Raw genomic sequence first — 121278 nt, 5'->3', positions numbered from 1 at the left:
GGCAATCTACCCAAGAAAGAATTCAGGGTAGTGATTGTAAAGATGATCAAATAACTTGAGAGAAAAGGAAGTTAGAAAATTTTAACAAAAAATTAGAAAATATAAAGAACAACGAAACAGAGATGAAGAATAAAATAACTGAAAAGCAAAATACACTAGAAGGAATCATCAGTACACTAAATGATACAGAGGAGTGGATCAGTGATCTGATAGATAAAGAAGTGGAAATCACTGATGCTGAACAGAGGGGAAAAAAATGAAAAGAAATGAGGACGGTTTAAGAGACCTCTGGGAAACATTAAAGGCACTAATATTTCCATTATAAGGGTCCCAGAAAGATAAGCAAGAGAGAAAGGGGCTGAGAACATATTTGAAGACAAAATAGCTGAAAACTTCCCGAACCTGTGGAAAAAAAACAGACATCCAAGGTCAGGAAGCAGTCCCATACAGTATTAACCCAGAGAGGAACACACCATGACACATTGTAATTAAAATGGCAAAAGTTAAAGATAGAGAATGTTAAAAGCAACAAGGGAAAAGCAACAGATAATATAAAAGGGAACTCCCATAAGGCTATCAGCTGACTTCTCAGCAGAAACTCTGCAGGCCAGAAGGGAGTGGCATGATATTTTTAAAGTGATGAAAGGGAAAAACCTACAAGCAAGAATACTCTACCCAGCAAGGTTCTCATTCAGATTTTATGGAAAGATCAAAAGCTTTATAGATAAGCAAAAGCTAAAAGAGTTCAACACCAGCAAACCGGCTTTACAAGAAATGTGAAAGGAAATTCTGTTAGCAAAAAAGAAAAAGCCACAATCAGAAACATGAAAATTATGAAATGAAAAAGCTCATCGTTAAAGGCAAACATACAGTAAAGGTAGGAAATCGTCCACACACAAAGCTAATAGGAAGGTTAAAAGACAAAAGTAGTAAAATCATCTATATCCATAAATAGCAGTTAAGGAACACACACAACAATTAGATATGAAATATGATATCAAAAACTAATCATGAGGGGAGGAGAGTAAAATGCAGGGTTGTAAAATTGCATCTGAAGTTAAGAAATCAGCAACTAAAAACAATCATGTGTATATACGTTGCTATATAAAAACCTCTTGATAACCACAAACCAAAAATCTATAATAGATACACACACAACAAAAGAAAGAACAGGCTTCCCTGGTGGCGCAGTGGTTGAGAGTCCGCCTGCTGATGCAGGGGACGTGGGTTCGTGCCCCGGTCCGGGAAGATCCCACATGCCGCGGAGCGGCTGGACCCATGAGCCATGGCCACTGAGCCTGCGCGTCCGGAGCCTGTGCTCCACAACAGGAGAGGCCACAACAGTGAGAGGCCCGCATACCGCAAAAAATAAATAGAAAAAGCAATCCAAACATAACATTAAAGAGAGTCACTAAATCACAAGAGGAGAGAACAAAAGAAGAAAGGAATGACAAAAAAACTACAAAAACAATTCACAAAATGGCAATAAGAATATACATATCAATAATTACTTTAAATGTAAATGGCCTAAGTTCTCCAATCAAACTCCCTAACACCATACACGAAAATAAGCTCAAAATGGATTAAAGACCTAAATGTAAGGCCAGAAACTATCAAACTCTTAGAGGAAAACATAGGCAGAACACCCTATGACATAAATCACAGCAAGATCCATTTTGACCCACCTCCTAGAGAAATGGAAATAAAACAAAAATAAACAAATGGGACCTAATGAAACTTCAAAACTTTTGAACAGCAAAGGAAACCATAAACAAGACCAAAAGACAACCCTCAGAATGGGAGAAAATATTTGCAAATGAAACAACTGACAAAGGATTAATCACCAAAATTTATAAGCAGCTCATGCAGCTCAATATCAAAAAAACAAACAACCCAATCCACAACTGGGCAGAAGACCTAAACAGACATTTCTCCAAAGAAGATACACAGTTTGCCAACAAACACATGAAAGAATCCTCAACATCACTAATCATTAGAGAAATGCAAATCAAAACTACAATGAGATATCATCTCACACCAGTCAGAATGGCCATCATCAAAAAATCTAGAAACAATGCTGGAGAGGGTGTGGAGAAAAGGGAACCCTCTTGCACTGTTGGTGGGAATGTAAATTGATATAGCCACTGTGGAGAACAGTATGGAGGTTCCTTAAAAAACTACAAATAGAACTACTATATGACCCAGCAATGCCACTACTGGGCATATACCCTGAGAAAACCATAATTCAAAAAGAGTCATGTACCAAATGTTCATTGCAGCTCTATTTACAATAGCCCGGAGATGGAAACAACCTAAGTGTCCATCATCAGATGAATGGATAAAGAAGATGTGGCACATATATACAATGGAATATTACTCAGCCATAGAAAGAAATGAAATTGAGTTATTTGTAGTGAGGTGGATGGACCTAGAGTCTGTCATACAGAGTGAAGTAAGTCAGAAAGAGACAAATACCATATGCTAACACATATATATGGAATTTAAGAAAAAAAAATGTCATGAAGAACCTAGGGGTAAAGCAGGAATAAAGACACAGACCTACTAGAGAATGGACTTGAGGATATGGGGATGGGGAAGGGTAAGCTGTGACAAAGTGAGAGAGAGCCATGGACATATATACACTACCAAACGTAAGGTAGATAGCTAGTGGGAAGCAGCCGCATAGCACAGGGAGATCAGCTCGGTGCTTTGTGACTGCCTGGAGGGGTGGGATAGGGAGGGTGGGAGGGAGGGAGACACAAGCGGGAAGAGATATGGGAACATATGTATATATATAACTGATTTATTTTGTTGTAAAGCAGAAAGTAACACACCATTGTAAAGCAGTTATATTCCAATAAAAATGTTAAAAAAATAAAAATAATTTTAAAACAAACAAATAAAAAATTATATAAAAACACAAAAGACACTGAATAACCAAAGCAATCCTAAGAAAGAAAAACAGAGCTGGAGGAATCAGTCTCCCTGGCTTCAGACTATACCACAAGCTACAGTCCTCAAGACAATATGGTACTGGCACAAAAACAGACATATAGATTAATTGAACAGGATAGAAAGCCCAGATATAAACCCATGCACCTATGGTCAATTAATCTATGACAAAGAGGGTAAGAATATACAATGGAGAAAAGACAATCTCTTCAATAAGTGGTGCTGGGAAACCTGGACAGCTACATGTAAAAGAATGAACACCATGACAAAAATAAACTCAAAATGAATTAAAGATCTACATGTAAGACCAAATAGTATAAAACTGTTAGAGGAAGACATAGGCAGAATCCACTTTGATATAAATTGCAGCAATATATTTTTGGATATGTCTCCTTGAGTAATGGAAATAAAAACAACAATAAACAAATGGGACCTAACCAAACTTATAAGTTTTTGCACAGCAAAGGAAACCATACACAAAATGAAAAGACCACCCACAGAATGGGAGAAATTATGTGCAAATGAAACAACTGACATGGATTTATCTCCAAAATATACAAACAGCTCATGCATCTCAATATCAAATAAACAAACAATCCAATCAAAAAATGGGCAGAAGATCTAAATAGACATTTCTCCAAAGAAGACATACAGATGGCCAAAAAGCACATGAAAATATGCTCAACTATGCTAATTATTAGAGAAATGCAAATCTAAACTACAGTGAGGTACCACTTCATACCAGTCAAAATGACCACCAAAAATCTATAAACAACAAATGCTGGTGAGGGTGTGGAGAAAAGGGAACTTTCCTACACTTTTGGTGGGAATGTAAATTTGTACAACCACTATGGAGAACAGTATGGAAGTTCCTTTGAAAACTAGAAATAGAACTGCTATATGATCCAGCAATCCCACTCCTGGTCATATATCCAGAAAAAAACATAATTCAAAAAGATACATGCACCCCAATGTTTATTGCAGCACTGTTTACAGTAGCCAAGACATGGAAGCAACCTAAATGTCCATTGACAGAGGATTGGATAAGGAAGATGTGGTACATATATACAATGGAATATTACTCAGCCATAAAATAAAATGAAATCATGCCATTTGCAGCAACATGGATGGACCTAGACATTATCATACTAAGTGAAGTAAGTCAGACAAATATTATATGATATCACTTATTGGTGGAATCTAAAAAGATGATACAAATGAACTTATTTACAAAATAGAAACAGACTCACAGACTTCAATAAAAAACTTATGGTTACCAAATGGGAAAGATGGAGGTGGAGGGGTAAATTAGGAGTTTGGGATTCACATATACATACTACCATATACGCACTACTACTATAAAATAGATAATCAACAAGGACCCGCTGTATGGAACAGGGATCTCTACTCAATATTTGGTAATATCCTTTATGGGAAAAAAATTGAAAAAAATGGCTATATGTAGATATATAACTGAATCACTTTGCTGTACACCTGAAACTAACACAACGTTGTAAATCAACTATACTCCAATATAAAATTTAAATTTAAAAAGTAACTGCACTTATCTCCCTCACCTATAGAGTGAGTGTAATATATCCCCACCTCATTGGGTTCTGTGGAAGTTAAACTTGCAAGATGCCATAAATAATTTCAAACTTTCCCAATGGTTGGTAAATACAAAGTGCTCACCACAAACCCTGACAAACAGTAAATGCTTTAACAGGGAGGATCATCCTTCAATGAACCTGATATACACAGACGACATCAAAGCCTGCAGGGAGAGGCTGCATCCACAAAATCAAAAGACCTCCCTTCAAGGAGATGCATGATGCATAAACCTGCAGATTAGATTAATGCTCACCAAAGAGGAACGGATTCAACCCATATCCTGTCTTTGGTATACATTTGCAAACAGCTTTCTCCATCTTAAGGATTTCTTCAGAAGTATGTGTTTCGTGGTGAGATTTGCATCCCGGTTTCCCTCTGCCTCAATTGATAGTACCTTTTACTGGGAAATACTGTAATTTTGATGTCTTTCGTTATCCTGCTTCTTATTCATCTTCCAGATTTAGCTGGTCAAGAGCTCTTATCCCCAGATCATCCTGGTCCATGACAGCGTGGAATCTGGAGCAGTTATCATTAAAAATGTTTTTTAAATATTTTTCTCTATCATCTCCATGCTAAGAGTAGGCTTAAGTAATATTTTTAATTTGTTCTGGAGAATTTGTAATAAGGTGAATGCTAAAAACGATTCTGGGCAAATTGAGTCTGGCTTAAAATGTGTGACTAGGATTCCACTGATGGATTCTCCCTACATGGTAAGGATGGGACCCAGCAGGGAGGTAATGAGAAGTAATTAATCTGACTCCTCCTGGGGGGAAAGAAAAGTTACCTTGGGGGAGGCCTTTGACAGGGCACACTTGTAACATTCAGGAAGATACAATCACGGGTTTACGCTCTCAAAGTAACTAACCGTTCCCTGGAAGGAGTGGATGTGTACTTAGGTGTCTCCTGGGGCTGTCAGAGTATTATTTTATAGGAAAGTCGGTGATTAGTTATCATGGTCTCAGTGAATCATTGGAGCACCACTTGCAGGCCAGTTGATTGAAAGCCCATGTCCAATGCAATTACCAACTTGTCCATCAGATCTCCCAAAATAGAACACGGAGCCCTGCATGGGGCTAGTTAAACTATTTATACTGGCATTAATTGTGATTCCCAACATTGACAACATACATCCAAAGAGAAATTTATTTTAATATCTCCTCAAGAATTCCATGATGGCATTAACATAAAAAAATATACTTTTAGTATTTGCTTCCATATCTTGGCTATTGTAAATAATGCTGCTATGAACATTGGGGTGCATGTATATTTTCAAATTGAGGTATCATAAAATACAAACAAAAATTAAGTACCTGCTTTATGTTTAAAATATGTTCAGTCAAAATGTGCAACAGAGACACCTAATAACAAAACTTTAAAGCAGTTCTGTGTTTAATTGGAAAACTTATCACAGATAAATTATGACATGAATTAAATCATTTCTATATGCATAAACAAAGTGTAAGATGAGAAAGTTTAAAAATATGAAACACACACATAGTTGCAATGAATTGAATTTGGAGAATTTTAACTAATTTTTCAAGTCAGACTAAAATAGTAAGTATACCATCCATTGATTCTACAAATGTGTATATCAATATGATAATATACAGTACCAGGAAAAAAAGGACATAAGAATTGAATCTATGCACACACACACACAAGCTAGAGGTTACAACATTTTATCCAAAATTGCTCTTTATTTGGACTTTTTTTCACTATAACACATAGTGTTAGAATTACAGAGCTATGCTTCTCAAATTTCAATTTCCTAGAGAATTACACAAAATCAGGACCTTCTTTGTATCAGAATGTCCATCACTTAATGGTTTTAATCCATGTAGATCCTCTCTTTTAATCTGAACTTATTTCATGGACCTGAGTTAATAACTGTTGATTTATGACATACTCTCATTATTGGCTCATGAATTACTTCCTCTTTTTTTCCCTTCCTCTCTCCTTCCCTCCCTCCCTTCCTTTTTTCCATCCCCCTTCCTTCTCTCTCCCATTCTTTGCCCATCCTTTCCTTACCCCTCTTATTTCTTCCACCTGTCACCCAACACACAAAAAATACAACCTTGATAATAACTTAAAATACTTGTGATGACTTCTTCATTCCAATCCCCTGCCTTCACTGCCTCAAATTGTTACCTTAAATCTGTACCTATTATTTTATTGCCTTAAGGTTGATGGGATATATATATATTCTTTAAGAGAATATCATAAGGTTTAAATAAAAGTGTATTATACTCTTGGTAAAAAAAAATGAAAATTAAATTGGGTGAAACCTGTAACTTTAGGCAACATTTTACCTCTTATCATGGAAATAAGAATCTCCATGCTGTATTTTTGCTATATACTGGCCAGAGAGAATCTCCAAGGGTGGCATGTGAACACATTTGTGATTTATATCTTTGTAGAAAAGAGAAGTAAAATGAGCATCACAAATGCAGCCAGAGTCCAGTAATGACAGCCATGGACACCCAAACCTGAATGCTTTAGCCTGAGGGATATCAACACAATTTAGTGCACTAACTAATCCTAATCCTTTCCCCAACATCCATCTAGTTGTAAGAGCTCCACCTAAGTTGTCAAGGGCACTTGTTTCACTCTCCTCATTCACAGAGATGTGAAAATATGAGGCACTTACCAAATGTCATTCTTCTGCTATCAGTCACAAACACGGGAGCATTTGAGAGCAGGAGGCTGGAGGGGAGTGATAGGGGTGTCTGCCAGTTATGGGGAAGGAACTCTGGAAAAAAACATCTCCAAGACAGCTGTGATTATCACCTCAGTTGCAGTCTCAAAGGGAGTACCCGCCTGACAGGTTCACAACAATTACAGCCATTTCAATAACTCTCAAGTTCTTTTTCTGAATTATCTGGAGTAACCTTAAAGACAAAATGCTACCATCTATACAGTGTCTTGTGGGATCAGTCTCTTAACCATTAAGCTCTATTGGCTCCAAATGGGGCCTGGGAGATTATTTTTTCCCAATACAACATTTACAGATGGAGTTTCTAACTGAAACTTAGAAATATTAAGTAAAGTTTGTGCAGCATTTTCTGCCAAACCTGGAGTTGTTAAAAGTCTTCTAGCCTCCCACTGTAATATTCTTAAAGTGCTTTATACTCATTGATCCCAAAAGTTGATTTCTAGAAAAACATTCTAAGAAGTGATCATGAGCACAAATAATTACTTTAAATATTTTTTACTATAACACTAATTTTGACAAAAATAATAGAAAACACGTGAAATAAGGACATGTTCTAATGAATTACAATGGTATATATAGTGCTGTTATTTTGTTGTTATTGTTGATGATGATGATATATTAGCTAACATCTTGTTCAGAGCCAGCGACAGTTTTAAGCACTTTATCTATACTAGTATATCAATTCTCATAGGTATAATTATAACCCCCCTTTCAAGATAAAAAACAATTAAACTCAAATGATTAAGATTAACCTTTGGGGGCTTCCCTGGTGGCGCAGTGGTTAAGAGGCCGCCTGCCGATGCAGGGGACGCGGGTTCGTGCCCTGGTCCGAGAAGATCCCACATGCTGCGGAGTGGCTGGGCCCATGAGCCATGGCCGCTGAGCCTGCACGTCCGGAGCCTGTGCTCCGCAACGGGAGAGGCCACAACGTGAGAGGCCCACGTACTGCAAAAAAAAAAAAAAAAAGATTAACCCTTAAAGTCACACAGTGTATGAATGATGGAGTCTAGATATGAACCTAGTCAGTTTGACTATTGTTTAATAAATAATCTATTATGAAAAATTTCAAAACCCACAAATGTAGAAAGAATAGTATAAAGAACTTTGATATACCCATAACCTAGTTTCAATAATAATCAATTTTTTCAATGCTATTTCATTTATATCTTCAACTATTCATTTTTATTTTTATGGTAATATTTTAAAGCAAATACCAGTCATTATGTTATTTCACCCATAAACACTGCTGTAAACTTAAAAAAGGAATTTTTTACATAATAACCATGTCATTTTCACACTTAATGAAGTTAATCATAATTTCTTAATGTCATCTATAGCCAATCCATACTCAAATTTCTCTGATTGTTTAAAGATCTCTTTATATAGGTGGTTTGCTTGATTCTGGATCCAGAGTTGTAAAGAATGGAGTCATGGAAGATTTGAAAGCAAAGACCAGTCAAAGCTATGACTTAAGAATGGGTAGCAAATATGATAAATAGAAGCTATTGACTATTACATTACTCTTCATTTCTTTGTATGTATTCAGATTTCTATTATTCCTTTCCTTTTGCCTAAAGAGCTTCCTTTATTATTTCTTGTAGAGCAGATCTGTTAGCAATTGGGGTTTCTCTGTTTGGAAAAGTCTATATTTAACTTTTATTTTTTAATGTATTTTTCTGTTTAATTTTGAAATACAAGCAGTCCTCATTTTACATGATTCCAATATGCATGTGTTTCTTCACCAAGATTTAGGTAAATAATACCAGTCCCCCAACAACACAGTCTGAATTTCACCTATCATGGTATTTCGAGTGGGAATGGTTGCATGAGGTACCAACTTAGCTGCTGGATCATCAGTCCACAAATCACCACATAAGTAACAGATAGATATCTTGATCTGTGACCTATTGCCACTTTTTTCAAAGTCTGACAGTGATTTGTCACAACAGATTTATCATTCACTCACAGACAGTGAAGTGTATGGTTGTGTTACCTACTTTCCCAGTGATAATCCCACAGGATGGTTTATAAAAATAGAGAAATGACCAACAAATATGAAAGTGTAGCAACAGAAATGAAAAGTAAGTATGCTGGAACTGAAATCTGAATCCAGTGTAAGTGAAATTATAGAAGAACTAGCTGCCAGTGGGAATACTGGCACTGCCATTGTTCTAGACATGCAGCTGGAGGAACTTAGTGAAGGAGAACTTATCAACATAAAAGAGGGAAATGACTTCGACAAAAAGGATGTGAAGATATCCTAGAGGTAGTAATGTCAGCAAAAACTTCTTGTTAAAGGTAATCTGGGAGATATTTCAGGACATTGAAAGTGCAAAGGGCAATATGTTGGAAGTTGATCCATATGACAATTTGCCAAGGATAGAAAAGGTATTCACTTCGAGTCCTAAGTTATATAACAAAAGGAAAGCAAGCACTGTTGGAACTACTCTTGATAAGATTTTTAGAAGTTAATGGAACACTTTAAGTCTCCATGTTTCTAATGTTTTAAATTACCATGAGCTACATAAATATTGATTTTACTGTTTTCACATTTCCCTATGCATGTATAACTGATAGGAAGAGTTTCAGTGTTTTGTCAAGAAATTTTAAAGATCACAGAACAATTGTAATTTTTCCCTTTGATTATTAGATTGCTTTGCACAGATTCAACTTGCACAATAATTTTTATGATTCTACACTTCTTTGCAAAGCAAGAACTTCCTGTAATTACAGACTCATAAGAAGTTATAAAAATTGTACAGAAGGCCTTGTGAACCCATCACCCAGCTTCCCTCAATGGTAACATCTTATGTAACATTATATTATCAAACCTTGAAACTGACATTGGCCAACACAACTAGACTACAGACCTCACAATTTTTTTCATACACTAATTTTTAAATGTTTTGTGTATAGTCCTGTGATGTTTTTATCACAAGTACAAATTCATATGATTGATATGACCACCACCACAATCAAGATGCAGAGCTGTTATCACTAAAGAACTCTTTCTTCCTACTATAGTCTCTCCTTTGCTGGCCACTGGTAACCCCCTTGCAACTATCTATCTCTTCTTTATCTGTGTAATTTTGTCATTTGGAGAATACTGTAAAGTAGTCATACAGTAACTCTTTGAGATTGGCTTGCTTTGTTTCTCAGCATAATGCACTTAAGATACAAGTGTATCAATAGTTTGTTATTTTTGTGGGCTAGTAGTATTTCCATTGTATGAATGTGCCAGTTTGTTTAACCATTCACCCACTGAGGGACGCTGGGGATTTGTGCAGTATTTTGATGCAGAGATATGTGTGTAAAATGTATGTGTGTGCATGTGTGTGTGTGTCTGTATGAAAATAGTTATCATTTTTTTTAATTTATTTATTTTATTTATTTTTGGCTGCCTTTGGTCTGCATTGCTGTGCACAAGCTTTCTCTAGTTGTGGTGAGCAGGGACAACTCTTCATTGCTGTGCACAGGCTTCTCATTGCAGTGGCTTCTCTTGTTGCAGAGCATGGCTCTAGGAGTGCGGGCTTCAGTAGTTGTGGCGCGTGGGCTCAGTAGTTGTGTCTCACAGGCTCTATAGCGCAGGCTCAGTAGTTGTGGTGCACGGGCTTAGTTGCTCCGCGGCATGTGGGGCCTTCCCAGACCAGGGCTCGAACCTGTGTCCCTTGCATTGACAGGCGGATTCTTAACCACTTGCCACCAGGGAAGTCCAGACATAAGTTCTTTAGTTCTCAGAACTTTGGTTATGCTGTGCTTTGCCATAATTTTTTTCCCTTTGATCCTGTTTGAGGATCACTAGCTTCGGTAATCTTTTAGGTTTATGCTCTTTGCCAAATTTGGGAAATTGGTGTTTTGCCTTGTTGCTACCAGATGTGAGTGGCAATTCCCCTTTGAGCCCTTCTGAACCCATTAAGCCCTCACTGGGGGAAGGGAAGTGGAGTGCCAACTAGCACCTCCTCATACTGCCTCATTGCACTTTGCTGCTGTGGAGTGGAATAGAGGTTCAACTTCCTGCTGGACCCAGCTGGTCTCAAGGGAGGTCGGAAAGCAGAGGGCTAATTCATACCTCCTCCTTGCCACCTACATGGGAGAGGATGTTTAGCTCCCCACTGGCCCCAGTGACCATACTTCAATAGAGATATTTGAGGGCCAACAAGGACAACCTAGTTTTACCTTGCTGCTACGTGGGGTAGGGGGGAGGGTTGGAACTTAAGCTCCCTGCTTGGCCTCATTCACACCAGCTGCAAGAAAGTAGATAACCCTAGTTGCTGCTGGGCGGGGGTGGAAGTGCAACTCCCATTTGGCCTCACTGACACCACATGGGGGAGTTTTTCTGTTCATATTTGATTGGAGTAGGGTAAGTATTCTGTTCTGTTAGATCACCCTTTTCACAGGTCTTTAGCTAGAGGAAGAAGGCTTTTTTTGAAAAAGGCTTCTATTGCAGACTTTTTTGGAAAAAGGCTTCTATTGCAGACTTCTTCGGCTCCCCATCTAGTATATATGAGAGGCAAAAAGAAAACCCAGGATACTCACCACTGCATCACGTCTCAAGTCCCTAGCCTGTCCTCCTCCTTTCTACCATTCAGAATCTTCTTTTATTTATTTGTTGTATTATGTCCAGGGCACGTAGTTCTAAGAGGGATGACTGGGAGGAATGGGGCTACTCCATCTTGGCCAGAGCTGAAAGTCCTTTTGTCCTTTAGAATTTGAGTTGCTTTCCTTCTTATTGCATTGTGGGAGTTCTTTTTATATCCTGGATTCAAATTCTTCATCAGATATGGGATTTGCAAATATTTTCTCCTTGTCTGTGGCTTGTTAATTGTTTTCTTACTGATGTTTTTGAAGGGCACACACTTTTAAGTTTGATAAAGTTCAATTTATCAATTTTTGTTTTATAAATTATGTATTTGGTATGATATCAATGAATTCTTTGCCTAGCCCAAGGTCATGAAAATTTTCTCCTATGTTTTCTTCTAAAAAAGCTTGTAGGTTTAGCTTCTATATTTAGGTCTATGATCCATTTTGTATTGCTTTTTGGTTATGATATAAGGGTTTTTATTTGGTTGGTTTGGGGTTTTTTGGGGTGCAGGGTAGATGCAAGAAGGTTGCATGTGGATAGTCCATTGTCCCTGCACCAATTTCTGAAAATACTATATTTACCCCATTGAACGGTCTTGGCACCTTAGTCAATAATTATTTGACCATAAATGAAAAGTTTATTTGTATTCCATTGATCTACATGCCTATTCTTGTGCCAATACAGCATGATAGTGATGACTATGGCTTCATAGTAAGTTTGGAAATTGGAGAGGTAAGTTACTCAACTTTGTTCTTTTATAAAATTATCCTGTCTATTCTAAGTTCTTTGTGTTTCATCTATAGTTTAAGATTAGCTTGTCAATTTTTACCAAAAAAAAAATCCTACTGTTATTTTGATAGAGATTGCTTTGCATTTATAGATCAACTTGGCAAAATTTCTGTCTTGACAATATTGAGATTCCAATTCATGCACATGATATGTCTCTATATTTATTTAGTTTTGCTTTAACTTCTCTTAGCAGTTTTTTGTATTTTTAAGTGTACAAGTCTTACACTATTGGTTAAATTTATTCCTAAATATTTTTTAGATACTGTTATTAATGGAATTATTTTCTTAGTCCATTTTCTGATTTTTCTTTGCCAGTGTGTTGAAATGTAGTTGATTTTGGATATTGATCCTACATCCTGTGACCTCTGTAAACTTGTTTATTAGGTCTAGTGTATGTGTGTGTGTGTGTGTATGTGTGTGTGTGTGTGTGTTCCTTGAGATTTACTACATATAAGATTATGTCCATCTGTGAATACAGATAGTTGCACTGCTTCCTTACCAATAAGGATGCCTTCAGTTTCTTTTTACTGACTTATGTACTGCCTAGAAACTTCAATACAAAGTTGAATAGAAGTGGTGAGAGCAAACATTCTTGCCTTGCCTCCCTTCTTAGGGGAAAGCATTAAGTCTTTTATCATTAAGTATGATGTTAGCTGTGGATTTTCTATAGATGTCCTTTAGTTTTTTAAGAGTTTTTATCATGATTTGGTGTTGCATTTTATCAAATGCTTTTCCCTGCATCTACTGAGATGATGTTATGATATTTATACTTTCTTCTATGAATATAAAATGTTATACAAGTTGATTTTCCGATGATTAACAAAAGTTGCATTTGGGGGCTAATTCTCATTTGTTTATATTATATAATAATTTCCATAGGTTGCTGGAATTGGTTTGCTAATATTATTTATTTATTTACTTTTTGGGGTTAATGTTTTATTTTGATTAATTTCAAACTACAGAAAAGTTGTGAACACTACACATTTTCTATTTATTTTCAAATTTTACATTCAAGGTATTTAACAAAAATTGGAAGATTTAATTTTTTCAGCTTAGTGAGATCTAATTGACATACGACAATGTGTAAGTTTAGCGTGTACAGTGTGGTGACTTGATAAATGTATGTATTACAAATGTTTACCATAATAAGGTGAGTTGATACATTTCACCTCAAATGATTACCATGTTGTTGTTGTTGTTATTGTTGTTGTAGTGGTGGTGGTGAGAACATTAATGCTCTTCTCTCATAGCAGCTTTCAAATACACGATACAGTATTGTTAACTATAGTCACCATGTGCACGTTAGATCTCTGGAACTTATTCATCTCATAACTGAAAGTTTGTACCCTTTGACCAGCACCTTCCCATTTCCCCCAACTCTCTGTACCTGGCAAATATCATTCTACTTTCTGTTTCTGTGAGTTCAGTGTTTTTAACTTCCACATATAAGTGGATCATACAGCATTTATCTTTCATGTATGACATTATACTTGGCATAATGCCCTCAAGGACAACCCACGTTGTCACAAATGGCAGGATTTCCTTCTTTTTATGACTGAATAATATTCTATTTTATACAGAATTTGTATAGAATTTTATACAATTTTTTAACATCTTTATTGGAGTGTAATTGCTTTACAATGGTGTGTTAGTTTCTGCTTTATAACAAAGTGAATCAGCTATACATATACATATATCCCCATATCTCCCTTTTGTGTCTCCCTCCCACTCTCCCTACCCGACCCCTCTAGGTGGTCACAAAGCACCGAGCTGATCTCCCTGTGCTATGCGGCTGCTTCCCACTAGCTATCTATTTTACATTTGGTAGTGTATATATGTCCATGCCACTCTTTCACTTTAATCCATTCATCTGTTGATAGACACTTAGGTTGTTTCCATGTGTTGACTTTTTTGAATGATGCTTCAATGAGCATGGGAGGGAAGATATCTCTTTGAGATAGTGATTTCGTCTCCTTTGGATATATACACAGTAATAGGGTTATTGGATTATATGTTATTTCTATTTTTAATTTTTTGAGGAATTTCCATACTGTTTTCCATAGTGGCTGCACCAATTTATATTCCCAACAGTGCACCAGCGTTCCCTTTTCTCCACATCCTTGCCAGCATTTGTTATCTATTCCTTTTTGATAATGGCTGGTCTAACAGGTGTGAGGTGGTATTTAACTGTAGTTTTGATTTTCATTTCCCTGATAATAAATGATATTGAGCACCTTTTCATGTACTTGTTGGCTAGTTGTATGTCTTCTTTGGAAAAATATCTGTTCCGGTCCTTTGCCCATTTTTCAATCAGATTGTTTTTTTGCTATTGGGTTGTATGAGTTCCTTATATATTTTGAACAGTAACCTCTTATCAGATATATGGTTTGCAACTATTTTTCCCCACTCCATACGTTGCCTTTTTACTCTGTTGGTAGTTTCTTTCTTTGAGCGGAAGTTTTCTAGTTTGAGGTAGTCCCACTTGATTTTTGCTTTTGTCGCTTATGCTTTTGGTGTCATACACAAAAAAATCACAACCAACACTGATGACAAGGTGCTTTCCCCAATGTTTTCCTGTAGGATTTTCATGGTTCTAGGTCTTACATTTAAATGCTTAATCCATTTTGTGTTAATATTTGTGAGTGGTATAAAAGAGGGACCCAGTTTCACTCACTTGCATGTGAATATCCAGTTTTCCCAGCACCATTTATCAAAGAGACTATCCTTTCCCCCACTTATTCATGGATCCCTTGTCAAAGATTAGTTAACCACATACACGTGGGTTTATTTCTGGGTTCTCAGTTCTCCATTGATCTATGTGTCTGCTTTTATGCCAGTACCATACTGTACCAATGACTATAGCTTTGTCATAGAGTTTGAAATCAGGGAATGTGATACTTCCAGCTTTGTTCTTTCTCAAGATTTCTCGGCTACTTGAGGAATTTTGTGGTTCTATACAAATTGTAGGATTGTTTTTTCTATTTCTGTGGAAAATACCACTGGAATTTGGTAAGGCCATCTATAGGTGGCTTTGGGTTACATGGACAATTTTAACAACATTAACTCTGCTGATCCATGAACACAGGATGTCACTACATTTATTTGTGTCTTCAATTTTTCATCAATTTCTTATAGTTTTCATACTAGATCATTTATTTCCTTGGATTAATTGATTCCTAAGTGTTTTGTTATTTTTGATACTATTGTAAACAGAATTTTTAAAATTTCTTTTTCAGATAGTTCATTATTAGCATATAGAAATGCAACTCATTTTGTATGCTGATTTGTATACTGTAACTTTATTGAATTTGTTTATTAGTTCTAACAATTTTTTGGTGGAGTTTTTAGGATTTTCTATATACAAGACCATGTCATCAGCAAACAGAGCCGATTTTACTTCTACGTTTCTGATTTGGATGACTTTTATTTCTTTGTCTTGCTTAATTGCTCTTGTTAGGACTTCTATTACTATGTTGAATAGGAGTGGTGATAGTGGGCACCCTTGTTTTGTTCCTGATATTAGAGTGAAAGCTTTCAACCTTTTACTATTGAGCATAATGTTAGCTGTGGGCTTGGCCTTTATTATGTTGAGGTTTGATTCTTCTTTACCCAATTTGTTGAAAGTTTTTATCATGAAAGGATATTGAATTTTGTCAAATGTGTTTTCTGCATTTATTGAGATCACTATATGATTTTTGTCTTTTATTCTATTAATTTATCAATTTGCATATATTGAACCATCTTTGCTTTCCAGAAGTAAATGACACTTGATCATGGTGTAGGATCCTTTTAATGTGCTGTTGAATTCAGTCTGCCAGTATTTTGTTGAGAATTTTTGCATCAATATTCATCAGGAATATTGGCCTACAGTTTTCTTTTCTTGCATTATCCTTATGTGGCTTTGGTATCAGGGTAACACTGGCCTCATAAAACAAGTTTGGGACTGTTCCCTCTTTTTCAATTTTTCTGGAAGAGTTTGAGAAGTATTGGCATTAATTATTTAAATGTTTGGTAGAATTCAATGGGGAAGCCATGTGGTCCTGGGCTTTTCTTTGTTTGGTGGTTTTAGGTTACTGAATCAATCTCCTTACTCATTACTGGTCTGTTCAGATTTTCTATTTCTTTGTGATGTGGATATGGTAGGTTTTATGTTTTGAGGAATTTTTTCATTTCTTGTAGGTTGTCCAATTTGTTGGCAATACTATTCATCTTTTAAAAAACCGAACTCAGTTTTATTGATCTTTTCTATTGATTTTTTTATTCTCTATTTTATTTATATCTGCTCTGATCTTTGTTATCTTCTTCCATCTGCTAATTTGGGATATAGTTAGTATTTTTATAGTTCCTTGAGGTGTAAAGTTAGGTGACTTATTTGAGACTTTTTGTTTTTTAGTGTAGTCATTTATCACTATAAACTTTCCTCTTAATGCTGCTTTTGCTGCATCCCATAAGTTTTGATATATCTGTTTCCATTTTCATTTGTCTCAAGATGTTTTTTGATTTGCCTTGATTTCATCTTTGACCCACTGGTTTTTCAAGAGTGTGTCATTTGATTTCCATATATTTTTGAAATTTCCAGTTTTCTTCATGTTATTGATTTCTAGTTTCATACCATTGTGGTCAGAAAAAAATACTTGGTATGATTTCAATCTTTATAAATTTGCTGAGATTTGTTTTGTGACCTAATATATAATCTCTTTTGGAGAATGTTTTATGTGTGCTTGAAAAGGATATGTATTTATTCCATTGCTGTTAGATGGAATGTTCTCTATATGTCTGTTAGGTTCATTTGGTCTAAGATGTAGTCCAAGTCAAATGTGTGCTTATTTATTTTCTTTCTGTGTGATCTATCCATTATGGAAAGTGGGGTAATGAAGTCTCCTACTATTATTGTATTGCTATCTATTACTCCCTTTATATCTGTTGGTATTTGCTTAAAATAGGTGCTCCAATTATGCATGCATCATATTTATAATTATTATATCCTCTTGATGAATTGACCTCTTTAAAATTATATAATGACCTTCTTTATATCTTGTGACAGTTTTTGACAAAAGTCTATTTTGTCTGACAAAAGTACAGCTCTTTTTAGTTTGCATTTGCATGGAATCTTTTCCTATGTCTTCACTTGAGCCTGTGTGTGTCATGAAGTCAAAGTGAGTCTCTTGTAGGAAGTATATAATTGGATCTAATTTTTTTTTCTTTCATCTACTCTATGCCTTTATATTTAGAATTTAACCCATTTACATTTAAAGTAATTATTTATAGGTAAGGACTTATTCTTGCCATCTGTTTATTGTTTTCTGGCTGTTTTAAAGTCCCTTTCTTCCTCTCTTGTTCTCTTCATTTGTGAATTGATATTTCATAGAGGTACACTTGATTCCTTTCTCTTTATCTTGTGTGTACCTACTATAGATTTTGGTTTTGTGGATATTCTGTTGCTTACTTGAAACATCTTCTAGATAAACAGCATTTTTAGCTGTTAACTTAATTTTGATCACATACAAAAAGTCTACCCTTTTATTCCCCTCCCCTTTTACATTTTATGTATTTAATGTCACAATTTATATCTTTTTATATTGTGTATACATTAACAAATTTTTGTAGCTTTAGCTATTTTTAATACTTTTATTCCTTTACTCTTTATATTAGTGTTAAGTAGTTAACACTGCCATATTACAGTATTAGAGTATTCTGAATATGACTGTATACTCACATTTACCAGTGTATTATGTATTTTTCATATGTTTTTATGTTAGTAGTTAACCTTTTGTTTCAGCTTGGAGAACTGCTTTCACCGTTTCTTGTAAGGCAGTTCTAGTTGTGATGAACTCCCTCAGTTTCTCTTTATTTCTTTATTCCTGAAGGACAACTTTTCTGGGTAAAGTATTCTTGGTTGGTGGTTTTTTTTCTTTCAGCTCTTTGAGTATATCATCTCACTCTCTCCTTGCCTACCAGGTATCTGCTGAGAAATTTGCTGATAACCTTATGGGGGTTATCTTGTATGACAGAGATTTTTTTTTTCTTTGCTGCTTTCAAAATTCTCTCCTTGTCTTTGATTCTAGACAGTTTAATTATAATACATTTTAGAGAAGTTCATTTTTGATAGAAAATTTGAGATGACTTATTAACTCCATGAACTAGGATGTCCAACTCTCTCCCCAAGGTTTGGGAAGTTCTCAGCCATTATTCCTTTTGCTTGTTTATTTTATTTTATTTTATAGCCATTTTTCTTTAGAAAAGGTTTTTACACTTTTCTCCCTCTCTTTTCTTTCTGGGACTCCAATGATGTGTAGATTGCTTCTCTGTGTCTCATAAATCTTGTAGGCTTTCTTCATTCCTTTTTATTCTTTTTTTATTTTGCTCCTCTGATTGGATAATTTCAATTGATCTGTCTTCAAGCTGACTAATTTCTTCTTCTACTTACTCCAGTCTGCTGTTGAAGCTTTCTATTGAATTCTTCAGTTCAGACATTGTATTCCTCAGTTCCAAAATTTCTGTTTTGTTCTTTTATATGTTTCTCTCTCTTTGTTGAACATCTTTTTGTTCTAGTAATGTTTCCATAATTTTTAAAAATCTCCTATCTATGTTCTCTTGTAGCTCTGAGTATCTTTAAAAGAATTATTTTGAATCCTTTGTCAAGCAATTCCTGTATCTCCATTTCTTTGGGGTCAGTTAATGGAAGTTTACTGTGTTCTTTTGGTGGAGTTGTGTTGCCCTCATTCTTCATGATCCCTCTAGCCTTGTGTAGGTATCTGTGCATTCGAATAAACAGTCACTTCTTCCTGACTTTATGGACTGACTTTGGTAAGAAAAGACCTTTACCTAGGGGTGGGGATATGCTGGAGCTTGTAGTGACCCTGGATCTAGTGATGCAGAGTGCCAAGTGCAAGGGCATGTGGTGGTTCCAGTTTAGGCAGGGCGTGCTGACCTACTTTTCAGGCCACTGAGTCCTTGGCATGATCAACAACTGTGTGATCCTTGGTGAGCACTGCAGGCAGTCCACAGAGGGTTCAAAGGCTATTAGGGTCCTCAGAGGCACCTCTAGTTCCAGCATCTAGGGACCAGGGCAGGCAATGGTGGTAGCCAGAGCCAGTGGTGTATACACGCTCAGCTGCAGGGGTAGCTGTGGGTGCCTGCATAGTGTCAGAGCCAGTTACAAACACACTTATAGTAGTAGGGGCCAGGGTAAGGGTCGAGCCCAACTGCAGGCACCCTGGAAGCTCTGGGGGCCGTGGCTGTTGGCATGCACCACCATGGCTGCTGGTTCTCACTACAGGTGCATGGCAGTGGAGCCCGGTGTTGAGAGTCAGGCCAAGGGCATACAAATATACAGCCCAAGGGGTTAATTGCAGGTGAGCCGTGTGGTGCAGGTCAATTATAGAAGAGAGGGACAGATGCAGGCCCACAAGAAGCTACAGGGGCTCTGGCATGCAATCCTGTGGCTGCACAGTCTCCTCACAGGCATACACATGACAGTGGAGGCCAGGGTCAGGGGTCAGACTGGGGTCATGCAGATGCACAGCTGAAGTGGCTAGCTGCAGAGGAGCCCAGTGGTGTAGGCCAGTGACAGGAGACAGGGCTGGGTCAAGGCCCACGAGTAGCTGTGGGGCCCTTGGCTATTGGAGCGTACTTCCTTGGCTGTAAGATCTTCCTATGGGTACACACACAGCAATGGAGACCAGTGGTGTGCAAGTACAAAGATTGAAGTGATAGAGGTCAGCCACCAGGGTCTATACTTGACATTTCATACTCACGCAGCTGCAGAGGCCTGGACTGGTTGCCAGCATGGGTCCCAAGTTCCAGTGGAAATGGGGATGGGGAGCAGGGAGGGACTCAGGTGGCTGGCATCTACTAAAGTGAATACCCATGAGGCAAAAATCAGTGAAATTTGGGGGGTTTGAAGTGGCTGTTTCTTCTGTGATGGAAGCTGCTGAGGTCAAAGAACTGAGGTTGCTTTCAATATATGTTGATATTAGTAAACCCTACTTTTCTTCCTTGCTCCTAGCCATCTCTGTACATCTCAGCTTTGCCAGTCTCTGGGAAGGTAAAACTGAATCAAGTGCTTTTTGTGTGTCCTGAAAGGCTGGGAAGCTGGTCACTCACTCCACTCTCCCTTTCCCTTCAAGGAGAATGGTTTCTAGCTGGGGAGTTTTCTCTTGGCACTGAGCAGTGCCAGCTTGGAAGACAGGGTGATGCAGGCAAAACGAAGCTGTTCTTCTTTCCCTTTTTGTGCAGTTATTTTCAATTGCTTTGTTCCACTGTGTTGCTGAAGTTTCTTAAGTGGACTCCAGCACTCTTTTTGTTCATGGAGAGATGTCTAATTGTTGATCTTTGTTGGGGGATGGAGGCTGAATTCTCCTACTCCACCATCTTGGTTACATTACTCTGGCTTAATAATATATTGTTAAGGATTTTTTCATCTATATTCATGAGGGATATCAGTCTTTTCTTTGCATGGGATGTCTTCATTTGCCTTTGATATCAAGATGAAACTGGCCTAATAGAATGATGTGAGACATGCTCTCTTTTCTACATTTTCTGGAATAGATGGTGAGGGATTGAGATTATTTCTTCCTTTAATATTCAGTGGAATTCACCAGTTGAGTCATCTGAATCTGGGCTTTTATTTCCTGAAAGGATTTTAATTACTAATTTAATTTTATTATTTGTTATAGATCTATTGAGATTTTCTATTTCTTTTTGAGTCAGTTTTGGAAATTTGGATCTAAGAATTTGTATCTTATAAAACGTCTAATTTGTGGCATAAAGTTGTTCATAATATTCTCTCATACTCCTTTAATTTCTGTATCTAAATTTCTTGTTTTGGTAAATTCTTACTTGGAATGCTAGCTAAAGGATTGTCAATTTTGTTTATCTTTTAAAGAGCCAGATTGACAAAATTCTGGTTTTATTAATTTTTGTGTTTTGTATTTTGTTGACATGTGTTCTAACCTTTATTATTTCCTTTCTTTTGCATGGTTTCTTCTTTTTTAGTGTCTTGAGGTTGAAACCTATGTTATTGATATGAGACTTCTCTTCCACTACAGGTGTTTAACAGTATAAATTTCTTTCTAAGCACTGCTTTAGGCACATCCTATACATTTTGATATACTATTTAAAATTTTCATTTACTTCAAAATACTTTCTAATTTTCCTTCCAATTTATTTTTTGACTTATGTGTTATTCAGACATGTGTCATTTAATTTCCAAATATTTGTGGATATCCCAGATATACTCTGTTCTTGATATTTCACATTCCACTGTGGTTGGAGAACATATTTATATTGTTTCATTCCTGTTTAATTTATTGATATTTGTTTATGGCTGAATACACGGTCTATCCTAGAGAATGTTCCATGTGCTGTTGAAAAGAATGTGTATTCTGTATTTATTGAACGGAGCATTTTATATATGTCACTTAAATTACTTTGGTTGATAGTGTTTTTCAGATCTTTCTTCTATAACCTTGCTGATTTTGTTTCATTTTTTTCTATTATTTTTGGACAGTAGGAAATTGAAATTCTCAACTATTATTGTTGTATTGTCTATTTCTCCTTTCATTTCTATCAGATATTGCTTCATGTATTTTGAAGTTCTGTTATTATATTTGTATACATTTATAATATTATTGATATTTTATCATTTGGATTTGTCCCTCTTTATCTCTAGTAATATTTCTTGTTTTAAAATCTACCTTGTCTAGTATTAATACAACCACTTCAGCAGGTTACTACTTGCATAACATATCTTTTCCATCCTTCTACTTTCAATGAATATGTGTCTTTAAATCTAAGATATGTCTTTTGTAGCTTGTTTATAGTTGGATCTTGCTATATTATCCATTTTGTCAATCTCTGTTTTCTAATTAAGTTGTTTAGACTATTTACATTTAGTGCAGTTATTGATAGGGTCAGAGTTACATTTGCCATTTTGCTATTTGTTTTCTGTTTTCAGTCTTCTTTGTTCTTCTGTTCTCCCTTTGATGACTTGTGTAAAATATTTTAGTACATTATTTTAATTCTTTTATTGATTTTTACTACATTTTTGAATTATTTTCCTAGTGTCTGAACTTCGTATTCCAATATACATCTTAACTTATTGCAATCTATTTGAAATTAATATTAACTGAATTCCCATGAAATATAGAATGTTTTCTACAATATAACTCTATTCTTTTCCCTTCTTGAGTAATTGTTTTAATATATATTACATCTATATGCCTTACAAACCAACAATACAGTATTATAATTATTTATTTATACAATCTTATGCATTTTAAAGAATTTAATAGAAGAAATGAGAAAATATATTTATAAATTCTTTTATTCTTAATCTAGATATTTATTACTCCTGGTACTTTTCATTTCTTCCAGTTGATTTGTGCTAGTGTCTAATGTCATTTTCTTCTAGCCCAAAGAATTTACTTTAGTATTTCTCATAAATCAGTTCTGATAGCAAGGAATTCTCCCAGCCTTTTAAAATTCAGAAATGTCCTTATTTCACCTTTATAACTGGTGGATAGTTTTGCTGGATAAAAAATTCTTCATTAGCAGTTTTTCTTTCAGTATTTTGAATATGTTATTCCACTGCCTTCTTGAGTCCATTTTCTCTGGTGATAAGGTAGGCTTTTATTTATAGTGATGCTCTCCAGTACGTATTAAGTTGTTTTTCTCTTTCTACTTTTAAGATTTTTCTCTTTGTGTGTGGCTTTCAACATTTTGACTACAGTGTGTCTGGGTACACAACTCTGTGTATTTATTCTACTTAGGATTCATTCAGCTTCTTGGATGAGTAAATTAACATTTTTCATCAAAGTTAGGAAGTTTGGGCCATTATTCTTCAAAAAATAACAATAACAATTGGATTCACAATTTGAGGAAGTATATTAGATGAAACATGATACATTTAGTGCAAAAGTCTAGGGACCTTGAAATTGGAATGAGTACATGTCTTTGGATTCAGACATAGCCTGAATACATTGAGCATGATGAGTACACCTTGATCTAATAAGCAGTTGTTTTTCCCCATGTGAGACAGTTTCTACATTGCTGGTCCACAACTATTAGATAAATCTCAAAATCATTATCCTGAGTGGAAAAAAAAAACATACAGAAGAGTATGCACCATATGATTCCTTCTGCATGAAATACTAGAAAATACAAAGCTAACCTATAGTGACCAAAATGGAGGGGGACAATTCCTAGATGGAAGTGACTGAACAGTTTCAAAAGTGATCCAATATATTTGGCTCTCAATAGATGGAAATTATTTTAAGTATTCACTCTGATAAGTCTTGAATACAAGAATATCTTCAAGAGGGACATTATACTTCTGAATCTTTTATAAAATTCTACGCATAGAAGAATGGATGCCAAATAAATACACCTTCTCCCCCAAACCCTACTAGGATGGACTCAATGTGAGGTCAAGATCAAGGTGAAGATATTCACTTAGGTAGATTTACCAAGCATCCAGGAAGCCTAATGTTATTATCAGAGGAGAAGGATATGGCCAAGCATCTGCTACTAGTTTGTCAGAGCAGATATTCTCTGCTCTGTACACCTTACCTGGCAAATTAGACACTTGAAGCTTGTGAGGCAGTTCAGGCTTGTTGTACCTGAAATGCTCTCTGAAATTTTAAGGCCTCTAAGGTTGACTAAAAGTTACTGCTTGTGAGCAGATATGAAAAAGAAGTGATTAACTGACTTCTAACAGTGGCACTCTCATTTCTTTCTCACCTAATACTAAGGAGTGATCCTAATATAACTCATCCCTCTTCTAGGGGAGTGCACACTCTCCTCAGGGTCTGCCTGTACAACCTCCCTTACTGACTCCAGGTGCATAGTGGGAATTTGAAAACCAACTATGCTTGGAGGGAAAATTGCAAGGTCTAATCCAGAAAAGAAAAAACACACAAAAGGAACTCAAGATCTTTCTCAATACTAAATGCTGCAATCAAAATACATAGGGTAGCTGATTGGATGAAAAAAACAAAATCCATCTACATGCTGCCTATAAGAGACTCACTTCAGAGCTAAAGACAAACAAAGATTGGAAGTGAGAGGATGGGAAAAGCTATCTCATGCAAATAGAAATGACAAGAAAGCAGGAGTAGCAATACACGTATAAGATAAAGTAGACTTTAAAAAAAAGTCTATTACAAAAGACAAAGAAGGGCATTATTTTTTTAATAAATTTATTTATTTATTTGTTTTTATTTTTGGCTGTGTTGGGTCTTCTTTGCTGTACGCGGGCTTTCTCTAGTTGCAGCGAGTGGTGCACGGGCTTCTCATTGTTGTGGCTTCTCTTGTTGCAGAGCATGGGCTCTAGGCATGTGGGCTTCAGTTGTTGTGACACACGGGCTCTAGACCGCAGGCTCAGTAGTTGTGGCACCCAGGCTTAGTTGCTCCACGGCATGTGGGATCTTCCTGGGCCAGGGATCAAACCCATGTCCCCTGCATTGGCAGGCAGATTCCCAACCACTGCACCACCAAGGAAGCCCAGAAAGGCATTATTTAATGATACAGGGATCAATACAAGAAGAAGTTACAATATTTGTAAACATATGTGCACCTAATATAGGAACACTTAAATATATAAAGCAAATATTAACAGACATAAAAGGGAGAAATTTATAATAATACGATAATAGTAGGGGAATTTAACACCAACTTACATCACTGAACAGATCATCCAGACAAAAATTCAATACAGAAACAGTGGCCTTAAATGACATATTAGACCAGTTGGAATTAATAGATATCTACAGGACATTCAATCCCCAATAAAAACATAATACACAATATTTTCAAATGCATGTGGAACATTCTCCAGGATAGATCCCATGATAGGACACAAAACAAGTCTCAACAAATTAAAGAAGATAGAAATTTTACCAAACATCATTTCTGACTACAACGGTATGAAACTAGAAATCAGGTACAGGAAGAAAAGTGGAAAAAACACAAACACATGGAGATTAGACAACATGCTATTAAAAAACCAATGGGTCAACAAACAAAGAGCAAATCAGAAAATATCTTGAGACAAATGAAAATTAAATGCAACTTTCCAGAAGCAGTTCTAAGAGGGAAGTTTATAGCAATACAGGCCTACCTCAAGAAATAAGAAAAATATCAAATAAACAACCTAAGCTACCATCTAAACGAATTAGAAAAAGAAGAAAAAAGCCCAAAGTCAGGAGAAGGAAGGAAATAATAATGATCATAGCAGAAATAAATAAAACAGAGACAAAAAAATAACAACAACAACAGAAAAGATCAATGAAATCAAGTGTTGCTTTTTGGTTTTTTAAAAAGCTAAAAAAATAGATAAGCCTTTATCCAATCTCATTAAGAAAATAAGAGAGAGGACCCAAATAAACAAAATAAGAAATGAAACCAATATCACAAAAATACAAAAAAAAAATCCTAAGAATACTACAAACAGTTATATGCCAATAAATTGGACAACCTGGAAGAAATGGATAAATTCGTAGAAACATACAATCTTCCAAGACTGAATCAGGAAGAAATAGATAATCTAATCGGACTGATTACTAGTATTGAAATTAAATCAGTAATCGAAAAACTCCCCCAAAAAACAAAATCCCAGGACAGAACAGCTTCACAGGGGACTTCTACCAAACATAAAAATAAGAGTGAATACCTATCCTTCTCAAACTATTCCAAAAAGTTGAAGAGGGGGCTTCCCTGGTGGCGCAGTGGTTGAGAGTCCACCTGCCGATGCAGGGGACACGGGTTCATGCCCCAGTCCAGGAAGATCCCACATGCCGAGGAGCGGCTAGACCCATGAGCCATGGCCATTGAGCCTGTGCGTCCGGAGCCTGTGCTCCACAACAGGAGAGGCCACAACAGTGAGAGGCCCGCATACCACAAAAAAAAAAAAAAGTTGAAGAGGAAGGAACATTCCGAAACTCGTACTATGAGGCCACAATTACTCTGACACCAAAACCAGACAAAAAAGAAAATTACAGGTCAATATCATTGATGAACATAGATGCAAAATGGAATATTAGCAAACCAAATTCGACAATACATTAAAAGGATCATACACCATGATCAAGAGGAAGTTATTCCAGGGATACAAAGATGGTTCAATATGTGCAAATCAACCAATGTGATACACTATATTAAAAAAAAAAAAGGCTATAAATCACATGATCATCTCAATAGATGGAGAAAAAGCATTTGATGAAATTCAGCACTCATTCATGATAAACTCTAAACAAATTGGTATAGAGGGAACATATCTCAACATAATAAAGGCCATATATGACAAGCTCACAGCTAGCATAATACTCAGTGGTGAAAAACTGAAAACTTTTCTTCTAAAATCAGGAATAAGAAGGAATGCCCACGTGACACTTCTATTTAACATAGTGTTGGAAGTCCTAGCCACAGCAATCAGGCAAGAAAAGGTAATAAAAGGTATTCAAATTAGAAGGGAAGAAAACTATCACTATTTGCAGATGACATGATACTATATTTAGAAAGCCCTGAAGTTTCTATCAAAAAAACTACTAGAACTAATAAATAAATTTAGAAAAGTTGCAGGATACAAGATCAATGTACAGAAATCTGTTGCTTTCTGTACACTAATAATGAACTATCAGGAAGAGAAAGCAAAAAAGCATTCCTATTAACAATTTCATCAAAATGAATAATATATCTTAGGCATAAACTTAACCAGGGAGGTCAAAGACCTAACTCTGGAAACTATAAGACATTAATGAAGGAAACTGAATAGGAAGCGAATAAATGGAAAGAAATCCAATATTTGTGGATTAGAAGAATTAATATTGTTAAAATGTCCATACTACCTAAAACAATCTACAGATAAAATATCCATGAAATTTTTCATAGAAGTAGAACAAATAATCCTAAAATAGCGCTCTCTGACTTCAGACTTTACTACCAAGCTACAGTAATCAAAACAGTATGGTACTGGCACAAAACAGACACATAGATCAATGCAACAAAATGGAGTGTTCAGAAATAAACCCATGCACTTATGGTCAATTATTCTATGACAAAGGAGGCAAAAATATACAATGGGGAAAAGACAGTGTCTTCAATAAGTGGTGCTGGGAGAACTGGACAGCTGCATGTAAATATTGAAATTAGAACATTTTCTCACACCATATACAAAAATAAACCCAAAATTGATTAAAGACCTAAACATAGGACTGGAAATCATAACATTCCTAGAAGAAAACAACAGCAGTACACTCTCTAAGATAAGTCTTAGCAATATATATATTTTTTTGATCTGTCTCCTAAAGCAAAGGAAACAAAAGCAAAAATGGGACCTAATCAAACTTAAAGGCTTTTGAACAAAGAAACCATCAACAAAACAAAAAGGCAACCTACTGAATGAGAGAAGGTATTTGCAAATTATATTTCTAATAAAGGATTAATATAGAGTTCATACAACTCAACATAAAAAGAAAAGCCCTATTTTAAAATGGGCAGAAGACCTGAATAGACATTTTTCCAAAGAAGACACAGATGGCCAACAGGCACATGAAAAGACGCTCAGCATCACTAATAAATGCAAATCAATCACCATAGTACCTCACACCTGTCCAAATAACTATCATCAAAAAGATAACATATAATAAATGTTGACAAGGATATGGAGATAAGGGAACCCTCATACACTGTTGATGAGAATGTAAATTGGTACAGTAACTATGGAAAACAGTATGGCTGTTCCTCAAAAAAATAAAAACAGAGCTACTATATGATCCAACAATTCTGCTCCTGGATATGTGTCTGAAAAAAAATGAAAACACTAATTTGAAAAGATATGTGCACCCCCATGTTCATAGCAGGGTTATTTACAATAGCCAAGATATGGAAGCAACCTAAGTGTCCACCAACAGATAAATGGATAAAGAAGATGTGGTATATATACAATGGAATACTACTCAGCCATAAAAAATAATGAGATTTTGCCATTTGCAACAACATGAATGGACCTGGAGGGTATTATGCTTAGTGAAATAAGTCATACAGAGAAAAACAAATACTGTGTGTTTTCACTTATACATGGAATCTAAAAAAGTAAATGAATGAATATAACAAAACAGAAACAGACTCACAGATACAGAGAACTAACTAGTGGTTACTAATGGGAGAGGTGTAGCAGAGGGGCAATGTAGGAGAAGGGGATTAAGACGTACAAACTACTAGGTATAAAATAAATAAGATACAAGGTTGTAATGTATAGCACAGGGAATATAGCCAATATTTTATAACTTTAAATGGAGTATAATCTATAAAAATATCGAATCACTATGTTGTATACCTGAAACTAATATAATATTTTAAATCAACTATACTTCAATTTTTAAAAAATGATCTTGCTCAGTAGTACAAGCAGAAACTTGGTCGCGTATATTTGGGTGGATCCTTAGGGTATTAAACCAGGAGAGATGAATTATGTTTAGATAGGGGCAAATTTATCAATATGCGTATACCCACGATGGACTCAGGAGCAGCCCATGCTGCATTTCATACCAATGAAATATGTATTTCTCTAACGAGATCCTGATAAATATTTTTTAAAACTCTCTAAGTTTTTTTTGACGTGCAGCCATCTTTTGTGGTAACCTGAAGACATCTGTGGTGGTGGCTCTTCAATAATGAAGTCTGTGAAATAGAATAGATGGGCACCCTACAAAGACACTTTTTGACATATATACCTATATGAAATTCTGTGTCTCGTGGGCAGAACACACAAGTCATCATAACAGGGATTCAGATCCTCTTTCTCAGTCCTTGATATATCCTACTTTATAGACAGGAGGCTTCAAGTAAAGGAGAGACTGGGTCCTTTTGACAAAATTTCTCGTAACTTAACACAAGTATATACACAAGTATATAACACAAGTATATACAATTAATCATTCCCCAAAAGTCCCTAAGGGAGACCTGTGCCATCTACCAGTTGAATCTCCTTCAAACTGGATCTACAATGTATGGTAGCATCATTGGACGTTATGGCTACTGCAATTACAGTCTCACTTAGGAGTGGTTCTCAAATGTGTAGTGATAAGAAATCTTCCCAGGGGCAAATTTTAAGGAGGTACATTTAGTAGTTCACTTTGTGAAGAAGAGATGTGTCCTGAGGTTAGATTTATACTGATTCATGTCCAAAGCTCAATGAGTTGACGGGTAGAAGGGGGCTAGACAAGAATAAGACTGGAATAAGAGGTCTGGAGGAGACAGATGTGGATGAAGTTCTAGGAATAGGTACTGAATAGGGTTTACAAATGCTTAAGAGAGGATAGGACATTAGAGGGAAGAAAACAAGTGAGGTTTGTGTATTTATAATTTTGGCTGGCTGTGCAGAGCCATGTAATGGCCATTACAATGTTTCTCTTCCTAAGGCCACAGCTCTCATAAGTGTAGCCTTTTCTGCCAGGCTCTGGTAATATTACTTACCCTCACTATAAGCCTGATGGTGATAATGGGTCCCTACCATCATCAGTTACAGGATGCTTCACCAACCCTACCCATGTTTTTGGAGCCCCCGTTTATTAAACTCAGGTGTCCTTTTGTTTCTTGACAACTGACACGTGTTTTTTGAGGTGACCCTGACAACAACCCTGATCATAAACTCCATGGGGATAGAGAATTTAATATCTTTTATCTGATGTTTTTATCCCAGCATCTAGAATGATGTCTATCACACAGCAAGTTTTCAATAAATATTTGTTCCATGAACATATGTAGTGACCACTTTCTTTCCGTTAGTGAAATTTATGTTAAAGTCTATTATGATTGATTTAATGTAATATTGATTTAATACAGTTTGACCAGCATTTTTGTGCTGTTATTTGTAATTCATTAAAGAATGACAAAGAATTACGTATGTCAGCAAAAAGCAAGCAAACTTGTTATGTGCACAGTAATCCAAGATCAATGTAATTTAATTAACAAAATTTGTTGAAATAATAGAATTCATCTGAAAACAATGTTGAGTCATAAAAACTAACAGCTTCCTTATATATCAATACATCTATACCTGCAGCACTGCCTTGACCTCCAGTAGAATCTCCACACTGGACTCCAGGGGTGCCAGCACGGGGCTTAGGGTCTGTTGGCTGTATAGAAACAGTGTAGAGGTCCCAAGTTGAAAAATTACAAAATTATAACTTTACAGCTATTTAATTTCAATCCTAAATACCTCAGTCATCCTGCCTTTTTTTTTTTTACAAAACCAATTTTCTTACGTAACTCAAAATTTTTTCACACTTTACCTACGTAATGGTAATTTTAACGTTTTCAAATATCCAATCCATATTCAAGTTTCCCCAACTGTCTCCAAATGACTTATGAAAAAACTGCTAGTTCAATTGGGAGCCAATAGAGGACCACCCTTTGCATCTGGCATTTAAGTTGATATTTAACCCGTTCTCTTCAGGATCTTTGAGAGGCTGGGCAGGATACTTGTAAGACATCGCCCTTCAGCTTTCTAAAATACGTAAACGCCTAAAGAGTGACTGCAGCAGTGGACGCGGAGGTCTATGGGAAATGTAGTCTTGAATCCTTCTGTTTTACCGCGCGGCACTCTGGGAAGGGGATTCTGGGCTGCTTCTGCGCGTGTGCGGCTGTATCCCCGCCTCCTCTTTCGTCTTCTCTGGACTCCAGGGAAGAGGTTTGGGAAGCTGGGAGTCGGCACGGAAAGTGAAGGGTGCGCACCTGGGGTGAGAGTGCGGGGGGCAGCTGAGAGGGGTGCATTTGTGCCTAGGGATGGAAGCGGAAAATCTTTGGGACTCCCTCCCGCCAACGCCGGTGTATGCGCCCGGGCGGGCCCTCAGCCTGGGGGAGGCCGGTAGGGGGTGACCCCGGCCCTCGGGCTCCCGGGGTACAGGTCGGGCTGGTCCGGTTAAGAGCAGGTGCTCAGTGTAGGCCTGGGTGTGTGGGGACTGTGTGCTCGGCCCCGCCTGCAGCCCGACAGGGGAAAAAAAGCCCATGTCGGCGGCAGGGGGCAAAGTGAATTTATAGTGCTGACGGTGGCCAGGGGTCTGCGATGAGAGCCCCAGCTCTGGAGCAGAAGGGCCCGGTAAATTACAGGTCTGTCACCTGTAAGCAGGGTTACAGAAGGAACCTGGGTAAGAGGTATTTCATATGAAAATGATACTAATGATGACTGTTTCATGGCGTTGTTTTGAAACTTAGATCTAAGTCATCACTTCTAAAGCATTTAGACTAGTGCCAGATACTGAGCACTGAGTAAGTGACAACTGCTGTTATAGTTGGAAGACACTTTATTCTTTTCATTGGACGGCTTTATGTTATCTCACTACCACTTTAACAAAAACCGAGGCTCAGGTTGGTGGAACGGTGTGGTCAGGTCACAAGCTAGTAGTGACGGAGTTTAGATTCAAGGGCAGGTGTGCTTTACTTACAGCCTGTCTTTGTCTAAATATCACACCTACCTAATACCGACATTGTAGCCTTCACAGCACTTAGCAAAGAGGCCTGTCGCTGGTTCCCAGAAGTATAAGGGAAAGTGAATGTAGATGGAATCCTACCATGTGTCAAAATGTGTTCTGGGATTTCTAGTGTCTCTTCAGGTCACTTGGGGCAGACAGAGGTCCCTGGCCCCTTCTGCATTGTCAGGCTGTCTGTCTTTTAAGTCTGGTATTATAATGAATTCCAAGAATTAGGTTTTTGCTCCTAAAATGAATTGTTTCTTGGATCCACGTCCCAGTTACCTTGAAACAAAGTGACCCTTGTGAAGTAGGAAGCAGGGAGTCTCTGTTAACAGGGAGTCTCTGTTAACAGGAGTCTTACCTGGAAGAGAGCACCCCTATGACCTTAGACCTCGTTCCAGAGCCTCAGAGCAGAGACAGAAGAGCCCAGAAAGGAGCCGATCCTAGATTTGCAAGATCAGAAGCTGTTCTTAATCTCCCTGCTCAGAATGAGCCAGTCTTGATGATGACCCCATCTCCAGAAGCCACCAGACTATGTGACAGTGGGGGGTTTGGGCCAGCCTTGAGAAGAGCAAGGTGAGCTGAACTGGTCCAGGGGCAGGCTATTCAGGAAAGGCCATTTTGCTGGAGAGCTTGTGAGGGTGAGGTCTGGGGGTAAGGGATAACCAGGCAGAGGGAAGGAAATGCTGTCTCCACTCCCCTTAAATGCCCCCCCCCAAAGATGCTGTGTTGCTGTCACGTGTGTCTATCACCACATGTGACACTAGTGATATGCTGACCTCACAGGATCCCAGAATGATGATATGTGAAGGGTTTTCCAAGGTCATCTATTTCTAACTCTCTTGAAATCTTTAAAGACATCGGGCCTGAAAAGTTCAGTGACTTGCCCAGGGAAACCCAGTTTGTTTGTTACAGAATCAGGAAAACAGTGCACTTCGCCCTCTCACAGGTAGGTCACCAAAAGGGCCTTTTGACAAATATATCACGGCTGAAACAATTAAAATTTCCTGCCTTAAGGCATCCCATCTCTTTTATTAGGCTTTCTGTAGATTGTTTATACCAGCAGGTAAATAATATTAATAAGAAAAATAGATAAATGGTGCATACTGAGTATTGTTCTGCTACGTTAATTTTAATGAAAGTATAGTGTCTTATCCTTTGGTGTATTTAATTCAGCTAATCTTCTGTTGTTTTTATTTACTTGTGTTAGGACACATGCATTATTTTTAAAGTGATTGAGAAAAGTTTACATTCACTCAGTTAAAAACTGCAGATTTAATCCTCATGGTCATCTCAGAGTCACACAAAAACAGGTGGTACCACCTGTATGTGATCACTCTAGTGCCTTTTCAAGGCCGAGAGGGCCCTATGCCTATAAGGAAGATGATCCCCAACTGGGGTGCTGAGATTTTGGGGGTGAATCTTGGAGCTATAAGACAGGTTATGTCTCATGACACCCATCTTTCTGTCCCCTCAGCTGAACCACAGTTCTCTACTCTCCCAAGAGCAGAAAATGAACATACCTCAGGTGAGCTCTTTATTCTTTCCCCATTTTGCATTTTTGTGGATTTATAAGGTTAAGAAGCATCCATGCATTAAATGGAAAAATAAAAATAGATCAAGTCAATCTTGAGGGATAATATACACTATTTTACTATTAATTGTGATGTTTGCTGTCAGCTTTTGGTAGGTTACCTTTGTCAGGGTAAGAAGGTTGCCTCCATGTATCTGTTTGTTAAGATTTCACATTAGTCATGAATGTGCATTAAATTACATTGATTACATTTTGTGTATCTATTGGAGCAAAGCTATAGCTTATTTCCTTTAATCTATAAATACTGTAAACAGTATAATGGATTTTCTAATGTTAACTTAAATCCCTGTGTAGACCCTAATTGCTAATAAGTGTGGTAAGTTGCTTCTTACATATCTTCCTAGGACTTTTTGCTAATACTGTATTTAGGATTTTTATTTTTGTATCCACAACTTGGATTAGACTATGCTTTCTTGTTTCTGTGTCCAATTATGGTATCATGGTCATAGTCTCATAAAAGGAAATGGGACATTTTCCTGCTCCTTTTCTTTAATAATAATTTAGATGAGAAAATTGTGTTACACGTAGATTTTGTTAAACTCACCTATAAATTAGGGCCTTATGAAGACTTTTTGCATGAAGATTTTGATTAATTTATTGGTCATAAGTCTATGATGGATTTGTATGTTTTTTTTTAGTGTAACTTTCCTCATTACGTTTTCATAGAAAATTGTTCATTTTTATTTATTTATTTGTAAATTTTGGCTGCGAAGGGTCTTAGTTGTGACACACTGGATCTTTGTTGTGGCATGCAGGATCTTTAGTTGTGGTATGCGGACTCTTAGTTGTGGCACGCAGGGTCTTAGTTGCAGCATGCATACAGGATCGGATCTAGTTCCCCAACCAGGGATCGAACCTGGGACCCCTGCATTGGGAGCTCAGAGTCTTACCCACTAGACCACCAGTGAAGTCCCTATTTATGTTTTTAAATGTATTTTCATGAGCTTGTTGATAGTATTCTCTTAGGATTTCAAAATCTTTGTTATATCAATAATTTCCTTTTTTGATCAACTTTAAAATTTTATTTCAGTGTAAAGCTTGCCAATCAGAAAAGGACAAAGTATGTTCTCGTTGGCCCAATCTAAAACTAAGAATTTCTGTGTCTGAGGGTCTTAGTATTCTGTGCTGGCAGAATAGAATAGAGGAACTGGGAGTAGAGGAACGTGCACTTGCCATGTTTGTGCTTTCTACCTTTGCATACCCACCTGTCAGCACCATTTGTTGACAAGAGAATCCTTTCTCCATTGAATTGCATTGGCATCTCTGAGGGAAATCAACTAGCAACCTATGTTTGGGTCTGTTTCTGGATTCTGTTCACTTCTTTTTTTTATTTTTTAAAAAATTTTATTGAAGTATAGTTGATTTACAATGTTGTGTTAATTTCTGCTGTACAGCAAAGTGACACAGTTAAACATATATATACATTCTTTTTTGTATTTTCATTATGGTTTATCACAGGATATTGAATATAGTACCCTGTGCTATACAGTAGGACCTTGTTATTTATCCATCCTATATATAAAGCTTGCATCTGCTAATCTCAAACTCCCAATCCTTCCGCCCCCCACCCCTCCTCCCCCTTGGCAACCACAAGTCTATTCTCTATATCTATGTGGACTCTGTTAACGTCTGATGACCTTAATCCTTTTGCTAATACCACGTTGCCTTGATGAGTGTCTTTATAGTAACTCTTGAAATCAGATAATATGTGTCTTCCAACTTGGTTCTTTTTTAGGAGTGTTTTGGAGATTCTAGGTACTTTGCTTCTCTATAGAAAGTTTTGAAAATTGGCTTGTCTATCTCAGGAAAGCCTGCTGAGATTTTGATTTTGACTGCACTGACTATAGAATCTAATATCGATCAATTTGGGGAGAATTAACATCTTGATCAAAATGTCTTCCAGTACATTAACACATTATCTCTCGCAATGTGGGGTTTTGAGGGTTTTCATTTTTATTCTTTTGAGTCAAAAGGATAGTTTTCACTTACAGTTTAAAAGAATAAGTCTACATTTTGAAGATAAACTCTAGTGAGGTAGTAGTGAAAGCAGGAACAATATAGGAGGCTATTTCTATAATCCTAGCAATAAATGATGATCATTTAAGGGTGTTAGTTGCTTTCAAGTGGTCAGATTCTGAAGGTAATTTAAGGTAGAGCCAACAGTCTAGGAGTGTGTGTTTCTTCTCCACAACCTTACAAATAGAGTGTGCCATCAAACTTTTTGAATTTTTACTAATGTGATTAAAAATGATAACTCAAGTTTAGTTTTACAAGCTTTCCTCTTCTCATGAGTGAGGTGGAACATCTTTTTGTTTGTAATTCATCTATATTTCTTTTTTATTGAACTGTTTATTTCTTACTGTTTTCCTGTTGATGTGCTAATTTTAATTAATATATCCAATATATCTTTATAGCCATTTTTCAGTGATATAAGTTGCACAATTTTCCTAGTTTTTCATATTTTTGCCTTGCTCATGTTTTTTTTAATTTTTGCCATAAAGGCATTTGTTTTTTGCTTTTAACTGTGGTGAACTTTTTTGGCATTTAAAAAAATGTATTGAAATACAGTTGATTTACAATGTTGTGTTAGTTTCAGGTATACAGCAAAGTGATTCAGTTATACAAATGTATATACATATATATACATATACATATATATACGGTATACATATTCTTTATCAGATTCTTTTCCATTATAGGTTATTACAAGATATTGAGTATAGCTCCCTGTGCTATACAGTAGGTCCTTGTTGGTTATCTGTTTTATATATTGTGGTATGTATATGTTAATCCCAAATTCCTAATTTATCCCTCCCTCCCCTTTGCCGTTTGATAACCATAAGTTGTTTTCTACGTCTTTGAGTTTATATCTCTTCTGTAAGTAAGTTCATTTGTATCATCTTTTTAGATTACACATATAAGTGATATCATATAATATTTGTCTTTCTTCTTCTTATGATAATCTCTAGGTCCATCCATGTCACTGCAAATGGCATGATTTCATTCTTTTTTGTGGCTGAGTAATATTCCATTGCATATATATAGATATATGTAGATATATACACACCACATCTTTGTCCATTCATTGGTTGATGGAAATTTAGGTTGCTTCCATGGCTTGGCTATTGTAAAATGCTGCAATGAACATTGGGGTGCATGTATCTTTTCGAAGTATGGTTTTCTCCAGATATATGCCCAAGATTGGGATTGCAAGATCATATGGTAGCTCTATTTTTAGTTTTTTAAGGAACCTCCGTACTGTTCTCCATAGTGGCTGCACCAATTTACATTCCCACCAACAGTGTAGAAGGGTTCCCTTTTCTCCACACCCTCTCCAGCATTTGTGATTTGTAGATATTTTGATGATAGCTATTCTGACTGGTGTGAGGTGATACCTCATTGTAGTTTTGATTTGCATTTCTCTAATAATTAGTGATATTGAGCACCTTTTCATATGCCTGTTAGCCATCTGTATGTCTTCTTTGGAGAAATGTCTGTTTAGGTCTTCTGCCCATTTTTTGATTAGGTTGTTTGGTTTGAGCTGTTTGTATATTTTGGAAATTAATTCCTTGTCAGTAGCATCATTTGCAAATATTTTCTCCCAGTCTGTAGGTTGTCTTTTCATTTTGTTCATGGTTTCCTATGCTGTGCAAAAGCTCTTAAGTTTAGTTAGGTCCCATTTGTTTATTTTTGTTTTTATTTACATTACTGTAGGAGACAGATCCAGAAAAATATTGCTGTGATTTATGTCCAAGAGTGTTCTGCCTGTGTTTTCCTCTAGGAGTTTTATAGTATTTGGTCTTACATTTAGATCTTAAATCATTTTATTTTTGTGTATGGTGTTAGAGAATGTTCTAATTTCATTATTTTACATGTAGCTGTCGAATTTTCCCAGCACCACTTGTTAAAGAGACTGTCTTTTCTCCCTTGTATATTCTTGGCTCCTTTGTCATAGATTAGTTGACCATAGGTGTGTGGGTTTATTTCTGGGCTTTCTATCCTGTTCCATTGATCTGTATGTCTGTTTTTGTGGCAGTATCATAGTGTTTTGACAACTGTAGTTTTGTAGTATAGCTTGAAGTCAGAGAGCATGATACCTGCAGCTCAGTTCTTCTTTCTCAAAATTGCTTTGGCTATTCAGGGTCTTTCGAAGGCATTTGATTTTTATGTTGTCAAGTTTAGCGGTTTTTTCTTTTATGCTTCCTGGATTTTTAGTCATAGTTGGGCATTTCCCACTCTGACCTTATAAAAGAATTGCTCTGTGTAGTCTTTTAGAGTATGATTTTATTTTTTACAGTTAGATCTCGAATACATTTTAATTTTATCCTGCTCTGTGGTGTGAGATGTAGATCAGTCTTTTCCCAGATGGCCATCTAGTTATTCCGATGACATTTGTATCTAGCCATTTCTCACTCATTTAAATGATGTCACCTGTATTCAAATAGGAAATTGACTCTGTTTATCATTTCTCCTACTACACAGTTTCTTCAGTTTAAGCTTGGACGTCTTTCTGGGCTTTCACCAGTGCCCTGTTCCTTTTTCCCACTTCTACATTTATATTAGATTGTGGGCAATATTGTTCTATTTTTTTTATCAATACTACCTTACCCTCTATCTTCCAGAATTTGTTCAAAATTCAGGCCTTGTGCTGGGACGTTTCTCTGAATTCCTCTTTTGTCATACTTTTATAGCTATAAAAGCTTTTTATTTTACCTGAATGTGTTTTTGGAGGCAGGGGATGTAAATGTGTGTGTTCAGTTTATTCCCTTGAACTAGAGAAATAATTTTTGCTTGTAATTCTCTCGTCTCTTAATTTCTGGTACTCTAATCTTTCTGTTTTCTCTTTCTATCACTTAGAAATTCTTTCTCAGCCTTCCTGGCCTATCTTTCTACCTGCCTTTTAAATTTTGCTATTCCCTTGAATTTTGTACTTGCTCCTTTTCTTTCCTAAAGTTTCTATGTCCTTTCTGAACCAGCCCTTTTTCCCTGATGACTTAAGTTACCATCTTAATGACTGTCTCCTAGATCCTTATTTTCATTTTAGATTTCCCTTCTCCGTTCCAGAATCTTGCAGCCAACGATGAAATAAATAATTCCATATGTTCCATGGGTGTTTTGAGTGCAGTTGAACAACATCTGCTCCCTGTGACCCAGCCTCTGATTCTTACTTATTCTTCCAGTCTCTGGGTATGGCATCAGCATCTACCCACTTGCTTGTGCAGCATCTCTGTGTATTAATTTCCCATTCTTTATCGCTGTTGCTTTGCCTTAGTATAGGTCATTTCTTAAACTGGGTATTTTGTTCGGTCGCTGAATATATTGTCCACTATTCGTATAGAACGATGGTTCCTAACTAGGGGTGATTTTGCTTCCCAGGAGACATTTGGAAGTATTTGGAGATATTTTTGATTGTCATGATTGGGAATGCTATTGATATCTGATCAGTAGAAAACAGGGATACTGGTAAATATCCTAAAATACACAGGACAGTCTTCCACAAAAATAGCATTATCTGGTCCAGAGTGTCAGTAGTGCCAAATTGAAGATACCCTGCTATAGAGCAAAGGCAGAGTTAGTCATCTTTTATAGCATTTTGTTTTAAACTCTAAACAGTAAAAATATATCTGGAGAAAACCATGGTTCGAAAGTATACATGCACCCCAGTGTTCATTGCAGCACTGTTTACAATAGCCAAGGCAAGGAAGCAACCTAAATGTCCATCAACAAATGAACTGATAAAGATGATGTGGTAGATATATATACACACACACACACACACACACACACACACACTGGAATACTACTCAGCCATTAAAAAGAATAAAATAATGCCATTTGCAGCAACATGGATGGAAAGGTGGGGAGGGAGGGATAAATTGGGAGTTTGGGCTTGACATATACACACTAGTATATTTAAAATAGATAACCAACAGGAACCTACTGTGTAGCACAGGGAACTCTGCTCAATATTCCGTGATAACATAAATGGGATAGGAATTTGAAAAAGAATAGATATATTTATATGCATAACTGAATCACTTTGCTGCACACCTGAAACTAATACAGCATTGTAAGTCAACTATAGTCCACTAAAAAATAAAAATTAAATAAACAGTAAACATAGTAGGAGTTAGTTTTCAAAAATATTTTCCATGTCCCAATTCTGAACCCTCAGATTGATTAGAAATATGTTGTTAACAGGCATCAGTGTCATTCAAGGACGTGACTGTGGAGTTCACCCAGGAGGAGTGGTGGCAGATGGACTCTGCTCAGAGGACCCTGTACAGAGATGTGATGTTGGAGAACTACAGCCACCTCGTCTCAGTGGGTGAGCAGACCTTACCATGTGACTTCCTCAGGAATGCAAATTCAGTTTTTTCTCTTTTTAAATGTTAATCACTTTTGTTGACGAATATTAAATGGAAAATTTAGCACTTTTCAATGTACAAGTCAATAGGTTTTAAAAGATTATACAGTAGATTACCATCATCAAAATCATGATTTGGAATATTTTCATCATCCCCCCCAAAATTCCTTGTACCCCTTTGCAGTGAGTCCCCTCCTTTCATTCCTACTTCTCAGACCCCAAGCAATCACTGATCTGTTTTCTATTTCAATAGCTTTTCCTTTTTTCGAATTTTACATAAATGAATTCGTAAAGTATATACTGTGTTTTGTCTGGCTTCTTTCATTTAGCATGATGCTTTTGAGACTCGTGTGTGTGTGTGTGTGTGTGTGTGTGTGTGTATCACAGGTTTATTCTTTTTATCCTTAGTAGAATTCCTTTGTGTGCATATACCGCAGTTTGTTATCCTTTCAGTTCATAGACACATGGGTGTTTTCCCAGTTTGGGGCTGTTATGAAAAAGCTTCTATGAACATTCACATGTAAGTCTTTGTGTCAATATCTTTTCATTTCTTGCGTAAATACCTAGGAGTGGGCTTACTGGGTCTTCTGGTAAGTTTATATGTAACTTATTTAGAAAGTGCCAAATGTTCCCAAGTTGGGTCTACTGTTTTTCATGCCTATAAGCAATGTCTGAGAGTTATCATTGCTCTTTGATTACCAACATTTCTAGTTGCATCTTATTGGATTTTAATTTGCATTTCTCTGGTAATTAACAATGTTGAACTTCTTTTCATGTGCTTTTTAACCATTCATAATCTCCTTTAATGAAGTATCTCATGAAATCTTTTGCCCATTTTTTTGTATAGTTTTTTGGTTTGCGTCTTATTGTTGAGTTGAAGGAGTTTAGATCTTTATCAGATACATGTTTTGCAAATGTTGTATTCTCTAGCTCTGGCTTGCCTTTTTTTTTTTTTTAACATCTTTATTGGGGTATAATTGCTTTACAATGGTGTGTTAGTTTCTGCTTTATAACAAAGTGAATCAGTTATACATATACATATGTTCCCATATCTCTTCCCTCTTGCGTCTCCCTCCCTCCCTATCCCACCCCTCCAGGCTGTCACAAAGCACCGAGCTGATCTCCCTGTGCCATGCGGCTGCTTCCCACTAGCTATCTACCTTATGTTTGTTAGTGTATATATGTCCATGCCTCTCTCTCGCCCTGTCACAGCTCACCCTTCCCCCTCCCCATATCCTCAAGTCCGTTCTCCAGTAGGTCTGTGTCTTTATTCCTGTCTTACCCCTAGGTTCTTCATGACAGTTTTTTTTCTTAAATTCCATATGTATGTGTTAGCTTACGGTATTTGTCTTTCTCTTTCTGACTTACTTCACTCTGTATGACAGACTCTAGGTCTATCCACCTCATTACAAATAGCTCGATTTCGTTTCTTTTTATGGCTGAGTGATATTCCATTGTATATATGTGCCATATCTTCTTTATCCATTCATCCGATTATGGGCACTTAGGTTGTTTCCATCTCCGGGCTATTGTAAAATAGAGCTGCGATGAACATTTTGGTACATGACTCTTTTTGAATTTTGGTTTTCTCAGGGTATATGCCCAGTAGTGGGATTGCTGGGTCATATGGTAGTTCTATTTGTAGTTTTTAAAGAACCTCCATACTGTTCTCCATAGTGGCTGAACCAATTCACATTCCCACCAGCAGTGCAAGAGTGTTCCCTTTTCTCCACATCATCTCCAGCATTTATTGTTTCTAGATTTTTTGATGATGGCCATTCTGACTGGTATGAGATGATATCTCATTGTAGTTTTGATGTGCATTTCTCTAATGATTAATGATGTTGAGCATTCTTTCCTGTGTTTGTTGGCAGTCTGTATATCTTCTTTGGAGAAATGTCTATTTAGGTCTTCTGCCCATTTTTGGATTAGGTTGTTTGGTTTTTTTTGTTATTGAATTGTATGAGCTGTTTGTATATTTTGGAAATTAATCCCTTGTCAGTAGCATCATTTGCAAATATTTTCTCGCAGTCTGTAGGTTGTCTTTTCATTTTGTTTATGGTTTCCTATGCTGTGCAAAAGCTCTTAAGTTTAGTTAGGTCCCACGTGTTTATTTTTGTTTTTATTTCCATTACTGTAGGAGACAGATCCAGAAAAATATTGCTGTGATTTATGTCAAAGAGTGTTCTGCCTGTGTTTTCCTCTAGGTTTTTTATAGTATCTGGTCTTATATTTAGATCTTTAATTCATTTTGTTTTTGTATATGGTGTTAGAGAACGTTCTAATTTTATTATTTTACATGTAGCTGTCCAGTTTTCCCAGCACCACTTGTTAAAGGGACTGTCTCCATTGTATATTCTTGGCTCCTTTGTCATAGATTAGTTGACCGTAAGTGTGTGGGTTTATTTCTGGGCTTTCTATCCTGTTCCATTAATCTGTATGTCTGTTTTGGGCCAGTACCATACTGTTTTGATGACTGTAGCTTTGTAGTATAGTCTGAAGTAAGGGAGCCTGATTTCCTCAGCTCTGTTTTTCTTTCTCAAGATTGCTTTCTCAAGATTGCTTCTCAAGATTCGGGGTCTTTTGTGTTTCCATACAAATTAAAATGGTTTTTTGTTCTAGTTCTGTGAAAAATGCATTGGGTAGTATCATCATTTTGAAAATATTAATTCTTCCAATCCAAGAACATGGTATATCTTTCCATCTGTTTATGTCATCTTCAGTTTCTTTCCTCAGCATCTTAGAGTTATCAGAGTACATGTCTTTGGCCTCCTGAGGTAGGTTTATTCCTAGGTACTTTATTCATTTTGATGCGATGATAAACGGAATAGTTTCCTTAATTTCTTCTGATCTTTCCTTGTTAGTGTATGGAAAGGCAATGGGTTTCTGTGTATTAATTTTGTATCCTGCAACTATACTGAATTCATTGATGAGCTCTAGTAATTTTCTGGTAGCATCTTTAGGATTTTCTATGGATAGTATCATGTCATCTGGAAACAGTGACAGTCTTAGTTCTTCTTTTCCAATTTGGATTCCTTTTATTTCATTTTCTTCCCTGATTGCTGTGGCTAGGACTTCCAAAACTATGTTGAATAAAAGTGGTGAGAGTGGACATCCTTGTCTTGTTGCTGATCTTAGAGGAAATGCTTTCAGATTTTCACCATTGAGTATGACATTAGCTCTGGGCTTGTCATATATGGCCTTTATTATGTTGAGGTAGGTTCCCTCTATGCCTACTTTCTGGAGAGTTTTTATCATAAATGGATGTTGAATTTTATCAAAAGCTCTTTATGCATCTATCGTGATGATCATATGGTTTTATTCTTCAGTTTGTTGATGTGGTGTATCACACTGATTGATTTGTGGATATTGAAAGTCCTTGCATTCCTGGGATAAAGGCCACTTGATCATTATGTATGATTCTTTTAATGTATTGTTGGATTTGGTTTGCTAGGCTATGTTGAGAATTTTTGCATCTATGTTGATCAGTGATATTGGCTTGTAATTTTCTTTTCTTGTGGTGTCTTTGTCTGGTGTTTGGTATCAGGGTGGTGGTGGCCTCATAGAATAAGTTCGGAAATGTTCCTCCCTCTGCAATTCTTTGGAATAGTTTCAGAAAGATAGGTGTTAACTCTTCTCTAAATGTTTGATAGAATTCACCTGTGAAGCCATCTGGTCCTGGACTTTTGTTGGGAGTTTTTAAATCACAGATTCAATTTCAGTAGTTGTTTGTTCATATTTTGGTCTGTTCATATTTTCTATTTCCCCCTGGTTCAGTCTTGGGAGATTGTACTTTTTAAAGAATTTATCCATTTCTTCTAGGTTGTCCATTTTATTGGTATATTTTATTGTCCATGTTGTTGGCCTGTAGTAGACTCTTATGGTCCTTTGTATTTCTGTGGTGTCAGTTGTAAATTCTTTTTCATTTCTAATTTTATTGATTTTGGCCCTCCTCTTTTTTTCTTGATAAGTCTGGGTGAAGGTTTTTCAATTTTGTTTATCTTTCCAAAGAACCAGCTTTTAGTTTCATTCATCTTTTCTATTGTTTTCTTAGTCTCTCTTTCATTTATTTCTGCTCTGATCTTTATGATTTCTTCCTTCTAGTAACTTTAGATTTTGTTTGTTCTTCTTTTTCCAGTTGTTTTAGATATAAGGTTAGGCTGTTTATTTGAGATTTTTCTTCTTTCCTGAGGTAAGCTTTTATCACTATAAACTTCCTCTTGGAACTGCTTTTGCTGCATGCCATGGGTTTTGGATTGTCATGTTTTCATTTTCATTTGTCTCTGGGTATTTTTCGATTTCCTCTTTGATTTCTTTGGTGATCCATTGGTTGTTTAGTAGCATATTGTTTAACCTCCATGTTTTTGTGTTTTTTGCAGTTTTTTTTCTTGTGGTTGATTTCAAATCTCATAGCATTGTGGTCAGAAAAAATGCTTGATGTGTTTTCAGTTTTCTTAACTTTACTGAGGCTTGCTTTGTGGCCCAGCATGTGATCTATCCTGGAGAATGTTCCATGTGCACTTAAAAAGAATATGTATTTTGCTACTTTCTTATGGAATACTCTAAAAACATCAGTTAAGTCCATCAGGTCTAATGTGTCATTTAAGGCCTGTGTTTGCTTATTGATTTTTTTGTCTGGATGATCTGTCCATTGATGTAAGTGGGGTGTTAAAGTCCCCCACTATTATTGTGTTACTGTCGATTTCTCCTTTTATGGTTGTTAATGTTTGCATTGTATATTGAGGTGCTTCTGTGTTGGGTGCATGTATATTTACACTTGTTATATCTTCTTGGATTGATCCCTTGATCATTATGTGGTGTCCTTCTTTGTCTCCTGTAACAGTCTTTATTTAATTTAATTTATTTTTTATTTTTTTGCGGTACGTGGGCCTCTCACTGTTGTGGCCTCTCCCATTGCGGAACACAGGCTCCGGACGCGCAGGCTTAGCGGCCATGGCTCATGGGCCCAGCCGCTCCATGGCATGTGGGATCTTCCCGGACCAGGGCACGAACCCGTGTCCCCTGCATCAGCAGGCGGACTCTCAACCACTGCGCCACCGGGGAAGCCCCAACAGTCTTTATTTTAATGTCTATTTTAATGTCTATTTTGTCAGATATGAGTATTGCTATTCCAGTTTTCTTTTGATTTCCATTTGCATGGAATACCTGTTTCCATCCCTTCACTTTCAGTCTGTGTGTTTCAAGGTCTGAAGTTGGTCTCTTTTAGACAATATACGTATGGGTCTTGTTTTTGTATCTATTAAGCCAGCCTGTGTCTTTTGGTCAGAGCACTTAATCTGTTTACATTTAAGGTAATTATCGATATGTACATTCTTATTGCCATTTTGATAATTATTTTGGATTTGTTTTTTTAAGTCTTTCTTCTTCCTTTCGTCTTTTCTTTTCTCTCTCATGGCTTGGATTCCTCTTTCTTTTTCGTGTGTATATCTATTATAGATTTTTCATTTACAGTTACCATGATGTTTTTATACCGCAGTCTATATATTTATATACATGATTGTTTTAAGTTGCTAATCTCTTAATTTCAAGTGCATTTCAAATATCCTGCACTTCTACTCTCTCTCACGATTTCTGGTTTTGATATCATAATTGTGCCGTGGATGATTTCCTACCCTTATGTTTGCTTTCCCATTTTGTAATTTTCTTGTTTCTAGTTGTTGCCTTTTCTGCCTAGAGAAGTTCCTTAGCATTTGTTATAAAGCTGGTTTGGTGGTGCTGAATTCTCTTAGCTTTCACTTGTCTGTAAAGCTTTTGATTTCTCCATCAAATCTGAATGAGATACTTGCTGGGTAGAGTATTCTTGGTTATGGATTTTTCCCTTTCAGCACTTTAAATACATCATTCTAGTCCCTTCTGGCCTGCAGAGTTTCTGCTGAAAAATCAGCTGCTAGTCTTATGGGGATTCCCTTGTATGTTATTTGTTGCTTTTCCCTTGTTGTTTTTAATATTTTCTTTTTGTCTTTAATTTCTGTCAGTTTGATTACTGTGTGTTTTGGCATTTTCCTCGGGTTTATCTTGTATGGGACTCTGTGCTTCTTGGATATGGGTGATTGTTTCCTTTCCCATGTTAGGGAAGTTTTCACCTATTATCTCTTCAAGTATTTTCTTAGTCCCTTCCTTTCCCTCTTCTCCATCTTGGACCCCTATAATGTGAATGCCGGTGTGTTTGACGTTGTCCCAGAGATCTCTTAAACTCATTGTTTTTCATCCTTTTTTCCTTTTTATGTTCTGCAGCAGTGATTTCCACCACTCTGTCTTCTAGCTCACTGTTTCATTCTTCTACCTCATTTATTCTATTAATTCCTAATTGTGTATTTTTTATTTCAGTTATTATGTCCTTCTACTCTCTTTGGTGGTTCTTTATATTTTCTGTTTGCTAAAAATTTCTTATAACTTCTCACTCTGTCCATTCTTTTCCTACCTTCTGGGATCATCTTTATGATCAGTATTCTGAACTCTTACGCAGGTAAATTGGCTATCTCCACTTCACTTAGTTGTTCTTCTGGGATTTTATCTTGTTCCTTCATCTGGGATATATTCCTTTGCCATCTCATTTTGTTTAAATTAATACTTGTATTTTTATGAATGTAGTAGCTTAGTTACGTTTTTGACCTTGGATAAGTGGGCCTCTGTAGGGGATGTCCTATGTGTCCCAGCAGTACACTCCCCTCCCATCACCCAAAGGCTGGGACCAGCTCATCCCAGGGTAGGTTCTGACCTGTGTTTGTGGACTCAGTTCTGTAGGCTGCACGATCATAATTTCCTTGCTTCTGGTATCTGCTCCCTGGAAGATGAGCTTTGTCTAGAACCTTGTGTGGGCTTCCTGGCAGGAGCATCTGGTGCCTGCCCACTGGTGAGTGGAGCTGGGTCTTGGCCCTCTGGTGGGCAGGACCATGTCAAGGCCTGTGTCTAGAGGTGACTGTGGGATCAAGAAGTCTTTAGGCAGCCTATCTGCTGATGGATGGGGCTTATTCCCCCCTTGTTGGTTGTTTGGCCTGAGGCATCCCAGCACTGGAGCTTACAGGCTGTTGGGAAGAGCCAGGTCTTGATGCTAAGGACCCAAAATGTCTGCCTCCAGCCAGAGTTCATGTACGTCTCCGCTATGTCTGCAACCAGCTTTTATGACCCCAGAGAGAGCCACAGCCTCCCTAAGAGACCCTCCAAGACCAGCAGATATGTCTGGCCCAGGCTCCTATGGAGTCACTACTTTTGCCTTGGGACCTGGTGTGCACAGGACCTTGTGTGTGCCCTCCAAGAGTGGAGTCTCTGTTTCCCCCAATCCTATTGTGCTCTTGCAGTCAAGCCCCACTGGCCTTCATAGCCAAATGCTCTGTGGGCTCCTCCTCCCGATGCCGGACCCCTAGGCTGGGGAGCCTGGAATGGGGCTCAGAGCTCTCACTCCTGTGGGAGAACTTCTGCTATATAATTATTCTCGTTTGTGGGTCACCCACCTGGGTGGCATGGGATTCTATTATATTGTGAGTGTGCCCCTGCTACCGTCTCAAGGTTTCTTCTTTGTCTTTGGATGTAGAATATCTTTTTCTTGTAGATTCCAGTCTTTTTTATCAATGGTTATTCAGCAGTTAGTTGTGATTTTGGTGTGCTGTGCCATTTTATCATATGTGGAGATTCATGTAACCACCACCACAATCCAGATACAGAACTAACTATTCCATCACCACAAGGATTTCTCTCATGCTACCTCTTTAGTTTCATACCCATCCCCTCTCCCACACTATGCCTAATCTCTGCCAAATATTAATCTGTTCTTCATCTCTATAATTTTGTAATTTCCAGAATATTATATAAATGGAATCATACAGTATTTGATATATTGAAATTGAGATCTGCCCAAGTTGTAGTGTGTAGTTTATTTCTTGTTTTACTACAATGGTATTCCAGTCTATAAATGAATGTATTATAATTTGTTTAGTCATTCACCTATTAAAGGACATTTTGGTTGTTAATTTTTGGCTATTATAAATAAAGATGCTATGAACATTCATGTTCAGATTTTTGTGTAAAATAAATTATTATTTCTCTGGGATAAATGCCCAGGAGTGTGATTGGAGCTGTATGGTAAGTATGTGTTTTGTTCTTTAAGAGACTGTCAAACTCTGTTATCAAAAAGACCACGAACAACAAATGTTGGCAAGCATGTGGAGAAAAGGGGACCTTTGTATGCTATTGGTGGGAATATAAATTGGTGCAGCTGCATACTAGAAAACAGTATGGAGGCTCCTCTAAAAGCTAAAGATAGAACTATATGATCCAGCAGTTCCACTCCTGGGTATATATCCAAAGGAAATTAAAACACTTTAATTCAAAAAGATACATGCACCCCAATGTTCACAGCAGCATTATTTACAACAGCCAAGATATGGAAGCTACCTAAGTGTCCATCAACAAATGAATGGATAAAGATGTGGTATAGATACACAATGGAATATTTACTCAGCCATAAAAAAAAGAGTGAAATTTTTCTATTTGCAACAACATAGATGGACTTGGAGAGTATTATGCTTAGTGAAATAAGTCAGACAGAGAAAGACAAATACTGTATGATATCACTTATATGTAGAATCTAAAAATTAAGACAAACTAGTGAAGATAACAAAAAAGAAACAGACTCACAGAGGGAACGAACTAGTGGTTACCAGTGGCGAGAGGGGTAAGATAGGGGTAGGGGATTAAGAGGTACAAACTACTATGTATAAAATAAGCTACAAGGATATATTGTACAACACAGGGAATATAGCCAATATTTTATAATAACTATAAATGGAGTGTAACCTTTAAAGATTGTGAATCACTGTGTTGTACACCTGAAACTTACATAATCTGTAAATCAACTATACCTTAATTTAAAAAAAACAGAAACTGCCCAGAATGGCTGAACCATTTTGCATTTCCACCTACAGTTTGTGAGAAATCCAGTTATTGATACTTTCTATCCTTCCTTGTACTTGTTACTATTTTTTGTATTAGTGGTTGTAATAGGTGTATAGTAATATCTCATCTTGGTCTTAACTTGCATTTCCTTAATGGCTAGTGATGTTAAATATTTTTTCATGTGTTCATATGCCATCTGTATATTCTTAAATAGTAAATGTTCATGGCTTTTGCATATTTTTTTTCTACCTTTATTGAGGTATAATGACAAATAAAGATTGTATATATCTAAGGTGTAAGACCTTTTTTTTATATATGTATACATTGTGAAATAATGGCCACAGTCAAACTAATTAACATACCCATCATTTGACATAGCTCCCTTTTTTCGGAGGTGGGGGGTGGGGCTTGCGAGTACACTTAGGATCAACTCTCTCGGCAAATTTCAAGTATACAGTATAGTATTGTTAACTACAGTCACATTTGTATATAAGATCTCCATAGCTTATTCATCTCTGGTTAATTGACCTTTGTACCCCTCGACCAACATCTTCCCGTTCCCTAGCTCGCCAACCCGTTTAAACCAACATTCTACTCTCTGTTTCTATGAGTTTGACTGTTTTGAATTCCACTGAGATCATGCAGTATTTGTCTTTCTGTTTCTGGCTTATTTCACTTAGCATAGCGTCCTCTAGTTTTATTCATGTTGGGGCAAATGTCAGGATTTCCTTCCTTATGTGGCTGAATAATATTCTATTGTGTGTTGATATACCACATCTTCTTTAATCATTCATCTGCCAATAGACATTTTTAGATTGTTTCCAAATCTTGGGTATTTTGAATAATGCTGCAGTAAAAACGGAGTGCAGATATCTCTTCAAGATCCTGATTTCACTGACTTTGGATATATACCCAAAGTGGAATTGCTGGCTCATAAGGTAGTTCTGTGTTTAGTTTTTTGAAGAAACTCTATTGTTTTGCATAATGGCTGTATGAATTTACATTCCCACCAACAGTGTACAAGGGTTCTGTTTTCTCCACATCCACAGCAACACTTACCTTTTGTCTTTTTGATAATCACCATTCTCTAACAGCTGTGAGATGATACCTCATTGTGGTTTTGATTTGCATTTTCCTGATGATTAGTGACATTGAACACACTTTCATATTCCTGTTAGCCATTTGTATGGCTTCTTTTGAGAAATGTCAACTCAGGTCCTTTGTCCATTTTTATTTGCTTTTTTGCTATTGAGTTGTATGACTTCTTTATATATTTTGAATATTTACTCCTTACAGTTATTATTATGATTTGCAAATATTTTCACCCGTTCTTTGAGTTTCCTTTTTCATTCTGCTGATTATTTCCTTCTCTGTCCAGAAGCTTTTCTGTTTGATGCAGTCTCACTTGTCTATTTTTGCCTTTGTTGTCTGTGCTTTTGTTGTCATATAAACCATTGCCAAGACTGACGTCAAGGAGCTTTTTACCTATGTTTTCTTCTAGGAGTTTTATGATTTTAGGTCTTCCATTTATGTCTTTAATCCATTTTGAGTTGATTTTTATGTACAGTGTTAGACAAGAGTCCAGATTAGACTTCTACATGTGGGTGTCCGGTTTTCCCAGCACGATTTATTGAAGAGACTATTCCCCCATTTTGTGTTCCTAGCACTCTTGTTGAAGACCAGTTGACTGTAGATGTTTGGATATGTTTCTGGGCTCTCTGTACTGTTCCATTGGTCTGTAAGTCTGTCTTTATGCCAGTGCCATACTGTTGTCATTACTGTAGCCTTATAGTATATATACTGAAGTAAGGAAGTGTGGTGCCTCCAGGATTGTTCTTCTTTCTTAAGATTGCTTTGGCTAAGCAGTCTTGAGGGAAAAAAACAGAGCTGGAGGAATCAGACTCCCTGACTTCAGACTATAATACATAGCTACAGTAATCAAAACAACATGGTACTGGCACAAAAACAGAAACATAGATCAATGGAACAAGATAGAAAGCCCAGAGATAAACCCATGCACCTATGGTCAACTAATTTATGACAAAGGAGGCAAGGATATACAATGGAGAAAAGACAGTCTCTTCAATAAGTGGTGCTGGGAAAACTGAACAGCTACATGTAAAAGAATGAAATTAGAACACTCCCTAACACCATACACAAAAATAAACTCAAAATGGATTAGAGACCTAAATGTAAGACGGGACACTATAAAAGTCTTAGAGGAAAACATAGGAAGAACACTCTTTGACATAAATCACAGCAAGATCTTTTTTGATCCACCTCCTAGAGTAATGGAAATAAAAACAAAAATAAACAAATGGGACCTAATGAAACTTCAAAGCTTTTGCACAGCAAAGGAAACCATAAACAAGACCAAAAGACAACCCTCAGAATGGGAGAAAATATTTGCAAACGAATCAACGAACAAAGGATTAATCTCCAAAATATATAAACAGCTCATGCAGCTCAATATTAAAAAAACAAACAACCCAACCCAAAAATGGGCAGAAGACCTAAATAGGCATTTCTCCAAAGAAGACATACAGATGGCCAAGAAGCACATGAAAAGCTGCTCAACATCACTAATTATTAGAGAAATGCAAATCAAAACTACAGTGAGGTATCACCTCACACCAGTTAGAATGGGTATCATCAGAAAATCTACAAACAGCAAATGCTGGAGAGGGTGTGGAGAAAAGGGAACCCTCTTGCACTGTTGATGGGAATGTAAATTGATACAGCCACTATGGAGAACAGTATGGAGGTTTCTTAAAAAACTAAAAATAGAATTACCATATGATCCAGCAATCCCACTACTGAGCATATACTCAGAGAAAACCATAATTCAAAAAGACACGTGCACCCCAATGTTCATTGCAGCTCTATTTACAATAGCCAGGTCATGGAAGCAACCTAAATGCCCATCGACAGACAAATGGTTAAAGAAGATGTGGTACATATATACATGGTGGTACATATAGACATGGATGGATCTAGATACTGTCATACAGAGTGAAGTAAGTCAGAAAGAGTAAAACAAATATCGTATATTAACGCATATATGTGGAACCTAGAAAAATGGTACAGATGAACTGGTTTGCAGGGCAGAAATTGAGACACAGACGTAGATGTAGAACAAATGTATGGACACCAAGGGAGGAAAGTGGCGGGGGGTTGGGGTGGTGTTGTGATGAATTGGGCAATTGGGATTGACATGTGTACACTGATGTGGATAAAACTGATGACTAATAAGAACCTGCTGTATAAAAAAATAAAATAAAATTCAAAAAAAATTAAAAAGAAAAAACAGAATGCTTTGGCTATCCAGGGTCTTTTGTGTTCCATATGAATTTTAGAATAGTTTTCTCTATTTCTATAAAGACTGCCACTGAAATTTTGATAGGGATTGCATTGAATCTATAGATTATTTTGCATCATATGGACATTTTAACAGTATTTATTTCTTCAATTTGTAAACATGGGGTGTCTTTCCATTTATCTTCTTTAATTTCCTTCTTCAACATTTTATAATATTCAGTGTACAAGTCTCTGACCTCTTTGGTTAAGTTAATTCCCAAGTATTTTTTAATTTCCTTTTTGGATAATTCATTGTTGGTATAGAAACACAACTGATTTTTGTAGGTTGATTTTTGTATCCTCTAACTTTCCAAAATTTATTTATTAGTGCTAACGTTTTCTTCAGTTGAGTCTTTTGGGTTTTCTACATATAGAATTTTGTCATCTGTAAACAGAGATAGTTTTACCTCTTATTTTTTTATTTAGATGTCTTTTATTTATTTTTCTTGTCTAATTACCCTGGGTAGGAGTTCTAATGCTATGTTGAATATAAGTGAGAGTGGGCATTCTTGCCTTGTACTGGATCTTAGAGGAAAACTTTTAGTTTTCCCCCACTGGCTGTGGGCTTTTCATATGTAGCCTTTACTAGGTTGAGGAAATTGTCTTCTATACCTATTTTGTTGAGAATTTTAATTGTGAATGGGTGTTGAACTTTGCCAAATGCTTTTTCTACATCTTTTGAGATCTTTTTTCTTTCATTTATTTAATGTGATGAAACACATGGATTGATTTGCATATAGTTAACCATCCTTGTGTCCCAAGGATAAATCCCACTTGTTCATGATTTAAGTTCTTTTACATGTGCTGTTAAATTTAGTTTACTAGTCTTTTGTTGAGCATTTTTGAATCTCTATTCATTAGGGATATTGGTGTATAGTTTTCTTGCCATGTCTTTCTCTGGTTTTAGAATCAGGGTGATGCTGACCTCATAAAATGAGTTTGGAAATGTTCCCTGTTCCTTTTTTTAAAAAAATTTATTGGACTATAGTTGATTTACAATGTTGTGTTAGTTTCAGGTTTACAGCAAAGTGATTCAGTTATACATATACATATATTCATTCTTTTTCAGATTCTTTACCCAGATAGGTTATTACAGAATATTGAGTAGAGTTCCCTGTGTTATACAGTAGGTCCTTGCCCTATTCCATTTTTTAAAAGAGTTTAAGAAGGATTGGTATTAATTCCTTGAGTGTTTGGTAGAATTCTACCATGAAGCCATCTGGCCCTGGACTTTTCTTTCCCAGGAGTGTTTTGATTACTAATTAAGTCTTCTTATTTTTTTATAGGTCTGTTCAGGCTTTCTGTTTCTTCATGATTCAGTTTTGACAGGTTGTATGTTTCTAGGCATTTATCCATTTCACCTCAGTTATCTAATTTGTTGGCCTAGGGGCAAGACGGGAATAAAGATGCAGACATACTAGAGAATGGACTTGAGGATACGGGGAGGGGTAAGGGTAAGCTGGGACAAAGTGAGAGAGTGGCATGAACATATATACACTACCAAGTGTAAAATAGATAGCTAGTGGGAAGCAGCCGCATAGCACAGGGAGATCAGCTTGGTGCTTTGTGACCACGTAGAGGGGTGGGAACCATGTAGAGAGGTGGGATAGGGAGGGTGGGATAGGGAGGGTGGGAGGGAGGGAAACGCAAGAAGGTAGAGATATGGAGATATATGTATATGTATAAATGATTTACTTTGTTATAAAGCAGAAACTAACACACCATTGTAAAGCAATTATACTACAATAAAGATGTTCAAAAAAATCTGTTGGCATAGTTGTTCATAATAGTCCTATATGATCCTTTTTATTTCTGAGGCATCTGTTATAATATCTCATCTTTTCATTTTTTATTTTGTTTATTTGAATTTCTCTTTTTTACCCTTAGTCTAGCCTAAGGGTTTGTTGACTTTGTTTAGCTTTTCAGGAAAACAACTCTTAGTTTATATTGTTCTGTTCTCTATTTCTAATCTAATCTTTATTATTTTCTTCTTCCCACTAACTTTGGGCTTAGTTCTTTTTTCTACTTCTTTGAGATTTAAAGTTAAGTGTTTCTTTGATATGCTTCTTTTTTAATGTAGATGTTTATCACTATAAACTTTCTTCTTATACTGCTTTTGCTGCATCTCACACGTTTTAGTATGTTTTTGTTTTTCTTAAGATACTTTTAAAAATCCCTTTTCATTTTCTTTTTGACCCAATATTTGTGCAAGAGTATGTTATTTAGTTTCCACATATTTGTAAATTTTCTTATTTTCTTGCTGTCACTGATTTCTAGTTCAGAAAAGATACTTAGAATGATTTCAGTCTTCTTAAATTTGTTAAGACTTGTTTTGCAACCTAACATCTATCTTGCAGAATGACCCACGTGTGCTTGAAAGAATGTGTATTTTTCTGTTGGGTGATGTTCTATATATATATATATATATATATATACATACACACACACACACACACACACACACATACATACACACACACACACGCACACTCTAGACTGGGTGTGCATATGTTTATAATTATTATACCTTCTGTGGAATTTACCTTTTTATCATTACATGATGATTTCCTTTGTCTCTAGAGACAGTCTGTTTTGTCTGCTGTAGGTATAGCCACTTCTTTCTTTCTTTCTTTTTAATGTGTTGTTGGATTCTGTTTGCTAGTATTTTGTTGAGGATTTTTGCATCTATATTCATCAGTGATATTGGTCTGTAATTTTCTTCTTTTGTAGTATCTTTGTCTGGTTTTGGTATCAGGGTGATGGTACCCTCATAGAATGAGTTTGGGATTGTTCCTTCCTCTGCAATTTTTGGGAAAAGTTTGAGAAGGATAGGTGTTAGCTCTTCTCTAAATGTTTGATAGAATTCACCTGTGAAGCCATCTGGTCCTGGACTTTTGTTTGTTGGAAGATTTTTCATCACAGTTTCAATTTCATTACTTGTGATTGGTCTGTTCATATTTTCTACTTCTTCCTGGTTCAGTCTTGGAAGGTTATACCTTTCTAAGAATGTGTCCATTTCTTCCAGGTTGTCCATTTTATTGGCACAGTGTTGCTTGTAGTAGTCTCTTAGGATGCTTCGTATTTCTGTGGTGTCTGTTGTAACTTCTCCTTTTTCATTTCTAATTTTATTGATTTGAGTCCTCTCCCTCTTCTTCTTGATGAGTCTGGCTAATGGTTTATCAATTTTGTTTATCTTCTCGAAGAATCAGCTTTTAGCTTTATTGATTTTTGCTATTGTTTTCTTTGTTTCTATTTCATTTATTTCTGCTCTAATCTTTATGATTTCTTTCCTTCTGCTTACTTTGGGTTTTGTTTGTTCTTCTGTCTCTAGTTCCTTTAGGTGTAAGGTTAGATTGTTTATTTGAGATTTTTCTTGTTTCTTGAGGTAGGCTTGTATAGCTATAAACTTCCCCCTTAGAACTTTTGCTGCATCCCATAGGTTTTGGATCGTCGTATTTTCATCGTCATTTGTCTCTAGGTATTTTTCGATTTCTCTTTGATTTCTTCAGTGATCTCTTGGTTATTTAGTAACATATTGTTTAGCCTCCATGTGTTTGTGTTTTTTACGTTTTTTTCCCTGTAATTCATTTCTAATCTCATAGCGTTGTGGTCAGAAAAGATGCTTGATGTGATTTCAATTTTCTTAAATTTACCGTGGCTTGATTTGTGACCCAAGATGTGATCTATCCTGGAGAATGTTCCATGCGCACTTGAGAAGAAAGTGTAATCTGCTGTTTTTGGATGGAATGTCCTATAAATATCAATTAAATCTGTCTGGTCTATTGTGTCATTTAAAGCTTGTGTTTCCTTGTTATTTTTCTGTTTGGATGATCTGTCCATTGGTGTAAGTGAGGTGTTAAAGTCCCCCACTATTATTGTGCTACTGTTGATTTCCTCTTTTATAGCTGTTAGCAGTTGCCTTATGTATTGAGGTGCTCCCATGTTGGGTGCATATATATTTATAATTGTTATATCTTCTTCTTGGATCGATCCCTTGATCATTATGTAGTGTCCTTCCTTGTCTCTTGTCACATTCTTTATTTTAAAGTCTATTTTATCTGTTATGAGTATTTTCACTCCAGCTTTCTTTTGATTTCCATTTGCATGGAATATCTTTTTCCATCCCCTCACTTTCAGTCTGTATGTGTCCCTAGGTCTGAAATGGGTCTCTTGTAGACAGCATATAAATGGGTCTTGTTTTTTTTTTGTTTTTGTGGTATGCGGGCCTCTCACTGTTGTGGCCTCTCCTGTCGCGGAGCACAGGCTCTGGACGCGCAGGCTCAGCGGCCATGGCTCATGGGCCTAGCTGCTCCGTGGCATGTGGGATCCTCCCAGACCGGGGCATGGACCCGTGTCCCCTGCATCGGCAGGAGGACTCAACCACTGCGCCACCAGGGAAGCCCGGTCTTGTTTTTGTATCCATTCAGCAAGCCTGTGTCTTTTGGTTGGAGCGTTAAATCCATTCACGTTTAAGGTAATTATTGATATGTATGCTCCTATAACCATTTTCTTAATTGTTTTGGGTTTGTTTTTGTAGGTCCTTTTCTTCTCTTGTCTTTCCCACTTAGAGAAGTTGCTTTAGCATTTGTTGTAGAGCTGGTTTGGTGGTGCTGAATTCTCTTAGCTTTTGCTTCTCTGTAAAGCTTTTTATTTCTCCATCGAATCTGAAAGAGATCCTTGCCAGGCAGAGTAATCTTGGTTGTAGGTTCTTCCCTTTCGTCACTTTAAGTATATCATGCCACTCCCTTCTGGCTTGTAGAGTTTCTGCTGAGAAATCAGCTGTTAACCTTATGGGAGTTCCCTTGTATGTCATTTGTCATTTTTCCCTTGCTGCTTTCAGTAATTTTTCTTTGTCTTTAATTTTTGCCAGTTTGATTACTGTGTGTCTCGATGTGCTTCTCCTTGGGTTTATCCTGTATGGGACTCTCTGCCCTTCCTGGACTTGGGTGGCTATTTCCTTTCGCATGTTAGGGAAGTTTTTTGACTATAATCTCTTCAAATATTTTCTTGGGTCCCTTCTCTCTCTCTTCTCCTTCTGGGACCCCTATAACGCAAATGTTGTTGCATTTAATGTTGTCCCAGAGGTCTCTTAGGCTGTCTTCATTTCTTTTCATTTTTTTTTTCTTTATTCTGTTCCTCAGCAGTGAATTCCACCATTCTGTCTTCCAGGTCACTTATCCGTTCTTCTGCCTCAGTTATTCTGCTATTGATTCCTTCTAGTGTAGTTTTCATTTCAGTTATTGTATTGCTCATCTCTGTTTGTTTGTTCTTTAATTCTTCTAGGTCTTTGTTGAACATTTCTTGCATCTTCTCGATCTTTGCCTCCATTCTTTTTCCGAGGTCCTGGATCATCTTCACTATCATTATTCTGAATCCTTTTTCTGGAAGGTTGCCTATCTCCACTTCATTTAGTTGTTTTTCTGGGTTTTTATCTTGTTCCTTCATCTGGTACATAGCCCTCTGCCTTTTCATCTTGTCTGTCTTTCTGTGAATGTGGTTTTTGTTCCACAGGCTGCAGGATTGTAGTTCCTCTTGCTTCTGCTGTCTGGCCTCTGGTGGATGAGGTTATCTAAGAGGCTTGTGCAAGTTTCCTGATGGGAGGGACTTGTTCTCTCCTTTCTTTTGGTTACCATTTCTGTGGAATAGCCTTTTCCATCCCTTCACTTTCAGCCTATATTTGTCTTTAAATTTAAAATGAGTCTCTTGTAGATAGCACATCTCTGAAACTTGTTTTTTATCCATTCAGGTAATCTTTGCCTTTGATTTGAGCATTTAATATATTTATATTTATAGTCATTATTGATAAGTGAGGACTTACTGTTGCCATATTGTTGTTTTCTGTGTCTCTTGTAATTGTTTTGCCGCTCTCTTCCTGTCTTGCTGTCTTCCTTTATTATTTAATAATTTTTGTTGATTTGCTTTGATTCTTTTTCACAGTATCTTTTGTGTATCTATTGTAGTTTTTTTCTTTGTTTTTAGTTAGCTTGACTTTTGCAAAAATATTTTGTAGTTATAACCATCTATTTTAAGTTGATAATGTCAGCTGCACACAAAAACTCCACACTTTTATGTTCTTGTAGTCAGAGTTTGCTTCTTTTTCATATTACAGACCTATTATATAATCTTTATCTAATTTTTATCTTTTAATTTTTATATTATCATTAAAAGTAATTTAACTATTACAGTGTTACATTATTCTGTATTTATTTGCCTTCATCAGTGAGACTATTTCATGTTGCTCTTTAATGTATTTTCATTTCATTTTGAAGAACTCCCTTAATTAAGCATTTCTTATAAGGCTGGTCTAATGGTTACAAACTCCATTGGTTTTTCTTTGTCTGGAGGAGACTTTATTTTTCTTCATTTGTAAAGGATACTTTTGCCAAGTGTAGCATTCTAGTTTAGCAGGTTTTTTCTTTTAGTGTTTTGAATGTAACACCCCACTCTGTCCCAGCCTGCAAGGTTTGTGCTGAGAAGTCTACTAACAGTCTTATGGGAGTTCCCTTCTATGTGATGAGTGACTTTTGCTGCTTTCAAAATTCTCCTTGCCCATGACTTTTGACAATTTGATGATGAGTCTCAATGTACTTTATGTTAATCTTATTTGGGGCCCTTGAGTTTCATGAATCTGGATGTCCATTTCCCTCCCAAGATTTGAGAACTTTTTAGCCATAATTCCTTTTTTATTCTTTTTACTTTTTTATTGAAATATATTTGACATATAACATTGTATAAATTTAAGGTATTCAACTTGTTAATTTGATACATTTATGATACATTTATATATGGTAATATGTTTGCCATTGTAACGATAATTAGCACCTCTATCACACTATATAATTATCCTTTTTTGTAGTTGGAGTAATTAAGTTATAGTCTCTTAGCAAATTTGTTGATTATAATACAACATTGTTTCCTCTTTTTACTGTGCTGTGCATTATATCTCTAGGGCTTATTTACTACTCGTTGCAAGTTTGTACCCTTAAACAACATCTGTCCTGCCCCCTACCCCGCCATCCCCTGGAAACTATATTATTCTCTGTTTTTATAAGTTTGGCATTTAAAAATTCCACATATAGGTAACATCATACAGTATTTGCCTTTCTCTGTTTGACTTATCTTACTTAGCATAATGCATAATGTGCTAAAGTTCCATCCATGTTGTCATAAATCAAATGGCAGGATGTCCTCCTTTCTCATGGCTGAATATTCTGTTGTATATGTGTACCACATTTTCTTTATCCATTCATCTATCAGTGGGCATTTAGGTTGCTTCCATATCTGTAAATAATGTAATAAATAAATAAATAATAAATAAATAAAAATAAAATAATAAATAAATAAATAAAATAAATTTAAAAATGTATCTGTAAATAATTACTGTAAATAATGCAGCAATGAACATGGGGGTGCACATATCTTGTTGAGTTAGTGTTTTTGTTTCCTTGAGATAAATGCCCAGAAGTGGAATTGCTGTATCATATGGTAGTTCTATTTTTTAATTTTTTGAGGAGCTTCCATACCCTTTTCCACAATGGCTGTACCAATTTATATTCCCACCAACAGTGCACCAAGTGATCCTTTTTCTCCACATCCTCACCAGCCATTGTTATTTCTTGTCTTTTGATAATAGCTATTCTAACAGGTGTGATGTGATACCTCATTGTGGTTTTGATTTGCGTTTCCTTCGTGATTTATGACATAGAGCATCTTTTCATGCATCTGTTGGCCATCTATATGTCTTATTTAGAAAAATATCTATTCAGGTGTTCTGCCCATTTTTTAATTGGGTTGTTCTTTTGTTATTGAGTTGTATGAGTTCTTCATATATTTTGGATATTATCAGATATGTTTTACAAAACTTTTCTTCCATTCTGTACGTTGTCTTTTCATTTTGTTAATTGTTTCTTTTGCTTTTCAAAAGCTTTTAAGTTTAATGTAGTCCCATTTGTTGATTTTTACATTTTGTTGTTTGTGGGTTTGGTGTCCTATTAAAAAAAGTATTGCCAGGACGAATGTCAAGGATCTTCTTCCTTATGTTTTCTTTTTCTTTTTAAAAATTTATTTATTTTGTTTATTTATTTTTGGCTGCATTGCATCTTTGTTGCCGTATGCAGGCTTTCTCTAGTTGCAGCAAGCAGGGGCTACTCTTTGTTGCAGTGCTCAGGCTTCTCATTGCAGTGGTTTCTCTTGTTGCAGAGCATGGGCTCTAGGCGCACGGGCTTCAGTAGTTGTGGTGCACAGGGTTCAGTAGTTGTGGGGTGTGGGCTCTAAAGCACAGGCTCAGGAGTTGTGGCACGTGGGCTTAGTTGCTCCACGACGTGTGGGATCTTCCCAGACCAGGGCTCGAACCCATGTCCCCTGCATTGGCAGGCAGATTCTTAACCACTGCACCACCAGGGAAGCCCTTCCTTGCGTTTTCTTTTAGGAGTATTGTAGTATCAGGTCTCATGTTTAAATGTTTGATCCATTTCAAGTTAATTTTTGTGAGCGGTGTAAGTCAGGGCTTCAGTTTTATTGCTTTGCATGTGTTTCTCCAGTTTTCCTAGCACCATTTATTGAAGAGACTATCTTTTTCTCATTGGGTGCTCTTGGCTACCTTGTCAAATATTAGTTGACCATATAAGCAGGGGTTTAATTCTGGGATCTCTATTCTGTTCCATTGGTCTGTCAGTTTTTGTGCCAGTACCATACTGTCTTTACTACCATAGCTTTTTAGTATAGTTTGAAATCAGGAAGTGTGATACCTCCAGCTTTGTTCTTTTTCCTCAAGGTTGCTATGGCTATTCAGGGCCATTTGCCAGTCAATACAGATTTTAGGACTTTTTTCTATATCTGGGAAGAATGCCTTTGGCATTATGATGGGGATTGCATTGAATCTGTTTATGGCTTTGGGTGGTATGGACATTTTAACAATATTCTTTTTTTTAATTTATTTTATTGAAGTATAGGTGATTTACAATGTTGTGTTAATTTCTGCTGTATGGCAAAGTGGTTCAGTTATACATATATATACATTCTTTTTCATATTCTTTTCCATTATAATTTATCATAGGGATATTGATTCCCTGTGCTATACAGTAGGACCTTGTTGTTTATCCATTCTGTATATAATAGTTTGCATCTACTAATCCCAAACTCCCAATCTGTCCCTCCCTGTCCTCTCCTCCCCCTTGGCAACCACAAGCCTGTTCTCTTATGATCCATGAACTCAGATCCATTTGTTTGTGTCTTTGATTTCTGTCAACAAAATCTCATAGTTTTCATTGTAGAGATTTTTTACTTCCTTTGGTTAAATTTATTCCTACGTGTTTTATTGTTTTTGGTGCTATGGTGAATAGAATAGTTTTATTTATTTTTTCAGATGTTTCATTCATTCTTAGTGTAGAGAAATACAACTGATTTATGTATGTTGATTTTGTACCCTGAAACTTTACTGAAATTGTTGATTAGTTCCAACAGGAGTTTGGTTGAGTCTTCGAGATTTTCTAAATGTAGAATTATATCATCTGCAAATAGCGAAAGTTTTGCTTCTTCCTTCCCGATTTGGATGCCTTTTATTTCTTTGTCTTGCCTAATTGCTGTAGCTAGAACTTCCAATACTATATTGAATAATAGTGGTAAGAGTGGGCATCCTTATATTGCTCCTGATATTAGACAAAAAGCTTTTCCGTTTGTTGTATATGGCCTTTGTTATGCTGAGGTATGTTCCTTCTATACCCAATCTGCCGAGGGTTGTTATTATGACAAGATGTGGTATTTTGTCAGATTCTTTTTCAGCATCTATTGAGATGATCCTGTGATTTTTATCTTTCATTTTATTAATGTGATATATTACATTTATTAATTTGCATATGTTGAACCATCCTTGTATCTCAGGTATAAATCCCACTTGATAATGGTTGTATAACCTTTCTTATGTGTTCTTGAATTTGGCTTACTAATATTTTCTTGAGAATTTTTGCATCTATTATTTGTCAGGGATACTGGTGTATAGTTTTCTTCTGGTGTCCATCTCTGGCTTTGGTATCAGGGTAATGCTGGCCTCGTAGAATGAGTTTGAAAGTATTCCCTTTTCCTCAATTTTTTGGAAACGTTTGAGAAGAATTGGTATTAATTCTTCTTTAATATTTGGTAGAATTTGTCAAGTGAAGCCACCTGGTCCTGGGATTGTCTGTGTTGGGAGGTTTTTGATTACTGATTCAATCTCTTTGCTCATTATTGTTCTGTTCAGATTTTATTTCTTCCTGATTCAGTCTTGGTAGGTTGTATGTTTCTAGAAATAGCCATAATTTCTTTAAATAAACTTTTTTATTTTTTTATGATTTCTATATCTTTGTTTAACTTCTCATTTTGTTCATGTAATATTTTCCTGATTTCATTGAGTTGTCTATCTGTGTTCTCTTCTATCTTGCTGATCTTCTTTAAAACATTTTTAATTCTTTGTCAGACATTTTGTAGATTTCCATATCTTTGGAGTTTGCTACTGAAAATACATTGTTTTCCTTTGGTGGTGTCATGTTTCCTTTATTTCTCACGTTCCTTGTAACTTTGCATTGATGTTTTTGCTGGTGAAGGAATAGTTACCTCTTCCAGACTTCACAGACTAGATTCAGTAGGGAAAGACCTTCCCCTGTGGATGATATGAAGGGGGCAGCTGGGTTGGGTGCCAGTTGTGGACTTCAGGCAGCTCTATCAACTGAGGTCAGCATTCGCAAAGACTATGGGGGTCCTTGACAGTAAATGCTGCAGTTATCTGCAGCAAGGGCAAGGACTGCTAGGGTTCTTGCTGGCAAAGGTTGCTTGATTCCTCTTGCTCTCCTTTTTTCTTGCAGAGGGATGTCTCAGCAAAGGAGATCCCTTTTGGTGTCAGAGTACAGGCATGCACAGTGGCAACACTAGAGTCCAGAGCTCAAGCATGTGCATGGTGTTGCCAGGGAGGGGTGGGGGATTGTAGTGGCTCCAGCCCCAAAGGGAGCACAATAGAATCTCCTGCTCTAGAGCATTGTAGCAGCATGGGCTCCAGGCACCCCCATCAGCTAAGATAACCATAAGCAAAGACCGTAGTTGTCCTCAGTGAAGAAACTTGCAAGTGTCTGTTGCAACAGTGAGATCTCTTGGGGTACTTGGTGGTAAAGGCTGCAAAGGGGTAACTTGGTTTTTCATCCTCTTCATAAGGTCTTCTGCAGAGCCTAAATTTTTAATTTTGACAAAGTCCAATTTACCTGGATTTTGTATATGCGTGTGTACCTAAGAACACTTCACCAAGTCCTTGGTCCAGTGGTTTTCTCCAAATTTTAAAAATTACATCATTTTACATTATATTTAAATCTGTGGTACATTTTGAGTTAATTTTTTATAGGGAGTGAAGTTTAAGTGGAGGTCATTTTTTAAAGTATTTATTTACTTATTTATTTATTTGGCTGCACTGGGTATCTTCGTTGCCGTGTGTGGGATCTTTGTTGCAGCATATGGGATCTTTAGTTGCAGCTTGCAAACTCTTAGTTGCGGCATGCAAACTCTTAGTTGCAGCATGTGGGATCTAGTTCCCTGAGCAGGGATCGAACCCAGGCCCCCTGCATTGGGAGCGTGGAGTCTTAGCCACTGGACCACCAGGGAAGTCCCTAAGTTGAGATCATTTATTAACCTATCCATTTGTTCATGTACCATTATCTTTCTTTCATTGAGTTTCTTTTTCAACTTTGTCAAAAAATCATTTTGGTGTCCTTGGGTGGATCTCTTTCTGGGTTCTCTAAATCAGGTAGAGTACTGCTTCCCATGTTATACTTATTTTTCAATATTGTTTTGGCTATTCTAGTTACTTTGCCTTCACATATAAATTTTGGAATAATGTCATTATGTTTTTTAAATGCTTGCTTGGTTTTTGATAGGAATTATATTAAAAATGTATAAATTATCAATTTTGTAAGCTACCATCTTTGCTGTGTTGCCATTCAAAGTTCCTAATATATTTATTTATATCTTTGATTTTTTTCATCTGTGTTTTTTAGTGTTCAGCATAAATGTCCTATACATGTTTTGTTAGATTTATACCCCAATATTTTATTTTGAGTAATTGTAAATGTTACTGTATTTTAAATTTCTGTCTCCTTATCATTTGCTAGTTTATAGAAACATTTTTATATGTTGTTCTTTTATGCTGAGACCTTGATGAGCTTTCTTAGGAGTGATGAGAGCAGACACATTTGCCTTGTTTCCAACCTCAGAGGAAAAGCATTCTCTCTTTCACCAAGTGATGTTAGCAGATTTTCTACAGATATTCTTTATCAACTTGAGGAAGGTTCCCTCTATTCCTAGTTTTCAGAGAGTATTTTTCATGAATGGGTATTGAATTTTGTCAAATACTTTTGTTGTATCTACTGCTGTGATTATGTGATTTTTCTCATTTACGCCATTAACATGGTAGACTACACTGGCTGATTTTCAAATAGTAAACCAGCCTTGCATACGTGGAATAAACCTTACTTGGTCATGTCATATAATTCTTTTTATTTATTGCTCAATTATATTTGCTAATATTTTTAAAGTAGTTTTTCATTTTTATTCATGAGAAACATTGGTCTACAGTTCTATACTGTGTTTGTCTAGGATTTATATAAGGATAATGCTGGCCTCATTAAATTAGTTGGAAAATGTTTCCTCCTGTTGTATCTTCTGGAAGAGATTGTGTAGTTTTGTTTATTCTTCTTTGAATGTTTGGTAGAATTCTCTAGCAAAAGCACCTGGGCCTGGAGATATCCTTTCTGGATGCTTTAACTTACAAATTCAGTTTCCTTAATAGTTATAAGACTCTTTAAGTTGTCTCTATTGGACGAACTATGGTATTTTTGCTTTTCTTTCTAGCAATTAGCCCATTTTATTTAACTTGTCAGATTTATAAGTGCAGAGTTGCTCATACCACTCTCTTGTTTTCATTTTAATGTCTGTAAGATCTGTATTTATATTCCTGTTTTATTCATCGTATTGATAATTTGTTCTCTCTCAAATAAAATTTGTCAGTTTTATCGCTCTTTTCAACCAGCTTCTTCTATCATTGATTTTTCTCTGTCATTTTTCTGTTTTTAACTTCACTGATTTCTTCATTTTATTTTTTTCCTTCTGCTTGAGTTGGTTTGTTGTGCTCTTTTGTAGTTTCCTAATGTGAGACTGTTTTGGACGTTTCCTGTTTTCTAATGTAATCATTTAGTGCTATAGATTTCTCCTTCAGCACTAGAAAAGTAATTGTGAACAAAATGCAGTCCATCTGTGCTTTCAGGGAGCTCAACATTTTGAGAGGGAAACTTAAATTATATAGCCAAATGTAACTTTGTAAATTTGATAGGCAACTGGAAGCAAAAATATGCAATGCAGCTTCTCTAATAGCGGTACTTGACTTTAGGGAGTGCAATGAAATCTTTCCATAAAAAAGGTGTGATATGAGACTTCCCTGGCAGTCCAGTGGTTAAGACTCCATGACCCCAATGCAGGGGGCATGGGTTAGATACCTGGTTGGGGAACTAAGATCCTGCATGCTGCACAGCACAGCCTAAAACTAAAAAACTAAAAATAAATAAAAAGGTGTGATATTTGTTGATACTGGATGAAGGATATATCAGGAGAGGTGTTCACTGGACTATTTACTATTTTATAAAGTTTTTCAAACTCAAAAAGAAATGTTATGATAAAGTGATGCTTGAGGAAAGCTCTAAGGAAAGTGTAGGAAGAAGTGAAATAAAAAATGTAAGTATTCCAAGCAGAGAACAGGCATCAAGATTCTTGGTAGAAGAGAAGATAGTGAGCACAGGGTCCTAAAAATAGATGAGTGAGGCTGGAATGAAGAAAGCAAGAGGACATATGGGGGCTTCCCTGGTGGCGCAGTGGTTAAGAATCCGCCTGCCAATGCAGGGGACACAGGTTCGAGCCCTGGTCCGGCAAGATCCCACATGCCACGGAGCAACTAAGCCCGTGCACCACAACTACTGAGACTGCCCTCTAGAGCTCGTGATCCACAACTACTGACGCCCGCATGCCTAGAGCCTGTGCTCTGCAACAAGAGAAGCCACTGAAATGAGAAGCCTGCACACCACAACGAAGAGTAGCCCCCACTCACCACAACTAGAGAAAGCCCGCAAGCAGCAACAAAGACCCAACACAGCCAAAAGTAAATAAATAAATTTATTTTTTTAAAAAAAGATAGATGTATAAGATGTGGAAGAGGACCAAGAGAATATATTGAGGCCATATTCTGAAGTTTTTAAGCAATGGGTAGCCATTAAAGGTTTTAAATAAAATAGTAACACAATCAGATCTGCCTTTAATAAGTGTACATTTTTGGCACTAAAAAAAATTCCAGATGTATTAGATTTTACCCAGCAATCTCATCCCCAGGAATCTATCTTAAAGCTATACCTGCACAGGTATAATATGATACATACACAAGGTCATTCATCATAGCATAGTTGATAAAACATCAACAACACAAATGTTCATCATTGACTAGTTGACTTAAACTTGGGTTACATCTACCCACAAATGAATGTTAAGCAACCATAGTATAGGAAGAGTTTTTAAACAGGTAAGGAGTAATATTCAGTATATATTAAGTCAAAAAGAGAGAAGCAGAACAGTGTGTATTAAAAGTTATCTTTTGAGTAAGAAAGACAGGAATATATGTAATTGCTTATATTTGCAAAAATGAAATACTGGAAGAAAATCAGAAAGTAATAAAAATGGGAAGGAAGGGAATGAATGGAGGGGACAGGAATGGATATGAGCCTTTGAATATATCTTTTTATACAGTGTGGATTTTTGAACTACATAAATATTTTACATATTTAAAAGTTACACAAAAATTTAAAAGCAGTTTTTAAGTATGAAAATTCTGGAGACTGATAGTTTCAGATATGATTGATTAGACATACCCTGTGTCTCCCCTTAAATACAACTAAAACCCTAGACATTATATATAAAACAAACATAAGACTTTGGACAGTGGAGAGAAGGAAACAGACTGGCTAGTGATCTCAGAACCCAAGAAAAAACAGTTTCCTCAGTTTTATTTTTGTCTAACATATTTGAGCTTGGGTGCTGTATAAAACAAGCAACCCAGAAACACCAATGGGCACAGGCAAAAAAAGCCCAAGTAAAGGCTGTTTCTTCTAGACAGGGAAAAGAAAAGGAGCAGCATAGAAAGACAGAAAATTTTAGAAAACTGCCCTACCTCAGCTAAAACACCATGGAAAAAAGTGAAGCCCACCTCCGTTACTAAAGACTGACATCCCTCATTCTGCTGTAACAAGGTACCACTCCACCTTTCTAATAGGGTGATGGCAGAGAAGGCCTGATGGGGAACCAAGACTTTCAGCACTGACTAGCAGCAAAAAGTGGGTCCAGTCCCTACCCCATGGTGTCGAGAGGCCAAGTGGAGAACCTAGACTTCAAACCTCACATGGCAGTGAGAAACAGTATTTCCCTTTCCAGCTGCCACAGTGTCAGAGGAAACCTGCTATAACAGAAGATAAAGAAGATCCAGTCACATAACAATGCTTAGAATGTTCAGGATGCAATTGAAAACAACAGTAACAAGGTATTAGGTGATTATAGCATATGGATAAGTTAATGACAGCAGTAGCACAAGGGATGGCAAAGACCATAGGGAATACACTGTTATAAGGTGCATGCACTACATGTGAAGTGGCATTGTTATAGTGTTATTGTAAGGTGGATGTAGATTACTTTAAAATGTATACTGTAAACACTAGGCAACCACTAAAAAGATTTTAAAAGAAGTGTAAATGATACACTAAGAGAAGAAATAAAATGGATTCATATAAAATGAATGGCTACAAGAGGGTAATCTAAACACAAAGACTCAGCTTAAAAGTAAAGAGAAATAGAAAAATATGCCATGCTAACACCAAACAAAAGAAAATTGAAGTAAGTATACTAATTTCAGACAAAGTATACTTCAAAACATGGAAGATTACCAAAGACAGAGAAACATTGCATACTGAGGTCAATTCTCTAAAGAAGACATAACAGTCCTAAACATTTTGTACCTGACAACAAATTCAAAATACAGGGGGAAAAAACTGATAGAACTGGAAAGATAAATAGGCAAATCCACTATTAGAGTTGGAGCCTTAAACTCTGCTCTGTCAGTATTGATAGATCAAGAAGGCATAAAATTAGTAAGGATATAGATGACCTGAACAGCACTATCAACCAATTTGGATCTACTGATACACACACACACACACACACACACACATACACACACACACACACACAGACACACATATATTTGTGTGAATATACACACACACACATAGACTATTCCAACTACAAGCAAATACACTTAATTCACAAGTATACATGAAATGTTAACCAAAATAGAATGATTCTAGACCAAAAAGCACACTTTAACAAATTTAAAAGTATAGAAATTAAAAATATGTTCTCAGACTACACCAGAAGTAGATAACAATTCACATACAGAAAGATAGCTGGAGTACTTCAAAATATTTGGAAATTAGCCAACACGTTTCTAAATGATGCATGGATCAAATAAGAAATCACAAGAGAAATTTTGAGAATTTTTTTAAATGAAAAATAATTTTTCATTTAAAATGAAATGAGTTGCAACTAAAGCAATACTCAGAAGTTAGTTTATAGCGCTAAGTGCACATAATAGGAAAGAAGATCTAAAATCAGTAGCCAAAGTATCCACCTTAGGAAACTAGAAAAAGGAAATTAAACTTAAAGCAAGCAGAAAAAGGAAACAATAACAATTAGAGCATAAATCAGTGAAATTGAAAATAGGAAAAGAATGGAGAAAATTAAAACAAGATGAGTTCTTTGAAAAGATCAATAAATTGATTAATCTCTACCTAGGTTAACAGAGAAAAGACACAAGTTACCAATACCAGTTATGAAAGAGCAGTCAGCACTGCTGATCCCTTAGTCACTAAAAGTATAATACTACAAACAGTTCTGTGCCCATAAAGTTGATTATTTGGACAAAATAGACCAATTCCTTGAAACACAAACTTCCAGATGTACTTGTGACAAAATAACTAACCTGAGTAGTTCTATATCTATAAAAGAAATTTAATTTAGAGTTTAAAACCATCTAAAAAAGAAAACACCAGACCTAGATGATTTCACCAGTGCATTCTACCAAACTTTTAAGAAATAACACCAATTCTATACAAACTCTTCAAGGAAGGTAAAGAGCAGGAAAGAATTCCCCACCATTTCATGAGCGTAGAATTCTAATATGCAATGAGAAAACTAAAAGAAAACTATAGACTAATATTTCTCATGAACTTAGCATGAACTAAAGGAATGGAGAGTTCAGTGATCACACACTACAAGCAATTGACTTTACAAAAAAATAGTTTGGAAAAGTCTCAAGACAGATGAACTACTACAGCGTCCAACAGTTAAAAAAATAAAATCAGCAAACCCTGGGGAAGAGGAGAATCTGATTTCCAGATTTGCCACATTATAATAGTCTAATGCCCAATTTTCAACAGAATATCACAAGGTATACAAAGAAACAGTAAAACATGGCTCACTGAAAGGAACAAAATTCTTTGACAGGCAAAACCACCCTTGAGGGACCCAGACATTAAACTTGCTGGACAAACAGTTTAAGATAACTGTCTTAAATATGACCAAAGAGGGCTTCCCTGGTGGCGCAGTGGTTGAGAGTCCGCCTGCCAATGCAGGGGGCGGGGGTTCGTGCCCCGGTCCAGGAGGATCCCACATGCCACAGAGCAGCTGGGCCCATGGGCCGTGGCTGCTGGACCTGCACATCCGGAGCCTGTGCTCCACGAAAGGAGAGGCCACAACAGTGAGAGGCCCGCATACCGCAAAAAATATATATATATATGACCAAAGAGCTAAGAGAAAACATGGAAAAGAACTAAAGGACATCAGGAAAACAATATAAAACTAGAATAACAACAAAAAGATGGAAAAATTAAAAGGAACCAAACAGAAATTCTGCAGTTGAGAAGTATAATATCTGAAATGAAAAATTCACTATAGGACTTCAACAAGAGACAAAAAGACAGAAAAAAGAACTAGAAGATAGGATAGTCAAAATTACCTAATCTGAGAATCACTAAGGAAAAAGAATGAGGAAAAGTGAACAGACCAAAAGACTTGTGGGATACCTTCATGAGGGACAATGAATACATAATATGAGTCCCAAAAGAGAAGAGAGAAAAAGGAACAGAAAGTTATTTGAAAAACTTATGGCTAAAAACTCCAAACTTGATGAAATACATGAATCTACAAATCTAACAAGCTCAATGAACTGCAAGTGTAAGCCCCAAAAGACCAAAACTGAGGCACATACTCTGTCACAGTACATACAGAAAATCTTGAAAGCAATGAGAGAAGTGACTCATCACTTACAAGGGACCCTGAATACAATTATCACCCTATTTCTCCCCAGAAACTTTGGAGACCAGAGGCAGTGGGATAATATATGTAAAGTGCTGAAAGAAATGAAATGTCAAATGAGAATTCTATATCCATTAGATGGTCCTTTAAAATTGAGGGGAAAATTAAGAAATTCTAAGATAAACAAAGTCAGAGATAGTTCATTACCACCGGAGCTGCCCTATAAGAAATGTTAAAGGGAGTTCTTCAGGTTGAAATGAAAGGATACTAGATGGTGACTAGCATCTAGCATCTCCAGTAAAGGCAAAGGCATGGACTAATATATAAGCCAGTATTATTTTAACTTTGGTATATAGCAACACTTTTTTTTTCTTCAAAATTTAACAAATACATTAAAATAATTATAAATCTATGTTATTGGGCTCACAATGTATACAGGTTTAATTTGTGAGATCAGTAACATGAAGGTAGAGGATAGAGCTCTAGAGTTTTTTTATGATTGAAATTAAATTGACATCAATTTAAATTAAATTGTTATAGCTATGTATATAAACACCATGATAAAAAAAATCTACAGAATATACATAAACAGAAATGAGATGGAAATCAAAATATATCAGGACAAAAAAATCAACTAAACACAAATGGTGCCAGTAATGGAGGAAATGAGGCCAAAAAAACTATAATACATAACAGAAACCAGTAGCCAAGTAGATGAAGTAAGTCATTACTTGTCAGTAAGTACTTTAAATGTAAATGGATTAATTCTATCAAAAGATAGAGATTGCCAGAATGAATTTTAAAAAAGTTGATCCAACTCTATTCTGTCTTAGACTTAATTTAGATCTAAAAACACATTTGGATTGAAAATGAAAGATGGGAAAAGTTATTCTATGCAAATAGTAACCAAAAGACAGTAAGAGAGGCTATACTATTATCAAAGTAGACTTTAAGTCAGAAATGGTTACAAGAGACAGAAAAGGACATTATATATTGATAAAAGGGTCAATCCACCAAAAAGAATGTATAAGCATATATGTACCAAACATCAGAGTCTCAAAATATATGAAGCAAACATTGACAGAATCGAGGAGAAAAGCATACAATTCTACAGTAGTAAACACTTCAATATTCCACTTTCAATAATGGAATAAACAACCAGATGAAAATTAAGTAAAGGACTTGAACAACATCATAAACCAACTGAACCTAACAGATATATAGAAGACTCCACCCAAGTTCAGTAGACTACACATTTTTTTCTTATGTGCACATGAATCATTCTCTAGAATAGATCACAAAACAAGTTTTAACACATTTTAAAAGACTGAAATCATATGTAGTATCTGTTCCAATCAAAATTAATGAAACCAAGAAATCATTAACAGAAAATGAAATGTCATAAATATATAGAAAATAAAATACTCTTAAAAACCAATGAGTCAAAGAAGAAATCATATGGGAAATTAGAAAATACCTTGAGAGAGTAAAAATGTTAACACAGTATACCAAAACTCATGGGATATGGTGAAAGTAACACTTAAGGTGGGAATTTGTAGCTGTAAACACATATACAGAACAAGAAAAAAAGATCCCAAATCTATAACCTAACTTCACAGCTTAAGGAACTGAGAGACAGAAGAGCAAACTAAACCTAAAACCAGCAGAAGGAAGAAGATAATATAGATTAGAAAAGAGATAAATAAAATAAATATTAGAAAAACAGTAGAGAAAATCAATGAAACCAAAAGTTGGTTCTTTGACAAGGTAATGAAATGCACAAACCTTAGCTAGATTGAATAAGAAAAAAAGAAGGCTCAAGTTAACTAAAATCAGAAATGAAAGTGAGGCAGTATTACCAATTCCACAGAAATAAAATAATTATGGAAATACTATGAGTAATTATATGCCAGCAGATTGGACAACATAGATGAAATGGTCAGATTCCTAGAAACCCATTGTTTTCCAAAACAAAATTATAAAGAAATAGAAAATGAAATAGATCTATAAGTAATTTCTAGTACAATTCTCCAATAAAAGGAAGCAACTATGGAGAAGTGGCTGGTTCTGGGGGCATGGAACATAGAAGATGAGTATGTAGGAACTTAAGGAAATACTCAAAAACAGAATGATGGGTGTATGTCAAAGAACATAGTAGCCAAACTGAAAGAGCTCCCAATAGCCAAAGCTGCAACAATTTGAGCAGTAAAATAATAGTGTTGGTTTATAACACAAAGTATAAATTACTTATGAGTCCATACTGGTATGTGATTAAGTAAATAAATGGGAGAGAACAGAAACATCTCTGTCACAGAATTACTAATAATTTATGTAATTGCTCCACCTTCAAGGAGGTGGAGCAGAATTCCCCACCCATTTAGTGGGCTGTGCCTAATGACTTCCTTCTAAAGAGTACAATATGGGGACTTACCTGGTGATCCAGTGGTTAAGACTCCGCACTTCCACTGCAGGGGGCATGAGTTCAGTCCCTGGTCAGGGAACTAAGATCCTGCATGCCGCACGGCCAAAAATTAAAAACTTAAAAATTAAAAAAAATAAAGAGTACAGTATGCATGGGGGTAGGGGTGGGGGTGGGGAGTAACTTTACATTGGAGAATCCTGGCACACACTACCTCAACCAGGTTCTCATCAATGATAAGTCATATTGATAGCATGTACCCTTGATAAGGTGGGGTAAGAATGACAGTCATTTTACCACTGTGTTCTTTCTCCCAAAAATACAACCCCATTTTTAACTGTGAGAAAAAGATCAGACAAACTCAAACTGAAGGACCTTTTTACAGTGTCTTCTAAACTGTCAAGATTACCAAAAAAGATAATCACTTACTGTCTAGAGGAGGCTAAAGAGGCATGATAACTAAATGTTATGTGGTATCCTGGATGGAATTGTGGAACAGGAAAAAAAATGATTAGGTTAAAAAAAAACAAGGAAATCTGAATAAAGTATAGATTCTATTTAATAATGTATCAATATTATATTAATAGGTATGACAAATCTGCTAGTAATGTAAGATGTTAACAGTAGGCTAAATTGGGTGCAGGTTATACAGGAATTCTCCTTTCTCTCTTTGCAACTTTTCTGTGAATTTAAAGCTATTCTAAAATAAAACATTTATTTAAAAAAAAAAAAACACCTCAGTGCATGTGCACAGCAGAATGGAGAGGAAAGAGGGGGAAAACATCACTGAACTTTATAAGTGGACAATAGAAATGGCTCAATCATTACAGAGGAAAAACAAAATAGAATACAGATGAACAGAACATCAGGGAACTATGGGTCTACAACAAAATCTCTTAACATTCGTGTCTTTGGAGTCAGAAAAGGAAAGGCTAAAAAAATTTTCAAAAACATGGCTGAAATTTTTCCAAATTTGGAAAAAGCAATTCATATACAAGTCGTAAAACATTCAATTCATGAACAGTATACAACCACTCAATTCCGTTATTGCTAGTTATATCCAGCTTTTACCTGAGACTGTTCTCCTTAAGGGAAAGGGCAGTGTTTGGGCAATCTGATTGTTGCTGCTAAAGCTGTGGTTTTAAAAAGCCAATCTAAAATTAGAATAAACTCACTTTGTGTAGAATATAACGTGTAAGTTTTAGTCAGTACTACAAGAAGGTGTGGTCTAAAATCAGTTCCATCCCCTTCTCCTACTTAATTCTGTTTTGTTAATATATCAGAAATGTAATGTGTAGTTTGGGACAAGGGTAAATTAATCACTGATTTTCAAATTAAGTGGCAAGAAACATTAACTTTGAGCTGCATTGTAGAAACAAAGCTGGCACATCTAGTGTAAAAACATGAAAACAGTAAATTCAAAAATGGAAAGACACTTAAAGTTTAACCAAAAACAAAGCTAGATTTATTTTTCTTTAGATTTTGAGATGTAAAATCAATCAGTTGGTTCTTTTGAAGTATGTGGGCTTATGAAGATCTGCTGTTCTTTATTTTCTCTAAAAAGACAAAGTGTTAGCCACATAACAGAAACATGTTTTATAACAGATTTATTTGCTCAATGCCATATGGAAGAAGAAATGATGAGATTAGATGATTTTAACTTTAGTAAAAAGATTGTGCAATTGACAGTGTAAACACAGGGAACAAATCACTCACTTTGGGGGTGGGTAGTACATATGAGACTTTTGGCCTGAAGTTCACGTGGAAGACTTAGAAGGGCCCCAAAGAGAGAGCGATGGCTTTGTTTCCAACTTTCCTGTCAGACCCTGCTGCAGGATCAAGCTTATTGCTGACATTTTACCCCCATAAGTTCTTGAATAAATTGAGACATTTATTGGTGATAAGCATGAGGTGAATTGGAAAAACCTTTAAAAATAATTCTTAGAACAAAAGTGACATTCGTGACCATTTGGTAAGGATACTTATTACCTTAATGGCTTAAATCCTAAAATTAGGCTACATTTTTAGGAGGTAGAAAACAAGTACCAAAAGTATACCATTTGATACCCTGCCTTACTTTTGGCCAACCTCTGATCTCTACAGTTCTCACTCCACATTCTCCCATTAGAGCTATTAGTCCTACTACCTACCATTCACTACCTAAAGTTACAGACCTGGAGCTGCCAAGAAAAATGTTTTTAAGAAGTTTCTTTTAAGCCACTGAGTGTATTCAGCACTCAGGTATCAATCCAGAACATTTTACACCTCTCTAGTAGATCAATTCACTTCATAGGAAAACAAGCCAACATTTAAAGAACCCGCATTTCTTAACATAAAAAGACTATTGAAGATCTCTATGTGAGATTCTAGTATGTCAGAGTAGTTATGTAAACCTAAATTAGTAATGTGTTCATTGAACTGATTGAAAAAGCCTTATATTAAAACTGCATTACCACTGTTTACCAAAAATAGGTACATGTTGTACTACAAAATCAACTAAATAAAAAAAAAAAAACAACCTCCACATCCTCCCAGAGAGGTTACGTTGTGCTGATATCCCATAGACAGTACAATAAAAGGATTTCATTTTTGCGATATGCCGGGCTCACAGTGAGTATGTTAGTACAGAGATCATAGCTTTAGTATTACTGTAAGAATGTCATTAGTGAAACTTATAAAAGGCATGTAGAAAACTAGCATTAAAACTCTTAAGGGCAACAATTCAAACTGGCAGCTGCTAGAAAAGGTGCTGCTAGGAATAAAAAAAAATATTAAAGAAATTTAGTTTCAGCACATACTAGTTTTTAGTGCTTCTACAATGAAATTAATTAATTCACATAGATTTCTGTTGCTGGAACTAATGGACCAAAAGTGAATGGACTTTTGCCCCCTTGGACTACTAGCCCAATCTTGAAAATGGAAGCTGTCACTTGCAGTCTTCCACACGGTATTGTTAGAAGACTAAGCAGTCAGCAGGAAGTTCTGGTTTGAAGTAGTGTTTGTTTCCATCAAACTTCACAGTTCCACTGGTCACAACAAGAACTGTAGTCTGGGCCTGAGTAGCTTGCTCATGAACTGGCTGGCAATCTAACATATTGACCTGGAACTCACTAGAAGGCAGTATCTCAAAAAAATTAGGGCTTCCAGTCCTGTAAGATTTCCATCACATATTAAAGTGGCCTTGTCCAGATAGAGCCTGGTTAGTGCCCATCTTCTTTTGTCCATTGTCTCATAGTAAATATTGACAAATTCCTCAGGAGCTCTGCATGCCTGATCTACATAAGTTTTAAAATCCATAACATTCCCAACTCTCGTTAGTTCCCATTTCCTACAGTACATTATTGTTTTAAAACACAATTTATTATTTTTTAAGAGAGTTCTGAAAATGAGAAAAGTTTATTTTTATCCTCTTGTTTCCAGATAATGCTCTTTTTTCTATGTATTAATCCAAATTTCCACCCGATAGCATTTTTCTTCTGTCTGAAGAATTTCTTTTAGAGAATTAACTTTCCTGTAACACATGTCAGTTGGTGATAATTCTTTCAATTTTTGTTTGTTTGAAAATGACATATTTGCCAAGCATAAAATTCTAGGTTGACTTTTTTGCTTTCAGTACTTTAAAATTGTCACTTCATAGTCTCCTGGCTTGTATAATTTTTGACAAGAAGTAGACATTCATTCTTTTTTTTTCTCTGTACATATTATGTCTTTCACTATCTATTGAACATTTTCTCTTTATCACTGGTTTTAGCAATTTAATTTTAATGTATCTTGGTGTGGTTTTCTTCGTGTTTATTCTCCTTGGCATTCAGTTAGCTTCTTGAATCCGTCGGTTTATACACTTCTTCAAAAATTGAACCTTTGCCCCTTATTTTTCCATCCTCCATTTTTCCTTCTGAAATGCTAATTACACATGTTACATAACTTTATCCCACAGGTCACAGGAATAACTCTGTTTATTATTTTCCAGTCTTTATTCACTGTGGGTTTCTTCTTTCATAGTTTTTATTTCTATACTTTAAAGTTATCTATCTACCTTAGGTCATTTAGCCTTCCTTATGTGGTATATATACTATTATTAATCCTGTCCAGTGTTTTTTTGTTTGTTGTTTGGTTTGTTTCCTCATTTCAGATATTTTTCATATTTAGAATTTCAGTTAGGAACTTCTTTTTTTAATAAATTCCCTTTCTATTCTCATCATGGAGTGTATTTACTGTTTTATTGGCCTTGATTATTAATTTTATATGTGTCATTTCTTACTCTGTGGCTTACTGATTGATTTTTCTCCTTGAGTACAGTCATATATCCCTTTCATTCATACCTAGTAATTTTTTATTGAAGGCTAAATGTTGTGGATTTTATATTGTTAGGTGCTAGTTTTGTTGTATTACTTTAAATCTTTTGGGGCCTTTTCTGGAATATAGTTAAATTACTTGGAATTAATTTGATCCTTTCAAGGTTTGCTTTAAGCTTTGTTATATTGGATTCAGAGCTCACTTTACACTTGGACTAATTTGGCTCCTCTACCAAGTCAATAAATACCCTACTGGTTATTCTACCCAATTGGCCATGGATTAGGAAGTTTTTCTACGCTGGCTAACAGAAACAGAAGTTCCTACCTTTCTGTGTGCTTTGGTAATACTTCAGGCTACTCTTTTTTCACTGGTCTTCCCCCCAACCTCAAGTGTTTTCCTTACACTTCCAAGTACTCAGGAGATCCTTCTGCATATCAGATAGAGAAATACACTGTATCTTTCTTTTCTTGTATTTTATTTTACAAATCCTAGTTTTCATGACTTCCTTAAAATCCACTTCTGTTACCTTAACTTACTGAATCATCTAGGCTCTGTTTTGGTGATCTCTTTTTGCATTATGGGTTGAAAACTCTCCAAGCAATAAACTGTGATAAGCACAGGGCTCACCTCATTTGTTTCTCTATTCTCAAGTATCCCTGTCTGTACTGCCTGTTTTCCAAAGTCTAAAACCCATCTCATATAGTTTGTATGGTTTTTTTTAGGTGTCTGATATGAAGGGTAAATCAGTTCCTTTTACTCTATTATGGTCAGGTATGAAATTGGTCCTTACGAAATCTCATTTGAAGCACAGACATTGACTATTTTAGAACTTAATGTTATTTAGGCTTGTGACTTAAGGGTTTAAGAAGAGGGATCCGTTATGAGTGTAAGAAAATGTTTTTTGCTGTCATTTCTGCCCCCCCCAAAAAATTCTAGCAAGCACCCTCAATGTACCACTTCTGAAGCTATACCTTTCTTCACATTCAGAAACAGTAAAACCTATGCAGCTAACTCAAGCGCTAAAGTATTTCCCTTTTACAGGGTACTGCTTTACAAAACCAGAACTGATTTTAATGTTGGAACAAGGAGAAGATCCATGGTTATTAGAGAAAGAATTTGTAAACAGAAGTTCCCCAGGTGAGTTATTGAATACTGGCAGAAGGCATCCAAGAAAATTAGATCCAAAGTGATCACCTAGAAGTGAGCAGTTTGAAATGTTTTTCAGCACTCTCCCATTAGAGCCCTTCACCTTTGAAACATTAGAAATAATCTATTAAAAAGTAGAAGGGGGACAACTAAGGAAAGGAATGTAATGTAAGTATGTTGATATTCTCATCTTTAAAAAATGGGAGCTAAGTGTACCCTTTGAAGCTGAAAAATTAAGTAATGGTTGTATATTTAACAGTAAAAAGATAAAAACAAAGAAAAGTTAATAAAACAGCTAAAATTGGGAGTAAACAGATCAGAAGAGAGAAATAATCAAATTTTATCATTATATAATAATAAATTACTATATACAATCAAAGTAAATAGATGATTGCATAGTATAATTAGAAAGCATAAAAACTAGAGCAAACTGCAACCTTCCTTATTGTTTACATTTGACAGAGCAAAGAAAACAGATCTGTTACTAGAAAAGTTTCTTATAAAGCTGTATATCAAGGGTCCCCAGGATCATCATCAGGTTCATTAACTCACCTTGGAGGACTCAGCATATAGGCATACTCATAACTAAGATTTATACAGTGAAATCATACAAATCAAAATCAACAAAGAGAAAAGGTGCATGGGGCAAAATTGAGAGAAAACCAGGTGTGACAACACATGTGAAATATGTACCTGGAAAGTTCATTTGAGATGAGGTGCCCAGAGTTTTCACTGGGGGCTGCTCATGTAAGCACCCTCTGTCTAGCATGTATCAAAATTGTAGGCTTTCAGATGGAAACTAGGTGTTCAGCATAAATATATTGTTTGTACAAACAGTTTAGGCTCATTGAGTCCCTCTTAGCAGTTCTGGGAATCTTGGGAACCATCTCAAAATCTAAGTTCCCAGATGCCAGCTAAGGGCTAATCTTGTAAACAGGCCTTTCTAAGGGTAGCAGTCTCAGGCCTGCTGTGTTAAACATTTTCTGCACAAAAGCTATGCAAACACACATAGAGTAAGACAAACATATCTGACATATGAACTACCAATGTAAATGGATCTTAATACACCTATTAAGAGAAAATGCTATCATATTGTATCAGAGATACACCTAGAAAATAATTTAGAAAGTTTGAAAATACAGTCATGAGTTGTTAAGACTATAAACATAAAAACAACTCAGTGTTTATTTATCTCAAAATTCAATTCAGGTCAAAAACAGGTGAGAAAAAGGACATTTTGATAATGCTAAAGAAGATAATTTTTAAAGGATACATAAAAGTTTAAAATATTAGTACACCAAATAAGTTATTCATCAGGATTCATAAAACAAAAAACTGCAAGAGTTATAAGGAGAAATAGGAACACATTAGATATAGTCAACCTTAATATGCCTCTCTGAATTCATTCCGTAGCCTGTGGACTCTAGAATAGTGCTTGGCAAACTATGGCCCACAGGTCAAATCCTGCCTACTGCTTGTTTTGGTAAAGAAACATTTATTGGAACACAGCAATATCCATTTGTTTACATATTCAAACTACAAGGCAGAGTTGAATTGTTGCAATAGAGAGTGAATAACCAGCAAAGCCTAAAACATTTACTCTCTGGCCTCTTACAGAAAAAGTTTACCAACCTCTGGTCTAGACATTATAAATAGCATATTTTATAAAATGAATCTATTATGTTCTGAAAACAAAGCTATGCAAACACACTACATAACTATTCTGAAAACGAAGAATAAACCTCCTTTTAAATGACCTTGGAACATTGACAAAATGTAAAAATATTTTAGGCAAATTCTACAAAGTAAAGATATTATTGTCAAATAACACTATAAATTGCAAACAATATGAGAAAATTTTAAATCCCTCTATCTTAAAATTAATAATGAATATATATCTTTAAAAACCTATTTTATAAAAGAGTAAGTTAAAACTGTACAATATCCAGAAATTATTTTTTAATGAAAAACATGTTTATTAGACTCTTTGCACTATAGATGAAATGGTGCTTAGAGGAAACAATTTTAGCCTCATATACTTATTTTTTAAAGCAATAAAGTTTTAAAAGAAAACTAAGCAAAGCAAGAAATGTAATAAAGATAAAACATTATAGTTATAAAACGTTATAAAGACAAAAGGTGGTTCTTGGAACAAAAGCAAATAAAATAGCTAACCTCAGCTAGAAAAAGAAAAGAAAGCACTATGACTCATTTTAAGTTTGGGCTCAGATTCCTACTTCTATAATATAATCTTGGAATACTTTAGCCTATACTTTTTCTCTTACTTTTGTAAACTCAGACCATTTGATGGATGTGTCAAAAGAAAATGAGATTCTGTGTCAGGTAGCATATAGTTACTGAATGAGCTACTTTCCTCACCTGGATTATAATGTCCCAAAAAGAATGGTCTCTGTTTCACTCTTCCTTTCTGGGTATTTGTCACATGATAAATATTTTTTAATAACATTGTAGGCTGATTCCAAAGTCAGGTGGAGAGAGGCATTTCATACTGATTCACTCAGAAAACACAATCCACAAATGTAAATGCCCAAGTCAAATTTCTGGGACTTTTGAATCATCTAATGTAGGTGTTGCTGGATCTGAACCCTTATATTAGTAAAAGAACTCTCTAGGTAATTCCTATGCATGGAGCTTTTTATGGACCACTAAATTTATATTACAGAGAGATGCAAAGTATATCACAGTGAGGGTTTTATTTTGGAAAGGTGAGCAAAGCTGGATAAACATTTTATATTATGTAAGATGCTATTGATTAAATGGTGAGCCATTATTTTAGGTACAACCAAGAGAGAAGATGCTGCTCATTTAACTATGGATTTGCCATCAGTTTTATGATGCCTCCTGATTTCAGTGATGGTTATTTACTTTAAAAATTGTGAGTCACAGACATTTTTGCATGGAGCATGGGTATCAGGAGGACAATAGCAATCAAATATGCACAGGAAATTTATGGTAAATAAATATAAAGGATACTTGTAGGGTTTCTAGGGCCAGTTTGAAACATATGATCCTTAAGATTCTTACAGTGAATAAAAACTAGATATGTGGAAAAATAGATGGAAAATAGAATTAAGGATTGGACAGGGCATGACTGGTTTGGGGGAAATGAGTAAACAAATTGAAAAGAGGAAAGTTAAAAGATTTGATGATTAAGAGGGACTCACTATTGAACAACCCTAATATAATACCAAGGCACCAGAACCAGGAAAGAGAGGTGACTCCAATATAGGTGGAAAAATTACTTTAACTCTCATCAGTTTTTTCACTTCCACCAATACATTTATGTTTCTGTTTCTGATTATTTCTTTCAACATGAGAAATTTGGTGCCATGATAATTTTTCTTTGGCCACACCACGTGGCTTGCAGGATCTTAGTTCCCCGACCAGGGATTGAACCTGGGCCCATGGCAGTGAAATCGCTGAGTCCTAACCACTGGACTGCCAGGGAATTCCCCATGAGAAATTTATTTTAGTGTTGATGTGTAGAATGGAAAAATGGAGCTTCAATTGGAATCATATAGACTAATGGTTATCAATGTAATCTGTGTTTGTGAATGTAGTCTCTGGTGTTCTTCCCTAATGCAAACTCTATCTCAATAAAGCCACTGAAGGCAATTCTCCATTGATACTTTTTGTTATCTAATTAGTGCAAAATCCTTGTTGAATTCATTTCAGTCTTTGTTTCATCTGTTCCCAGGATTCAACTGTCTCAAATATATTCTTCTTTTTTAATTGTTCCTTTCCTTTATATCCTCTTCTCTACCTGGTTTTGAAAATTATACTTTAAGATACCAAATATAGATGTAATTTCATTTCTAGATTCCTCTCTGTCTTTCCACTAGAAAAAGTTTTTTTAACAACAAAATAAGAGAGAGTATACACTTGAAATTACTTTATTTTTGGGAAACTGAGCCAGACACCCAGGAGTCAAATACATAATGGGGGATATGTATATAAATTTCACTCCATAATAAGTGTGTTAAATATCATTAAATATTTTTAATTTTCTCACTTTTAGAAGAATCCCAACCTGATGAACTCTTACAGGAGAGCCTAGAAAACCAAGGCAAACATTTGAGGCAAGTTTTATTTGTCAACAAATCATTGACTACAGAGCAAGAAATTTCAAGAAAACTGTGTACTCTGGACATAAACATTTTCCCTGCAAAAACAATGCCTTGTAAATTTGACACTACAGGGTCTACTTACTTGCTTCTTAGCTCATTGACCCCACACTGTCAGTATTCAAGAAAGAAGGCTTATGAGCTTAATGTATGTGAGAATTGGCTCCTCAGTATTAAGGATCGCAGAACTAATACTGGAGAGAAATCTTTTGTTTATAGTAAAAGTGTGAAAGCCTTTGGACATAAAGACAAAGTTATTCAGCATCAGACAATTCAGACTTTACAGCAAACTTTTGAATATAATGAATGTGGAAAGGATTTTCTTGAAAAGACTGCCCTTGTTACATCTAAGGATACCCACCCAAAAGTGAAATCTTATAAATTCAGTAAATTTGGGGAAAACCAATATGATAAATCAACCTTGATAATCTCTCAGAGCAATCATCCAGAGGAGAAGAGTCACTATGAGTTTAATAAATATGAATATACTATCGATAAAAACAGAAATAATTTCAATAGGATCACTCAAAGAACTGACACAGAAGGGAAATCTTTCAGCCAAAAATTACACATTAGAGAACAGCAAAAAATTCATATAGGGGTGAAACCCTTTGAATATGGAAAGAATTTCAGCCATAATTCAACCCTCCAAGTGCATCAGAGAATTCACACAATAGACCAGTCCTCTGACTATGGCACATGTACAGAATCATTGGCTTACCAGTCAACTTTCAATGTACATAAGAGAACTCAAATAACAGTGAAACCCTATGAGTGTAATGAATGTGGAAAATCCTGCACTATGACTTCATGCCTGATTCAGCCTCAGAAAAGTCACACAGAGGAGAAACCCTATGAATGTCATGAATGTGGGAAAGCTTTCAGTGAGAAGTCACGCCTAAGAAAACATCAGAGAACTCACACAGGAGAGAAACCCTATAAATGTGATGGATGTGAGAAAGCTTTCAGTGCAAAGTCAGGCCTAAGAATACATCAGAGAATTCACACAGGAGAGAAACCTTTTGAATGTAATGAATGTGGGAAATCTTTCAACTATAAATCGATCCTCATAGTACATCAGAGAACTCACACGGGGGAGAAACCCTTTGAATGTAATGAATGTGGAAAATCTTTCAGCCATATGTCAGGCCTAAGGAATCATCGGAGAACTCACACAGGAGAAAGACCATATAAATGTGATGAATGTGGGAAAGCTTTCAAACTGAAGTCAGGTCTAAGAAAACATCATAGAACTCATACAGGGGAGAAGCCCTATAAATGTAATCAATGTGGGAAAGCATTCGGTCAGAAATCACAACTCAGAGGACATCATAGAATTCACACAGGGGAGAAACCCTATACATGTAATCACTGTGGGGAAGCTTTTAGCCAGAAATCAAACCTCAGAGTACATCACAGAACTCACACTGGGGAGAAACCCTATAAATGTGATGAGTGTGGGAAAACTTTCAGGCAGAAATCAAATCTCAGAGGACATCAGAGAACTCACACAGGGGAGAAACCCTATGAATGTAGTGAATGTGCCAAAGCTTTCAGTGAGAAGTCAGTCCTAAGAAAACATCAGAGAACTCACACAGGAGAGAAACCCTATAATTGTAATCACTGTGGAGAAGCTTTCAGCCAGAAATCAAACCTCAGAGTACATCAGAGAACTCACACTGGGGAGAAACCCTATAAATGTGATAAATGTGGGAAAACTTTCAGCCAGAAATCAAGCCTTAGAGAACATCAGAAAGCCCACACAGAGAACTAAACATATAAATGTAATGAATATGGAAAAGCTCTGAGCTGGAAATCAAGTCTCGCAATACAAAATAAAACATGTAGGAGAGAACCCCTATGAATATAATGAACACTTGGAAGTTCCTCTGCAAGATACCAGCTTTCACTAAACATCAGAGAACTTACACAAGAGAGAAATTCTTGGAATATATTTTACACAGGCAGTCTCATCTTGAGTGCAGTCCTCATTGTAGATCAGAGAATTCAATTCAGCAAAGAAACTCTGTAAAGATAATGAATACAAGAAATACTCTGTGCATTCAATCCTTGGAAAACTCACACTGCAGGAGAACCCTGGGAATGTAATGAAAATTTCAAAACTTTGTCCCAGCAATCAAAATTCATTCATCATCAGAGAAATCAAAATTCATTCATCATCAGAGAAATCAAACAGTGAGAAAATTGAGAATGTAATAAATGTGAGATAGCCTTTAGCCAAAAGCCAGCTTTCTCAGTAAAGCAGAAAATACAGAGACCTCACAGTATATGAGAACAGACAAGAAATCAGGGTAATGGATGTGGGGAATCCTACTGTAAGTCACACCTCAGTTTGACTAACACAGGGTAATAACTATATGACATATAATGACTTAATTGTTCACCAATGACCATTTCCTTTTTTCTCATGCCACACCTAGTCTAAATTTCTCAACTGCTCTGTCATCCAAATGAGATCATATTTTTAACCTCTGGATAGTGAAATGTAGAAGTCAATGACAGGTCTTACTAAATACACCTCTCAAATTCTTAATGTTTTCTCCTGTCCCTTGTCAGAATGGAGTGGAGATTATCACCAGCAAAACCAAAGGGGCTCATGCACGGAAGATGAAAGAGTACAAAGTAGAAAGAAACAGGGCCAAAGAGTGACTGTTGAATGAAATTTTCTTCTGCATGTACACAGACATTTTGCTGTGATGAAATAAACTTGTTCTCTGCTGGGCTTCTACAGTTTGGGTATACTTAATACTGATATTTACTCACCAACCCTCAGTTAACAAAGCCTGTGAATGTGATTTCTGTGGACATGTGAACTCAGTGTAGTGTATCAGAAATATCACACAGGAAAACCCCCTGACAACATCCTGAATGACCATAGTTTTTACCCACAACTCTTCCTCCTTGGTCAGGTAAGTATCAGGGGAAGATATTTAACATTACAACATATATAGGTAATCCTTTACCCAAAAAATGATATCTCATTAAATATCTGATAATCAAGTTGTGAATGTGTGAAAGCTTTCAGTGAGTCATCAAAGTTTAATATCTCTCAGAGTTTGTAATAAGGGGAAAATTTATCAATTTGAGAAAGGTAAAAAATAGCCTTTATGTTATATAAAAACTATTTCATATGTAATATTAAGACAGTTAATGAAATATAACAATATTGGTTCATAGATATTCACTAGAATAAGATTTTTAAAAATAAGAAAGAAATTACATAAACTGCACAGTGTTGAATGTATGTGAATATTTTCTGAGTTCTCTATGTGTGTCTATGTGAGTGTGCATGCCACTTAGATGTTTGTTTTGTATGTACATTGGAAGTCAACTGCACTGTAATAGAATTATGTACCCCTTACTTAGTAACTATTCTGATATCAGCTATGATTTGCCATATGTATATTCATAACAAGTAAACCTTTTACAGGAAGTATCTGAAAATTCAGAATCCTATACCTCATTCCTTTTCTCCTGCTACCTCCTGACATGCGCATATAGGAAAGGCCATTGTTACTAAGCTGTCTTTTTTCAACAAAGTCAAACCATATTTTCTGTGTACTTTTGTATCATCTCTGGGTCACTAATACAAATACTGTATTGAAGCATACACAGATACAAATATATATAAAAGTGTGTATATAGTCTACAAATATATATAAAAGTGTGTGTATATATTCTATCTCTCTTTTCAATGTCACTGAGTCCTTCCTCAGTGGTATCAAGTATACTGATAATCCCTTTGAAGGCATTCTTCATTTATTGTATGTGTTTTTTATATCCAGCATTTAAATTTTACTATAGCTTATATATCTCTCTGCTGAAATAACCTATCTGATCTTGCATGTTGTTTAGCTTTTTTACAATCATTTTATATGGTGTTTGGCATTCTCTTTCTCAGTTAAGCAACTGCTTGGGTTCTTGTTTCTCTCTGCAGCCACCTAGCTCTCCAGACTTTGGGCTAGTTTTTTGCCCTGCAATCTCAGATATCTGATGTATTCAAGAAAAGTTGTTAAATTTAAACTCTTCCCATATGTCTTCTTGTTTAGGAATAGGAGCAGTGCTTTTTCCTGCTCTCTAATGATCTGAAATGTAACTGAAAGTTGTTAGTTAATTTTTGACATATGTTCCAGGGTAATTTGATGTGAAAAAGGTGACTTTTTTCAAAAATGATGATAAAATAATTGGATAATCGTATATTTTGCACCTTGATGTTTATACCATAATTAAAGTTTATTCAAAATAAATTATAAACCTAAACAAAATAGCTAATAGTACAAAATTTCTGTTGGGAAACATGGAAACTAATTTGAAGCACACAGATTTTTAATATGTAATGCAAAGAATTGTGTGAGACATAAAAGCAAAAAAGATAAATTGGAGTTTATTAAAATTTAAAGTGTCTGCTTTTCAAGATTTTATTATGAAAACAAAAAAGAAAATCACACATTGGGAGAAAATGTCTCTAATAGATATGTCTGTCAAAGGACTTGCGTCCACAATATGTAAAGAATGTTCATAATGCAATAATAATACAAACAATTCAGTTTAAATGGGAAAAAAAAGGGTAAGATTAAAACAAGCATTTCATAATAGAAGATATATAGATAGCCAGTAAGTACTAGAAAAGATATACAAAGCTTTAGTCATCAGGGAAGTGCAAATTAAAACTATAATGTGATATCATTAAAAATCCATTTGATAGTTCCTTTTAAAGGTAATGACACCTTACCTAAAACCAACAATTTCAATTCTAGGTATTTACCCCCAGGAAAACTTAAATAATTATACAAAAACAAAATCAAAAAATAAAATTTTTAAAAAGAATTGTATAAAAATGTTCATAGAATCTTTATTCATAATAGCCCCAAATTAGAAAGAACCAAAATGTCCTTCAGCAGATAAATGTATAAACAGTGATGTTGCCTGACAATGGAATATCACTCAGCAATGAAAAGGAACTACTAATGCATATAACAACATTAATAATAAAATTGGGCTGGGCAAAAGAAGCCAGGCACAAGAAAGTAGAGCTGTATGATTCTATTTATACAAAATTCTAGGAAAATCATCTAATTTAGTGGGTGGGGGTGAAAATTAAGTGGGTAGGGGAACAAGGGAATGTTTTAGTATGATGGAAAGTTCTATATAGATTGTGGTGGTGTTTACAAAGGTGTATAAATTTTCAAAACTCATCAAAAGGTATCAGAAATGCATATACTTATATAAATTACACAGCAATATAGGTGATTTTAAAAATTATATATATATAGCAGTGAATTTTGGATCCCCAGCATATTATGAGACCCAGATTCTGAATTTGCCACATAGCTCATTGGCTTTACTATCAATACTTGTGTATTTATTCCCTTGTCCCTCCCGTATGGCTGTACGACCTTGGGCAAGTCAGTTCTCCTTTAATGTCTCTTAGTTTCCTCATTTGTGAGGAGTGCATAATGATGGTAATTACCTACAATCCTTTTTGGAGGCATTTTCTGAGTTAATCTATCAATAAGTCAGACGCTTAAAACGACGCCTGGCACAGAGTAAATGAGCAATAAGTAATAACCAATTATTTTAGTACTATTATTAAAAATCAAAATAAAAGTCTGTGTTCCTTAAAAAAGCTTAAAGCAATATTATAGCTGATAATAAAGAAAAATAATAAATTAGGCTGAAAGGAGATTCAGCCTTGATGTGATGGGTAGGTGGGAGTTCCTTACACTCTCAAGGCATTACTTTTTATCTGATGACACCATTCCTGAAATTTTGGAAGCCTCAGGCCTGTGCACTGTTTACGTGCCTCAGACCCAAGCGTTTTCTGAGTGTCCAGTCCCCTGGAAATTGCTTTTCCACAAAGGCAGGAAAAGCACCCCCTGTGACTCTATCCCTCCTCCCCCCAGAGCTTCTCTCTGATGGAAGCCTGAACTAAACTGGAGTATTGTCACTTGGGTTCTCTGTTACAGATTCTTCCATCCAGGGTAGGAGTTACATACCAGATGTATAAATATTCTAGAGAGAAGTCACTATAATATAGTACTGTAAGTACTATAAGATAGTACTATAAGAAGTACTATAAGATAGTACTAACAACACACATACATTCGTGCATGCACGCACTCACACACACATATACATCCTTTCATGGCCACTGCTGCCCTGAGTTCTGTTTTCCTGCTATACTTGAGGTGATTTCATTAATGCCTTTTAACACAGGAACTGCATCCTGAATTCTCGTGTAATGGAATCACTTCATTTGGTGACCTCTATGAGAAAAGACGACTTAGAGATCAGCAGATGATTTGGCCCTAATCGTGGACAAAAGGCATGGAATTCTGCATTCTTCTCCACAGGTGCGTCAGGACATTAAAAAGACACCATGTCAAGTAGTGGGCGGTCTCCTGCCAGTGTACAGAGTTTGTGGGGGCATGACTTGGGCCAGAGTTTGAGAACCCATCTGGGTCAGTGGAGAATTTTGACAAGGACCTTGAGATAAGATTGAGTTCAATTTGCAGAGGCCCCTCCATATTCCTAAGGGAAATTTCCAGTCATCATTGGTGTGGGCATGACTATACTTGTAAATGCTTCAGCAGAAGGTGAGATGAAATCAAATGGAGTGATGAGACAAAAGCAGTCTTTTATTTGGTGGTATAACTTATTTTCATATCAAAATTATTGGAACAGTGCAGAAGCAGACAATAGTCACAAGATATAGGAAAATAGGTATAGAAGATTATAGTGAAAGTATGCAATGCATTGTACATAAGTATGCAACAGAAACCATTACGTTGCCATCGATTTTAATTGTGAAACTTTATTCCCTGCATTAATGCTTTATATCCACATATTTAAAATGGAACTGAGGGTTTCAGGCCTTTATTTTTCAATTTGCATCCATGTTTTGGTGACTTATCCTTGGAAAAAGCAAAATCCAATGTCTGATCTCCATAAAAGGATGAGCAATGTCTTATCCTGAGCCCACAAGCCAAGTGTCTGTCCCATGGAAGCCCCTTTGCAGCTGGCAGGTCCTGGACAGGAAGGTGACCCTCCTGGCACAGATAGCACAGAGATAGATATCCCCAAATAGGCAAACCTGGTAGACTTCAGGACCTCCTGTAAAGCCCTGCTAGTCCCACACTGGAAACACAGCCAGGCTGCAAGCTTTGAGCAGCTTCCCAGAGCAGTATCTGTAATGGCTGTTGAGGATCAGAGCCCCTGAGATTTCTGATTCTGCCTGGTTTCACAGAGAGCAACAATCCATTGTAGTAACAGTGTGATGCTGATGGGGGTTACTGTCTTGCCACTGTGGTGCCAGGGGCTTTCAGGATCCTGGGGATCATTACAGGTGTTTTTGCTGGTCTTGGTACACCACTTGAGGCTGTCAAGCAACGTTTCACATCCATCTGCCTTTTCTGTGCGGTCAAGAGCAAGAGTAGCCTCTGTGCTTGAAAGAGTGCAAGGCAGCTGTTGCCACATAGCAATACTTTAGCTCTGAACCATACCTAAGTGTGGACTTCTTTTTGTTTTAAAGACAATAATACTCTATATGATACCAGACTTTTCCAGATAAAACTATTTTTTTTAATTTATTTGGTTGCACTGGGTTTATAGTTGTGTCAGGTGGGCTCCTTAGTTGCAGCAAGTGAGCTCCTTAGTTATGACTTGCAGGCTTCTTAGTTGTGGCTTGCCAGCTTCTTAGTTGTGGCATGCATGACCAGGGATGCATGCATCCCTGACCAGGGATCGAACCCAGGCCCCCTGCATTGGGAGCATGGAGTCTTACCCACTGCACCACCAGGGAAGTCCCTAAGTGTGGACTTCTTGGCACATTACACCTACAGATTCTGCCAGCATAATTTTTGTCTGGCTAGGCAGACAGATTCCTGGTCCTTCCTAATCCCACCATCTTCCCTCTAACTCCACCTCCTTTTCATATTATTTAAATTTACAATGGTAAGGGACAGTGTTTTGTTTTATTTCTATAACAGCATTTTTAGCCATATTAAGTTCTATTGCTTATTTCTGAATGTTCTCCAGTTTGTGGCTTGGAAGTTCTCAGAGCTAAAGTCTCTATCCTCAATCACTGTAAAGCCAAGTATATAGTTTCTAGGAAGCTAAATGGTTTGGTCAGGTGTTTGATGTATAATTTATGTTTTATTTTATCTACAGGATTATTCTTTAAGCCCATGGGAAAGATTTTTAATTTGGGGGGCAGTTTTCTGAGAGTTAAATCTCCCTACCCAATTATCTGGCAGTCTTGCTGTCAATTAACATTAATTTCACTCCATCTGGTGAGTCTCATTAAGACTATTTGTGAAACTTAATTATGGAAGACCTGGCATCTTTTATTTCCCTAATCAGACATGGCTTTCAGGTGGCCTTTATTTCTGTGGAAGGACTGTTTAGTGCTAGTAAACCAAAGGCCCCCTGAATGCCTATTGACCATTGGTCAGACAAATTCATCATGAAAAGCTAGTACCTTGGGCTTCCCTGATGGCGCAGTGGTTGAGAGTCCACCTGCTGATGCTAGGTGATATGGGTTCGTGCCCCGGTCCAGGAAGATCCCCACATGCTGCGGAGCGGCTGGGCCCGTGCGTCTGTAGCCTGTGTTCTGCAACGGGAGAGGCCACAACAGTGAGAGGCCCGTGTATCACAAAAAAAGTTAGTACCTTTTATTTTTTCAAAAACCACCACAGCTAATTAGCATTGGTTGGTTCCTTCAAGTTTCTTATTGGCATGTGGCCATCAAAATTAAACCACTGCATTAAATAAGCATGTTGCATTTTAAACTAAAAATGTAGGGAAATGTGAAGAGCAATATTATTAAGTAATGTCAATCAAATTTAATAACAAAACAGAAAACAATTAACAAAATGGCAATAGTAAGTCCTTACCTATTAATAATTACTTTAAACATAAATGGGTTAAAGTCTTCCATGAATATACAGAACGGTTGAATGGATAAGAAAAACAAAAAATCCCACAATATGCTGTCTACATTAGACTCACTTGAATGTTTTAAACACAGGCTGAAAATGGAGAAATAGAAAAAAAGATATTCCAAGCAAATGGTAATCAAAAGAGAGCACGGGTAGTTATATTTATGTCAGACAAAATAAACTTTAAGCTGAAACTGGTCACAAGAGACAAAGAAGGTCATTATATAATGATAAAGGAATCAATTCAAGAAGATATAACAATTGTTTAGTATTTATGTACCCTACATTGGAGCAACTAAATATGTAAAGCTTGTACTAACAGAACTAAAAGGAGAGATAAACAGCACTGCAATAATATTAGGGGTCTTAATACCCCCACTTGCAACAATGGATAGATCATTCAACAACACTTGTGAATTAGTGTTCATTGAACAACTCTATAGACCAAATGGACCTAACAGAACATTCCATCCAACAACAGCAGAATACATTCTTCTAAAGTGCACATGGAACATTCTCCAGGATAGATCATATGTTAAGGCAACAAAACAAGTCTCAACAAATTAAGGAAGATAGAAATCATATCAAGTATCTTTTCTGACCACAGTGGTATTAAACCATACCATACTGACACTTTCTGTGCTTTCCTTATTCAGAACCTTCACCCTACAAATATGTATTAAGTTAATTTGCCCCATATATAAACCTAATAAATAACCCATTGTGTGTTCAGTGTAAATGGAAATGAAAGACTTATCCTTTCAGCTTATTTATGCACTTTCTCTCCCCTGCCCTTGTCAGGTGGAAGAGATAGCTAAGTATCACCACATCAATCAAGCACATTTTCGCAGTGGTAAATTTTTCACAAACAAACATTAATGATGCCTTTTTTATTTTGCCAAAGTCTTTTGTTGTTGTTCATTTATGTTGGTGATACAGACAAGTAAGAGTGTATAATTATTTACTAATCTTTTGATATTGTTTGTCAAGAAAATGTTGAAAAACAAAGCTAGATAAATAACAAATGGAAACTTCTTTAACTATGTTCATTTTATTCTATTAATTCATTTTATGATGATGTGCTATGGACCCACTGTTTTGTGGCATTCTACTTCTTTTGGACATTTATAAACATGATGAGCCATGATCTCCATCCAACCTGTGGACATGTGGGCAACACTAGAATTATGCTCAACCATTAAGTTTGGTCAGGTTTACCTGGGCAAATGGATGCTTATGTCTTTACAATCCAAACGTTAATCAAGTAACATTTAATGTGATAATTTATTTGGCCATATTTCCAACTAACTGGAAGCAACATATTCTGTTTTTCCATCATTGTTCTTCAGGCACTTATTCATTTATCTTAATGGCTCCTGACTGTCTCCTGACAGTATCTGACCTTCCCCTAACTGTACTATCACTGAATTTTAAAGCCAATTAGTTACTCTTGATCACAGGCTACAATGATCAATTCTCAGATTTCCCTACTATTTCAGTCACTGACATAGGGAGCCCCTGAATAATGCTTCCCATAACCCCCATATCCCTGATCTTCAAATACTAATTTCTGACCACTCACTTGAATCTCTAACCATCACAGATTTTATGTGTCTGAGTCATCAAACAACATTATATCCCTTTATAATGGACCATATTTTTCACATATCACTGAACCTTGTGGCATTCTCCAATACCCATTTGTCCGAGCACTATACCCACAGGTCACTGATCAATATTCAGCAGAGACTATGATCATTGTCAGTCCCTTGCACACAATTACACAGCTACTCAGATCACCCAGTATCTCACCGCCACATCCCAAGTAGTGATTCCCCAAAGTTCTCAGTTGCTGTAAGCTGTAGAACTCCATTTCTTTTATCCCATTTGACACCAATTAATTGGCCTTCACTTTCTTTGGACATCAACTGAACAAAACATTGAAGCTGTGCCTTTAGTTCCAGAATGGTTGAGGCTGGAGACCGATTTTGCAGTGAGCTTCGTACAGACACTGGATAACACGTTTAGAGTGGTTGCGCTTGCCCAAAGAGAGTAGGTGAAAAATAGTCAAGGTCAGAAAGTCACAAATCTAAGAATAAAGGGAGATGCAGAGAAGGGTATACAAGAAAGTCCAATAAAAACTATTTGCTGCTGAACTGTGCTGTCCAAAAAAACAGACTTAGCTATGCTCACTGCTATCTCCTCAGGACCTAGAACAGTATTTGATACAGAGTAGGCACACAGGAGACATTTGTTGGCAGAACTCCCAGAAATATCTATGGAAAACTAGGAAAGTTAGTGTCACAGATGTCAAGAAAGGAATTTTTCTAACTGAGGGGATTGTCATCAGGACAAATTCAACAGACTACCAGTAAAACTAGGAAATCAAAGTTGTATGAGGTCTTCATATATCAAATATATTAAACTCTTTTCAGACAAATGTTTTGAAACTTATTCCAAGGTCATCATTTTTTAAAAAATTAGTGACAATTTATGCTTTGGATATATAATATGTAAATGTGTATATATTCAAATAAATCAATCTTTTTATATTGTGTTTTCCTCACCTTATTTGAAACTACAAAACAGCTCCATGTAATATCAAATGGCAAACACCTCCCAGAGATTTCAACATCAAGACCCAGCACCACTCAATGAAAAGCAATCTACAGTGCAGGACACCCTATGCCAAACAACTATCAAGCCAGGAACACAACCCCATCCATTAGCACAGAGGCTGCCCCAAATCATAATAAGGCCACAGGGACCCCAAAACACACCACCAGACGTGGAACTGCCCACCAGAAAGACAAGATCCAGCCTCATCCACCAGAACACAGGCACTAGTCCCCTACACCAGGAAGCCTACACAACCCACTGAACTAACCTTAGCCACTGGGAACAGACACCAAAAATAATGGGAACTATGAATCTGCAGCCTGTGAAAAGGAGACCCCAAAACAGTAAGTAAAGCAAAATGGGAAGACAGACAAGCATACAGCAGATGAAGGAGCAAGGCAAAAACCCACCAGACCTAACAAATGAAGATGAAATAGGCAGTCTAACTGAAAAAGGATACAAAATAATGATAGTAAAGATGATCCAAAATCTCGGAAAAAGAATGGAGAAAGTGCAAGAAACTTTTAACAAGGACTTAGAAGAACTAAAAAGCAAACAAACAGTGATGAACAGCACATTAATGAAATTAAAAATTCTCTAGAAAGGATCAATAGCAGAATAACTGAGGCAGAAGAACGGATAAGAGACCTGCAAGACAAAATAGTGGAAATAATTACTGCAGAGCAGAATAAAGAAAAAAGAATGAAAAGAACTGAAGAGAGTCTCACAGACCTCTGGGAAAACATTAAATGCAACAAAATTCGAATTATAGGGGTCTCAGAAGAAGAAGAGGAAAAGAAAGGAACTGAGAAAATATTTGAAGAGATTATATTTGAAAACTTGCCTAATATTGGAAAGGAAATAGTCAAGTCCACAAAGCACAGAGAGTCCCTTACAGGATAAATCCAAGGAGAAACACACCAAGAAACATATTAGTCAAATTATCAAAAATTAAATACAAAGAAAACATATTAAAAGCAGCAAGGGAAAAACAACAAATAACACACAAGGGAATCTCCTTAAGGTTAACAGCTGATTTTTCAGCAGAATCTCTGCAAGCCAGAGGGGAGTGGCAGAACATATTTAAAGTGATGAAGGAGAAAAACCTACAACCAAGATTACTCTACCCAGCAAGGATCTCATTCAGATAGGATGTAGAAGTTAAAACCTTTACAGACAAGCAAAAGCAAAGAGAATTCAGCACCTCCAACACCAGCTTTACAACAAATGCTAAAGAAACTTCTCTAGGTAGGAAACACAAGAGAAGGAAAAGACCTACAATAATAAACCCAAAACAATTAAGAAAATCATAATAGGAACATACATATCGATAATTCCCTTAAATGTAAATGGATTAAATGCTCCAACCAAAAGACATAGACTGGCTGAATGGATACAAAAACTAGACCCATATATATGCTGTCTACAAGAAACCCAATTCAGGCCAAGGGACACGCACAGACTGAAAGTGAGGGGATGGAAAAAGATATTCCATGCAAATGGAAATCAAAAGAAAGCTGGAGTAGTAATTCTCATATCAGACAAAAGAGACTTTAAAATAAAGACTATTAAGGGAGACAAAGAAGGACACTACATAATGATCAAGGGATCAATCCAAGAAGAAGATATAACAATTGTAAATATTTATGCACTCAACATAGGAGCACCTCAATACATAAGGCAAATACTAAGAGCCATGAAAGGGGAAATCAATGGTAACACAATCATAGTAGGGGACTTTAACACCCCATTTTCACCAATGGACAGATCATTCAAAATGAAAATAAATAAGGAATCACAAGCTTTACCTGATACATTAAACAAGATGGACTTAATTGATATTTATAATACATTCCATCCAAAAACAACAGAATACCCTTTCTTCTCAAGTGCTCATGGAACATTCTTTAGGATAGATCATACCATGGGTCACAAATCAAGCCTTAGTAAATTTAAGAAAATTGAAGTTGTATCAAGTACCTTTTCTGACCACAAAGCTATGAGACTAGATATCAATTACAGGAAAAGATCTGTAAAAAATGCAAACACATGGAGGCTAAACAATATACTACTTAATAACCAAGTGATCACTGAAGAAATCAAAGGGGAAATCAAAAAATACCTAGAAACAAATGAGAATGGAGACACAACGAACCAAAACCTATAGAATGCAGCAAAAGCAGTTCTAAGATGGAAGTTTATAGCAACACAATCCTACCTTAAGAAACAAGAAACATCTCAAATGACCAACCTAATCTTACACCTAAAGCAATTAGAGAAAGAAGAACAAAAAAATCCCAAAGTTAGCAGAAGGAAAGAAATCATAAAGATCAGATCAGAAATAACTGAAAATTGAAGGAAATGATAGCAAAGGTCAATAAAACTAAAAGCTGGTTCTTTGAGAAGATAAACAAAATTGGTAAACCATTAGCCAGACTTATCAAGAAAATAAGAGAGAAGACTCAAATCAATAGAATTAGAAATGAAAAAGGAGAGGTAACAAATGACACTGCAGAAATAAAAAGAATCATGGAGATTACTACAAGCAACTATATGCCAATAAAGTAGACAACCTGGAAGAAACCTACAAATTGTTAGAAATGCACAACTTTCTGAGACTGAACCAGGAAGAAAAAGAAAATATGAACAGACCAATCACAAGCACTGAAGTAGAAACTGTGGTTAAAAATATTCCAACAAGCAAAAACCCAGGACCAGATAGCTTCACAGGCAAATTCTATCAAACATTTAGAGAAGAGCTAACAGCCTTCTCAAACTCTTCCAAAATATAGCAGAGGGAGGAACACTCCCAAACTCATTCTACAAGGCCACCAACACTCTGATACCAAAACAAGACAAAAATGTCACAAAAAGAAAACTGCAGGCCAATATCACTATTGAACACAGATGAAAAAATCCTTAACAAAATACTAGTAAACAGAATCCAACAGCACATTAAAATGATCATACATTATGATCAAGTGGGGTTTATCCCAGGAATGCAAGGATTCTTCAATATACGCAAATCAATCAGTGTGATACACCATATTAACAAATTGAAGGAGAAAAACCATATGATCATCTCAATAGATGCAGAGAAAGCTTTCAACAAAATTCAACACCCATTTATGACAAAAACCCTCCAGAAAACAGGCATAGAGGGAAATTTCCTCAACAAAATAAAGGCCATATATGACAAACCCACAGCAAACAAAGTCCTCAGTGGTGAAAAACTGAAAACATTTCCACTAAGATCAGGAGCAAGACAAGGTTGCCCACTCTCACCACTATTATTCAACATAGCTTTGGAAATTATAGCCACAGCAGAGAAGAAAAAGAAATAAAAGGAATCCAAATCAGAAAAGAAGAAGTAAAGTTGTCACTGTTTGCAGACGACATGATACTACACTTAGAGAATCCTAAAGATGCTACCAGAAAACTACTATAGCTAATCAATTAATTTGGTAAAGTAGCAGGGTACAAAAGTAATGAGCAGAAATCTCTTGCATTCCTATACACTAATGATGAAAAATCTGAAAGTGAAATTAAGAAAACACTTCCATTTACCATTACAACAAAAAAAATAAAGTATCTAGGAATAAACCTACCTAAGGAGACAAAAGACCTGTATGCAGAAAGTTATAAGACACCGATGAAAGAAATTAAAGATGATACAAATAGATGGAGAGGTATACCATGTTCTTGGATTGGAAGAATCAACATTGTGAAAATGACTCTACTACCCAAAGCAATCTACAAGTTCAATGCAATCCCTATCCAAGTACCACTGCCATTTTTCACACAACTAGAACAAAAAATTTCACAATTTGTATGGAAACACAAAAGACCCCGAATAGCCAAAGCAATCTTGAGTATGAAAAACGGAGCTGGAGGAATCAGGCACCCTGACTTCACACTATACTACAAAGCTACAGTAATCAAGACAGTATGGTACTGGCACAAAAACAGAAATATAGATCAGTGGAACAGGATAGAAAGCCCAATGATAAACCCACGCACATATGGTCACCTTATCTTTGATAAGGGAGGCAAGAATATACAATGGAGGAAAAACAGCCTCTTCAACAAGTGGTGCTGAGAAAACTGGACAGGTACATGTAAAAGTATGAAATTAGAACACTCCCTAACACCATACACAAAAATAAACTCAAAATGGATTAAAGACCTAAATGTAAGGCCAGACACTACAAATTCTTAGAGGAAAACATAGGCAGAACACTCTATGTCTTAACTCACAGCAAGATGCTTTTTGACCCACCTCCTAGAGAAATGGAAATAAAAACAGAAATAAACAAGTGGGACCTAATAAAACTTCAAAGCTTTTGCACAGCAAAGGAAACCATAAACAAGATGAAAAGACAACGCTCAGAATGGGAGAAAATATTTGCAAATGAAGCAACTGACAAAGGATTAATCTCCAAAACATACAAGCAACTCATGCAGCTGAATATCAAAAAAACAATCAAGCCAATCCAAAAATGGGCAGAAGACCTAAATAGACATTTCTCCAAAGAAGATATACAGATTACCAACAAACACATGAAAGAATGCTCAAGATCATTAATCAAAGCAAATCAAAATTTCAGTGAGATATCATCTCACACTGGTCAGAATGGCCATCATCAAAAAATCTAGAAACAATAAATGCTGGAGAGGGTGTGGAGAAAAGGGAACACTCTTGCACTGCTGGTGGGAATGTGAATTGGTACAGCCACTATGGAGAACAGTATGGAGGTTCCTTAAAAAACTACAAATAGAAATATCATATGACCCTGCAATCCCACTACTGGGCATATACCCTGAGAAAACCATAATTCAAAAAGAGTCATGTACCAAAATGTTCATTTCAGCTCTATTAACAATAGCCCGGAGATGGAAACAACCTAAGTGCCCATCTTCGGATGAATGGATAAAGAAGATGTGGCACATATGTACAACGGAATATTACTCAGCCATAAAAAGAAACGAAATTGAGCTATTTGTAATGAGGTGGATAGACCTAGAGTCTGTCATACAGAGTGAAGTAAATCAGAAAGAGAAAGACAAATACCATATGCTAACACATATATATGGAATTTAAGAAAAAAATGTCATGAAGAACCTAGGTGTAAGGCAGGAATAAAGACACAGACCTACTAGAGAACGGACTTGAGGATATGGGGAGGGGGAAGGGTAAGCTGTGACAAAGCAAGAGAGAGGCATGGACATATATACACTATTAAACGTAAGGTAGATAGCTAGCGGGAAGCAGCCGCATAGCACAGGGAGATCAGCTCGTGCTTTGTGACCGCCTGGAGTGGTGGGATAGGGAGGGTGGGAGGGAGGGAGATGCAAGAGGGAAGAGATATGGGAACATGTATATGTATAACTGATTCACTTTGTTATAAAGCAGCAACTAACACACCATTGTAAAGCAATTATAACCCAATAAAGATGTTAAAAATAAATCTAGAAACAATAAATTCTGGAGAGGGTGTGGAGAAAAGGGAACCCTCTTGCACTGTTGTTGGGAATGTAAATTGATACAGCCACTATGGAGAACAATATGGAGGTTCCTTAAAAAACTACAAATAGAACTACCATACGACCCAGCAATCCCACTACTGGGCATATACCCTAAGAAAACCATGATTTAAAAAGAGTCATGTACCAAAATGTTCATTGCAAGTCTATTTACAATAGCCAGGACATGGAAGCAACCTAAGTGTCCATCAACAACTGAATGGATAATGAAGATGTGGCACATATATACAATGGAATATTACTCAGCCATAAAAAGCAATGAAACTGAGTTATTTGTAGTGAGGTGGATGGATCTAGAGACTGTCATACAGAGTGAAGTAAATCAGAAAGAGAAAAACAAATACTGTATGCTAACACGTATATATATGGAATCTAAAAAAGAAAAAAAATGGTCAGAAGAACCTAGGGGCAAGACGGGAATAAAGATGCAGTCCTAGTAGAAAGTGGACTTGAGGGTACGGAGAGGGGGAAGGGTAAGCTGGATCAAAGTGAGAGAGGGGCATGGACATATATACACTACTAAACGTAAAGTAGATAGCTAGTGGGAAGCAGCCGCATAGCGCAGGGAGATCAGCTTGTTGATTTGTGACCACCTAGAGGGGTGGGATTGGGAGGGTGGGAGGGAGGGAGATGCAAGAGGGAAGAGATATTGGGACATATATATATGTATAACTGATTCACTTTGTTATAAAGCAGAAACTAACACACCATTGTATAGCGGTTATACTCTAATAAAGATGTTTAAAAAAACCCCAAAAAACTACCATATGATCCAGCAATCCCACTCCTGGCCATATATCTGGAGAAAACCGTAATTCAAAAAGGTACGTGCACCTCAATGTTCACTGCAGCACTATCTACAATAGCCAAGACATGGAAGCAACCTAAATGTCCATCAACAGAGGAGTGGATAAGAAGATGTGGTACATATATACAATGGAATACTACTCAGCCAATGCTACTGGCGCAGTGGTTGAGAGTCCACCTGCCGATGCAGGGGACACGGGTTCGTGCCCTGGTCTGGAAAGATCCCACATGCCGCGGAGCGGCTAGGCCCCTGAGCCATGGCCGCTGAGCCTGCGCGTCCGGAGCCTGTGCTCCGCAGCGGGAGAGGCCACAACAGTGAGAGGCCCGCGTACCGCAAAAAATAAATAAATAAATAAAATAACGAAATAATGTCATTAACAGCAACATGGATGCATCTAGAGATTGTCATACTGAGTGAAGTAAGTCAGACAGAGAAAGACAAATATCATATGATATCTCTTACACATGGAATCTTAAAAAATGGTACAAATGAGCTTATTTACAAAACAGAGTCACAGATGTGGAAAACAAACTTATGGTTATTAGGGGGAAGGAAGGGAGAGATAAATTGGGAGACTGGGATTGACATATATACACTATTGTATGTAAAATAGATAACAAATAAGGACCTGTTGTATAGCACAGGGAACTCTACTCAAAACTCTGTAATAACCTATATGGGAAAAGAAACTAAAAAAGAGTGTGTACGTGATTCACTTTACTGTACACCTGAAGCTAACACAACATTGTAAATCAACTATACTCCAATAAAAATTTAAAAATAAATAAATAAAATAAAACTGATCTAAAAATAAATGTAAAAAAGTAAAAAAGAATAGCATTCTTTCCCAGCTCTGTAAGGGGTCATGGTGAGTTTATATAATATATTGGAATGTCATTTTGATGTACAATCCTTTGCCTCAAAAATGTATATGACTGTACCTTCAACTTCTAACAGGTAGAACAGTTCTCAGAGCTTTCCAAGAGTCTATCTCCTAGGTTATAATCCTCAGTTTGGCTCAAATACAATTCCCTTTTTTTTTCTTAACTTGATTTTTAATTGAACTTTTGTTGACATTTCCTTGGTATAACTGGCATGATATCAGAGACACCCACCAGAGGACACCTGGAGTCTACCCTAAACTGGCAGTTGGTATCAGCATGGGCCTTTTGAGCTCCACCCACTTCTCAGTATTACTCAGGTGCTATGTGAGTTCTGGTATCCAGACATAATTGCTATAAATGGCATCCTGAATTTTAGTCAAGCTTTCTTGGGACTTGGAGCCTTAAGGGGGTATTGGTACATTTCCTAGGCAGGGACATAGGGGGAACTTTGGAGTTGGTTGGGCTTTTCTAAAATTTTGGCTTAAATTGGAAAACAAGTTGATGTACAGTGTAAACAAACTGTTTGCTAGTGAAGTGAGAGACTGAGCCTGCTCAGCTCCAAAGAAAAGGGACATTTGCTCCTTCTGGCCACAAGAATTCTCAGGCAACTTAGAACCTAGTGTAAGTATCTGAGGATCAATTCTCATGATATGCAGTGCTCCTGCAGGGGATCCCACTACAACCATTAAGTAAATTCTGCTCACCAGGGGACAACAAGGCTGACCACCTAGTGCTCCGAGAACCCAAGGCAGTTTTAGACTGTCAGAGGGAGAAATTGAGACATGTAAGAAAGTCAAATCAACCCAAGATTAATTCCTTGAGGAGCCAGACTTAGAAGCAGCACACATTCAATCCGTCATACTACCCTCAGAAAGTTACTCAGATCATATCTGAATTAGGCTACCAAATTAATAACGGGAAACCATACCTCAAAGACCAAATAGCTCCCTGATGGACAGCTACTCACTGGAACCCCAGCAGGCTTCATGTACAATTGGAAAGAAGGCAATGTTTGCAAGTACTGACCTTGACTCTTAAATGGCCAGGATGGAGATCTTCTGACATTCCAAAACTGTAGAGAAAGCCAGCTTGATAAAACATCTTTTCAAAATTCTGACTCTGAGAGAACAAAATATTTCTAGGAGAAAGTCTGAAGTTATAACTTGTATTTTGTTCTTGAAATGTAAACACACCCCATGTCACCTGTGACTACAGCATTGGCTCAATTAGAAGAATCTAAAACATGAAAGGAAAAAAAACAGGGAGTTTGAAGCCTTTTTTTAAACTCAAGAAAGAAAACTATGAGATCTGTGTCTATCTGGAGGTATGTATGTCTGTGTGTATGTTATAAATATATGTCTCTACCTCTGGATACTATCAAAATTAATTTTAAAAGAGCTTTATTTAATTGACTTAAAAGTAAGTGCTTCCAAATAAAACACCTCTAAATGTAATTTAAATTAACCCAAATTTTTAAAGTATCAAGTGATCTAGGATTAATCTTTAATGAATAAAAACAAGGTTAAATTCACTTAATTAATATATACATGTGTTTAGAGTCTAAACACGAAGTATAACACTTTTATCATACCTAGGTTTCCTGAAAGTCAATACATTCATGTTATTTCTGTTATAAAATTCGTCAACAAGAAAATTAACTTGGTACGTTGATATTTTCATAAGCAATGAAATAGAGAGAAATGGGATAAAATGTTTTGGGTGAACTCTTTAAAAATAACTCTCCTTTATGGCAGACATAAAACATAATTTATGTTTCATTATGGAGAAACTAAAAACAGTTTCTCCAGATTTTGGGTAACTTGAAACGTTACAGTTCTGCTAAATTAAGTTAAATGATGGAAATTCATTGAATGTCTGGATAATTTTAATAAGATAAAATACTGAAACATTAATCACTAAAGAAGTCTATGTTTACCTACTTTTGACTTCTTATTACAGAGAGACTAAATATGTTTGACACTTTTAACATATTTTGTGCTTTATTGAAAGATTGTACTATGGAAATGCCATACATTACTAGAATTTTTTTTTTTTTTTTGTGGTACGCGGGCCTCTCACTGTTGTGGCCTCTCCCGCTGCGGAGAACAGGCTCCGGACGCGCAGGCTCAGCGGCCATGGCTCACGGGCCCAGCCGCTCCGCGACATGTGGGATCTTCCCAGACCGGGGCACGAACCCATGTCCCATGCATCAGCTGGCAGACTCTCAACCACTGCACCACCAGGGAAGCCCCTAGAAATTAATTTTTTTAACATCTTTATTGGACTATAATTGCTTTACAATGGTGTGTTCGTTTCTGCTTTATAACAAAGTGAATCAGTTATACATATACATATGTTCCCATATCTCTTCCCTCTTGCATCTCCCTCCCTCCCACCTACCCCATCCCACCCCTCTAGGTGGTCAAAAACCACAGAGCTGATCTCCCTGGGCTATGCGGCTGCTTCTCACTAGCTATCTATTTTATGTTTGGAAGTGTATATATGTCCATGGCACTCTCTCACTTTGTCACAGCTTACCCTTCCCCCTCCCGATATCCTCAAGTCCATTCTCTAGTAGGTCTGTGTCTTTATTCCTGTCTTACCCCTAAGTACTTCATGACCTTTTTTTTTTTTCTTAGATTCCATATATATGTGTTAGCATACAGTATTTGTTTTTCTCTTTCTGACTTACTTCACTCTGTATGACAGACTCTAGGTCTATCCACTTCACTACAAAAAACTCAATTTTGTTTCTTTTTATGGCTGAGTAATATTCTATTGTATATATGTGCCACATCTTCTTTATCCATTAATCTGTTGATGGACACTTAAGTTGCTTCCATGTCCTGGCTACTGTAAATAGAGCTGCAATGAACATTTTGGTACATGACTCTTTTTGAATTATGGTTTTCTCAGGGTATATGCCCAGTAGTGGGATTGCTGTTTCTTATGGTAATTCTATTTTTAGTTTTTAAGGAACCTCCATACTGTTCTCCATAGTGACTGTATCAATTTACCTTCCCACCAAGAGTGCAAGAGAGTTCCCTTTTCTCCACACCCTCTCCAGCATTTATTGTTTCTAGATTTTTTTTTTTTTTTTTTTTTTTTTTGCGGTACGTGGGCCTCTCACTGCTGTGGCCTCTCCCGTTGTGGAGCACAGGCTCCAGACGCGCAGGCTCAGCAGCCATGGCTCACGGGACCAGCCGCTCCGCGGCACATGGGATCTTCCCGGACCAGGGCCGGGTCCACGAACCTGTGTCCCCTGCATTGGCAGGCAGACTCTCAACCACTGCGCCACCAGGGAAGCCCCTGTTTCTAGATTTTTTGATGATGGCCATTGTGACCAGTGTGAGATGATATCTCATTGTAGTTTTGATTTGCATTTCTCTAATGATTAATGATGTTGAGCATTCTTTCATGTGTTTGTTGGCAATCTGTATATCTTCTTTGGAGAAATGTCTATTTAGGTCTTCTGCCCATTTTTGGATTGGGTTCTTTGTTTTTTTGTTATTGAGCTGCATGAGCTGCTTGTAAATTTTGGAGATGAATCCTTTGTCAGTTGCTTCATTTGCAAATATTTTCTCCCATTCTGAGGGTTGTCTTTTCATCTTGTTTATGGTTTCCTTTGCTGTGAAAAAGATTTTAAGTTTCTTTAGGTCCCACTTGTTTATTTTTGTTTTTATTTCCATTTCTCTAGGAGGTGGGTCAAAAAGGATCTTGCTGTGAGTTAAGTCATAGAGTGTTCTGCCTATGTTTTTCTCTAAGAGTTTGATAGTGCCTGGCCTTACATTTAGGTCTTTAATCCATTTTGAGTTTATTTTTGTGTATGGTGTTGGGGAGTGTTCTAATTTCATACTTTTACATGTACCTGTCCAGTTTTCTCAGCACCACTTATTGAAGAGGATGTCTTTTCTCCACCATATATTCTTGCCTCCTTTATCAAAGATAAGGTGACCATATGTGCGTGGGTTTATCTCTGGGCTTTCTATCCTGTTCCATTGATCTATCTTTCTGTTTTTGTGCCAGTACCATACTGTCTTGATTACTGTAGATTTGTAGTATAGTGTGAAGTCAGGGTGCCTGATTCCTCCAGCTGCATTTTTCGTTCTCAAGATTGCTTTTGCTATTCGGGGTCTTTTGTGTTTCCATACAAATTGTGAAATTTTTTGTTCTAGCTGTGTGAAAAATGCCAGCAGTAGTTGGATAGGGATTGCATTGAATCTCTAGATTGTTTTTGGTAGTAGAGTCATTTTCACAATGTTGATTCTTCCAATCCAAGAACATGGCATACCTCTCCATCTATTTGTATCATCTTTAATTTCTTTCATCAGTGTCATAATTTTCTGCATACAGGCCTTTTGTCTCCTTAGGTAGGTTTATTCCTAGATATTTTATTCTTTTTGTTGCAATGGTAAATGGGAATATTTTCTTAATTTCACTTTCAGATTTTTCATCATTAGTGTATAGGAATGCAAGAGATTTCTGTGCATTAATTTTATATCCTGCTACTTTACCAAATTCATTGATTAGCTCTAGTAGATTTTTGGTAGCATCTTTAGGAGCCTCTATGTATAGTATCATGTCATCTGCAAACAGTGACAATTTTACTTCTTCTTTTCCAATTTGGATTCCTTTTATTTCTTTTTCTTCTCTGATTGCTGTGGCTAAAACTTCCAAAACTATGTTGAATAATAGTGGTGAGAGTGGGCAACCTTGTCTTTTTCCTGATCTTAGTGGAAATGGTTTCAGTTTTTCACCATTGAGGACCATGTTGGCTGTGAGTTTTTCATATATGGCCTTTATTATGTTGAGGAAAGTTCCCTCTATGCCTACTTTCTGCAGGGTTTTTATCATAAATGAGTGTTGAATTTTGTCAAAAGCTTTCTCTGCATCTATTGAGATGATCCTATGGTTTTTCTCCTTCAATTTGTTAATATGGTGTATCACATTGATTGATTTGCATATATTGAAGAATCCTTGCATTCCTGGATAAACCCCACTTGATCATAGTGTATGATCCTTTTAAAAGAGAAAGAGTTTTATGCATGGTCAAGAGTTTTATGCATGGTCAAGACTGCCTAAAATTAGGAGCCTCTCTGGTAGTGCAGTGGTTAAGAATCCAGCTGTCAATGCAGGGGATATGGGTTGGATCCATGGTCCAGGAAGATCCCACATGCCGTGGAGCAATTAAGTCCATGCACCACAGCTACTGAGCCTGCACTCTAGAGCTTGTGAGCCACAACTACTGAGCCCTCGTGCCACAACTACTGAAGCCCATGTGCCTAAAGCCCATGCTCCACAACGAGAAGCCTACACAATGACAAGTCACACACTGCAATGAAGAGAGTAGCCCCCACTCGCCGCAACTAGAGAAAGCCCGTGTGCAGCAACCAAGACCCAATGCAGCCAAAAAATTAATTAATTTTTTAAAAAACTGACTAAAATTAGATTGAATTTAATTAAATGAATGCTTTTTAATATTAAAGGTGAAATAATACAAAACTAGAATTTGGGGTTTTTTCTCTCACAGTAGAAAGTTTTCTTGAAATATTGATGTGTTTTTGATAACAGATTGTAAAGTTTCTTTACCGGTAACTTTCTGCACTTGCCTTTGAAATCTTTTATTGTCACTTTTGTTAAGTGAGTAAATATTGTTTCACAGTGATTTATGATCCTACTTGGCCAAATATTGAAAACCTTTTGATATCTTTAACAAACTTTCTCAAATCAAATTCTAAATGAAGTTCTTTTGACCTCTAGCTAACTTTGAGATGCTTAAGAGAGCCTCTGAACATCTCAAAGACAGATATTTAACTAATTAGGCTTACCTGGTCTGTTAAATTACATGGAAAACATGCTCAGATGAGTAATGATAAACTTTCTTAGGTTATATTGCATGAGTAAATATTATTAATAGAAATGTTCTAGAAATTATATGAAGTTCCTAAAATTTGAAATGTCCTAGTATATTTTCAGTCATAATTCTAGTTACCTTAAAATGTTGTATGTCACAGCAATAGCCAAATTTCTTTGATGATTGCATTGTAATCAGGTCTTTAACCATGCTTTTAAGTCTTTTGATGTTTATAGACAGTTATTGTCTTACTCTGATGCTTTTACAAAAATGCTTGTAAATAACTTGCTTTTATGCTCCAAAACTAAATTAGACTCATAGCAAAAGGACTTCCACCTTGTATGAGGACTATTTCAGCAATGTCTCTCTTATGTAAGGCTACTGAAGACATAGTAATAGAGTCTCCTTTAACTATTTATGTCCCACACTCAGCACTACTCTGCAAGCTGACTAACTTCTTACAAAGTATTGTTGATTTCTGCACCTAATACTACCTCAGTTCCATGTAATACTTTACCCTACAACTTTGTTTCCAGTACCACAGGAAGAAAACAAATTTTGTTAACTGATTTGGTTCTTGCTCCTAGGAATGATTTATAAGAAGCTTCTATTGATAATGCTGACCAAATTTAATTTACAGATGGGTCCTCCTTAAAGGATGAGTAGGGGTTTACTGAGCTGGATATGCAATAACTCCCACAGTAGACATAATTGAAAGCTCTCATTTACCAGAAAAAAAGTCATGACAACAAGCCAAATTAATTGCCTTAACCTGAGCTTGTCAGCTAGCTAAAGACCAGGTAACAAATATTTATACTAGCGGTCACTATGCTTTTGGAGTGGCACACAACTTTGGAATGCTATGAAAATAATGAGGTTTATAACCTCTTCCAGACAACCTGTTTTAAAAATGGAAAACAGGTTACAGAGTTATTAATTGTTATACAACTGCCTAAACAGTTAGCAAATATTAAAACAGCAGGGCATTCCAAATCTGATATTATGGAAGCTACAGGAAATCAGCTTGCTGATGCTGCAGCCAAACAGGTAGCTTTAAAATACTCATCCTGTCCAGCCTCAAGAACATCCACTGCTCTCCATTAACTCTGCTAACCCAGTAAAAGATTTCCTTCTTCAGGCTCAAGAAATTGCCACCGAAGTAGAGAAACAAATATAGCAGCAAAAAGGGGGAATTTTTAACCTTTCACATAAATATGGTTTAGACCTGATTTAAAAAACAAAACGAAACTGATAGTGTCTCTTGGAGCACTGTGGCCATTACTCCAGCATATGTATTCTTTAACACATTTTCTTACCTGAGAAAATAGTTTTATGGGGAAAACACTATTTTTGGAAACTTTCACTCATGGTGTTCAAGAGAAATATATTATATTATTGTCAGGGTCTTATTGAGGCACTGAAAATAAAATTTGGTAACTAACTCCATTTACAGCAAGTCCCCAAGAGACGAAAACTTTAAGGATTATAAATTGCAAACTAAAGATTTTGTTTATTGGAAAGGACAACAAATAAAAGATTCTTTGAAGCCGTGATGGGAAGAACCTTATCAGGTATTATTAACTAATCTATGTGCAGCCAAACTGAAAGACATAAATTCTTGGATTCATATCTCTCATTTTAAAAAGTCCCCTCCACCTGAATGAACTTCGGCCTCTGTTTGTAACACCTGCCTTCAACTAAGACAAGCATCACCAAGCTAGGACCAGAAGATGACAACAATAGCAGATAGCTCACACAAGAGTCTGAACCAGAACTTTAAGACCTATCCTACTAGTTCAATTGTACTGATTACCAAATGTCTCCTAGTCAAAATTGAAACTTATTGTTTTACTTCAAGCTATACTTTTGCCCCAGTGTTTAAGATGGAAGAAAAATTCTTTAGTAAATTTGTCACAAAATATAGCTACTGGAGGCAATTTGACTGATTGTTGGATCTGCCATCAAATTCCTTAGTCAAGGGCTTCCCAGGTGGCGCAGTGGTTGAGAGTCTGCCTGCCGATGCAGGGGACGCGGGTTCGTGCCCCGGTCCAGGAAGATCCCACATGCTGCAGAATGGCTGGGCCCGTGAGCCATGGCCACTGAGCCTGCGCGTCCAGAGCCTGTGCTCCACAGCACAGGCCACAACACTGAGAGGCCTGCGTACCGCAAAAAAAAAAAAAAAAAAAAATTTCTCAGTCAATACAAGGCCAATATAGGTGCCTCATAACTCCTGTCACTGACATTTTTCAGATGTTCCTATAATCTATAAAATGTTTCCCCATCAGCATATACCTCTATGTTATTTTACTACTTTGGATTAATTTACTCAATTCTGAAGTTTCTATGATAGGAAAGTGATTTGCAAAACTGAATGGCTCTTGGTTTTTTAAACTGCTTTGCAAAGAGAAACTTGTGCTATAATCCAGACAGACTGTTGTGCTTTCATACTGAATGAGTCTTCTAATATAACTCATCTAATGACTCACATATAAAATAAAATTCTTATATTAAAGGATCCCCTTCCTAATCTAGGTGAAATCTTGGGTAGATGGTTCATCTCTGGGGATTTATGGCTTAAATGCTCTGCTTAAGACTTTGTTATGGCTGTTGGCTATATTGACTGTGTTCTGCATAATTTATAGAGTAATCTCTTGTGCTTCTCAATGTATATTCAAAACTCCAACTAAAATAATGGTGGCTAAATGACTTTAAACTATTGATCATATCTATAGTTCTAGATAAGATAATGGACATGCACAGTGCACATACAGGGTAAAATTGACATAAATCCTATTGGACAACTTAGAATTGACTATCAGTCCTTGCTAAGCATTCTATTAGCATAACTCCCTAAAAGGAAAGAAAGAACCAGACTATTAAAACCTGGCATTGGGGGACATAATGGATTCAGGGCAGGTAAGCAACCACCCTGGCATTGGGGGGCCAAATATTTAACCACCTAATGCTTTCTATTGAATGATTAATGATCAGAAGGGGGGAAATGGTGAAATAAAGTTTGTATTTTAAGGCCAGACAAGAAAAAATTAAACACAAAATTCTCTGTGTCTGTTTGGACCTCCTCCCTCCCTCCCTAATGTGTAGTGTGTATCTACATTATGCATTAACCAAACCTCCTCAAGATGGGAGAGCTTGCTCAACCATAAAGATCAACTTTTTTTTTCTTTCTTCTGACACTAAGAATGGAAATTTTTAAAAAAATAGACTTTGGGGAATTGTCTGGCCTAGTGGTTAGAATTCCGGGCTTTCACTGCCATGGCCTGAGTTCAATACCTGGTCAGGGAACTGAGATCCCACAAGCCACACGGCGTGGCCAGAAAAAATAAAAAAATAGCCTTTGTTCCCAACTCTGTAAGGGGTCATGGTGACTTGCTTCTTGCTTTGTATGTACTTACCTGGACTATGTATATTTGGTGAACTATATATAAAATATCAGTATGTCATTGTCATGTATGATCCTTTGTCTCAAAAATGTATATGACTGTGCCTTCAACTTCTAACAGGCAGGAAGTACTCAGAGCTTTCCAAGATTCTGTCTCCCAGGTTATAATTCTGTTTGGCTCAAATAAAATTCCCTTTTTTCTTCTTAACTTGATTGTTAATTGAAATTTTGGCAACAAATCTAACAAAATATGTACAATATCTATATAAGGAAAACTACAAAACTGAAAGAAATGAAAGAATAACTAAATAGATGGAAAGGTATTCCATGTTTATGGATAGGAAGACTAGATATTGCCAAGATGTCAGTTCTTCCCAATTTGATCTATAGATTCAATGCAATCCCAATTTAAAAAATCACAAGTTATTTTGTGGATATAAACAAACTGATTCTAGAGTTTACAGAGAGGCAAAAGACCCAGACTAGCCAACACAATATTGGAAGAGAAGAATCAGGTCAGAGGGCTGATGTTACCCAACTTCAAGACTTACTATAAAGCTATAGTAATCAAGACAATGTGGTATTGGTGAAAGAACAGACTGAAAGATCAATGCACCAGGATATAGAGCCCAGCAATGACCAACACAACTACAGTCAACTAATCTTTGACAAAGGAGCAAAAGTAACACAATGGAGAAATGACAGATTTTTCAATAAATGATGCTGAAATAATGGGATGTCCACATGCAAAACAAAATTTATCTGGACATTACATCCTTTACAAATATTAAATTTAAATGAATCATAAACCTAAATGTAAAGTGCAAAACTATGAAACTCATAGAAGATAACATAGGAAAAAATCTAGATGATCCTGGGTTTGGTAATGACTTTTTAGATATAAAACCAAATACATGATCCATGCAAGAAATAATTGATAAGCTGCACTTCATTAAAATTAAAAGTTTCTGCTCTACAAAAGGCATTGACAAGAGGATGAGGAGACAAGACACAGCCTAGGAAAAATTATTTGCAAGAGACATATCTGATAAAGGACTGTTATCCAAAATATATAAAGAACTCTTAAAACTAAACAATAAGAAGACAAACAACGCAATTAAACAATGGGCAGATCTGAATAGACACCTCACCAAAGAGAAGCATATGAAAAGATGCTCAACATCATATGTCATTAGGGAATTGCAAACAAAAACAATGAGATACACCCATTAAAATGGCCAAAATCAAAGACACTGACAACACCAAATGCTGAAGAGAATTCTCATTCACTGCTGGTAAGAACGCAAAATGGTTCAGCCACTTGGAAGTTAGGTTGGCAATTTCATACACAACTATACATACTCATACATATGATCTGGCAATCATCCTCCTTGGTAAACACTCAAAGGAGTTGAAAACATGTCCACAAAAAAACTTGCACATGGATGTTTATAGCAGCTTTATTTATAATTTCCAGAGCTTGGAAATAACCAAGATGACCTTCAGTAGGTTAATTGGTAAATAAACTGGGGTACAGCTAGACAATAGAATATTATTAAGTATCAAAAATAAATGAGCTATCAAGCCATTAAAAGACATGAATTAGTAAATGCATATTACTAAATCAAAAATGTCAATCTGAAAAAGCTACATACTGTATGATGCAAACTATAATGACATTATGAGAAAGTCAAAACTATGGGAACAGTAAAACATCAATGGTTACCAGAGGTTAGAGGGGAGGGACGGATGAACAGGCAAAGCACAAAGGATTTTTAAGGCAGTGAAACTATTCTGTATGACACTATAATGGTGGCTACATTGTTAAAACCCACAGAATGTATAACACCAAGAGTATACTCTAATACAAACTATGGATTTGGGTAATAATGATATATCAATGCAGGTTCATTGAGTGTAATAAATGCATGGCTCTGGTGCAGGATGTTCATAGTGCAGAAGGCTGTATGTCTGAAGGGGCAGGAAGTATATAGGAACTCTCTGTACTTTCCTCTCATTTTTGCTGTGAACCTAAAACTGCTCTAAAAAACAAAGCCTAGGGCTTCCCTGGTGGCGCAGTTGTTTAGAATCCGCCTGCCAATGCAAGGGATGCGGGTTCGTGTCCTGATCCAGGAAGATCCCACATGCCGCAGAGCAACTAAGCCCATGTGCCACAACTACTGAAGCCCGCGCGCCACAACTACTGAAGCCCACGCGCCTAGAACCCGCGTGCCACAACTACTGAAGCCTGCGCGCCTAGAGCCCATGCTCCGCAACAAGAGAAGCCACCGCAATGAGAAGCCTGCGTACCGCAACGAAGAGTAGCCCGCACTCGCCGAAAGTAGAGAAAGCCTGCACGCAGCAACGAAGACCCAACGCAGCCAAAAATAAATAAATAAAATAATTTTAAAAAATAATAATTTAAAAAACCTATTAAAAAAAGAGGAAAAAGGACACAGAGCAAGCTGAAGGATCTCCCAATGGCAAGAGCTAGAACATATTTAGCAAAAAATATAGTAACGGATTATAGCCCAAGCAATGACATAAATCTTCACCTGTCTATACAGATAAAAACAAATGGTTGAATAAATAAATTGGGAGAAAGGACAAATCCTCCTTACAGAAGTCCAATTAATAACAGTAGAAGACGTTAATGTACTTCAGCCAAATATCACCAGCAACATACTGGTAGTTGAACAATTTGGACTTTAATAGTCGTTGCAATGAGGCAGAGTGCACACCATATGGGAACCATAAACTGTTTTAGTAAAAGGGTATTAGGAAGGAATTATTGGATTTGAGCTTTGGTTATTTCATTTTGCAGAGGTTCAAAGGCAGCTGAATTTAGTCTGGATTGGGTGTTGTTAAAAAAAAGGCAGCAGTCACTCATATCAGCTGAGAGAGGGATATTTCTAATTTTGAGAGTAGCAGAACAACCTTGTTTTTGTCCCTACTTATGCAAAATTATAAACTGGTCTTGCTCGTCTTCCATCATCATAGTCTCAAAATGACCTTGTCCACTTGGTGTTCAGTGAGATTACGTCCAACAGGAAAACAGCTCTGTTTAGCTCTGAGCACCAAGACAGCTTTAATGGACAGCCAGGCTCTAAGTGTCAGGCCAGTTCCCTAATGTCAGAGGCTGCTTTATACTTTCTCAAAGGAAGACAGAAATTGAAAACCACCATTAGAACACCAGAGTAATCACTGATGCAGGCAAGATCCACAGATGAATGCTAAATTGGGTGGGTGATACTATAAGGAGACACAGAATGTTTTACAGCCTCAAAGTATTCTTCTGCAAATATTTATTAGCAACTGTAGTGGTGCTGCATCTACACTGGTAGCACTGGACTCGGAAGAGGTGGAGCACGGAGCATGTCTGTGGCCCCTCTCAGGACATGAAGGCTGTGTTCCCAAGCCTGGCGCAGTGTCCTAGGCATGGGATAGGAGTGAAGGGCAAGCATTTCCAGGGAAAGGAGCTGAAAGGCCTTATATTTTTAAAATGTTTGTATTCCTTAAGAACTTAAGAAATTTAGAATTTAAATTTTAAAACTTCAAAACTGGGACTTCCCTGGTGGTCCAGTGGTTAAGACTCCACGCTCCCAATGAAGGGGGTCCGAGTTTGATTCCTGGTTAGGGAAATAGATCTTGCATGCCGCAACAAAGATCCTGCATGCCACAAATAATACCTGGCACAACCAAATAAAAATAAATAAATAACTGATTTAAAAAAAAACAACTTTAAAATTGTCTTTTAAGTGCTTATAGCTTGAATCCCTATGGAAGTTATTTATTGTAATATGAATGCCATGGATATGGACTTACTTTGTTCTGGCACCTACCTCATTGTTCTAACGAGGTTACTGAATGTCCTTTTTCCACTATTTTTTTTTTTAAGTCCATGTTTTTTTATTTTTTTTAACTTTTTTTCTTTTTTGCGGTACGCAGGTCTCTCACTGCTGTGGCTTCTCCCGTTGCAGAGCACAGGCTCCGCGGCTATGGCTCACGGGCCCAGCCGCTCCACGGCATGTGGGATCTTCCTGGACCAGGGCACGAACTCGTGTCCGCTGCATCGACAAGTGGACTCTCAACCACTGCGCCACCAGGGAAGCCCTTTTTTCCACTATTGAAACCAGCTCTGATACACAATATGTTCTCACTTTCTTTTCTTCCTGGACCTGAACTTTTATTGCACAAGGATCAGTTGTTAAATATTTTAGCAGTAGCATACATGTTACTATGGACACATTGTTATGCATTTTCAATTATTTTCTAATCATTACTAAATATTTTTATTGTGATGAAAGTCACAATTTTTCCTTTAGGTTTAACAAACAAAAAATACAAATGTCAAAGAGAAAAACACACATAAAAAACTTTTTTACAATTCTGATTGGAACTTTAATTTTATTATTTTCATCTAGGAAAATACTACTTATTAAAGCTTCTGAAGTGTCAACAGATTAAAGTTTTATAACTTGATTCACAAAATTGCACTTACTGATAACATTAATCCTTTCTTCTTGCTAATCAAAACTTAACCACATTTTATCATTGCCATATAAAATAATCAGTGTTACAAAATATCAACCAAGAAAAGTGTGCGTGTGTGTATTTATATACAAGTATAAGCAGAGGTTTCTAATTTGGTTCTAATTTCAGGAGTGTGCACACAAATTTTAAGCAAGTTCATCCCTAGGAGATGCATAATTTGCATGATAATCATTTCCTTATTTGAGTTATGTGTACTTTCAGTTATTGCTTTTTCTTTTTTCCTCAGAAATAAACTCTGAGGATTACAGATCCTATTCTTTTATGTTAATCATAGTCTCCATTTCCCAGCATTTGTTACATTTTACAGTTTATTTACAAAAGCTGTTTATATATGATAAAGTTAATTGTCTATCAGGACCCACAAAATGGGGGCCCACATTGCAAATCTAAACCTAAGTTGGCCTGCACTTATGGAACACATATCACAGTCGAGGAAATTTAACATACATCAATCACAATCCTCCAACTCAGCTTTAACTAGCTTAACTTTAACCTAGAAAATAGGACCTGCCTTATACGAAAATCTCCGACCTCCTAGCCAGTGATGTCCTGTTTCTATGCTGCCTCCTGCCCAAAACCCCTCAGAACAGTGTTCCACTGCTTGTTTCGAGAGGTAGACATTCTCAACATTTTACTATATTTGCCTTTTCTAGTTATTTTTATTACAAATATATAATACAATGCTAAGTACTTTAACATGCATTTCTAAAAAAAAGGTAAACTTACATGATCCCAATATTATAACAATTAACAAAGGTAATGATAACTTCCCTTAATGTTTCCAATATCCTGTCCATATAAAAATTCCACAGTTGTTCCCAAACGGCCTGTTTTCTCCAAAGAGGATCACTGATGGAGGACCACACACTGGATTTGCTGTACTATCAGAGTTTAACACATAACCTCTGGGGCTTTGGTAGAATTTGAGCGTCATTCATCAGTACAGACTGCTAACAATATCTTATTGCTCCCTAACTCCCACCCCCTCTACAAACACACACACACACACACACACCCCGCAAATTTGCGAGTGATTGCAGCGTTTATGGGAAACGTAGTCTTGAACGTTTCCGGTTATCGCGCAGCATTCTGGGAACGGATGTCCTGGGCTTTTCTCCGCGCTGGTGAGGTAACCCAACTCTTCTACTTCCGCCCTTTCCCGACTGGTGGGCGCGGAGGCTTTGCGCCTGAGGTGAGAACGTTTTAGGTCCGGACATCCAGCTTGGAAGGGTAGGCTTGTGTCCCGGGTCAAGGAACGGCAAGTCCCGGAAACCCCTCCTGCCCCAACGTGGGACTCCCACCGCCTGTCTCCGTGCCCGGCCAGTGGGTAAACCTGGGAAAGGTGAATGGGGGCGGGCTCCGGGGCCGTAGGTGGGGCTGAGTGCTGGGCAGAAATTCTCGGTGCGGCACGGGTGTGGAAGCTGACCGCAGCCGGACCTGGGAAAGTCCCTTGCCAGCAGTGGAAGGGCAATGCACGTTTATAATATTGACCGTGAACCTGCCACGAAGCGCGCGCGGGCGGAGGGTCTGAGTTGAGCTCCCGAGCTAAGGAGCCAAACAGATCGAGTCAATTCCTTCTCTGTTACTTGGGCATAAGTCAGGTTTCTCACCTAAAAATAAGGTTATTAATAACTGTTTCGTGGCGTTGTTCAGAGAGATAAGTCTTCACCGGTAAAGTATTCAGCCAAGTGCTAGGCAATAAGCACTAATAAGTAGTAGTTAATAAGTCAACATATAATGTTGGCTCGCATCATAGTTAGGAGACACTTTGTTCTTTTTTTTTTTTTTTTTTTTTTTTGGCGGTATGCGGGCCTCTCACTGCTGTGGCCTCTCCCGTTGCGGACCACAGGCTCCGGACACGCAGGCTCAGCGGCCATGGCTCACGGGCCCAGCCGCTCCGCAGCATGTGGGATCATCCCGGACCGGGGCACGAACCCGTGTCCCCTGCATCGGCAGGCGGACTCTCAACCACTGCGCCACCAGGGAAGCCCAGACACTTTGTTCTTTTCATTTAGATTTTAATCCTCACAGCCACCCTATTTATAATAAAGGTATAATTCTATCATTAAAAAAGAAGAAAATGGTCTCAGAGAAGTGAAATAACAGACCCAAGGTCACAAAGGTGAGGAAGCTAGGATGTAAAAAAAGGTATACTTTCCTCCCAAATTCAAGCTGTTCCTAATATCCTGCCTACCCAAAACCCAGTGTTGCAGCTATCACAGCACTAGCAGAGTGACTTGTCCCCAAATCCCCAGGACTGTGATTGTAAAGTCAGTGTGAACTGAATCTCACTCTGTGACAGGTGTGTTTACTCTGGGATTTGTGGAATGTTTCCAGAGCCTCTGGGTTAAGACTAAGGCTCCTGGAAACTTCTGCACTGTCCAGGCTGTCTCTGTCCTCAGAAAGCACAGTCTGATGTTCTAGTGCAGTGCTGTCCAATAGAAAGAGAAGGTGTGCCACGTATGTAATTTTAAATGTTCTAATAGCCACGCTAAAAACTGAAAAGAAACAAGAGAAATTAATTGTAAGAACATATTGTGTCTGTCTCAATATATCAAAAATGTTACTTCAACATGTGGCAGGAGCTACATTTCAAGTGCTTGATAGTGGGTTGTGGCTAGTGGCTACCGTAATGGATAAAAGAGTTCTAATGAATTCCAGGAGAAGCAAGTTTAAGGCCCTGCACCGGTGGTTCCCAACCAGGGTGATTTTGCTCCCCAGAGGACCTTTGGAAATGTCCAGAGACATTTTTGGTTGTCACAACTGGGAGAAGTGCTACTGGCACCTGGTGGGTAGAAGCCAGAAATGCTGCTTGACATCCTACAATGCACAGGACAGCACCCCTCACCCCCATGACAAAGAGTTATCCAGCCCACAATATCGTTAGTGCTGAAGTTGAGAAACACTGCTCTATATGCAAGTTTCAACTAAAATGCATTTGTTTCCTAGGCCTAAGTCTCAGCATCTCTGGAACAAAGCAGCTCTTTTGTGGCAGAAAGGCGGGGACAAGAGTCACATCTCAGAGGAACCACCCTCATCAGAGCTTCGGAACAGATGCAGAAGAACCCAGAAAGGAGCAGGTTGTGATTCGCTCCAAGGTGATTAAGAGCTAGATCTTAATCACCTTGCCTAGAGAGAGCCAGACTTGGTGATGTCACCACATCCAGAATCCATCACAGACTGTGTGACCGTGGAAACTGTGGATCAGCTTGCAGAAGGTGGTGAGCAGGGGTGGAAAGGGATGGGTGACTGATACACTGCACAGGTAAAGCCACAGCCAGAGTCAAGGAAATTCTGTCTTCAGTCCTTAAATAACCCCCCACTTTCTTCATTCTCTCATTCTTTCAGATTCTGAGCCACTGTCACACCATGTTCATTACACATGGCATCTAGAGGTAGGCTGTGGCTTCCTTTATCCTGAACATATAGAATCACAAAATGATAATATAGGAAAAGATTTCTACTTTTGACTCTTAAAACCTTAAAACAAAATACTGAACTTGAGATGTATGTCCCCTGGTCACCCAGGACAGAGCTAGGAGCAAAGCACAGTGCTGTTCAAAACACAGCACTGTTCATTCTGTCACAGGTAAGTCACTAAAAGTGTCTTATCAAAAGTCTTTTTGAGAAATTGCAACAAATCAGAACAAAAAGATTTTAAAATATTTTGTCATTATCTTTTTGTTCAGAGTTTTCTGTTGATTTTCTAACTCAAGGTGTAAATAATAGGATATTAATATTAATCCTCTGTTTTAGTTTTTTGTGAATTAGTCAGAGAGGACATACATTTTTTTAAATCAATAGGAAAATAATTTACATCACCCAGTGATGTAAAAATGAAATGAAATGAAATGAAAAACAGGGTTATATCCATATGATCATATCAGAGATGTACATATTCAGGGAGTGCTGTCTCTATGTGGTGCTTCCTGCTCCTTAAGGATCAACAGAACATTTTTCCATAGAGAGACTTTTTTCCCAACTGGTGTGATGAGATTAGGCTAGTGAATACAGAAGCTCACCAGACCTTTCCTGACTCCATCCCTCTTTTCTTACCCCCAGCTTATTCTTCACAGTTCTCTGCATTCTCTCAGGAGCAGCAGAAAATGAACATATCTCAGGTGAGTTGTTCATTAACACCTTTTTTTTATAATGGATTGTATAGATGGTTAATTAACATGGCAAAGTAGATATAGAAACGGATCAGAATTATTCAAGGAAGATAATAGAAAAGCAGATGAATAGCACAGCAGAGTTGTCATGTGGATAGATAAAGGTCCTCTGATATTACAGATTTTCCAAAGTGCAGCTGCAAATTTCTTCTGACCTTTCTGATAGCCGTGGCAGAGAGTTAGACAAACAATATTTATTTGAAGAATGATGTTGATGAGAAGCTTAAACCAGACATTCCTCATGGAATTTAAAGTCGTCAAAGTCAGGAGAAATGTCTTTGTTGGTCTTCGTGTAGGTGATAGTACAGATCTTTCCAATGACAACCCTGAAAAGAATTCCACTGAAAATAAAGGGCATATTGCCAAAGCAGGGCTTTTGTTAAAACAGGTGTTCGGATAAGTAAAACAGAAGTTGAGTTATCCTGTTGGATCCAGGGATAATTCTTAGACCAACTAGAGGTCAGTATGAATGGCTGTACGTTCATGTCCGTAAAAATAGCTCTCCATAAATATTCCTCTCAAGTACCTGTCATAAGCAAGTTGTTTAGCAGACAGTTTAAAGTACTGTTCTTTGGCAAATGTTACCACACTTTCCATTCATACTTCAGTCCACTGCATGAAGCCTTGGTGTCTCTCTTCATATGCCTGTGACCTGCACTCACCAGTGACCTAATTACAGTCAAATCTAATGGGTCTTGTGTGGTCCTTACCTCACTAGACCTGTCTCACTGCCTGACTCCCCTCTCTGTGTCTCTGGAAGGTCTCCTGCATTAGTATGTGTGACACCCTCCTCTGCCACTGTCCTGCCTCTTGTTTCTTTCATGGAGTCATCTTCCTTCTCCTGCCCTTTCACATGTCTCCTCCACAAGTTTCTATTCCTTCTCACTATTCTTCTAACTATTCTTCTTGACTCATTTCATCCCATTTCTGGTTTTAACAATGATGTATTTGCTGGTCTCCCAAATGAGGCTCTGCAGCCCACCCTGACCAATGGCACTTTTTGTGATGATGGAAATGGTCTATATCTGCATTTCCAAAATGGTGACCGGTAGCCATATATGCCTCTTGAGCAGTTGAAATGTGGCTAGAGTGGCTGAGGGACTGAATTTTTAAGTTTAAAATAGTCATATGTGGCTACCGTACAGGACATAGTTGACTCAACATTTCTCTGTAGGTATCTAAAAGTATCTCCAGCACAACTGATTCAAAGTAAAAGTCAACATTCACAGCCCTTCCCAAACTAATCCTCCTCTTTCCCTATAGATGGTATCACCCCATTTAGCCAGGCACCCAAGCCACAAAAAATGGAATGCATGCTTGACTCCTGTTGCTCTCTCTCTCACTCTCTTAACTCCTGCCACATCTGGCCAATATCACGTCTGGGTACTTTTCCTATTTGTGTAGATCAGAGATAACAGCAATTTTATATGGTTCAATTTAATGTATTTTAAACATATTCCTCTACTTTATTCCTTCTCTCAACTGAACTGGTAGAATAGCTTCTTTACTGATCTGTCCCACCTCTTTCTTCACCTACTCAGGCACATCTTCCACATGGGTAGTTCATCTAAATGCTAATGAGGTAATGTATCATGCATTTGTATATCACCTCTGTGGCCTCTCATCCCTAAACAATAAAATTCCCAATTTCTCAGAATAACATTCAGGCTTTGGAGACATTACAGATTTCATTTTGTCTTTTTACTTTATTGC

The 121278-nt window shown here is 36.7% G+C and overlaps 2 protein-coding genes and 1 pseudogene across 3 annotated transcripts in view; 2 read left to right on the top strand and 1 right to left on the bottom strand.

Annotated features, from left to right (window-relative positions):
- The first annotated feature begins 31325 nt into the window (after positions 1-31325).
- On the top strand, positions 31326-86980 carry LOC309824008 (zinc finger protein 782-like). Its single transcript, XM_082656726.1, has 7 exons — positions 31326-31374; positions 32977-33068; positions 33597-33647; positions 39915-40041; positions 78521-78616; positions 82665-82725; positions 85348-86980. The coding sequence occupies exons 3-7, from the start codon at positions 33633-33635 to the stop codon at positions 85400-85402; spliced, it is 354 nt and encodes a 117-aa protein (XP_082512852.1). The 5' UTR covers positions 31326-31374; positions 32977-33068; positions 33597-33632; the 3' UTR covers positions 85403-86980.
- Positions 75971-76471, bottom strand: LOC309823717 (NTF2-related export protein 2-like; annotated as a pseudogene). Its single transcript has one exon. The product of its transcript is annotated as an NTF2-related export protein 2-like (transcript).
- Positions 86981-116559: 29579 nt separating the features above from the next.
- The window catches only part of ZNF510 (zinc finger protein 510), a 23758-nt gene continuing 19039 nt past the window's right edge, over positions 116560-121278 (top strand). The window contains exons 1-3 of the mRNA XM_082656725.1: positions 116560-116585; positions 118343-118491; positions 119456-119514. Of these exons, the coding sequence (XP_082512851.1) occupies positions 119500-119514 (15 nt within the window). The 5' untranslated portion in view covers positions 116560-116585; positions 118343-118491; positions 119456-119499. The remainder of the gene's footprint in view (positions 116586-118342; positions 118492-119455; positions 119515-121278) is intronic.

The sequence above is a fragment of the Grampus griseus genome (assembly GCF_964374135.1).
Source record: "Grampus griseus genome assembly, chromosome: 6".
NCBI lineage: Eukaryota > Metazoa > Chordata > Mammalia > Artiodactyla > Delphinidae > Grampus > Grampus griseus.
Note: the sequence above shows the minus strand (reverse complement) of the source record. Positions and strands in the feature narration are given on the sequence as shown.

What these genes read in the sequence shown, in the direction of transcription:
- LOC309824008 (XM_082656726.1), top strand. An exon ending in TGTAAACAGAAGTTCCCCAG is followed by an intron (nt 78,617 to 82,664) that starts GTGAGTTATTGA and finishes TCTCACTTTTAG; the next exon opens with AAGAATCCCAACCTGATGAA. An exon ending in AACCAAGGCAAACATTTGAG is followed by an intron (nt 82,726 to 85,347) that starts GCAAGTTTTATT and finishes GTCCCTTGTCAG; the next exon opens with AATGGAGTGGAGATTATCAC.